We start from the raw sequence: 144,179 nt of genomic DNA on the forward strand, positions 1-144,179 counted from the left end.
TCTAACTTTGTTCTTTCTCAATACCACTTTAACTATTTGAGGTCTTTTGTGGTTCCATAAAAAGTTTAGGATTATTTGTTCTAGTTCTGCAAAAAATGCCATTGGTATTTTGATAGGGATTGCATTAAATCTGGAGATCACTTTGGGTAGTATGGACATTTTAATGATGTTAATTCTTCAATGACGAGCATGTATATCCTTTCATTTATTTTTTTATCTTTTTCAATTTCTTTCTTCAGTGTCTTATAGTTTTTCCAGTACAGGTCTTTTATCCCCATGTTTAAGTTTATTCTTAGGTATTTTGTTCTTTTAGATGCAATTGTAAATGGGGTTGTTTTTTAAATTTCTCTTTTTGATAGTTTATTGGTGTGTAAAAATGCAACCAATTTCTGAATGTTAATATTGTATCCTGCTACTTTACTGAATTCATGTGCTAGTTGTAATAGCTTTTTTGGTGGATTTGTTAGGGATATGTATATGTATATGTATATGTATATGTATATGTATATGTATATGTTTATGTATATATTCAAGTCCTCTGCAAATAATGACAGTTTTACTTCTTCCTTTCCAATTGGATGTGCTTTTACTTCTTTCCCTTGTCTGATTGCTGTGGCTAAGACTTCCGATACTATGTTGAATAAAAGCGGTGAAAGTGTACATCCTTGTTTTGTTCCTAATCTTAAAGAAAAGATTTTTGCTTTTCACTGCTGAGTATAATGTTAGCTGTGGATTTGTCATATATGGTCTTTATTATGTGGGAATATGTTCCCTCTATCTCCATTTTGCTGGGAGTTTTTAATCATAAATGGATGTTGTATTTTTGTCAAGCAGTTGTTCTGCATCTATTAATATGGTCATATGATTTTTGTCCTTCATTTTGTTTATGTGGTGTATCATGTTAATTGATTTTCAGATATCGAACCAACCTTGCATCTTGGGAATAAATGCCACTTGATCATGGTGTATAATTTTTTTTAATGTATTGTTGGACCTGGTTTGCTAGTATTTTGTTGAGGATTTCTGCGTCTATATTTACCAGGAATATTGGCCTATAATTTTCTTCCATTGTGGTGTCTTTGTCTGGTTTTGGTGTCATAGTAATGCTGGCCTTGTAAAATGAGTTTAGGTCCCTCCCTTAGTCTACAGTTTTCTGTAACAGTTTGAGAAGGATAAGTATTAATTCTTCTTTGAATGCTTGGTAAAATTCACCTGTGAAGTCATCTGGTCCAGGGCTTTTGTTTGTTGGAAAGTTTTTGATTACTGACTAAATTTCATGAGCAGTTATTGATCTTTTCAGATTTTTTTGTTTCTTCCTGAATGAGCCTTGGAAAATTGTATATTTCTAGGGATTTATCTATTTCTTACGGATTGTCCAGTTTGCTGGCATATATTGTTTGTAGTATTTCCTTATGATGCTTTGTATTTCTGTCAATGTCAGTTGCCCTCTTTCATTTTTGATTTTATTTCTTTGGGCCATACCTATTTTTTTCTTGATGGATCTAGTTAAGGATTTATCAATTTTGTTTATTTTTCAAAAAACCAGTTCTTGGTTTCATTGATCTTTTCTCTCTTTTTTCAAAGACTCTATTTTATTTCCACTTTGATCTTTATTTTTCTTCCCTTCTACTCACTTGGGCTTTGTTCTTTTTCTAGGTCCTAGAGTAAGGTTAGATTGTTGCTTCTCAAGTCCCTACTATTACTGTATTACTGCTGATCTCTCCCTTTATGTCCATAAATATTTGCTTGTTTCTTGAGGTAGGCCTGTATTGCTATACATTTCCCTATTAGAACTTCCTTGGCTGCGTCCCATAGATTTTGGGTCAATGTGTTTTCATTTTCACTTGTCCCAAGGTATCTTTTGACTTGTTCTTTGATCTGGTTGTTAACCCATTCATTGTTCAGTAGCATGTTATTTAGCCTTCATGAGTTTGTGTGTTTTTTAGTTTTCTTCTTAGCATTGATTTTTAGTTTCATACCATTGTGATCAGAGAAGATACTTAATATGATTAACATCTTCTTAAATTCATTAAAACGTGTTTTGTGGCCTAGCCTGGTCTATCCTGGAAAATGTTCCATGTGCACTTGAGAAAAATGTATATTCTGCTGCTTTGGTGTGAAATGCCCTAAAAATATCAACTAAATCCATCTGGTCTAACGTGTCATTTAAGGCCACTGTTTCCTTGTTGATTTCCCATCTGGCTGGCTGATCTATCCATTGATGTCAATGGAGCATTAAAATCCCCCACTATTACTGCTATTACTGTAATATAGTAATATTACTATTGATCTCTCCCTTTATGTCCATAAATATTTGTTTTATATACAGGGTATCCCTCCCAAAAAATGTATACCCATTTTAAAGGCTGATTCAATTACATTTTCAAAATGAAATATATTTTAATAAACAGTGCCTTTATAATTATTCCAGGCGTGATCATGGTATCTCCCCTGCCAGGTAAGAAGTATTATTCAAAGTGAGTATACATTTTCTGGGGACACCCTGGTTTTAGGTGCTCCTACATTGGGTGTGTAAATGCCTATGAGAGTTATATCCTCTTGTTGGATTAATCCCTTTACCATGATGAAATGCCCTTCTTTGCTTCTTGTTACAGTCTTTGTTTTAAAGTCTATTTTTTCTGACATAATACTGCTACCCCAGTGTGAGGTGAGGAAGGCCACTTGTGTGGAAAAGCATCTAGAATAGGTTCCAACCAGGCATTTGAGTTGGGTGGGGTGGGGTCTCAGGGAGTCACCACAGCAGGGCCAATGATGTTAGCCAAGTTAATGGAGAGCTCAGATTTGGCATCCACTACAGGCTGGGGATGGAGTGGTGGGATGATGGTGGTAACTCAATGAGGGAACATTGGCATCTGTCGGCACTTTTGTCCTGGAGAGAGCTGCCCTGATCCCTACCCTCCAGCCCTCACCCTGAAGCTAGTAAATTCAGGTCCTTCTCATATGACCCTGGTGCTTTTGTAGCTGCTGCCCCAGCACTGGAGCCCAGAGTGAGTGAGTCTGTGAGTGAGTGAGTCTGTGCTCAGGTTTTAAGACCTGAAGTGTCTAGATCTGCGGCAACCTCAGTCTCAGCCACAATCTCTGGCGGTTTTCACAACCAGATATTATGGAGGATCCTCCTCCTGGCACAGGAGCCCTGGGCAGAGGAGTCCAGTCTGGGGCTGAGACACCTCACTCCACAGGGGGTACCTCTGCAGCAATATGTCCCTCCTAATTCCTCATCACCATGCCTTTGATGTGGGACCTGCCTGTTCCATGTCTCTGCCCCTCCTACTAGTCTCCATGTGGCTTCTTCTGTATATCCTTAGTTATAGGAATTCTGTTTAGCTAGTCCTCAGGTGGTTTTCAGCAATGGCTGTTGTATAATCTAGTTGTAATTTTGATGTGGTCATGGGAGGAAGTGAGCACAGTGTTAACCTACTCCACCATCTTGACCGGAAGTTGATATATTGTACTCTTCACCATAGTAAGTGAGCAACTTTATCAATCACTAGCTAAACAAATCTCAGGCCCTCACTTTTGTGTTAATTCTACTAACAGTTTATCAGATTTGGGATTCAAGAGAATAACAAGGAAATTTTACTGAACACAGATAAACTGTCAAAAGAACACCATATTTGGTCCTAGCCAGTTTGGCTCAGTGGATAGAGCTTTGGCCTGTGGACTGAAGGGTACTGGTTAGATTCCAGTCAAGGGCACATGCCTGGGTTGCAGGCTCGATCCCCAGTGGGGGGCATGCAGGAGGCAGCCAATCAATGATTCTTTCTCATCTTTGATGTTTCTATCCTCTCTCCTCCCTTCCTATCTGAAATCAATAAAAATATATTTTAAAAAAATTGAAGAAAAGAACACCATATTTGTCTAAATCTTTTAGGTGCTATGTGTAATTCCTAGGTTAATCCTAGAGATCAATTTCAAACACCCCCACCCCCCACACCAAGTTCATTTATAACATGCTTCTTTCTTCAAAATACCAAGATATCCTTGAAATGCTAAACTTTTGTTAATATTTAGTATTTTAAAAGGTTCAAAAATAAATATCATAGATAAATACATTATTAAAAGTCAAGAAATAGAAGGATTGTGAATACATTATTCAGATTTTCTAATAGACTCCACTATAGTTATAGCAACCAAATGGCATTAAGGAACTGATGGAAATGGGCTCATTCAACCCACCATGCTACTTTGAATTTCATATTTTCTACTTTTTTATGGCCGCTGTCAGTGCGGAATAATGCTAGCCAATATATGAAATAAAAAAGCACATTTAGAGGCAAATCAAAATCACAAATTTTTATAATTTTTGGCTAAAAGATCTTGGGCAAGTCATTTAACTTTCATAGGAATTGTACAAGAACTTCATGAGATATCAATGTGAAAGTTCTTCATAAAGCAAATGTCTTGTATTCTATACTGAAAAGCACACGTATCAAGAAGGAAGTCTGTGAGTGTGGTGTTTGGTTTTCACAGTGAGAAAGACTCGCTGATCACCACTGAAGAAAGAACATCCTATGGCCGGTGGCCTAATTAACCCTTATAAAGAGGCCTTTAGTGGGATCTCTATTTTTTAATGCGTTTGAGACACTTAGAGGCATTTAATACATTTTCCTAGTTCCATCAATTAGTAAAAGCTAACATGTACAAAGCAGTGAGTAGGTGCCAGGCACTGTACCTCGCACTTAATGTAAATGAGCTAATTTCATCCTCACAAGCAGCCTGTGAGGTCAGTGCTGTGGTCGTGCCCATTTTACAGAGAAAAAGCCAGGAGAACAGATTAGAGGAGGATTGACCATCAGGACCACAGGCAGAAGTCCATCCATCATTATGGCATTCATCCAAATTCATTATGATATATATATGATATATAGATATATATATATATATATATATATACACACACACACACACACACACACACACACACACACACACATAGTGGCCCGGTGCATGAAATTTGTGCACGGGGGTGGGGTGGAGTGTCCAATCTGGGACCCCTCAGAGGATGTCCGACTGTTGGTTTAGGTCCTACAGGGATCGGGCCTAAACCAGCAGTTGGACATCCCTCTTGCAATCTGGGATGGCTGGCTCCTAACCGCTCACCTGCCTGCCTGCCTGATCACCCATAACCACTCTGCCTGCTGGCCTGCTTGCCCCCAACTGCACCCCCTGCTGGCCTTCTCACCCTCAACTGCCCCCCCCCATGCCAGCCTGCTCGCCCCCAACTGCCCTCCCCTCTTGGCCTGATCACCCCTAACTGCCTCTGCCGCGCCACCATGGCTTTGTCCAGAAGGATGTCTGGAAGGTCTCCCGGTCTAATTAGCATATTACCCTATTATCAGTATAGATTCTGTTATTTTCTTCTATGTCCCATTAATCTGACCCCTATAGAGACTGTTAGAGAATACTGAAGTACTTTTCAGTACTTTTGGAGTAAGAATGAAATGTTGGACAAGCAAACACAGCCTCGTGAACTGTTCCCGGGGAGAGGCAGACTATGTCATGTCCATACGGAGTTGGAAAGTCGAGTCTACACAACTTCCCAGAGCACGAGAGAAGGGCGGCAGGCCCACAGAGTGAGAGCCTGGGAGCCTACTCATCATGACTCTTAGAATAGTGACTGCATTAAATGGGCGGACAGAGTATTTTTCCAGATTCTTCCCAACCACACAGTCTTCTCCTGAGCTTTGGCTTCAACCATCATGACGTGTGGTTTGGACATGAGTCTGGAATCAATAGTTTCTAGCACCCTGTGCTTTTCCCGCTCACTCCAAAACAGTCTGTCCTGTGTTGCGTTCCTTTAGGATTTGCTAGGAGATTCATCTTTAAGTCGATAAATCGGTTAGTAGCCAGAGGTGATCACTTTGTGAATTATTTATACGGAGGTCTTGAATATACTAGCCCCCGACAGGAGTGACAAACCTGGGAACGTAAAAGCACCCTGGCAGCTCCTGGGCAGCAGTTCTGGAGGTCCTTTTATTATACCTCCGAGGCAGCTTGCCTAGCCCAGCGCCGAGGATGGCTTCAAAGGGCGCTCAGGTGAGCAGGCTGGCAGGGGGGCAGTTGGGAGTGAGCAGGCCCCGCAGGCAGAGTGGTTAGGGGTGATCAGGCAGGCAGGTGAGTGGTTAGGGGCGTTAGGAGCCAAATGTTATACATTTTGGTTTCAAGGATTATAAATAAAGGAATTCCCAGGTAGGGAGTTCTTTTTTCACAGCAAGAAACTTTAAATAAACGAAGGAAGGTTTATTGGCAGCAGGTTCCCTGAACTGCTCATTGGCCTAAGCTTCCAGAAGTGTGTTCAGCAGTAGGGGCCTTAGCAATGTATTAATTTATTTGGGGCACAATGGTCCAAAAACTTGAGTTAATTGAAAAGTACCCATGCAGGAGGTAATTGACTCCAACTTTGAGTTTTCCTTAAAAACTTGAAATCCTTGCCCAACTGGCATGGCTCAGTGGTTGAGCATCAGCCTATGAACCAGGAGGTCACGGTTCGATTCCCAGTCAGGACACGTGCCCGGGTTGCAGGCTGGATCCCCAGTAGGAGACAGCCGGTTGATGATTCTCATCATTGATGTTTTTGTCTATCTACCTCTCCTTCCTTTCTGACATCAATAAAAATATATTAAAAAACCAAAAGAAAAAAAACCTGGAAACCCTGGGTAGGGCACTAATCCAGTTAACACGTTAAACACCCAGCCTGTTTTGTCTTCCGGAAGGAAAGTATGGTATCAGTCACCGGGGACTGACTGGGCACTTCACGTGTTAATGAAGACATCAACCAGAGCAGTGAATCTTATTTTGCAAAATTACCTGGAAGGCCCGCGATGAAAGAAATGTAGAAAGAAATAACCATGTAGTACAGCTACCTTCTGACACGTGGCTTCTTTGAGCCCCGATCCCCTCCCCCCATCATTTCTATGGTTAATTTCTCAGCAGCTCTTTCTTTCAACACACCAAAATTCCACATAACTCCAGACAGTAATTTATGCACAAAGGAGACACACCTGCAACTTTTTAAATAACCAACTTTTTTTTTATTAGAGCAAATACAGTTGTGAAAACTGTACGTTATACATTTTGGTTTCAAGGATTATAAATAAAGGAACTCACAGGTAAGGAGTTCTTTTTTCACAGCAAGAAACTTTAAATAAACAAAGTCATGTTTTATTAAGTACACTGGCAGACTTCATGTGCTGTCCAAAATGTAGAGTACAGTATAACAACCCATTAGAAAGAGCCTTTCATGTAAAATACAGCTGTGCACATTTTAGAAAAATACCGACAATTTGGGCTTTGTTTTAAAAAAGCTTATAAATCATACATATATTTATAAATGGAACCAACATGCTTACTGTAGAAACATATCCTTTCGTTATCTTGTTAGCCCATTATTTCAAAGCATTACACATTTTAAATAAACACTTAATAAGATTAAATATTTTCTCTTTTTAGAAAATCAGCTTTCCCAGCGTAAAGAGCTAAGGGGTCAGGAAGGAGAAGTGAGAGTATTGAGAATGACACAGGAACTTTAACGTTTCTTGGGTAAAAACGTACTTCCTAAATTTCCAAGTCAAAGCAAAATGTAAAAAATAATTAAATATACAAGTTGCAATTGTCATTTGCTCTCTTTCCGCTTTCTTCTTTATTCCATATTGGTCACACCCAGGATTCTCAACACAGTGTGCACTTCTGCAAGAAACACCACTGGGTTACCGCCCTGCAGGTGAGCAAGCACCCAGTTCACCCCTGTGCTAACACGTGAATGGTCTCTTCCGCATCGGAAGGGTAGCAGATAAGGCAAAGAGAATCGGATTAAACCATGCAGATGGTGAAAATATTCAGGAATAGCTCCCTCTCCACAATTTCATGTTTCATAGAGATCTAACAGAAACCTTTTCTCCCCTGATTTCTTTTTAAATAATTACTTTGAGAAAGACCCTGTAGTTTCTCGAAGTAGGCATGCTTCTGAGTAACAAAGAATAAATTGTAAAACAGCAAAAAAAAAAAAAAAAATCAAATTATGTCAGAATAACAAAGGACGGCAAAAGACAACTATTGAAACAAAAACGTCTAAGCCTTTAAGATGTGAAATAACATTAAAAAAGGACTTTGAAAAAACACGAAAGGCATAAAATTGAGAAGCAGTGATTTTACAAAGCTTTATGCTCTACCTGAATGTATTCAAAATTTTCAGTTGGGGGAAAAAATAACGGGAAAGAGAAGAGCAGTTATTAATAGCATCTTGCTTAACTTTCATGGGAATTAACATAGCCACTGACAAGATTCTATTTGGTTGTAAAGTACGTCAGCAATGAAACTGAATCCTTTAGACACCGATTACTGCAACCCATGCAACATTCTGACTTCTTAGAATTCTGTTGTCTTTCAGTTTTTAGAATTTAGCACCTCCCGAGTGCATAAATAACTCATCTCAGTAACGTTAAAAATATTTAAAATTAAATTATTTCTTAGGAAGGTATAATGCTTTCAAATTGCTAACTTTTAAAGATAAACAGCCTTTCACCCAAGGTTTAGGAAGACTAAATGGCATTACAAAAACGATGTATTGTTGTCAAAATCGACACATTTTCTCTAGACTTTTGTTGTTTCTTTTCCTTGAGATGCAACGTGGGTGTTTCATCCAGCCAGGACCGCACGTGGTAGGTGACCATACATCATCATATTTAAATAAACAGCAAAAATAGTCGTGCACAAGCAAACGCAACGTTCTCTCCCAGAACGTTTGGGGGCGTGAAAGCAGCAGGTCATGGCATAAGACTGCTGAGTGATGCTGCTGCCTCGTTCTCCGACCGAGACGGGAGCGAGCGGTGGACAGGCGGCGGCAGCAACACAATCCTCCGGCCGCATTCCTCGGGTCGGGTCGTTTGTTTGCCCAGCTCCCCGCTGCCAACGTCAGATGGTAAAATAGTAAGGCAGCTGTTGACTCCCATCAACAACCAAACACGCAGCTCCATACGTTTCCAGTTTAGTCACACTCTGCTAGGACAGATGGAGCAGCCAGTGCCAGGAACTTCGCCGGATGGGGCTGCTTCAGCAGATTTTAAAAAAGAAGGATTGTTAAGTTTTGCGCTCCAACCCGCTGCCTGCTCCAGCTCCCAGAGGACCCCAGAGCCACACAGCCCTCCCACGGGGGTCGGACAGGGCCTCTGGCCGCATTTTCCAAGGTTCCTTTCTCTCGAGAGCCCATCCTAATGGCAAGCCTCCCTCCCTGGGTCTGAGTCTGACCGGGGTGTGCCATTTAAAGGGCTGATGACACCACTGGGCAGAACTGTGGGCTGAGACTACTAGTTGTCATGGTTCCACCGAAGGGTCAAAACAGTTATATCATGGAGTAGCTATGTGGAGTCACATTCAGGCACAGCCCAAGTTAGAGTGAAGGACAATGTGTCGTTGTTAAAAAGAATGTGAATCTGAACATGGGACAAGAATGCTATGTTTTGTGGTTTGTAATAGAAATCAAGGCTAGTCTTACCTTTCCTAACTCCAATCAAGTTAGAAAGTGAACAAAAAGAATGGCCAACCCGATATTCAACAGCATGACAAGGACAATCATGACTGAATTAGGGCCCTGGAAAGAAAACAGAACAAAACAAGCATAACTTTTCCATTTTAATAGCGGTACATAAATTAGCTCACAAAAGCAATTACTAAAAATATAAAAATACCCAACACAGTTGCGGTAAAGGAGGCATGAATAATGACAGCAGCTACAAAAGGTGTAAACTAAAAATAGCAATGCCGTATTTAGACGGAGCCATCTCTGAACTTTCACTTAAAAATGAATCCTGCCTTGGTTGAATCTAAACTAGGACTTAAAAAACGACCTGCTACATTCACCTGGAAACGGTGGGCGGCAGCCTGGGAGTGACACAGGTTAGGAACTGCTGAGGGTTGGATAGGCACTTGTTGTGAAGGTGCAAATCGGACGAGGAGGTTATTTCCTCAGAAAGGCAGGAGGAATCGGGGAGGGAAACCTGGAGGACAGCGAGGCCTCCCAGGAAGAACGCTGGGAAAACTCAAAATAAGGTTCTCTGACTCTTGTTTTCTCTGGGCGTCTTTTTTGGACTTTATCCCTTCCTTAAAATTAAAAACTACACGTGGGAAGCTGAACACTTTCAGACGTTATTGTACAGGTTTAATTTTATTGTTTCTCTGCTCATAACCCTAACCTTTCAGAGGTCAAGTTATACTGGAGAAATTGCAGCATCCTAGTTTGATAAATTACTGCTGTAATAAATACCTCACAGCCCAAGGAGCCCAAACTGGGTTGGCTTGTTTTAAAACAAACAAACCAGTTCTGGCTAGCGTGGCTCAGTTGGTTGGGTGTCATCCTGTGCACCAAATCGTTGCCGGTTCAATTCCTGGTCAGGGCACATGCCCGGGTTTCAGGCTCAATCCCTGGTAGGGGGCATGTAGGAGGGAGCCAAACTCCATGTTATTTATGCTCTCACATTGATGTCTCTCTCTCTCTTTCTATCAGAAAACAAAAAATCCCTAAACAAGAACCAACCAGCCTTATCTGACCCACCTTTTCAGATCTGCCCAAGCTTGGCCTTGTGGATTACAAAGACATGATCTTGGTATTTACTATTAAAATAGTGTCTTGTTCTCTTTTAAATATATTTTTATTGATTTCAGAGAGGAAGGGAGAGGGAGAGACAGACCGAAACATCAATGATGAGAATCACTCATTAGCTGCCTCCTGCATCCCCCGCACTGGGGATGGAGCCCAAAACCCAGGCATGTGCCCTGCCCGGGAATTGAACCATGACCTCCTGGTTCATAGCTCGACGCTCAACCACTGAGCCACACCAGCCAGGCTAGTATCGTATTCTTAAATAGCATTAAAAGTGTTCTAAAACTGGTCTCATGACTTAGGTGGGGAGGAAGTTTTGTTCTTAAAGATGAGAAAACAGTTGTACTATGTTTGACTACCCGGCGAGACCACAATGAAATGGTTAGTCCTCAAATGTCTTGTCGTAATTTTGAGGGGCATGGGGTGAGTAAGTTTGGAACTGCCATTGGTCCAGGGCTCGCAGGGTCTATGGCTTAGGTCACGTATCCTTCAAGGAGGTCTCCTCCCTGGAGGAGTCAGATCGCGTGCGCCATTTTTCTCTGTTCTAATACTTCACCCTTTATTGTCATCCTTGTGAACTGAGTTCCACAGCAGCAGGGCCCTGCTTCGTTCACCACTGTGCACCCACACATAGGGCTGCCCGATTCATTCAGGCAACCAGTGTTTAATGAAAACCTACCATCTTCTGGCACTTTTCCAGGTGACATGGATGTCACCTGGAAACAGACTAATTCCTGGCATTAAAAGAAGAACAGGGTGACTCGTAAAATCAGGGTGGTGAAAAGGAGGAAGTAAAAATGGGTGCCCTTGCCATAGGTATTGTTAGTTCCTAAACCCCATGGAAATGAAAGAAAAAAGGAAACATTTACTGCAGGTCTTCCTATGCCAGGAGTGGGCCAAGATGCCTGTGTTGATTATTTTTAAAAATTCTTCACAAGGGATTATTGGTCCCATTTCCTAGAGTGGGGAGGGTGTGTGGCCCAAGGTTAACTCGGCCTGTTTGAACAAATTAGACCCAGAATTAAACTGTGCTCTGCTTACGCCAGCACTCGTGTCCTTTTCGCTACATCCCTGTGAAAGCCACAGGCCTCCGTTGAAAAATAATGACTTCCCATCAACTTCTTTAAAATGGTATTTTCATCTGTACCCTATGCTTCTAATATCAGAAAACATCAGACTTTGGGAAGGACCCGTGTTTCTGTTAGAATACTTGTGTGGTAATCGATTAAGAGAGGACTAACCCAGGCAACTTCTCAATCACGGCGAACCTAGAACATATCAGGTGGGAAACTCTTATGACCCAGGAGATAAAGCAGATGATCTTTTAACATCACAACAGCATGGAGATTAAGGAAATGCTATGTATATGACGAACTTTGATTAGATTTTGCTCACGAATGTGTTACCAATTTTGGGATCGTTATTTCCACTCTCTGGGGTCAGCAGGTTTAAATCCCAATCCCCAAAGTCAGGGATATGGAAGAAGACGAGGACATTTTTCTATTGACCATATATTGATCCTGGAATATGTTCTAATAGACACACCCACTTATCCTACCATTTACGGTGCCCTCTTTAAAGGTGATTCAGTAAAACCAGCAATAAAAGGTTCAACCTGCAACCAGGTGGAAAGTGAGTTCTGGGACGCCGTGTCTGAGAGGCAGACATCAGGACGCGAGCTCTGCGTTCATCAGGGTGCAAAGCTTTAAGGTGAAGTTCCATAAATATGACTGGTGGCCAGTTGTAGCTTAAAATAGCAAAATGGAAAAAAAAAATCAGTCTTGCTTTTCAAGACTGACTGGGACAGGTGTCTTGAAGGAAGCTGTTTCAGGGCAAAGTGCAAGTCCTGATTGGAAGAAAACTTCAGGCAGTTAGAAAATTAAGTGCAGGAAGTCAGAATATGGGAAGGATGGCTAACGCAAGAAATCTTCCCCCCCCCCCCTTTTCTTTCTTTAAGAGACTATCAGTTCACTTAAAATGGTGAGGAATTTCCTGCTAGAGAGTATAGTTTATTAATGTTAAATGGAAAACTTCTCCAAAAAACAGAAAGACCAAAGCTTTAGTTTAGTATTAACAGCAAATTTTAATTATATGGATTGACTGTTTTTTATTGTGTGTGTTATGTGTGTGGTTCAAACACGGCCTGACGAGTTTTTCAAACACGGTTTTCAATAGTTCAAAGGAAATAACAGGCAAATCTCAAAATGAACTTGGGAGCCGATCAGAGGGACGGCTGGGAAAAAGGGCAGGCAGTTTCTAGAAGGGGTCGAGATTCTTAATTAGCAGACCCCTCACCATTCTAGCTGACAAGGCTCTACAGATGCTTCTACTGTCTCCCACCCAAGTTGCCAGGTTGCAAAATCCTCAAAATATTGTGGTATCACGTGAGTCTACATGCAACCCCTGCCCACAGGGGCCACAAAACTTCGTCAGGGGGTTACAAAGTAATCCCTGCCATGGCTCCCCCTCTCTGATTCAAGTAATTCATTTGCTCTCAGGGATTAGGCTGTGTCCCAGAAGACTTTATAGATTTCTAGTGGGTCAATTGCCAGGGTGATCCTGAGGGTGATCAGAGAATACTGGAGGACAGCAGGTTCTTGAATAGGTCGTTTTGTTCAACATGGTTTCATTATAAGATGGAGGAGAAAAAAAAAATCAATTCCCAGCCAGGGCCACTGTCTGTGTGGGTTTTCCCCTACATCCCAAAGGTGTGCTCCTGAATGCATTGCATTGTTGTGTTTCCACTGTCCCCATGACAGAAGGTCATCCTGTCCAGGGTGGGTCCCGTCTTGTGCCCTGAGCTGCTGGGATAGGCTCCTGCCACCCACGACCCTGAACTGGAATGAGTAGGTTGGAAAAGAATGATAGTACTTGTTTTTATTCATCTTTCTTACATATGTATGTAGCTCACATTTATCTCAGTGTTGAATATTAGAAGTGTTTTGGGTCTTTATTTAGAAGTTTGGTGATGGTTTTGTGACCGGAAATATGCTGGAACTTAACTCTTGTTTTTATCAATTAGACTGTGGTGAACTGGTTTCGTTACCTGTCATTTCACTTAAAGTCGCCATTACCAAGAACCTATCTGCGTACTGATGATGTTAAGTGAGGACTTACTGTATTTATCAACTATTTATGCTTCAGCTAGTACAGTGTTGAAGCAAATTTAATAATAGCTTTTGAGCATTCACAATGTGCTAGGTACCAGGCTAAGAACTTCATAAGTGTTAGCTCATTTAATCTTCACAACAACCCTATGATAGAGGATGAAGAAACCAAGTCACCGAACAGTTAGGAAACTTGCCCCAGATCACACAGCAGGGACTTGAACCTTGGAAGTTTGGTAGCACAGTTCACACCCTCAGCCACTAGCCCAGCCGTGGGCAAACTACGGCCTGCTGGCCGGATCCGGTCCGTTTGAAATGAATAAAACTAAAAAAAAAAAAAAAAAGACCGTACCCTTTTATGTAATGATGTTTACTTTGAATTTATATTAGTTCACACAAACACTCCATCCATGCTTTTGTTCCAGCCCTCCGGTCCAGTTTAAGAACTCATTGTGGCCTTCAAGTCAAAAAGTCTGCCCACCCCTGCACTAGCCTATCCTGTCTCCATAAGCTGGTTGGAATTCTAGATCTGGTTTGGTGAGCCACCCTACACAGGGCGATTCTGACTCAAACCGGATCTGCCAGCTGCCCACAAAGAGCACTGGCTGATTCAGTGTTGTTTTCCCTCAAATGTCTGCTTTAGTGTGAATGTTCCTATGAATTTCTAAGTTGTTATTTTATCAACCTCTTTTATACAATGTCTTTTAATCTCAAAATTGTATTAAATTGTAGTACTCCCCAGTTTTGTTAATTCTCACCCAAGGATATTTTTCTACTGATCTTTCAGAGAGGGTGGGAGAGAGAGGGAAAGACAGAGAGAAACACCATCGATTGGTTGCCTCTTGCACACGGCCTGGGCTGGGGTGAAGCCCGCAACTGAGGTATGTGCCCTTGACCAGAATTGAACACGGGACCCTTTGCTCTGCAGGCCGACACTCTATCCACTGAGCCAAACTGGCTAGGGTCTCTCTGGTATTGAAAGTTGTTCATTGGTTATCTTGAGGGTAATTCTGTCACTTCCTACATCTCTGTGAAGAAAACAGTGATCAGGGTATGAAAGACAGCTTTTGATTATTATTAGAAAAAGAAGGTTAATTGTTAAAATCTTCCCACAGAGGTGCCACGTCAATCCTGACTTCTGGTGCCCATGGCGAACAGAGGTGAGAGCTGCTCTGCCTCCTGGGGGTAAGGAAGGGAACCCGGGAGACCAACCTACTGAGCTGGGAGATGGTTGGCTAACTCCAAGAATCACAATTCTGCACATAAGTCAAACACATGCTTTTTCTAAGTAAGGAGGCTATGAAGTTTATAGAGGAACTATTACAGATAGGAGCTAGGTAACTCACCCAATTGTAGGAGACCAGGGCATATGCTTCCCCTGGGGCAGCTCTGGAAGTCAACTGAACCCCACTTCTGGGAACCCAAAGCTACAAATGTAGGGCTTGGCAATGTTTGAATTTCTTCCGTGTAAATCAGGCAAACTAATACTAATATAAATGTGAGGCTTTATTAATTGTGGATAAAAATTCTGAAAGCCAAATGAGAAGTGAAATATTACATTTAACAATTTCAGTAGTGATATCATGTATATTATAGGTATATCAGGATACTGAAATATCAATGTTAAAAACTAAAAAAAGAATGCTTATTGAAAAATCAGAGTCTCAAAGTTATTCTGTTTTGAAAACCATCTATCCCCATAGGGACTGACTCTCAGAAAGTTAATCCAGTTAATCTGATTAATATATATACTTAGATAATTAAAAAGATGAGAATTTGAAAAAAGGGTGGGAACCAGTGTTTACAGATATTAGCAAAGTCAACAAACCTAAGAAGTTTCAACCTAAGTTAATTAAAAAGATGGATTTCAATTGTTTAAACCTGTGAATACATTAAACAGACAAAAGAAACTGGTGATTGTATTATATTCTTGTTTGCTAAAATATTAACCCGCACCTTTATGCAAATAGGTCTCTGAAATTACTAGTAAACATTGGGTTGGCTGTGGCTTCTACCATAAGCTAAACATGCAACACCTCTGTTCCCAAGGCATATGAATAGGTCGGTCAACTGTCTATCAGAAAGTACTCTGCTTCAGCTTTTATAGATTCTATAGAATTTGGTAAAATCCAAATTCCATTTATCACTGACAAATCAAACTCATGTGATCGAGGACACATTTATCGATAACTGAAAGCTTTCTGGTTGAATAACAAAACCTTAGCTGCTTAAGGCTGATGAAAAAACCAGCATCTACCAAAAATATGAAATGTCAGGAGCACTAACACTCGGAGAGGTTAGAAGACCAAGGTCATCTTCTTAAACAGTTGAAACCTGGCTTTAATGAAGTAAAATCCAAACGAAATAATTCACAATTGCTAGAAAAGATGTTCTTTTGTCTAAAGGTACTGTTTTGGGGAGTCAAAGGTGGGCTAAGAGCTTAGCAAATGGTGGTGGAGCAACTCTTAGCTAGAGCTCTGAGCTTTGTAGCCATCGGGGAGTCCGCTTTAGTTCTGGACTGCATGTTTGTGTCCCCCCAGAATTCAGATGTTGAAACCCTAACCACCAATGTTATGTGATGGCATCTGGAGAGGGGGTCTTTGGGAGGTAGTTCGGTTATGAGGGCAGAGTCCTCCTGATGGGTTGGTGCCCTTACAAAAGAGAGGCAGAGAGAGCTTGCTTTCTCTCTCTCCCTCCGCTGGGTGAGGACACAGTGGGATGGCCTGTGAACCAGGATGTGGGTTCTCACCAGACACCAAATCTCCGGGGACTCGACCTTGGAACTCCCCGCCCAATGTATGGTATTTCTGGGAGAGCGGTCCCAACTAAGACAGCTACCAGGAGTGATGCCGCCCCAGCCGGGCGTGTTTTAACCTACCTGAAGGATGTCTAAGGTGGGTGGCTGGCTGAACATGGAGGAACTTCTGTCCAAAAAGCTTTTTCCTGTCTCCAGCTACACACGGGCTCAGAGCTACTCTAAACAGCCCTGTGCATGGCAGGACTTTTGCGAGCCTTGCTGCCATCAGGGTGCAAGTCACCCCATGCTGCTCCCCGAAAGAACCAGAGTGAGGACAGGAGGGGAAAACCCATCTCGGACAACTTACTGAATTGGCTTCTTTTTCCGAAGAAGGGCACGCATCGTTGCTTGCTGGGTTCTTTGGTATAGCAAGTTCAGACTTCTTAGCTTTTGGCTCAGCTTTGCTTTCTTTGGCAACTGGTTTTGTCACAGACTTAGGGGGACTCCACTTGTTGGATGTCGGCTTGTGCACCAGTGCCGAGGAAGAGTGGCCGGATCCTTCATCTTCCCGCACGTCTTCCGGAGGGTGCTTGGGGGCGTTCAGTTTCACGTAGTAGCCGTGGTACTGAGAGTGCAGCTCCCCGTTACTGGGGTTGGGGACATGGTGGCGGCCAGAGTACTTGGACTGGGGCACGGCGGCTCCCAGCTCCTTGGAGGGAGCCTTGGACATCAGGGGCTTGCTGACGATGGCTGTCACCTGCTCATCAACCACACTCCTTTTGTCACGGTTGAGTCTGGCCCCTGAGCTGGGGTTCTGCTTCCTCACGGGCTGGGGGGAAGGCTGGGGGGAGTGGCTTTGTCGGGGACGTGTCTCGGGAGTGCTCGGGGGTGTCGTGCCTTTGCGGTAAAAATGAGGAGATTCCTTTGGTGAAGGGGGCTTTTCAGGTACCTTTTCTTCTGGGTTTTCTTTAGCATCGACACCTTCCTGAAATCTCTGCTTGATATAATCTGGGCCTGGCAGGGAAAAGTGACAACAGAAAGGAAGGTGATAAAAATGAGGCAGAAAGGTTTCATCCTCAGGGTATGCATCTACAGCCGGCCCCCAAATAACATGGTTTCATTCAATGCTGATGAGATGCCCTAGGAACTTAAGTATCAATTAGCCTGTGGGAAAACTGGTTTCATTATAAGTCATTTCACTTAAAGTAATAGAACCTATGGATGAAGTTAAGTGAGGACTCAACAAAAATATACAGTAAGTCAGCTTCACCTTTCTTCTTTCTCTTTTAAATATACTTTTGAGGCTTTGACTAAGCACAAGCACATTTCATTTCCCAAAAGGTTACTTATTGCTGAAACTGTGTTTTTACATGAACATATGTGGTATTTATACTATTCTGTTGGCCATAAAAGTGAAACCATTGTGACTTCCCTAATAATCGCACTGGCCGTGCCTACTCACAGAACATGGAGGCAGAATTCACGTTGATGGAGCCCTGCTGATCACACCGTGGGGATCTGCACATTCAAATTAGGTGGCATAATTAAAACACAGATCCTACACTCATATCAGTGAAACTGACTTGTGTGCTCAATATTTAATAAATTACACTGTATGAGGCAAACCTACAGGTTATATATCTATTGTGTTAATCCTCACTTGATATTTTTTCCATTGATTTTTTTAGAGAGTGGGAGGGAAGAGGGGAGAGAGAAACATCGATGTGAGAGACACATGGATTGGTTGCCTCCTGGACCGGGGCCAGGGAACGAACCCGAGACCCTTTGGTGCGCAGGCCAACGCTCTCCCACTGGGCCACACGGACCAGGGCAACCTATTTTGAAGGATCCTCCTTCAAAGGATCATTTCAAATTCCTCATTAGGAGCCACTTTAGGTTGCATTTTACAAAAGAACTCGCACAGTCCTTCCCAGCATGGGCTTGCACTGCAGGCATCAAAGTCAAGACGGGACAGTTGTCTTTGGCCCTCAGGTCTCAGGATGGCTTATAACAATCCCATGTTATTTTTATCAATGGGAATCCTTTCATTCAAAAGGATTCTGGTGCACTGTTATTTTATATGGGAGATCTGGGGAAGGGGGGGAGGGAGTGAGGAGTAGAGACACAGGAAGTGCTGCACAAGATGGCACCAGTCACAAGAGTTTAAGGATGCCAGCGGTACAGGAAGGGGACATTGCTGGGGCTCTCAGGGACAGCGCTCCAAGGCAGTTTCCTGCTGGGGACTTAGCCTCTCAGCCCCTCTCCTAGAACCAGTTCACGCACATCCTCTGGCCACCACGTGAAGCCAACGTCACACATGCAGCTGGTCCTCTGCTCTGCACATGGGCGGGAGCGGACAACGTCACCTCTCCGTGTACAAGGGAGAAACCACCCCGCCAATTGCTGACTGGACTGGACCAGCTCTTGTCAACCGCACAGCATCCTCATGTTCATTTTCCTTTTGCCCCCCACAACCCCTAGCCGAAAACCAATGATCCTCATTGTTAAAAAGACATGCTGCCTATTTACACTTTCAATTGCTCTTCCCCTTGGTGGTCTGAGTAATAATTTGTTAGGAGACTATTTATTATACAAGGTATTTTCCCAAATTCCAAGCCTCACCAAACTCTTAGGAAGCAGGCATTATCCCGACTTTACTGATGTGGGAACAGCTGTAGCAGCTGAAAAACCAAATGTCACAGAGCCTGTATATCTGTAAGATGAGATAGAATACAACGTATAAGGTAATGTTTTAAGCCCATAAATGAGAATTCCTAAGGACCCACAATTATAATTGTATTCAGGGCAAAAACATAATAGCATTACCCCACCTTCCATCCTCCAAAGACAAATCCACCCCGGAGGGTTCGAATTTCCTGGTCCGTGTGGCCCAGTGGGAGAGCGTTGGCCTGCGCACCGAAGGGTCTCGGGCTCGTTCCCTGGCCCCGGTCCAGGAGGCAGCCAATCCATGTGTCTCTCACGTTGATGTTTCTCCCCGCTTCCCTCCTTTCATGATCACATGTCAACAATGGGGGTGTCTTTTCTAAATTCAGTATAAGCACCATCTTTTTAAAAGCTGGCAATTTTCCTTTAAAAATAAACTGTCGACACAGAGAAAGGCCTCTTGGGTGAGTGAAGAAAAAGGAGAAACTGCAGTTTCTTTTCTGAATTTGTTCTTGGTGCTGTGACAGGGACATAGCACCCTGAGGGCTGGGCTTCACCCGCAGGCTGGCTCCAGGGTTTAGAGCCCATTCGGGTCACCTCCCCTGGCCATCCACCGAGGGGCCGCCCCTCCTCTGATTGTGGATTTGTTTTTACAGAGCCTGTCCCCTGTCAAAGCAGCTGCCCACCAGGTGAGAGCTGACAGCAAGGAGGAGACAGAGGGAACACTAACAGCGACAAGAGACCGATTATTTGGGGGAGGGGACCTCAAAGTAATTCAGTCATCGTGGGTCTAAGGAAAATGTAACTCTTTTTTAGTCAGCACTTCAAGGAATATGCTTTAGTTATCCGGAAAAAGAGCATGAAGCTATCTTAAATACAAAGCACATTTTCAATGCTTTTTGTCCATACGACTCTCTACTTTTTTTAAAAAAATAAATTTTTATTGATTTCAGAGAGGAAGGGAGAGGGAGAGAGAGAAACATCAATGATGAAAGATAATCATTAATCGGTTGCCTCCTGGATACCCCACTCTGGGATGGAGCTTGCAATCTGAGCATATGCCCTGACTGGGACTCGAACCATGACCTTCTGGTTCATAGATCGATGTTCAACCACTGAGCCACACTGGCTGGGCTCTCCCTACTTCTTCAATTATGTTCCCATTAATAGGCCATTGGCAATACTCTGGCCACTGGAGGAATATGTATTAATGGATTTATGAAGCTATAGTTTGGACTCCACTGAACATACTCATTATGCTTATTAACTCTCAAATACCAGTCTAATTACTCCCTTAGATCTGTAGAAATCTGATGTGTTGCTTCTTTTTTTAAAAATATATTTATTTATTTCAGAGAGGAAGGAAGAGGGAAAGAGAGATAGAAACATCAATGATAAGAGAATCATTGATTGGCTGCCTCCTGCATGCCCTACTGGGGATCAAGCCTGCAACCCAGGCATGTGCCCTTGACCAGAATCGAACCTGGGACCCTTCAGTCCACAGGCTGACGCTCTATTCACTGAGCCAAACTGGCTAGGGCTGATGTGTTGCTTCTTTCAACACGCTTTTTCTGTTCTCAATGTGTTAGGAAAGGCATTTCTTTCGCAATTGCTTGTGACACTCTCCTAAGACGCAGTTTTCAGGCATATTCACATGTAGATTTCTCTATAGGGCTTCCAGTGAAATTCAAAATCTGTTGCGCTCCAAGAATTTACTAGAAGGATGGAAGTACACTGTAGCACAGGCTGTCCGATTTGAAAGAGTCCTAGCGTTACTATGCATTGAACACAGCTGGGTCGGGGATTCCATGTCCTCCACAGCTGCCGCCTCAAGAGAGACCCGGGGTACGACTCCCAGAGACTTAGATTTCATGAGGATGGAGTGAAGCCTAGAAATCTTGAGGTTTAACAAGCATTTCAGGAGGTTCTAACGGATCCAACCATAGGTGCTTGAAAGCAGCAAGCAAACATGCTGACCAGTGGTGGTCCTCCCTCCAGCCCTATATGACTACATCCTGCTGGCAATGGTTCCAGTGATGCTGCCACATGGGGCCTGGGCTCTGATAGAGGAAATACAGTTAAAATTTCCAGAATAAGATCAAATGCATTTGAAACAAGACATTTAATTTCAGGCAGAGGACAGATGTTGTTCCTGGACTACCCTCTTGGAAGGCACACGTTGTGTCTGCTACTTGTCTGAGGTAGGAATGCATGTCAGCCTCGCCAGGCCGGCAGCGTGAAGCTGATGAGATACAGCCGTTCCTGAGAGAGCCTCCTCAGAACAGCGCCAGGGAGGGAAAGCATGGCGGGTGCGATTGCACAAAGCGTTTTCATCTGTTTTCACAGACAGGATCTATGAATCTTACGGGGTTTATCCCGGGAGGATTCCTGCTGGGAACCAGGTCACGTGCTCACTGACATACCGCACAATGTGAAACAAGGACATTCAGAAAATGCCATTCGGCACCACTGAAAGGTTACTGGTTGCAGTGGGCAGGAAGGCCCTGAACAGCTATGGCAGATGGTAGCCGCAGGGTGCCCAGCTGGTTCTCACAGGTGAGCTTCGGGGGGCTGGCCACGGGCAGAAGCAGCACCATGAAGATTCCCCCGAAACAAATGTCTGAAGGGCAGTGCTTGTCAGCAAAGGCTCTGTAACATCACCAGAAGTCATGACATAGACATGAGGTCTCTTCAATGGAGACTGCCTTTCAGCAAAGCAGCACCACATGGAACAATTCTAAAACGCCTCCAGGGCTGGCAGGAGAATCACTTTTACCTGCCATGTGGGAAGAAAACCACTTCCCGGCAGGACTTCGATCCCGTCTCTGACAAGACTGCCGCGTCTGAACACGGCCACAGCAGGCTTGTCCGCGGGACGCCCGTTCCTGTCCCTCGCACGTGGCTGGCCCTCAATACACAGCTGTGCAACTGAATGAGTAAGTGGTAAGAATAACCAGAAAAACCATGAATTATTCATGACATATCAACTAGTAGATTATTCCATTTCCCATTTTCTATGAAACAGTTGGTTCAGATTTTGGCAAATGAGTTGAGAAGTTGTCTATTCCAGAATGCTTCTCTTGTCTTAACCATAAAATTTACATATTAATGACAGGCGTAGGAAATTACATAATGAATATGTGCTTTCTTCTCTAAAGACTTCTTTTAAATTTTTATTGAATTTATTGGGGTGCCACTGGTTAATAAAATTATATAGGTTTCAGGTGTGCAGTTCTAGAATGCAGCATTTGTATATTGTATTGTGCGTTCACCAAGTCAGGTCTCCATCCATCCCCCCTTAACTCTCTTCTAACAGCCCCCATCCCCTTTCCTTCTAGTAATCACCATACTATTGTCTGAGTTTTTTTTTTCCCTTAATCTCTTCACCTTTTTCACCCAGTCCCCTCTTATCATTATGTTCTCTCTATGAGTCTGTTTCTATTTCATTTGTTAATTTATTTTGTTCATTAGATTTCACATGTAAGTAAAATAATATGGTGTTTGTCTTTCTCTGACTGGCTGATTTCTCTTAGCATAATACTCTCCAGGTCCATCTATGCTGTTGAAAAAGGTAAGATTTCCTCCTTCTTTATGGCTGAGTAATATTCCATTGTGTAAATAAATGTACCACAGCTTTATTAATCCACTCGTCTACTGATGGGTACTTGGGCTGCTTCTAAATCTTGGCTATTGTAAGTAATGCTGTAATGAATACAGGAGTGCATATATTCTTTTGAATTAGTGTTTCGGGTTTCTGCGGATATATTTACAGAAGTGGTTACTAGGCCATAAGGCGGTTCTGTTTTGAATTTTTCGAGTTAGCTCCCTACTGCTTTACACAATGGCTGCATTAATTTCCTTTCCCATCAACAGTGCATGAGGGTTCCCTTTTCTCCACATCCTCACCAATACTTGTTTTTTGTTGTTTTATTGATGACAGCCATTCTGACAGGTGTGAGGTGATATCTCATTGTGGTTTTACCTGGTGATTAGTGATGTTAAACATCTTTTCATGTCTATTGGCCATGTGTAAGTCCTCTTTGGAGGCTGGCTGCACTCTGGCAGTATGCAAATTGCACGAGGTAGGTTCTCAGCGAGTCGCCAGGTGGAGGTGAGTGGTGTTCACTAGGTTGATACAGGTTCAAACTCTGTGCCCTTGCTGGGTCTGAGGCCACTCAGCCAAGTCCCAGGGTATACCAAGTCTAGCTGCCACCTGCCGAGTGCCTGCAGGCCTTTGTGGTGGGATGGGGCACTGGAGTCATCAGGGTGAGGCAACAGTTTATTAGTCCCAAAGGGACCAAGACTTGGCCTTGTAAATGGAGGGCTCTGCACCAGTTGGGAGCGTGAGAGAAAAATGTCCCCCATCTTAGACCACACAACTCAGTCTGTCTCCGATTCTGCCAGGAGCTGATCTCAGCAGGGCAAGGCTGTTGGAGGATGGGGCTAGTGGATCTTCCCTGAAGAGGAGGTGCAGAACAAGCTCAGGGGAGGGTGGGGGGAGTGGCCTTCGCCCCAGAGCCATGCAACTCAGTCTGTCCTGCATTCTGCGTGTACCTCAGTAGGGTGGAGCCCAGAGACTGGGGCCAGTAGATCTCCAGTTGCAGTGGTTCTCAACCTTCCTAATGCCGCGACCCTTTAATAGTTCCTCATGTTGTGGTGACCCCCAATTTCATTGTTACAAATTGAACATAATTAAAGCATAGTGATTAATCACAAAAACAATATGTAATTATATATGTGTTTTCCGATGGTCTTAGGCGACCCCTGTGAAAGGGTCGTTCGACCCCCAAAAGGGGTCGCGACCCACAGGTTGAGAACCGCTGAGTTAGGGGAAGGTGCCAGTCAGGTTCACGGGAGAGTGGGAGAAATAGCCTCTACTCCGAAGTCACACCTCAGTTACGTGAGTCTTCCTGGGCTTCTATGTCCTGGTGCAGGCAGCTGATGCTGTATGGAGGGGAGTGCGCCACCCAGGAAAGACGGCTTCTGCTGTGCGGGAGAGTGACTCAGCACAGGGATCCTGGCGCTGGCGGCTGTCCCTTCAGCTCTCCCCAGAGCCACACCCCCCAGACGCTCCTCATGTGACTCTAGTCTGCTCTACCTTCCCTTTGCCGGAGCCCAGAGTGAGTGGCTGCAAATAAGATTTCGTGCACTGGCACTGCAGGAGGGCACCTGTGTCTCTAGCACATTCCCTGGTAGACAGACTCCCTGCTGATTTTCTCAGCCGGATGTTACGTGGGCGCCTCTTCTTGGCTCTGGGCTGAGGAGCCCAGCTTGGGGTTGAGACCCCACGCTTCTCAGAGGGAATCCCTTCCGAATCTCAGGAGCTGCCTGTGGGAGTGGGGTAAACTCTTTTCATGCCTCCACCCTTTTTACCAATGTGGCTTCTTCTGTAAATCTTTGGTGGTAAGACCTCTCTTCGGCTAGTCTTCAGATGGTTATTGAGGTTGCTTGCTCTATATTTTAGTTGTAACTACAGTTTGGTCCAGCGAGGAGGCGAGTGTAACATTCACCTACTCTGCTGCCATCCTGGATCCCTCCTCTCTAAAGAGTTCTAATTCATAACAGAAATGTGAACTTCAGCCCACAATAACCTATGCCAAACATGTCAGTTTTTACTTAGGATAATAAATTTACTGGTTGTGCAAATACATGCTACTATGGACTGTATGTGTGTTTCCCAAATTCAGAGTTTGGAGGTGTGGTCACAGGGAGGTAAGTAGGATTAGATTATATCATGTGTGTGAAAGCCTTATGATGGAATCGGTGAACTTGCAAAAAGAGGAAGACACAGCAGAGTTCTGTCACTCCCCTTGCATGCACCCAGGAGAGGCGAACTCAGGTTCTGGGAACAGCCCTCTTCTCCTTGACAATGCCAGCATCATGACAAGGTAGGAGAAGGCTCAGCATCCACCTCCCTTTCCTTTCCCCCCCTCCGCTCTCCTTGGGAAGAAGTGGGGAGAATTCTCCCAGCACCCACCTTCCTTTTCCTACCAAGCTCTCATCCTAGGGAAGAAGTGTCCCCATCACTCCCTACATATCTTTCTCTACTTCTCGTCCTTGGGAAGAAGTGGGGAGGAGGCCACCCTCTTCCTTTCCCTCCTACCTGCGCTGGGCTTGCTGTCTCCAAAGAGGGGCTCCCTGTAAGACATCTGCCCCATTCTAGGGCCGTGTTTCTTGGTCTTTTTAAATTCATGCCCTGTCACTTCAATAAACATAATTTTATAATCTACTTAATATCACTTAATAATAAAAAATGAAGTATTTCGACTAAAAGGAAATTGTAACAGCGGGACAAACAACCATATTTATACACTTCCTTGATCTCACCATGTCCCACTCTCCCTTCCTGAGTGACCACCTGAGGTCTCTCATCTTACCTTTCCTGGCTTAGCTACCTGATTTCACTTGAAGCAGAGTGACTCCTTGGGGCAGACTCACATTGCCACCACAGCTCACAAGGCTGATGCAGGACAGCAGAAGGCCAACTCGTTACTCTAAACCAGGGGTCCTCAAACTACGGCCCATGGGCCACAAGCAAATACAAATATTGTATTTGTTCCCATTTTGTTTTTTTTTACTTCAAAATAAGATATGTGCAGTGTGCATAGGAATTTGTTCATAGTTTTTTTTTAACTATAGCCTGGCCCTCCAATGGTCTGAGGGACAGTGAACTGGCCCCCTGTTTAAAAAGTTCGAGGACCCCTGCTTTAGAACCACCAATGCCAATGCCACACAGGCCAGGGGACTTGCCCTGATACCACCAGTGCATGCTCTCCTTGTGGTCGACCTCCACCAGAAGCTCAACCAACATGAGAAGGTTGCTAGTGAACACGCATCAGGACACGGCGCATGAGCTGAGTCAAATTTCCGAAGGCCTGAGGCAGCCAATTCCTCAGCGGGGTCATCTCGCCAATAAAGCCACCCAGTGTTGGTGACAGCTCCTGCATCCTTCCCCGTTATAGCAATGTCCTTCCAGTGCAACCGCGAGCCTCGAGCTTACGTTTTGGCCAAGGCTCCTCTCTCCTTTGGACAGTATTTACATGGGTGCTGCCAACATTTTTCTCTGTGACTCTTTTTTCCTATACTCTTTGGGTGACCAATGCTGTCTTTAGATATTTTAATACACTCCATCAGGTGACAAGGACATCTCGCAACTCTGAAACCCAGGTGATCACTTCTGAGCACTTTATATATTTCTGTGTAGTAGTGGGCTCATGTTATAATTCAACTCTCAGAAGGCAGCCTTTTTCTAAATTCTTGGGGGATGACTCACTCTACCGTGCATGTATGCAGTCACCTACACATTCACATCCGTTCGTCTGCTTTATTTACATTTTAACCCTTTACTTAAAGCCATTCCACAGGGCGAGGTTTTTTCCCCTTAGTTTTAACTGAACTGCAGAATCACCCAGTTTTGAACTAAAAGCGTAAGATTTAACGAAGAGGGTAAACACGTGAAAATATCGCCAGCTCCTGAGGTAGGTAACTTATTATGAACGTGATCACAACATCTGCCCTCACGGGCAGCCTTTCCCAGGGTTAACAACTTCTCCGCAGGACACATGCGCTCCCGACAATGGAAACATTTATAGGTGAGACACATACATTGAACGAGCAGCCCGACTTAGAAAAAATACTTAAACCCTTTAAGAGGTGCCTGACTGCTCACCCTGTAACGTGGAGGGGGAAAGCCTGAGTTTCTGAGTTAAGCTCCCTGCAGAAGCTCAATCACACTCAGTACAGAAAGACTTTCTGCAGTTGCCGAAGGAAGTGCTGGCTGTGGGTGAAGGGGACTGCAGCCTCCCCCACCCCCAGGCCTTGTCTCAAACAGCCCCTTGTTGTCATCCCCAGCTCGGGGGATATATTCATTACTGACCCACAACCAGCTGCCCCGAAGCCCGTTTCACTCAGAAAGGGTGCAATTACACTTTCCCACAATATTGCTTCCCCCCTCAAATGCTTTCACAACCATAAAAGACTTTTAAAACCATTTAGTCTGGGAAACCGAGATGACCTGCTGTATCATTTACCTCTTGGTAACACACCTAATAGCAATCTGTAGGGAACCCCTTCCCCAACAGAATCCAGAAACGGCCACCTGCCGACAACAATGGGGAGTTTGTTTGCTTTCAGAGCCGCTCAGTCAGTGCTGATTCGGGAGGCTGTGTGGTCTCCTGACAATGACAACGTGAGCATGGAGGAACCAGCCGTTCCCAGCTCTCACCTTACAACAGGTCATCGCTAATGTACTTAGGGACCAGGGAAGGGAGTTGATTTCACACCAGCAAGTTTCTTCCCACCTGAGGTCACCATAAAAATTGGAACGTTTCCCTTTCTGGACAAAACATATATACACACACATGTTAAATGAGTTCAGTCTCAGCCACAAGGTGAAATAATGCACGCGAAGGAAAACACACACGATCGCCACTGCCTTCCCCTGAACTATGACAGAAGCCACTCTGTGACAAGCCCATCACTCAACCGACTGGGCCTCGCCCCAGCCTCTCATAAAAACAGTCCTCTGAACCTGGCCTCTACTGTCTTCACTCTTTGCAGAAAAAAAAAATAAATAAGCCCATTACTTTCTTTTTCCTTCATCCTTTATTACAGCCAAACTTTCTAGCTTTTATATGATTTTGCTATTCTGTTCACTTTGACTTACCTTGTTCATTCAGTTGCAGCGATGTCCCAAGGGGGGGTAGGGGGGGCGGGATTCTAATATTCTATCATTTTCATTGGAACCCAATGTGTATGGAACACACATGCTGTGCAGGATGCTAGTTATCCAGCTTGACTGAATAGAAACCAATGTGGAAAAATTCTTTACCAAGAAAATACATATTTCGATATTTAGGACATTTTGGTGGTTCTTCACTTAGAAATCCATTGAACCCTCCATCAGTCCCCAGAAAGATGTTGTTTATAAGACAATGGAAAAACACATAAAAATGGCTATTGCCATGTTAGTAACACCAGTATATTATAGAAAGGGATGGAGGCAGTCTAGTTGGAAACCACTAGGAAGTGACTTCAATATTTAAACCCACTGCAAACATTTGCTTATTGCTATTTGATAACATTCGAGGGACAGATAATCAGGACTGACTTATTTTCTGAGGTGGTCACTTTCTCTGCGTCCGTCACGACATACATCGTCATCTCAACCTGTGCAGAGTCGCCAGTCTTTCAGCGGGATGTTTCCATACCTCCTAACCGCAGTCCTGGGAGCCTTAGCTCAGGTATGTTTCAAAAGGGCTTGTACGCATGCATATCAGCATAACCAATGGACACAGACCCTGGGGCGGTGGGCGCTTGTCCGGAGTAGGAATGGCTGGGGGGGGGTGTCAATTGGGGAAAAAGGAGACATATGTAAAACTTTAGACAATACCCCCCTCCCCCCCGAAACACACACACACACACACACACACACACACACACACCCCAGTTTGTATGGGCTCATTTGTTACAACCTCTGCAATGGCCACTAAATACACACTTTGTTAGAATCAGATGCTTCTCGTGGATTCCCGTCTCCCTTACTGCTATCAGCTCAAAGGTTATTGCAGGGAGTGGGGAGGCGGGAGGGGAGTCACGCTGGCAAATACCCGAACCTCTAGTGCTAACCCTCGGGCTTCAGGTATTTCCAACTATGCCTCCATTTGTTTTCTAGTATTTCTGGGATTCATGAAGCACAGAGCTTGCAGTTGAATGGAAAAGAAGGAAAAAAAGGAGATCAGAGGCGATGCTCTTACCTTTTCCACCACAGGACAACGCAGTCTTACCTGGCTGGTAGAAGTCGGGTGACAGCTCCTTGGCCACTGCTCTCGCGATGTCGCACTCCTGGCGGGCAGCCAGCGCGGCCTGGTCCGCGGCGTCAGCTTTGGCTCTGGCGTGTGCAGTCCTGCAAGGGAGCACAAGCGGCCAGTCATCAGGGTGGGACCTTGTTAGCTACACGTGGACAAGCAGACCGGCTGCAGCCGAAAAGAAATGCTAATTGTGACCTGGTCCTACACCAGCACGTCTTAGAGTCATTTCAACAGAGACAACGTGCTCTAAACTACCAATAACATGCCTCCGTCCTTCTTTCAAGGGACATGAAAGGTGAGCACGTTCTGTTCAGCTCGATGCAAAACTCACTGAATGGAATACCCGGTTGCCACTTTGGTTGCCATTCCTCTCCCTAACCAGGGAGAGTAGAATTAGAACATATGAATCAACATGGTGTTTTTGGATTTAATTCCTATGGTAGAATTTGATTAAGGGTCTGCCCAGTGCTGTGGGTAAAGTAGCTCCCTGGGGGAGAAATAAAGTAAAACTCTGATTTGCAGCACTGACCAGTTTCACTGGTGTAAATACTCCCACCACAGCCAGGTTCAGGCTACCAGCGTGATGCCACTGAGTGTGGTTGGGAAGCGATGCACACAACTGGCTCTCACCAGCCTGCTCTAGGAATGTGCTCAGGGGAGGCGCCAAGGAGTAGTTGCTCTTTAAGCATGTTTCTAGGGTAAAACAAAAAAGAGGCAGAAAGGAGAGGAGGAAATGGACTTCTTTCAGTCTTCTGCCCTCTCCCAGGCCCACCCTCCCTCACTGAGACCTCTTACGCTTCTAGAGCAAGCATGTCAAGTTCGCGGCTGGTGGCCGCACGCCTCGTGTATTTAACATGCTTGCTCTAGGGCTAGGGCTGGGGAGAAAGCAGTGGGGAGAACAATGGAACTTCTCATGGCAACAACAGGTATTTGCTGTTGATTTGCTGCCTGCCTGCCTGAGAAGAGGGGATCTGGAGGGTGTGACTGAGAACGGCGGGCCATCCACTTCCAAAGGAGAGAGAAGACCTTGTCCATTAGTCCTTGGATGATGACCACAAGCATCTATTTCTTATAATGTTGTAAACTATCTACTCTCTTTCATGAGCACCAGCAGGTCTATAGATAACTACTAATAAAAACTGAAGCCTAAAAGGTGCTTGGACTTAGTTCAGAGAGAGGCGCTGGGAAATGGCACTGTGCCCTGGCTGGTCTTAGGAGAGAAAACACAGATGGCAGCCGGAGGAGGCCGGCAGACAGAGTTCCAGGAAGAGGCAGGCGGCTGAGGTCGGACCTGCGACCATGGGGCTAACTGGTAGGAGGTCCTGTTCTCCAATTACTTTCTTCATCTATGTCCTCTCACCCTGTGCTCTCACGGGGCGTTTCCCTCCTACATACGCCCTAGCCTGGAGGCCTGATGTACTAGCCGCAGGCTTCCGGAAGGCTGGGATTTTAAATCTGGTCCTTGGCTACATGCCCAACGCACAGAACACTGCCGGGCACATAGTATTTATGAAGGGCTCACTTTATAAATAAACGAACGAATGAGGCTTCCTTAGAAATAGCTGAGTAGTGACTTACACACGAACGGATGGACCAAACTACAGACAGTAAGTAGATCAGTGGTTGCCAAAGGTCCAAGGGATGAAAGCGCATGAGGGATGAACAGAGGGATCATGGGATTTTTAGGGCAGTGAGACTAGTCGGTGGGACACTAGTGATGGGGGATACATGACATTATGCATTTGTCAAAGCTCTCTGCACTGTACAAAGAGCGAACCCTACTGCCAACCATGGACTCTAGCTCATACTGAGGTATCAATATTGGTTCATCAATTGTACCAAATGTGCCCACTAACACAAGATGTTAAATAATAACGGGGGAAGCGATGTGGGTGTGGGGAGAGGAGGCACATGGGAACTCTCTGTACCTTCTACTTACTTTTTCTGTAAACTTAATATTGCTCTGAAAATAAAGTCTTTTAATTAAAAAGAAGTGGACCCAGGTCCAATCATCAGCACTGTTATTTCTGAATCCGGAGGATGTTTTAGATGGTCTCTAACGGTATCATGAAAAGGAGACAAATGCATGAGGGTTAGAGCACATTCCTAAACAACCGGCCTTGTCACCCCATAGGGCAGCCATCACTGAGGACAGGTGACATGTCAGTCCCACATACGGTGCCTGAGCATCTATGGGGGCCTCTGTGATGTTCTTTCAACTTCCCAGAATCTCCTTTTACCCAGGATTAGTTTTCATGTTCTGTCATGTTCTTAGCTAGAGCCTAATCATGTCCAGGTGTCATCATCCATGAAACCCTAAGAGTTCAGTTATGCTGCCTTGTAATAAAACCTACTACCCTCTCAATGACAAATTCACAAAACTCAGGTAACCAACAACTTACTGTGATACAATCACAACCCACCACCACAGCGTCAAATAAAACGCAGGTATTAGTTCTGCCGCTTTTCACAATGTGCGAAACTGGAGCACAGACAAATACAGCTTAACCTTTCTGCAAATATATTCTGGAAGCAGAACATCAGTGAAGCCTTAACCCCGTCCTGTTTCACTTGCTCCTTCCTGTAACACCACATACAGGGAGGGGGGACCTTGCCATCCAGGGCCCGTCCCCGTGTCAGTTCTCCCGCACGGCTGCCGAGATGAGTCCAGACCACGTTTGACCCTGAAACCCGAGGTCTGCTTGGGAGCTTTCGGTAGCCCTGGATCTGATCACAAAAAGCAGGAGAGAACAAGAACCCACTCTGACTTTGCTGTCGCCACCAGCTTTGTGTGGCCAGACCTGATATGTCTAGATTTTGCCTGGGGGGAAATCCGGGCCTGACCCTGCCTCATGTTAGTGAGTTCCTGTGTTCACACCCCAGGTTCAGTTCCAGAGCAACACACGGCCCCTTTAATCAGCCAGCTGGTAAGCCCTGCCATTGTTCATGGGTTGGGGGGTGGGGGTGCAGGCTGGTCCATCTGGGGAGATGAGCTCAAACAACTCACAGGGAATGCCCTGCTGCTGTCGCTGGTCACGTGGGAAACACGCAGGCATAAAAGCAGCACGCATGCCCAAGAACCTCTCATCAATCAAACGACTGCTGACACCCATAAATCCTCAGACCCTCGCCAGTCTCCCAACACCATCATCACACTTTCTCCCATAAAACACAGTCAACAGTAAGTGAAAAGCAACTTCTCTCAGGCATTTGTCGTTGGCTTTCTTTTAGGGTCATATTTTTAGAAATAAACCAAAGTTTTAACTGGTAGAGAATTACTAGGTAGGAATGTAGAGATACAGACACGTGGGCAGCTGGTTAGACTCACCGGGGGGCTAAGTGACTCCCTCCTGGACGGGAGCCCTGCAAGGTCACCTGTGAAAGGCCCAAAACAGTCCATGCGGAATTCCTGAACTTTAGGCACCACCTGGACTTCAGAACTTAATTACAACTTATTTTTCCAATCAGTAAGTTTATGAGAATCTGAGCTTTCTCCCCTTAAATGACTGAAAGAGTGTTTCATGTCACCTTATTCAGAACAAAATAGCCTGGCTTTCCCAATATTTCTTAAACATAATAATACTTTTACCAAAAAAAGCATATAAACAATACAACTGAACATACCCAGCTAAAGTAACACATGGGTCCCTTACATGCCTGTCCCAACTTCTAACTTTCCCTCTTTTATACATCTGTTCGCTGACATAGCTGATAATGATTTTAATCTAGAAAGGACTATGATTCTGCTAAAGCTCTGTTCTCAGGAAATTTGGGGTGGGAAGACAGCTTCATAAATGTCAATCTACATTTATATGTTCTTGAATGTTACTTTTCTCCCAGAGTTGCTTTTAATTTTATTTTTAAAAGGACCTAGAATAGTAACTTTAAGACAAAAATCTTAGGTCCTGGCTTAAAACCAAAAACCAAACCAAAACAAAAACCCCAACCCCCCCCACCCCCCCCAAAAAAACCAAAACAAAACAACAAAAAACTTGTTCCATCATCAGAAAACATTTGTCCTTCTTGCCAGGGCAGGAGTTCATGTCTTACTTCCCTAAAAAGTAAGCAACATCAAGTTATTTAGATATAAAATGTAAACTAAGAGGCTAGCTAGCCCCATGGGAGTTTGATATTTGATCTTGTAAAGGCCCAGATTCACAGAGGGATGATGACACAGGCTTTGGAAGCACTAATACTCAGAGACGAGGTTAAGGGCAGTCTAGACCACAGATAATCCTTGTCCATAAGATCAAAAGTTAAACCATGTTACTTTTATCACAGAAATGTGTTTGTAGAATCATAATTTATATCACACCCTTGGTTTTTTTTTTATCAAGGGGAGACAGGAGGAACCAAGATGCATATGAAGAATGTTTACATACCTGTTGTAAAATGCAGTTCACTGTGTGTATCCTTGCCATGTTTATAAAGATCTGGGTGAGATATTCCTTGTAAAGTTCAGTGCCAGGAAGAATGTGGTCTCTGATGATAAACCGGTGTGCTTCCTTGTATCCTACATAAGAACTTCATAACCTTTACTTCTCTTTTTGTTAAGGCAGCTGGGAAACTGGGAGCAAATCCACCCTCCATCTGTGTATATGGTTATCTTCCCTAACTGCATGGCTTCAACATTCCCCAGGGTCAGGAATGTATGTGTGACTCATCATAACGCCCTTGCTAATCCTTTTTGGAAACTGGCAGGATATTGGAAAAAAAAAATTACTGGCTCAATAAAGCTCTCTGTTTTCTGAACTCTAGCCCCTCACACTGTGTTAATGCTCAGGAATACATGTACTGACTTGGGAAAAGCTGAACATATTAGTCAACTTCCTGTATAGGATTTTTTTTTTTCTATATTCAGAACATTTTCAAGCTTGGAAAATAAGACCTCATTCTTAAGTACTTTATAGACTTTATTCCCTAAAATTTGATCAAACTTAATAAGCTTAAAGGCTATATTCTCTGGATAGGCCAGGTCAAGAGCACATTCCTAATCCTCAGCTGAAATATGCCAAATAATTGGCTCTCTTTTATTCTGAGTTTTATAGAATTTATCTAAAATTTACTTTCGCATGTAATTTGTGCACTGAGAAAAGTCAGATGTAAAAAAAATTAACTGTTTTGTTCTTGAAATAATTTTGAGAAAAGCCCTTTAATGAGGTCATTTTGAAGTTCAAAGACATGATGACTAAATAATATTAAAACTTCATTTTGAAATAGAGTCACCTGCAACCTACTGAATGGGAGAAAATATGTGCTGACCATATATCTGACAATGGATTAGCATCCAGAATATATAAAAAACTACTACAATTCAATACCAACAGAGGACCCAATTAAAAATTGGCAAAGAACTTGAATAGATATTTCTGCAAAGATGACATACAAATGGCCAATAAACATGTGAAAAAAACTCACGATCATGTATAGGAAGGGAAATGTAAATCAAAATCACAATGAGATACTACCTCACGTCCATTAGGATGGTTACTAGAAAAAACCTTCCAGAAAATAACCATTGTTGGTGGGGATGTGGAGAAATTAAAAACCTGTGCACTACTGGTGGGAATGTAACATGTTGCAGCTCTTGTAGAAGACAGTGTGGTGGAGGGTAGGGCTGGGATCATAGGGTTTTAGAGGAGGAGCAATCTGGAGACCCCTGCCCACTGGTTCTCTGTTTTTATTGTCAAATACATATTTTAATAAGTTATTTCCCCAATGGACTTCTGTTTTAAGAGATGCTTGCCAATTGAATTGTACAAATTAATAATAATAATAATAATAATAAAAAGAAAACAGTATGGTGGTTTCCCAAAAATTAAAAATGGAATTACCATATGATCTGCCCATTCTATTTCTGGGGATATACCACAAAGAAGGAAAAGCAGAGTCTCAAATATATATCTGTACATCCATGTTCAAGAAGCATTCTTTACATTTGTCAAGAGGTGGAAACAACCCGTGTCCATCAATGAATGAATGGATAAACAAAAAGTGGTGTGTACGGTCATATACTGCATAATGCTGTTTTGGCTAATGAGGGACTGCATATAAGATGATTCCACAGGATTATAATGGAGCTAAAAATTTCCAATGGCCTAGTGGCCTCAGCTGTTGTAACATGGTAGTGAAACGCACTGCTCACATGCTTGTGGTGATGCCTCACATGCTTGTGGCGATGCTGGTGTAAACAAACCTACCGTGCGGCCTGTGGTATGTATAAAAGCACAGCACATACAATTACAGTAGTGCGCGAGACCACTTAGGTTTGAGGAAGTGCACTCTACGATGTGCGAATGACCACGGAATCACCTCACGGAACACTTCTCAGAATGCAAGCCGATGTTAAGTGGCCCCTGACTGTACATCCATGTGATATTATTCAACCTCAAAGAGGAAGGAAATTCTGACAACTGTTTCAACATGGATAAACCTTGAGGACATTATGCTTAGTGAAATAAGCCAGTCACAAAACGATGAAGACTGTATGATTCCATTCAGATGAGGCACCTAGAATAGTCAAATTCACAGAGTCAGAAAGTAGAAGGGTGGTTGCCAGGGAACAGGGAGAAAGAACGAGGTGTTCTTATTTAGTGAGTGTAGCGTTTTAGTTGTGCCAAAGGGAAAAGCTCTGGAGATTGGCTGCACAACACTGTGACTACACTTAACACTACGAACTATAACACGAAAGGATGGTTAAGATGGTAAATTTTAGGCTATGTATACTTTTTAAAATAAGGAAAACATGGTTACTGATGTTCAAGTATTTCCAGAGCATCCTGTGTGTCCAGAGGGTGTGAGGAGAAAGAGCAAAGGTGGGGCTCTCAGATGGGGAGTTGCACGAATCTCAGCCCGGGCATGCAGTGTGTCATGAGGGGGAAGAGCCGTAAGAAAAGCAATAACCAAAGGGCGTTACCAGGGAAGAGCTGTGACCCTTTTGAAACACCAGGGCAGCCTCCACGCCTGCACTGTCAGCTCTTAAAGCCTGGCACAGAGGCTGTCAACAAGTACTTGCTGAATGGAGAAATGGGTAAGAAGGATAGAAACATAAGGGAAAACCCCAAGATATCTGACTTAATATCCAGATGAATGGCTTTGCTACAGATAGAAACTGTGCAGGTGCGAACGGGAGACAGTCTGAAGGTGATGACAAGTTCAGTTTTAGACAAGTAGGATCTTACATGACATAGGCATTCAGAGGGCTGCCATGCAGAGTAAAGGTCAAGGTTAGAAACAGGAAGGTGGGCATCATGATCACAGAGGATGAGTGCACGACAGGTGGATGAACCTCACAAGTCAATGAGTCAAAAACTCCAAGGACACCCTGGCCAGTGTGGGTCAGTGGTTAGAGAGTTGGCCCACACACCAAAGAATTGCAGGTTTGATTCCTGGTCAAGGGCATGTACCGGGGTTGCAGGTTCCATCCATGGCCCCGGTCACGTGTGCAGGAGGCAACTAATTAATGTATCTCTCTCACATCTATGTTTCTCTCCTTCCGTCCCTTCTACTCTCTCTCTCAAAAAAAAAAAAAATCAAAGGAAAAAGTATCCTTGGGTGACAATTAATAACAACAACAAAAAGCAAAGGACTAAAGACAGAGACAAAAGTGTCCATGGGACTTGCTGAAGGACATATGCGAACTGAGAGGCAGCAGGGAACAGGTGGAAGGTGGACTTCCAATAGAACCATTCAAAGTTCTTGTTCTTGGATAAGTCTCTGCTCCTGTTAGGACGTAAGTGGGCTAGATCGGAAGTTGTCCCTTCCCTGGGGCAGCAGCCGCTGTGACATGTGCCCGTTAGAGTCTGAGGAAGGGGTGGCTTGTCCATCCTGCTGAGTGCTGGAGAGAGCCGAGGGCTCAGAGGCTGCGCATTTGCTAAGGAGCTTTGAGAGGCCAGCGCTGACCCAAAGGCCACCGCAGGAGCCAGACAGAAGGGGGTCGGCGAGGAAAGGGGCGGAGGAAGTAGAGGAAGCAGGTGTCGGCCGCATACTGGACACTTTTGACCCAGAAAGGAAGGAGGAAATTTGGACAGTAACCAGAAGGATGAAGTGGGCCAAGGGAAAGGACGTTTTACTCGCAGCTGAAGAAAACAAGAGCTGATCAGGTTGGAAGGTGGGAAGAAAGATGCCCAGAGAAGAGAAGCAAATGAAGAAGCTTTGAGAAGGTGACCATGGTCAGAGTCGGGTCCAAGATGAAGCAAAAGAAAGGAAATGGGAACAAGTTAAGAACAGTTAGGTTGATCCAATGTTTTAAGGTTATTTGAAGGGTCCTAAGCTTGAAAGAGACAGACAGAACTGTGGGCTTTAGAACCAGACAGACCTGGGCCAATCCCCAGTTTAGCACATACAGGCCATGTGACGTTAGCCTCAAGGTCCTTACCAGGCAAATGGGGATGCTATTATCTAAGGAACTGCTCTGCATCAGAACTGATTTATACCAAGTACTTAGCACTAACTGAGGGTATTTCGTCGCTAAATGGCCATGGTTAGTCTTCCGCTGAAACGTAGGGCTTGGAGGAAGAACCCGGGGGCTTAAAGAGGTGCTATGGCAGTGGTTCTCAACCTTCCTAATGCCGTGACCCCTTAATACAGTTCCTCATGTTGTGGTGACCCCCAATTTCACTGTTACAAATTGAACATAATTAAAGCATAGTGATTAATCACAAAAACAACATGTAATTATATATGTTTTCTGATGGTCTTAGGTGACCCCTGTGAAAGGGGTCTCGACCCACAGGTTGAGAACCGCTGTGCTAGGGGATGGCAAGAAGGAGCATTAGAATTGCTGGATGGGACCAGGAGGACCTGACGTCAGGTCTATATGATCCTGCCTCGTTCTCCATCAGGCTCTCACTCTGGGAGAAACAGGAGAGGGAGAAGGTGGCTGAGACACAGGGTAGAGACTCGAGCGAGGAGGATGGCCCCACTGCAGGGCTTTGGGTAGGAAGTAAGGGCACATGGCAACTGTGGACTCTGGGCCGGAGGAAGTAGAAAGGATTAGGTGAGGATCAAGTGAAAAATGGGGAGGCAATCGGATCACTGTGAAGTCTATACATGCAGCTATTCTTATAGTTTTAGGTGCTTTTCATTTTTTAATTATTATTATTTTTTAAATATATATTTTATTGATTTTACAGAGAGGAAGGGAGAGGGATAGAGTGTTAGAAACATTGATGAGAAACATCGATCAGCTGTCTCCTGCTCGCCTCCTACTGGGGATGTGCCAGCAACCAAGGTACATGCCCTTGACCGGAATCGAACCTGGGACCTTTCAGTCCCCAGGCCGACGCTCTGTCCACAGAGCCCAACCGGTTAGGGCCGGTGCTTTTTAATGAACTGATATGAGGCTTTGTCTTTCCCCGGGCAAATTCTATAGAAACTGCCTGATTCTGACTAAATTCGAATTCTATAGGAACTGCCTGATTCTTACTACTAAAAGGAATGACTTTAGTTCAAATGAGCAGCTAGCAGGCTTTTGAGAACAAAAAGGGGGCCAAATCATTTCAAAATGGATGCATATTGTATTGAATGAAACCAGCGAGAACCAGGACTACATTTTCTACTGAAACAGACACATCTGGTTGTGCCCGATAAGGACGCTGCAACCTTGGGAACCGAAGACCTGGGTCACGAGGCCGAGAATGGTCACATCAAGGCAGCTTTTATTTGCACAACACTGTTGTGCATCTTGTGCTTTACCAATGGTCCATTATGGGCACAATTTAAAGTGTGACTACGGATTAGAGCAATTCCAGGTGAATGGTCCAACCCATCATGTAGCTAGCAGTGCTCAGGGAAGGCAGGCCTATTCTCCACTCACTGCTGCAAGTGCCCAGGAAATGCATGCTCTGTGGGGCTCAAATTCTCCATTGTACACATCCTTATACATTAAAAAAATGGAGCAACCATCACTCACTCACTCCTCAGAAATGACAGAGATCCTTTAGAACTCCTCCTTCAACTCACAGTTGAGACACATTCTCTTAGGTAATAAAATACCCATTTTTCTTTTTCTTTTTTGTTAATCCTCACCCAAGGATATTTTTCCATTGATTTTTTTTTTAAGAGAGAGTGGAAGGGAGAGGGAGAGATGGAGAAAAATATCGATGTGAAAGAGACATATTGATTGGTTGCCTCCTGCATGAAGGGCCGGGGAACCTGCAACCAAGGTATGTGCCCTTGACTTGAACCAAACCCGGGACCCTTTAGTCTGCAGGCTGATGCTCTATCCACTGAGCCAAACCGGCGAGGGCCAAAATACCCATTTTCTATCCTATAGATCTACAATGATTTTCTAAATTCTGTAACTATGTATGGAGACAGAGGTTAATTAGACTTGTTGTGATGATGTTTCACAAAAGACACAAAGATAGAATCATCACATTGTGTACCCGGAACGAATATAATGTATGTCAATTATACCTCAGTACAATAAATTATAAAGTATTAAGAATAAAATTAACACCATAAATTGGTATAATAAAAAAAATGGCTCTCTAAAAAATCCCAAATCTACCAGTTTTCCCCTTCCCTTTGTCCGATCTCAAATGCCTAAGTGGTAGCAATAAAAGAATCTATTCCTCTATCGGGCATCGGATGCTGAAATGTCTGAACAAGAACTTGCTTGGACCAGCTATGCAAAGCCATCCTGAATCTTTAGTTCCATCTCATTCAATGTACAGGTTTTGAAGTTGTTGAGCTTATGAGAAGACTGCTTTGTGAGGAATGCCAGGACGGCCTTAGGTTATAGTTATTCTCGGCAAACTAGTTTTATTCATTTTGTGTTTCTTTGTAGAAATAGTAAGTCAGTTATAACCTACATGAATTTCATGCCTGGTCTGTAACAAGAAATCACTCGATAGTTCAACCAAGAAGCCTTGACTAACTTCACTTTAAGTCATCAATCTTTTGCAGCAACAGATATTGGGGACAACAATCTAATGAGCCCAAAGGATTGGCTCTGATTCACGGTGACCTTCTGATTTTGAGGAAGTGGCTCTTGAATGTTCTGCTTGACCAGACAGGCTGGAAACCACAATTAGGACTGGAAGGGCCTCTGAGAGCCCCATGGTCAATTACTTTTCTTTCTGTAGGGATTCGAGACTCACAGAGGCTAAGGAACATATGCAAATTCACACAGCAATGAATGGGCAGAACCCGGGTCTCCTAACCTTTAGAGCAAAGCTGGGTGACCTCTGTGAAGAGAGATTTCTGTACTACTTCTCGATTTTGCTGCCAGTTAATTATCTCATCTATATTTTTGTTCTGCTATAAAAACACATTCATAGCCCTAGTCCTATCTTCTTATTATTCATATTTTCTCTGAGTCTGTAGCCCTCTTTATTTCTTTAATTCTTTAATTTTAATAAATTTATGATTCCCATTGAAAATTAAAATTTTGAGCTTTCTTCTCATATATATATATCTTAAAACCAGCTTTGGCTGACTTTCAAATGAAATAACACAGCTTAGAAAACATCTCACTGGAAACTGTAAGAGATTTGGTTTTCATCGAGGCTATTCTTTAGCAGGAACATTTTTAGGTAGTGTTAAAAATACTGCAGATTCATCCAACTCATAGCTGCCTTCCCCAAATCACAAATTAGTAATTAACACCTCCAAATTTAAAAGGAAATATCAGATCATTCAGTTTTTCCTGAATTCTTAAAAAGTTTTCTTCTTTTTCCTCATGAGAATCTCAAAAAATCTCCGTTGTGGTTGTACCTGTTTTTAGCATTTGCTGTGTTACACTGAGAAGATTTTCATCCCAATATTCAACAGATAAAATAATAGCTTGCCCAAGGGCACTGAGAAAAATGCAGGCAGAAACAAATATATAAAGCAGAGTGACTGGTTTTCTGTTTAGTGCCTTTAAATACAAATAACACAGTTACTTTGGGGAAGGCAAGGCGGTTTTGAAGATGAGTATGTGTACCTGGAGGTAAGAATGTATACATACTTCCCCTTCATTAAAGACGATGGTAGAAATGGAAGGCCGGATTCAAATAAAATAAAAGAATCATGTTAAATTCTGGCTCAAATAATAGGACTATTTCCTTCTGGTCCTGGGAGGTCGCCCGTGGTCTGCTTCAATACTGCGTCCTTACGGCGCCTATAAGACTTGGATTTCTTGCCCAGGAGCCTGCTGTCTGCCTGGGTATCTACTCTAGACACATTTTGATGAACTTTTAACCTTTGTTTTTTTCTTCAGGGTGGAATTAATTGACTCTGGGCCTGGGATGCGTGCCTGTCAGTAGGATGGACAGACGCCGGCTGCAGTCACTGGGGAATGCAGGGTCTGCCTTCTGTGACTCCATCTCTTAGTGACAGATGCATGAACGGGAATGGAACTAGTCCTCAGCTATCTGAGGTCCACACTGAATCCGAAGAATCTCCAGAAGAATTCCAGGCAGAGAGGGAATGCTGCACCTCCCACCCCCAAACAAGGGGGATGTGATTGACACAAAGGTCAGAATTTTCCTTGAGGCCCAAGAATTCAAAATCTACTCACTGTTCCCTTGTAACTGGGGGCATGTCAGGCTGAACTCAGGAGGGGCAGGGAGAGTTACCTGCCAAACCAAAGCCTGCCCTCCCCCAGCTGGGAGTTGTCTAGGGTGGGTCTCAAGTCTGGCTGCTTCGCTGGCTTCTCACAGCTGCCCCAGAGGCCTCCAGGTCTACCTCGGAGCATTGAGCTGCTTTCCAGGTTATGTTTCCTGAATGTGCCATGTTTTAGCCAGCGATACAAGGGCTGGAAACAACTCTTCCTTCCTTTTCTTTTTTTTTTTTTTTTAAAAATACATTTTTATTGATTTCTGAGAGGAAGGGAGAGGGAGAGAGTGATAGTAACATCAATGATGAGAGAGAATCACTGATCAGCTGCCTTCTGCGCAACCCACATGGGGGATTGAGCCAGCAACCCGGGCTTGTGTCTTGACTGGGAATTGAACTGTGACCTCCTAGTTCATGGTCGATGCTCAACCACTGAGCCACGCCAGCTGGGCTCTTCCTTCCTTTTCAATACCATCACAGCACCTTCCAAAATGACAACAGATTTGGTGTGCCCTCACCTATGGCTGTCTTGTGCTCGCTGAAGTGGGGACATGAACATGTCTTGCACTTAAGGCAGAGAACCCTGGGGCCTTGAGAGGCTCTGTGGGGTTCTAGTTGAAACCAAAAAGTATATTTATATACAATTGTGGACCCAAGTAATGCTGCAGTGGACATGACAAAGTGTGGTACTTCACATTCTCCCCTTTGTTCTGGCATGAATGAAATGGGGGACAGAAAACCCTTTTATAGTTTCATGTGGGGTTCCTTTGGGTTGACTAGTTACCCTGAAAATGAGAGGGACAGTAAGGAAAGGAGAGGCCTATCACAGTCAATCATAATGTTCAGAACAAGTCCATCCTTCCTTCTTAAAATATGAAAAACAAAAAACTGAAGCAGAAGGAAAACTTCCAAACTCATTCTGCTAAGCTAGCATTACCCTCATACTAAAACCAGACAAAGATATGGACCCCCCACCCCCCCCAAAAAAGAAAAAGAAAATTACAGGCCAATATCCTTGATGAACACAGGTGTAATCATTCTCAATAACATATTAGAAAACCAGATTCAACAATGCATTAAAAGACTGCCCAGCCGGTATAGCTCAGTGGTTGAGCATTGACCCTTGAACCAAGAGGTCCCCAGTTCAATTCTCAGTCAGTGCACATGCCCGAGTTGCAGGCTTGATCCCCAGTAGGGGGCGGGCAGGCGGCAGCTGATCCATGTTTCTAGCTCTCTCTATCTCTCTTCCTCTTCCTAGAAGCAATAAAAACGTATTTTTTTAAAAAAGATCATACACTGTGACCAAGTGGGATTTATCCCAAGATGCAAGGATATTTCAGCAACTGTAAATCAATATGATACACTGCATCAATAAGAGGAAGACTGAAAATCATATGTTCATCTCAATAAATGCAGGAAAAGCATTTCACAAAATTCAACCTCCTTTTATGATAAAAACTCTAAAAAGTGGGTTGGGAAGGAATACACTTCAACATAAGAAAGGCTATGTATGGCACACCCACAGCTAATATCATACTTGGGGTGAAAAGCTCAGAGCTTTCCCCCTAAGATAAGGAACAAGAGAAGGATGCCCACTATCACCACTTCCCCACATAGCTTTGGAAATCCTAGCCACAGCAACCAGACAAGAAAAATAAATAAAGCATCCAAATTGGAAAGGAAGAAGTAAAACTCTCACTATTTGCAGATAACATGATACTATACGTAGAAAAAAACCCTAAAAAACACCACCAAAAAAACTATTAGAACTAATAAATGAATTTAGTAAAGTTGCAGGATACAAAATCAACATACAGAAATCTGTTGCATTTCTATACATCAGTAAAGAACATTCAGAGGAGAAATTAAGAAAACAATCCTATTTATAATTGCATCAAAAAGCATAAAACATCTAAGAATAAATTTATCCAAAGAGGTGAAAGACAACTATAGAAAACTCTGACAACTATAGAAAACATTTTAAAAAAGCTAAAAAGGATACAAATAAATGGAAGGACATACCTGGCTCATGGATGGAAAGATTAATATTATTAAAATATTCTTACTGCCTAAAGCAACATAAGATTCCATGTAATTCCTATTAAAATACCAGCAGCATTCTTCGCAGAACTGGAATAATCCTAAAATTTATATGGGGTCATAAAAGACCCTGAATAGCCAAAGAAATCTTTAGAGGAAAAATAATGTGGAAGGTATCATGCTCCCTGATTTCAAACTATCCTACAAAGCGACAATCATCAAAACAGTATGGTACTGGCATCAAAACAGATATATAGATCAATGGAATAAAATAGAGAGCCCAGAAATAAATCCTCACTTACATGGTCAATTTATCTATGATGAAGGAGGCAAGGATGCACAATGGGGTAAAGACAGTCTCACTGAAGATAAGTGGTGCTGGGAAAACTGGATGGATACATGCAAAAAAATAAAACTGGACTAGTTTCTTAACCATATATAAAAACAAACTCAAAAGTAAGACCTGAAACTTCTAGAAGAAAACATAGGCAGTAAAGTCTTTGACATGGGTCTTATCAATATTTTTTGCATATGTCTCTTTGGGCAGCAACAAAAGAAAAACAAATGGGACTATATCAAAGTAAAAAGTTTTTGCATAGCAAAGGAACTCATTTACAAATGAAAAGGCAAACTACTGAATGGGAGATGATATTTGGCAAGGATACATCCAATAAGTGGTTAATATCCAAAATATGTAAGGAACTCATACAACCTACCACCAAAAAAAAAAACAACCAGTCCAACTAAAAAAATGGGCAGAGGATCTGAATAGACATTTCTCCCCATGCACATGGCCAATCCTATATAATAAAAGGCTAATATGCAAATCGACTTAACAGCGGAACGACCGTTTGCCATGACAAGCACTGACCACCAGGGGGCAGACGCTCAATGCAGGAGCTGCCCCCTGGTGGTCAGTGCGCTCTCACAGGGGGAGCGCTGCTCAGTCAGAAGCTGGGCTCACAGCTGGTAAGCACAGCAGTGGTGGCAGGAAACTCTCCCACCTCCAAGGCAGTGCTACGGATGTCCGACTGCCGGCTTGAGCATGCCTAAGTCAGCAGTCAGACATCCCCTGAGGGCTCCTGAACTGCGAGAGGGCACAGGCTGGGCTGAGGGACGCCCCCAAGTGCATGAATTTTGTGCTCCAGGCCTCTAGTAGACATATAAAAATGCTCAACATCACTAATCATCAGGGAAATGAAAATAAAAACCACAGTAAAATATCACTTTATACCTATCAAATTGGCTATTATCAATAAATCAAATAACGTGTTGGCGAAGAGTTAGAGAAAAGGGAACCCTCTTGCATTGTTGGTGAGATTGTAAATTTGTGCAGCCACTATGAAAAACTGTGTAGCGATTTCTCAAAAAATTAAAACTAGAGCTGCCACATGACCCAGCAATTACACACTGGGTATGTATTTGAAGAAAACAAAAACACTAATTAAAAAGGATATATGCACCCCTATGTTCACTGCAGCATTATTCACACTAGCCAAGATATGGAAGCAACCTAAGTGTCTACTGACAGGTGAATGGATAAAGATGCGGTATATATTAAAAACAGAGTATTACTCAGCCACAAAAATGAATAAAATCTTGCCACTTGCAACAACATGGATGGACCTAGAGGATATTATGCTAAGTGAAATACGCTGGACAGAGAAAGACAAATACTGCATGAATTCACCTGCATGTGGAATCCAAACAAAACAAAACAAATAAACAAAATAGAAAGAGAACCATAGATAATAGAGAACAATCTAATGGTTGCCAAAGAGTTGGGGGGATGGGTGCAATTAAAACATATAAATAAAGCTCACTCTCATGTAAGAAAAAAAAAGATGTCTGGGTCGCATTTTTAAAATAGATCCAGAGACACAGAAGCATGGAACAGACTGTCAAACCTCAGAGGAAAGGCAGGGGAGGGTGGGTGGTGGGGAAGAGATCAACCAATGAACTTGTATGCGTATATGCATAACCCATGGGCACAGACTGTAGGGTGCTGAAGGCCTGGGGTAGGGGGTGGGTGCAGGCTAGAAGAGGTCACTGGGGATAAAGGGGACTTACGTAACACTTTCAACAATAAAGATTTTTTTAAAAGTCCACCCTCCCCCCAATTCCTCAGGGGCAGGAATAAAAAAGCCTGTCTCACAGAGCCTTCCATTCCTGGAGGACTCGGTGGGGACTCCACTGCCCTGTAGACAAGGCTTCTTCCAGGGAGGGCTCGAACGCCCTGGAAAATGGCATTTGTTCCACAGAGCAAGGGGTTAGGAAGCCTCTTTCCATGCAAGACAAGGAGCAGGGACAGCGACTGGAGCTCGAGGCTGGTGAGCATCTGGCTGCTGGCATCGATGCTGTCAGGAGCTCTTACTAATGTCGCAAAGGTCCTGCTGTCCCCGTCTTCTTGTGGCTGCCTCTCCAGGTTTCAGATCACTTTCGAAGTTGCTTCCCGAAAATAATCACCACTGGCCTCTCTCTCCTGACACCTTTCCAATGCTGTTTCAACCCTCATCTCATGATCAGCCCCTAGTGCAAGCATGTCAAACTCAAAGGCTAACATGGGCCAAATAAACGAGGTATGCGGCCCGTGGGGCCCCGAGTTTGACATGCTTGCCCTAATGTTTTCTCTCTCAAATGAAACCCCTCAACATACTTAATGATTCACAGATGTCTCAAAATCCTTTGACATTCTCTGCTACTCTGGACACACATAATTCATTCTACTGAATTCTGAAGATCATGCTCATTTTTCTTTCCCCACGTATCATACATGTAGTGCACGCACCGCCTTCCTGCTCAGAGCCCTCTGCAATGCTGGTCGTGAAACGAAAGAGCCTTTTCCCTTGCATTTCTCTCTGGCAGGTGATCACTGCTGACAGCAGTTGATTGTAAGCATGGCATTTCTCTGCAGTGTGTTTCTAAAACGTCACGGTGACAGCAGCTTACACAGAGAGCTCGCAGGGCGAAGGGAAAAAATATAAAGATTTCCCCCCCTTTTCAGATTCTGGTCTGAGAGGGGGGCCTGTCACCCCTGGGCTCTGAGACACCACAACAGGTCACCACGAGCGACATGTTTTAATATGAAAACGAACTTCCTGTCATTTACTTGTTAACATTTCTTTTCTCCGGCGCCAGCTTAATTCCCAGAAAACAGCTTATCTACCGTGGTTCTAAAAGTCTGAAATTAATTTTTGAAGCAAACCTTTTTCATTCTAAATGTAACGAAAAGGCCTAGGGTTATTATTTTTTAAATCTGCTTTGTCATCTTAAAAGTAACCATCAATTTAAATACTATGAGAAGATGAATCTCTTGTATCATTAAAATTCCTACAGCAGTACGGAATGTTGGCTTGGTAGGCTTGATCTGATAGTGAATTTTGGGGAAGGAATAGATAAATCTATGTAAATATGTAATACACAAATTTGAAGTGTGGATGTAATATTTGATTGAAATACAGGGATGGGCAAAAGTAGGTTTGTGGTTGTGAGTACACGAAACACAGTTTATTCTTGCATTATTATTTATTAATTATTGTATTATTTATTATTACTAATCTACTTTAGCCCACTCCTGTATATATCAGAATCAACCAATGTGAACCAGTAATATGTGTGCCTGAAGGTTTTGGTTTTGTTTGGTTTGTTCTCATTTGTGACAAATATTAACTGTCCTTATTATCCTCCAATACTTTTTTTTGGGGGGGGGGTGGGGAGGGGAGTTTTGTTGAATCTCAGGGAATATGACAGAGTTGAAATCAAGGAAAACTTTATAAAACAACCAACCAAACAAAAAATTTCAGGAATGAGTACTTTTAAGTGAACTATCAGCTAAAACTCTAGTACTGATTACTACCAGTGCCCTGGCAACTAGTTAGGTCAGGGCTGCTCCCGTTTTTAAATTACAATTTCATTACGTGCGGTACCAGGCTCCTTTGTCAAGTACCGCTTTGTTTCAGGGTTGTTACGTAATTCAAGTGACGGGTGAAAAAGGCCTTCCAGGCCTGGCAAACCTAATTGCAACGGCACTGCCCTGGCCTGCGGATGGGAAATCATTGAACTGGCGTTCAGTAACCGGACTGTAACAGAAAAATTATACTATCGCACAGTTTCGTCAGCTTTTAAAATAGCCTCCCACCAGTCTCCTCCTTTACGCTCTGGGACTTTACACGACCTGACAGGTAAGCAATGATGTTGGACGCGGGTGGCCTGTCTGCTGTTCTGCTGTTCTCCAAGCCTGTACCGTCCATCTCAATCGCCCGTTTCCCCTGTCCCTTAGCCATCGCTTGGCCGAGAGCCCTCCTGCCTGCCATTTGCCACTTGTTCTGGGCTATTTTAATTCTGGACAAGTTGTGGTAGCTGCTATATTTAAATTGGCCTGTGCGGTGCAGAAACACGGCAAATGCTAGTGGCAACCTTTTCCCTTTTTGACATAACCCAGTTGTGCTCTGGCTTTGAGTCAAGCTTCGGTACCATCCACACTGGCTCAGCTCCCGCCTGCATCCAGGTGCTCACTGCCCATTGGGTAGGGTGGGGTGGGGTGGGGTGGTTCTCTGGGAGGGATGACCCACAGCAGGGCCCCAAACTGGAGAGTAAATGGAGAAACAGGAACCATCACAGGAGGAAAAGCTAAATGCTTCTGGAATATTGGCAGAGTAATGTTTCAAAGACCAATGTCCAGATATGAATTTTGTAGAATGTAACCCATCGATCAAGGGAGACTTAAGGGAAACTGCTCGCACGTGAAGAGCCAGCTTCTGGCTCCTGGGTGCTGAGAAGTGGGCTTGCTAAGACTCACTTGGTCCTCCCCCGCCCTGCATGGCCCACCGTGCTCCTTGGCCAGCAGTTTTTGCACACCTGTGCTGGGAGGAAGGTGTCTCCTGGGACTTAAGCTGTCCCTTCAGAGAAGACAAATACATCGAAAATGCCCCCTCATCATTAAAAGCTAAATACAATATAAAGAAGAGGTTTTATAGATGTCCACAGCTCAAAGCTAGCCTATAGCCAGACTCTGTCATGAAGAGTCAGAGAGAATCAACCGAAAAAAATTTTTTTTACAGTCCAGGGCTTTTGCTTCGAGACCTTAATGTACAAATGCTAATACCGACACGCTCATTTCACTGGCAGGGGAATTAAAATTCAGACGGGCTATAGGATCCTACCCATCTATCTGAAGTACAGGATTTCTGCCTAAATAGGCCTTTTGAGGTATTTACTTTGACTGCTTGGGCTATTACACTTTATCTTCTGTCAGCCAAGATTGTACTTGATTTTTTTTTTTTCCTGAATAAACTTTATACCCAAGCAGGTAAATAAAGCTGGGCTTTTGTTTTCTGGGCTGAGTAAGAAAACCATCTTGGAAATGTTTCGCTAAAAAAGAGTATTCACTAGTCAATTCATATGAAACCACTTTTAAACGTCCCCAACAAAGGAGGGCCCATTAGTAGGTTATTTGGTTACATGTAGTCAGGGTTACCAGCTTTCACATTTCTCGACATAGTAGCCAAACAAAGATGGAGAGAATGGATGGAAACAGAGATGCCTGCTTTTACTAGAAGGCACGCAAGTGGTACTGAATATATCATGCTCTGAGTATCATGAAAACACAACTCGAAATAAATCCCGTATTATCCTAGTGCTCTAAGCTTTCAGAGAGCTAATTCCAATCTTAAGAAATCACATGCTGTCTTCTTTCCCAAATACTTTCCTTGACTCCCTGATATTCTTGTAGGTAAGAAAATTACCTGAGCCCTAGCCGGGTTTCTCAGTGGTTAGAGCATCACCCTGGGGGCAGAAAGGGTCCTGGGTTTGATTCCGGTCAAGGGCACGTACCTGGGTTGTAGGCTTGATCCCCAGACCTGGTTGGGGCACGTGTGGGAGGCAACCAATCAATGTGTCTCTCTCACATCAATGTTTCTCTCTCTGACTCTCCCCTTCCCTTCCAGTCTCTCTAAAAATCAACGAACAAGTATCCTCAGGTGAGGATTAACACACACACACAATTAAAATTACCTGAGGTCCTGAGGTCTTCCTAGTTTGTCTTCTCCTAAGATATAGTTTAAGCTCATTCCATTTAAAAATATTTTTATTGATTTCAGAGAGAGGAAAGGAGAGGGAGAGAGAGATAGAAACATCAATGATGAGAGAGAATCACTGATCCGCTGCCTCCTGCACACCCCACACTGGAGATCAAACCCACAACCAGGCATGTGTCCTGACCAGGAATTGGACCGTGACCTCCTGGTTCATGGGTTGATGCTCAACCATTGAGCCACACCAGCTGGGCTTCAGCTCATTTTTAAGTGACAAGGACACATGTGAGAGGTCTCCCACCACAACTCTGCATAACTCTTCAGAATAAACTGCATTCACAAGTGTGGAACAAGAACCCGCCACTGAAATGCTGGGGACAGGAGGACAAGCGCGTCCACAGCACAGCAGGATCATGGAAGCGTGCTGTCCCTCAGCGAACGCCCAGTCCTCTCATTTACTACCCGGCAGTCCTCGGGATCTGCCTACCAACAAGGACCCGAGGCGGGCTCTTCGGAACTCCCCGCTCTGAGACTGAGGGACAGAAAGGTCATATGAGGTAGGAAAGAATCAAGCAGAGAAGAGACCAGTTCTGGCCTTTAGAAAAAGGGGGGGGGGCAATTTTAATAATTACTAGTGCTTTTAAAGGCACATTTCTAATAATTTCAAAATTATTAGTTCAATTTTGTTATATTGTGTGCTTCTCTGTGATTATTACCAGCCAACACACACACACACAAATAAATACAGCTATCACTCCAAGATCACAATAAACCAAGGGCTGATGTCTCATGATTTTTAGGAGGGATAGGGTAAAGGAGAAGTTAAGAAAAATTCTAGCGCATTTCTTAAGGAGTCCTGGAGAGGAACATGAAACAGACAAATAAAACCATAGGTGGTAGGAGCTGCAAACAAAGGGGCATAGGCCAAATTTCTGAGTCTGGGGGTGGGAAGGAGGGGCGACTGGATGGGACAGGTCCCAGGAGTTTACACCACCCACAACCGGACAGGCTCAACCCAGGCTGTGAAGGTGTGAGCAGGGAGGTGACCTGTGTCTATGCTCGCTGTGGCCTGGAGGACAGCCCCCGCCTCTGGCCATCACGTGGCACTGGCAGGACAAGGTACAAGGGAGAGCTGCAGTCTCTTCCTCGTCAACGCCATGACTTGTAACCCGCAAAGTACAGCAGGTCCTCGCTTAACAGGGCGATGGGTTCTGTGACTTTAAGAAAAACGTCTAAGGAAACGAACATCACCAAAGGCTAATGGGTATAAACAAGAGGTAAGTTCCTAGGGCATCTCACCAACGTTACCACGGAACGACTTTATTCGAGGACCTGCTGAGTCACCGTTGGAAAAATATAAATACCTGGTATTAAGTTAAGCAAGCAAGCAAGTATTGATGATGATGATAATTACTGTTAAGACTGACCGAGTGCCTTTTATACACGAGGCCTAAACTTGCATTTTCTAAGAACTTGACGTGTAATGTCTCCTATGATCCACTCTGGCTGACGGGCTAGTGTGTGGTGGGAGCGCATTTGAATGGAATGTCAGAATTGTGCGTACACACCCACCCAGCCCCAATCCTGCTCCAGCTCTCTGGACTCCCCCTGGGGCGGTCTTCCTTCTCATTCCAGCCATAAATACTTGGTTTCCCTCATCATCCGAATTAATAAAGAGGAACATTTTTTTCCAGGTACATTTAACATTTTTCTTAACATATACATTTCTCCTTTTCGCACGAGTTAACTCTTATATATAATAACCTTTTAGGGACAAAAATTTTGAGTTTAATTAAAAGTAGGATCGATGCTACCAACTAACAAGTGATTATAAGCTGCACTAGCTTTTCAAATGATTTACTCCAAGAAAAGGAATTCAAAAAAACATTGAAATCAGGTTTAAATTTAACATTCCTCTCAGACATGGCCATGTTGCTGTGTTTCACTGGGGTTTCAGCGGCAATACACACCAAATCCTACACACCAAGCCCTCTAATGCAGGCACCTCACGCCTGTGGTGGTGGTGGCATATGAAGCCTTCTGCCTGCTGGGCTGCTCTGAGGCCACCTCTACATCCACCCCGGTCCCTACTGTCTCCTCCATCTGGAGGCTCTGACGGCTCCCTCTCACCTACTCCCCTCGGCCTGTCCTTAGGCGTCTCGGTATTTGTGCCATTTGGCCCAGGAAAGCTGCTACCTCAATCTGTGGCATATTGTTCCAGCCACAGCATAAATGTAACCCTCGGATTAGATTAGCATAGTGGAGATTTCACGGTCTCCCTGGACCAGCACTATAGACGGCGACAAGTTACTGTGGATTCACAGACTTCAAACCCAAAGATCTCTCTTCCACCGCAATGGAACACACTCGAAGTGGAGTTTCTCTCTGTGTGTCGAGTCCCCTCCTAGCGTGCTGAGGAGCACGAGTTCTAGAATCACACTGCCTGGATGCGATTAGCTCTCGCCTTCACTGGCCTGGAGGCCAGGGGCGCTCCCTCACCTAGCAGTGCCTTCGTTTCAGGAAGGGTAAACCCACCTTCTGGGGTTACCATGAGGACCACAGATGACACATGGAAAGCCCCAAAGAACAGACAATGCACATAGGGTCCTCAACTTCATTACCTAATAATGCTTATCAAATTAATTAATTCGATAACTTAAAAATGTATTACATTTTGCCCTGGCGAGTATGGCTCAGTTGGTTGAGTGTTGCCCAGTTTAATACCCGGTCAGGGCACATACCCAGGTTATGGGCTCGATCCCCAGTAGGGTTGTACACAGGAGGCAACTGATCAATGTTTCTTTCTCACACTGATGTTTCTCTCTCTCTCTCTCTCTCTCTCCCCCCTCCCTTCCACTCTCTTTAAAATAAATAAAAAACATATTAAAATATATATTAAGTTTCTGAATAAGATATTCAAATGGTTCAAAAAAAATTAAAAAAAAAACAACAGGGAAAATCTCCCTTTTATGTGGTCCTGACCCATCCATAGTCAACCAGTGTTGATGTTTTTTTAAAAAGACCTTTCCATAGTTTCTTTAAGAGTATACAAGGAAATGACGTTCCCGTTTTCTCCTTTTCTACACAAAAGAAAGCAATACATACAATGTGTCTGTTCCTTTGTGAAATGCAACAAGAAAACAGCGACCAACTGGAGCATAAGCCTTATACTGTGGCAAACTACGCCAGCCCTTGACTATCGTGAGAGGTGACAGCGAGTGGAACCCCCTGGGTGAAGCCGGGACAGCAATGGGGTGGGGCTCTAGTCAGAAGGCCTCTGTTTGGTCCTGGGCCCATCATTTGCAAGCTGTGCAGTGCTGGACAGATTATCTAAAAGTGCTGGAGGTGTGGAGTTGGTCATCATCATGTTTGTTGTGCGGATATAAGATTTGTGTGCAAGAGTTTTGTAACCCTGGCTGGTGTGGTTCAGTTAGAGCAGTGGTCGGCAAACTGCGAGCCACATGCGGCTCTTTGGCCCCTTGAGTGTGGCTCTTCCACAAAATACCGACTTCTGCGCATGGGCCACGAAGTTTTAATCGCACTGTACGTGCGCGTCCCCACGTGGTATTTTGTGGAAGAGCCACACTCAAGGGGCCAAAGAGCCGCATGTGGCTCGAGAGCCGCGGTTTGCTGACCACGGAGTTAGAGCATCAGCTCATGGACTGAAGGGTCAAAGGTTTGATACCAGGTCAAGGGCATGTACCTGGGTTTCAGGTTCAATCCCCCGCCCCTGTCGAGCTGCATGTAGGAGGCAACCAGTCAATGTCTGTCTGTCTGCCTGCCTGCTCCTCGCTCCCTCCCTCCTTTCACACTCTGTAAAAATCAATGGAAAAAGTAATCTTGGGTGAGGATTTAAAAAAAAAAAAAAAAAAGCCCAGCCACTGTTGCTCAGGGGTTGAGCAATGACTCATGAACCAGGAGGTCACAGTTGATTCCTGGTCAAGGGCACATGTCCAGGTTGCGGGCTTCATCCCCAGGGTGGGGCATGCAGGAGGCAGCCTATCAATGATTCTTATCACTGACTAGAGGCCCAGTGCATGAATTTGTGCACGGGTGGCGTCCCTTGGCGTGGCCTGCAGGGATTGGGCTGAAATAGACAGTCCAACACCGCCTGCCGCTCCTGCCTGTTGCTCCCACTCCTCTTGGCCCTGCTGCGCCTGCCGGGCTCGTGCCCCGTCAGTCCTGATCAAGAGAGTCTCGGGCTGCTGCAGCGGTGTTCACCAGCCGTGAGCCCTGCATATGGCGCCTATCCTGAGGGGGGTATGGGGGGGGGCCCAGGGTGTGTTCAGCCCTCCCAGCAGGTGGTGGGATGCCCTTGCTAGCCTAGGATCCGGATCTGTCCCACTGACGTCCACACCAGTTGTCGGGAGCCACCTGGCGGCCACTTTTACATCGTTTCTTCCTTGCAGAGCGTCTAGGGAGGGGAAGCGGCCACGGTGCCTGAGGCCAACTTCCAGGAGGCTGGAGGTACTGTCAGGATCGTGCAGGTGGCACTGGTCCGTTGGTGCCTGGCCCATTATCCAGAGATTGGACCTGCAGGACTACTGAGGGAGTGAGTGGCTGCCACCGGCCTGGTGGGTCGGTCGCTGGGACAGGTCGGTCAGCTGAGCGGCACTCCCACTGTGGGAGCGCACTGATCACCAGGGGGCAGCTCCTGCATTGAGCGTCTGCCCCGTGGTGGTCAGTGTGCGTCATAGCAACCGGTCGACTGACCAGTCAACCAGTCAACTGGTCATTCGGTCGCTTAGGCTTTTATATATATAGATGTTTCTAGTTCCCTCTCCCTCTCCCTTCCTCTCTCTGAAATCAATAAAAACTTGTTTAAAAAAATAAGAATTTTGTAAATTGAAGATACACACACCGAGCATTATTTCCAGTTAGAAGCTACCACAACCCTGAGGCCACTCCCCCTCCTCTGGAAACCCCAGTGGAGTGAGGAGAGCACAGGTCTCCATCTGTGACCTGGAATCTGGCCGGACATATGCCATTCCTCATCTAGGGCCACCCCGCTGGCGTGGGGTGCGCTCTGTGCTGTAGCTCTATCTCGCTCAACTTTTCCAACATGGGTCCAGTTTCTTTGAGAGCCGACCCCGAAATGTGTCAACATGACGGGAGGCTGAAGGTGTGAAAGTCAATGAGAGGGAGGCTGGAAGGAGAGGGGGTGACACACACGGTTTCCCTTCTTCACCAGCAGCCCGACTTGTTTGGTCCCCTGAGAGCGTGGCCGTCACGGGTGTTCCTGACACCGGCTGCATAAGTGGGCGCGTGGGCTGGAGCTGAGTGTGCACTGGTCAAGGGGAAGCTGTCTGTGGGTTTAAGAGAATTGGGTTCTTTTGCTGATTCCTTACTATTTGTGACCAGAGGCCTCTCACCTCCCCGTGATCCATTAGCTTTCTTAGCTATAAAATGAAGGGTTTCGAGTGAGAATGCTAATTCATTCTTGTATCAAAATTTAACACACGTACACTTTCAACAATAAAGATTTAAAAACAACAACAAAAATTTAACTTACTTCCTTCCACCTCCCACACAGTGAGAGACCAGGGTGCATGCTCCGGCTGGCAGGGACCTGGGCTTTCCCTGCCTCCCGCAACAGGCCTTCCACCAAACCCGAGCACGCCCCATGGATCCTGAGCACGCCCACGGGTCCCGAGCACGCCCCTGATCCCGAGCACGCCCCCGGATCCCGAGCACGCCCACGGGTCCCGAGAATGCCCACAGAACCTGAAACTATAGCTTGAAAGTGCCAAGAGTCCTAAAGTCCCCCCAACCTGAATGTTCAGTCACTGTGGCAGCTATACTTTTGTTTCTAAAGAAGTCTGCTTATTAGGTATAAACAAAAACAAGATCTCTCTTTATTATCTTTAAAAAGTGAGACTAGCCCTGACCTAGAATCCAACCCACCACCTTTTGGTGCACAGGACAACGCCCCAAACAGCTCAGCTCCCTGGCCAGAGCCCACTGAAATAAATCATTTTGCTTTAGTAGACCAAGTTAGAGGTAAGGTGATTATACCTTCTAGCTAAAATTTTCCTGCAATTTGAATGGTAAAGAACCCGAAATAATAGCCTGGACATAGCAATCAAATCACATGTGGAAGGTGAAATATGAAGTTGTATGTATTTCATACAACGTAGATCAACATGTCTAGCAATAGATGTGTACACATGTGAGCATAGAGCAGAAATGTCCTCAAGGATTCGTGGCTTCTTTTTCTTATATTTATTTAAATCCTCACCTAAGGATATGCCTTCTATTGATTTTTAGAGAGAGGAGGAGAGGGGGGAAAGGGAAGGAGGGTGAGAAAAAGAGATACATGTGAGAGATAAGCATCGACTGGTTGCCTCCTGCATGCACCCTGACCGGGAATCGAACCCAAAACCTAGGTAAATGCCCTGACCCAGAATCAAAGCTGCCACCTTTTGGTGCACAGGACGATGCCCCAACCAACCGAGCCACCTGGCCAGGGCCTTGGTTGATTATTTTTATAAGTGGATCGCTGACGCTAACCACAGTCCTTCAACATCCTGCAATCTGCTCATTAAACCTGGAACGAATTCACATTGTATCAACCCATTTCACAAAATCTGGAAACTGAGAAAGGCCTCAGAGATCACCGAGTTCGATTCACATATAGATCAGCGTCGGCTGGAGCAGGTTAGGTTAATCACACTCACCCACATGCACATGCACCCTGCAAATATCTGCCTGAGGGGACCCAGCCTCGCCGGCGTCAGTGCCCACGGGGACAGCATGGTGGGAGGCACCATAACAGAGCCATACGGGATGCAAAGTTCTAAGAGTCCCACGAGCTGGGCTAAAGGCACTCCTGCACTGACCATGAGGTGATGAACCGTGGGGACCTGCCACCCTCAGGGGACTGTCAGAAGGTGCGTGTACAGAGATGGCTTTAATTTGACTGCCAAGGATTGTCTACTCTTCAGGAAAGCACACAGGTGTTTGCCAAATATTTGTTTTTACTTAATTATACTTCTAATGTATTCCCATCTCCTATAAGAGGGGGAAGGTATGGAAAGAAGGAAGGGGTGGGGGAGGAAGACCCAGAGAAAGGTGGGTGATGGGGAGAGGGGGGAGGAGAGGAAAGACAGTGACACAGGGGCTAGTGTGGGATCCACACAGCCCAGGAGAAATGCCCAGCAGGCTCGCAAGAGTTAAGTCTAACCGAGAAAAACTCTAAGTCCCTGAGAGAAATGTGAAAAATCACGATTTTAATATTTATATACCTCTATAATGTGTATGTAGATACACACAAACACACACTAAAGATACAGAATTTTATGCTACTTGCTAAGCATCTATACTCTAGGAATCTTGCTAAATACTTTGGGAGCAAAATCATTACGCTGAGCTCTCCCAACAATCCTTTGGGCTGCTGTTCTCTGTTAGAAGGAGATACAAGGAAGTGTGCTCGGACAGCGGTCTGTCCGGAGTACACGGCAGCATCGGACGGACCCTGGGGACTTTTAATGATGAAGCCCACACTCTTTCTTCCACATTATGCCACCTATCAGCTGGAAGTAATTAAAATGTTATGGGGAAATCTGCCATTGGTGACACTGTTTGCTTATCACACTGGTTTTTATATTTAAGCCGTACATGATCCTAGTAAAATGACCTTTCACTAAAGTTGACCATTCATATAAAGGTTCTTATAAATTCTGTGCGATGCAGATGAAACTACGAATGAACTGGAAATTAAGCAGCATCGCTAAACCTACCAGGGTGCCCCCTGGACCAGAATGCTAGCAGCGGTCCCTTGGGCATTGAAGCCTCGCCTTAACATAGAAGGAGCCAACCCCTGCTGACCCCACTGCGCCAACTGGGTTAAGAGAGCTGAAAATACCACGTGGACAGATGCGTGTACCCAATTATTTCAGGCGTGCAGACCCAGCCCTGGTGCCCAACACGCTGAAATAACCCCCTTCTTCTTTGGAAGCAAGTGTCTACGGACGAGTTGCGAACTGAAGTTTGATGAGGACATTCCAGGCTCGAGGGAGCTGGTGAGAGATGTTCAACGTTCCCAAGGGCCAGAGTCCACGTGCCACACCCTGGCCCAAGCAGCAGGTCCACATCTGTCCTCACCTGTCCTCTGACCCACAATTACTCCCTCACATTTATTCATGCTCTGATGACCTTGGGCGCTGGGATAAATCTTAAACACACACCCTCCAACACCCTGCCCTTTTCTACAACCACTGATGCTGCCCTCTCCCTTCCTAGGAGGGCTGAGCAGCAGCTCTGACATAAGCAACTGGAAGATGGTGAGAGGCAACTCCGACAGGACCCAGCCGGCTCCTAGAAGCCCCGAGAAACGCATCTGCCAAATTCTCTGAGTCTAAACCAGGGGTGGGCAAACTTTTTGACTCGAGGGCCACAATGGGTTCTTAAACTGGACCGCAGGGCCGGAACAAAAGCATGGATGGAGTGTTTGTGTGAACTAATATAAATTCAAAGTAAACATCATTACATAAACGGGTACGGTCTTTTTTTTTCTTTTTTAGTTTTATTCACTTCAAACGGGCCGGATCCGGCCTGCGGGCCGTAGTTTGCCCACGGCTGGAACCTGGGGCGAGGCGGCGTTCCTAAGGCCCATTGTTCCCCTTTACGGCAGCCCGCTCACCGTGCCAGGCATCGTACACGATCCACCGCGCACAGGAACTTTCGGTGTCCCTCTGAGGAGGTTCTATAATTATCCCACTTTCACTGGGGAAGAGACCAAAGCTAAGAGCCGTTCAATGTCCTGCCCAAGGTGGAGTCGAGACTTAGCCAGACTCCAAAGCACGTGCTCGTCCTGCACTCCATGACCTTAAGTTACAGCGTGCGCATCAGATCAGTACCCCCTTCATAGTCGAGAATCTTCCTCCCAGTTTGGCCCCTCAAACACCTGAACTATTATTAGGGCAGATGTGCGAATATTTTATTCTAAAGCAGATGACCCAGAGGCTGTCTGCCCAACCCCAGGAGGCATCCCACCCCCTATCAGAAAGCTTAGATTTATTTCCTGTGCTGTTAGGACAGAGATGCCGAAGGTATTCATGCAGGGGTGGGCACTAACAAGTATCCTAAGGTGGAGGACAACATTTTAAATGAAGAACTTGAGAATGGACGCGTTAATTTGAATGGGTACCACCAGGTTTTGCTAGAGATACTTGAAGGACCTGCATCTTGGTTTTTCAAAGTGAGCTGGACACAATCAATGTTTGTTACAGCACAGCCTGTGATAGTGGGGAGCGGGAGGCCCCTGAAGCATCCCCTAGTCAGGGCGTGTCAGTCACACGGGGGCATGCAGAGTCTGGGATGGCGTGCAGCCATCAGACCAACAGCCCCGGGGACACAGGCAGCATGGATGGATCCGAAAACGCAGCCTGGAGTGGCAAAAGAACAACAACAAACCCCTAAAAATTATACACAACATGTAAACGTTATTCATGTATTAAATAAAACATAAATAAGAGAAAATGAGCTTTGTGGTGCAGTGCCATTCATAAAAACTAAAAATACACAAGAGAGCCCAGCTGGCCTGGCTCAGTGGTTGAGCATCAACCTATGAACCAGGAGGTCATGGTTCGATTCCCAGTCAGGGCACATGCCCTGGTTGTGGGCTCGATCCCCAGGGTGGGGTGTGCAGGAGGCAGCCGATCAATGATTCTCTCTCACCATTGATGTTTCCATCTCTCTCCCTCTCCCTTCCTCTCTGAAATATATATATACTTAAGATATATATTCAAATGAACAAACGAACAAACAATACACAGGAGACACAACACGTTTCCATTTATACAGCATCAATGAGTTATAATAAATATCGACTGCTGAGCGCTCACAGAAGGGAGTGGACCTGGGAAGGGGAAGAAAGAGGGGAGAGAACATTAGAGAGAGGCCGGGTGGTGATGGTGCATACAGAAGGCAGAACTGGAGCGATGTGTTCCTTCAACCCTCTACACTAAAGGGTTAAGAAAAGGCAGGAGGGAAGGAGGGAGGCGGGAGGGGGAGTGGGGGAGGAGGGGAGATAGAGGAGTGGATAGAAGATGGACACAAGTTGTGAATCCAGCTCAGAGCTGCCTCCACACACCCACTGTTAGCTTTCATCCTACCTTGTGCTGATATCACATGCAACCCTCGGCCTTGGGCAGGTCTGGACCACGTGCGTGGGCACACGCTCACCCCGCACCCCCGCGCCCTGCGTGGCCACGCCTGGGTTACAGCCAGTTTGTAGGCCTGAAGACTAACAGAAACGGAGGATAGCCCTTGTGGGCATTGGAATGGAACACCTGGATTGATTCCGAGAAAAAAAAGGCTCCATTTTCTTTTTCTACGTCTACAGACTGGCAGAGCTTAAACACGCAGAGCACAGAGACCCAGGCACTGAAAGGTGAGAGGCGAGTTAATGATCATACGTGACGAAAAGCTCGATCTCGCCTTCTTCCTCCCCTCCACCCAGAGGTTCGGGGGTGGCGGTGATCGCTTTGTCCTTGCTTGGACCCCAGCCTCACGCTCAGGCCGCTGTGGGGGCGCTGGCCTGGGCTGGTGGGGAGAAAGCTGGGGGAGCCAGGGGCGGTGAATGAATTCCTAAACAAACTCTCCCCTGACACATCACTAAAAATAAGTCTGCTTACATGCACAACACATTTGGGACTGGTAAACTGAACTCTCTCCTTCATCCTCTCTAGAGACTAGACGTTTCAGCTTTTAGAGAGAATAAAATGCAGGTGCAACCACGTGGAGTCCCGAGGGTAGGAACTTTTGATGTATGTGATAACGGCGCACCTGCCAGGAGGTTAAGGACTCGCAGAGCGCACGGCCACGGGTGGACAGCCCAGCGTCCTTGGTCAAACGCTGATAAGGCTCACTGGGGCATTGCCTTATTTAGTCAGGCTGCTCTGCCCGGAGCCGGGCACGGTGACAACTGCGTAAGCTGTGACCGGCTCTCTCCTCCCCGTCGCTGGTGCTGACACACCAATTAAAAAGGCTCTCTGGGATTTAAACAGCCTCTCGCCTTTCCGAGTAGCAACTTCTCTACAAAGAATAACGATATCACAAATAAACCCTGCATGTGTCTATTTGCTTGGCAATGAATTCTCTAAGGAACGCTAAAAAAACTAAATTCCAGCTCTTAGGGCTTTCTTGCCACCAACCCTGAACAAATGATGATGTTATATAAGGTAACTAATTCTATTGCGTTGGCTAACTTGCATATTTTCTTCATAAACCATTATTATTACTATTTCTTTTGTCTTCTTGTGTGTGTGTGTGTGTGTGTGTGTGTGTGAGCATTGCTCGTGTTTAGCAAAATTTTTTTCTTTTTTTTTACAAATTCAAGGTTTGCAGTATCCCTGTGTGGAGTAAGCCCACGGGCACCATTTTCCCAACAGCACTTGTTCCCTTTCTATGTGTCACATTTTGATAATTTGCACAATATTGTAAACTATTTGATTATTATTATATTTGTTATATTGATCTGTGATCAGTGATCATTTTTTATTTTATTTTTTCCATAACCATTTATCACTCCATGCCCTCTTCCACCTCCACGCACCCTGCCCCCAAGTCACCACACTGTTGTCCAGGAGTTTTTTTTTTTCTCCTCAATCCTTCAGGTGCACCCCCCCCCCCCACACACACACTATTTCTAACTGTATTATTAAAAAACAAACAGGTATTATAGTATTGGAGACAGCCTGATCTATCAATAACTTGCTCTAGACCCGACTCTGCCCTCAACAGAACTCTGCTCTCAATGAATCATATACATCTTTACCTACATACACACATATGTATATGCATATAAACCACTCTATATGTAAATTATTTTCTACAAGAAGACTAGCACGTGAGCCAGGTGTAATTGCTGATAAATGAGGACGCTTTCTAGGTACTAACATGGAACGCATTCTATATATATTGCTAATTAAAAAAACCCCAAAACCCAACAGGGTACACAACAGTGTATTCTGGGCTAAAATCCTCCATCTGCAATTCCAACATCTGAAAAACTTTAAAAGCCAACATTTTGTTTTTAATAAGCTTAGGGCCAAACTTATTTGACAATGGCACTGGCAGGTAACTGGAAGGAGGCTGTTTGTGGTTCTGATTTAGCCCCCTCTGTGTGAATCCTGCCTCCCTAGAGCAGGGGTCCTCAAACTACGGCCCGCGGGCCACATGCAAATACAAATATTGTAATTGTTCCCATTTTTTTTTTTTACTTCAAAATAAGATATGTGCAGTGTGCATAGGAATTTGTTCATAATTTTTTTTTAAACTATAGTCTGGCCCTCCAACGGTCTGAGGGGCAGTGAACTGGCCCCTTGTTGAACAAGTTTGAGGACCCCTGCCCTAGAGAATGAATGTGCTTGATTACTGGGTGCTGCTCAGACCCTGTGGTGGTGGTGTGCAATTGATGCAATACGCACCATGGTACTTTTCTAAAATCCAATATCATGCATTCTAAAACATACCTGGACCCAAAAGGTTTGGAAAGGAATTATGGATATGTGGTATATAACCATATGTGTCAAAGGGGATAAAATGTATATTGGTGTGTAGACACATCAGAAAAATTTTATAAAGATACCAATAACATTGCTTATCTTCAGGGAAAGGAAATAGCTGGAATTAGGAGTGGGAGGGAGATTTATCACTAAGTCTATCTCAGTGATGGCGAACCTTTCGAGCTCGGCGTGTCAGCATTTTGAAAAACCCTAGCTTAACTCTGGTGCCGTGTCACATATAGAAATTTTTTTGATATTTGCAACCATAGTAAAACAAAGACTTATATTTTTGATATTTATCTTATATATTTAAATGCCATTTAACAAAGAAAAGTCAACCAAAAAAATGAGTTCGCGTGTCACCTCTGACACGCGTGTCACAGGTTCGCCATCACTGGTCTAGACCATTTTGCAACTTTAAAATTTTGAACCATAAACATGTGCCATCTATTAAAACATAAACAACATTAAAATTAAAAAATCACCAATTCTTCCCTGGCCACGAGGCTCGGTTGGCTGGGGTGTCATCAGTGTACCAAAAGATTTCGGGTTCCATTCCTGGTCAGGGCACATCCCTCGATTGCTGGTTTGGGGTGAATACAGGAAGCAACTGATTAATGTTTCTCACATCGATGTTTCTTTCTCTCTCTTGCTCTCTCTCTCTAAAAATCAATATAAATGTGTCCTTGGGTGAGGACTAAAAAAATCACGAATTCTAAGTACAGGACAAGAGCCTAATCTATTTAAAATATATCCTGTTAACCAGCCTTCAGTAAGCAGCGTTTCACACCCACTGCCAATGGATCCCTTCGACCAGCCTTCATTAGTACCTGTGAATTTCAGCTTCTCTTGACTCTCATTTTAAGCATGTCCAGGTCTTTCCAATGCTGCTGTCTTTTCCTTTGAACTACAAAGAGTCCTCATTTAACGTTGTTTATAGGTTCTGCGACTTTAAGCCAAACAATTCATAAAGAAACCGATTTCACCACAGGCTCACTGATATAAACAGAGTTCAGTGCCTACGGCAATCTCATCAATGTCATAATGAAATGACATTATACGAGGTTCTGATGTACTGCTGACTGTTCATTTCTTAAATAAAGCTTTTGTGTCCCTAACCCACATGTGGCTTCTTCAATTAGATCTGAAACTCTATAAAACTCATGTAACTGGCCAGATACACGCTTACTTATTTGTCCTTGCCTTTCGATTTCCATGGAATTTCACGAAAGTACAGATAAAATAATCTAACTTTAAAATTTTTACTTGGCACAGTTTTTCTTACATTGGTGGTTAATTATACGGTGTGTCTATCTGGTCTTCCTAATGAGCCCCTAGGGCCCACCCAAGTAGTGAGTGATAAATATAAGCTAAATTGGATAAAGCTTATAGAACAAAAATCATTTCCCAGGAAGGCTCTACAATGAAAAGGAAATGGGAAAAATAATCAAGGCAAGTTTCTGAAGACTTAAGTGCCACCTGTAATGGCTGTGAGAAGTAGGGCCCTGGGCTGATGGAAATTATTATTCTGAGATTACAATTTCCAAGTGCTGATTTGTGCACGGATGGCGGAGAAAGCCTATTTACTTTTGGTGCCTTTGCCTCCGCAAGAAGTGGTCTAATAAGAATTACTGTGAGTTAAAAATTGCATTTGTTCCATGTGATATTAAACTAACAAGTTATTTACTGATTTTAATGAGTCCCAAAGGCCTAAACTAGGAATCAAAATTTTTAAAAATCATGGGCTACTAAATTTAGAAATAACACCATCCTTATCTTTCTTAGAATCCTTGGAATCACTTCCAAGCGATTTCTGAAAAGGTCAACATATTTGATTTTACAATTAGTCCAGTTTCTCCTTTTTAAGACAGATCTCAGAGGCTTTTGAAGAGTGAAATTCCATGCTGTGCAGTACGATTTCTCTCCAACTATGCATTTCATTCAGTTCCACTGCTCTGGCATTGGTAACAAACCTTTGCATCCAAAGCCAAAATTAAAAACGACATTTTCTCCCCTTTTTATCCTTAAAAATTAATCCTAGTAAAGAAGTTTACTTATAAACCATGTTGATATGATTACAAGATAAAGGCAAAACATCTACATAGTTTTCAAAACAAATATATAGTTGTTTTAACTGATAATCACAGACTTTTTTTTTAAGCCAGAAAAATCTTGGCAAGAATTCTAAGTCCCCCTTTTACTTTACAGATGAAAAGCAGCAAGCCCAGGGAAGTCACATCTTATTGTCTGTGTTCCATCCGCTATGCATTGCGAGGTGTACAATTAATAACTGGCTGGACTGAAACAAGCAAGTGCATATGCACAGATAGTCTAATAAGTATGGCAACCTATCTGCACCCTATTCCTGGGGAGCACAGGAAGATGGGGCGAGTTGGAGGAGGTGCCCGAGAGGGTTTGGCCGAGACAGGTTCATCTTCCCGCCCCCCTACCTCGTGGGTTGCTAAGCCTCCGGCGCCTTCTCCAGCAGGATTTTGGCGGCACCAGTATTCCCACCCGGTAGTTGGCTGTTTACTTGTCTGCCTCACCTAAAGGGTGAGCGCTGCCTTGGAAAACCCATTTCTCAAACATGCATAATGGCATGTCAACACCCATGAAGTGAACTTGATCTACAAATGATGTGAGGGTACAGATGGGCCAAGCAGAGCTGGACATCCAGGACGGGGGGTGGTGGGTCTAGCAGGAAAAGTAGAAAAGGGGGTAGAGCAGTGATGGCGAACCCATGACATGCGTGTCAGAGGTGACACGTGAACTCATTTTTTTGGTTGATTTTTCTTCGTTAAATGGCATTTAAATATATAAAATAAATATCAAAAATATGGTTGCAAATATCAAAAAATTTCTATATGTGACACGGCACCAGAGTTAAGTTAGGGTTTTTCAAAATGCTGACACGCCGAGCTCGAAAGGTTCGCCATCACTGGGGTGGAGGGATGGGAGCAGAAAGGCAAGAAAAAAGCAAGAGGCAGAAGTCAAGAGACAGGGAGCAGGTGAGCTTTTTGAGAACACGCTTAACCAGGAAGGTGAAGCAGAAATTGGAGGCTGGGGACCATTTCTCCAGGAGAGATGAGTGTGTGCGCTCTTCTTGGTCAACACCAAACCAACAGAGGTCATGCGGCAACAGACTCCCATCATGGCCACAACAGACTTAGGTTATTTCAATCATCTTCGCTTCATACATTTTCATTAAGAGCTAGGACATATCTTAATGGTACAGGGCTGACCTGGCCTTAGGCGCATCTCTCAAGCTTCTTTTGCGCATGGACTGAGGATATGCACTGAAAGTTTGCTGCTTGGCCAACATGGACTCAGTCACACGTGGTGGGAGTGGGTGAGCCATCAGAAAAGAGGCTGCCACGTGAACTCTGAAAGACCCAACAAACCAGTCCAAAGAAATACACCCCTACTCTCCCACAGGATCCACGACACCATGCTGCCTTCAGTAGGGGAAAACACATTTTCTATAGAAACCTTATTTGAGAAGACGGGGCAATAGTGGAGTTAGATCCGGTTTCATTTCTTTACAGGATTAAAAGGAAATAACCGACTATCTCAGCTTAACAACGTAAGTGCCGCCATGGCAGCAAGCGTCTGTATCCATCACCAAGATGCTGCCAGCTACGGTGTGGTCCTCTTTAGAGAAAGATGATAACATACGTCTTCTAAGCAAGAACAACAAGATGGGCTAATGGATTTGTAGAGATAATTCAAGTTTTGATATTTTTAAAAAAGGATCTAACCCCAAAGGCACTTAATTGAAAAAATGCACACGCATCACAAATATTCAGAAGCTCTGTGGGCCTTGCGTATATCACGAGATGTTCTCTGTTGTAACTGCTGCTGTGCCCACACCCACTTTACTTTTTGCTCTGCTTAGAACACCTCCCCCTCCCCACCCCCATTTCTGCCTGGCAAATCCTTCTCATGGTTTGAGATCCAACTGTAACCTCCTCCCCATGAGACCTTTCCCGATGCTCCCACATGGATAATGTAGCCTTTGCTTTAAAAACTTTATCCAGCCCCGAGAAGATAGTGAAAAACTGACTTGCCCACAGCACTCATGCCTCACCGTGCATCACAGTGACTTGCTGTATTTCGCTCCTGGGGAACAAGGTGCTGGACAGCGGGATTATGTCCTGCTCACTTTTGCACTGACCATGCTCTCACGAAGCATCGACAAGTTCACTGTGGTCCAGGTCAGTGGCGTACAGCTTCCATGAATTGTCACGCACTCATGGCATGCGGGCCTGTGGGTACTGACTCTCCCTACTTTTACTCTATTCTTCTGATGCCATTTTGCAGATGACAATTGACCTAACTGTATAGGGGAAAAGTCTGCTTTCAGGTACTTCCCTAAAGCCTAAACAGACACACTGAGGAAAGGATATAATACAACCTTAATAATCTTATGGTAGACTTGCACACTTTCTTACATTAATTAAACAGAAAGGCATTATAAGGAGCATTTTCTACCTCATGTTAATGTTACTTTCTCACACTTTCAAGTCCAGCTATTTCTTCTGAAGTAGTTGATTGAAATAATGAGGCGGGAATATAGACATGCAAGCATATAGGTGGCCAACTGTGCAAATCCTGTTACACAAGGCAAGACCCAGGACAAAGGCACAGGTGTTCCGCTTAGAGCTGTTTAAACGTCCCGAGCGGATGGCACATGGTATGAGCCAGGCTGATCTGAGCCTCCACAGGAAACCTGCATCGCAAAAACCTGTGCTCTGGCCACAGGGTGCACACACCTGGAGTGGCCTCAGGCACTTCACACAGAGGTGCACCCTGTTCCCCACTGGCTGGCTTCTCTTCGTCTGTGTGATGCATGAGGAGAAACCTGTTCCTCCTACTCCAGACCTCGGGTGAGAATCTCTACAGCTCTCCTTCCCAGAGACGTAGGAGTGCCAATGGAGGTCAACCCAATCACTGAACAGAGATGCCACCCGAACTCCACAAAAGCCTTGGATAATGGCTCACAGGCACGATCATGTCCTCAGGTCTGGCCAGTGAGGCAGCGGGGAATGACGTCATCCCAAATCTCTCTGTGCCCGTAATAAGAGTCAGAGCTCAGACCGCAGTGCTTCCTGGTGCCAGGCACCACTCCAAACCCGACATGCGCCAACTCATGGAAGTGCCCGTTCCAACCCTGTGAGGAGGCTCTGGGAACTACCGTGCCCATTGCACAGAGGAGGAGGCTAAAGCTTGGGGAGGTCAAGTTGTTTGCTTGAGGCCACTCAGCTAAAAAGTGACCGAGCCAAGACTTAACTACGATACCATAATACAGAAAGGCTTCCAGAGAATTCCCTGCACCTCCCTGGGCAAACATCAGGCTGCTGTATTAAAGATTTATTTAAGTTTTCTCCCTGAAGTTCTTTGCCATGCAGCCAGCTCATGCTCACTTCTTCCCCGATTTTCCCGAAACAATACTGAATTTGAGCTGACTTCGGACCAGACTGGCCAAAGAGAAGAGGCAGCATTTATCACACTTGAAACTATGGGACAGAGCCAGGCACACACCACACCTGTGACATATTTTTGCCAGAAACTGGAGAGTTTGGACCCAACTGTTGGAAGACACTGGGGCCAATGGATAGGCATTTCGATCTTGGCCTGGGAGCCTGGGGGACACGTGAACACAGTAGGGGACACAGTAGGGCACAGGGTGGGCTGCACTAACCTCTTTACTTTCTCAGATTCGTCTTCCACAACACAACACAGACCTCCCTCTGGTCTTCCTCCCTCTGGTCTGGACTGAGGGAGTGATGGGGGTGCCACCCGCGCTTCTGAGGGCGCTCCCTCCACCGTGGGAGTCCTGGGAGCCGCTAGAATGGAGAGCAACAGGATGGGAGCAACCAAGCGGCCGGGAGGGGAGTCACGTGACCTGTGACCTGCCTTCTCTCCAATGCACCTCTTTCAAGCTGATAAAAGGCACCTCCCCATCCACCTCTCCAGCTGCAGCTCGAAGGGAAGCATGTGAACCCTGGCCAGGTAGACGGATGGGAGCCAAGACGAAGTCAGCCACAGGGAATGAAACGGGGCCAACCGCAGCTTGGCCAGACCTGCCCTAACTCACACACGACGGAGCCAAAGGACTCCGTGGGCACCCACCCTCTCCCCTAAGGATCCCTCCGCGGCCCGGCAACAAACCTCTTTTCTGGTGATGCCCCTGCCCCCACCTCCACGCGGCTCAGGGTTCACTTCCAGCGGCGCGGCTACTTGTTCACGGATCCATCTCTGTCACGCGGTTGTAAATTCCCTGGAGGCCAGGGGCCACGTTTTTCTCATTTTGGTCTCTCCCAAGCCACCAACTCTACTTGCTTGACACACAGCAGGCATTCATTCACGGTTGACATGACTACAGCATTTACTCTGACATGAAACAGTAAGCATCCACACTGCACTTCAAATGTATTAGTTACCCCACGATAATCCTGTGAGGAACTATGACTGCTTTCCCCCGTGGGGCAGGTGAAGGACCGTGAGACGTGGGAGGGTTAAGCCATTTGCCTGAGTCCCAGCACTGGGTTGTGGTGCAGAGGCATCCCCCTTTTTCTCTGGATACAAACCAAGACCCCCAGTGGATAGCTGAAACCACAGACAGCACCGACCCCTATAGATACTGCGCATTTTTCCCTATACGCCCAGGCCTTTCCACTTAAGGGAAGCATTTTAGGGCCTCTCTATTTGGCATGTCTGAATTGCCAGCATCTTGTGATTGGGGCATTATAATAATTTTTTAAAAAATATTTTTATTGATTTCAGAGAGGAAGGGAGAGAGGGAGAGAGAAACATCAATGATGAGAGAGAATCATTGATCGGCTGCCTCTTGCACGCCCCACACTGGAGATTGAGCATGCAACCTGTGCCTGTGCCCTGACTGGAAATCGAACCATGACCTCCTGGTTCATAGGTGGACGCTCAACTATAGCCACTCCAGGTGGGCATGATGTAGGGCCATTAGTAAGTAAAACAAGGTTACTTGAACACAAGCTCTGTGATGAGCCATCTGGCTCCTAAGTGACTGACAGGCAGGGAGCATCTACAGTGCGGAGACACTGGACAAAGAAATGAGTCATGACCCGGGCAGGGCAGAGCTGGACAGCACGAGATTTCATCACGCTTCTCATTGTGGCACGTAACTGAAAACGTATGAATTGTTTATTTCTGGAATTTTCCGTTTCATGTTTTTGGACCACCGTTGACCACAAATAACTGACACTGTGGAAAGCAGATGGGGATGGGGTGGGGTGGATACTACATGGTCCTAACCACTAGCTGCTAGGACTGCCTCTCTATGCCCTGGGGCTACATGAATATAAATAACAATGGCGTTTCGGCAGGGAAGAAACCAGCAAGAGCTTTTAATCCTCCAGCTTTGCCCTGGCAGCCACCTCTGCTTGGAGAGCCCTTCTTCTCCTCTCTATTCCTGGAAACACCTACTTGTGTCCTCAAGGCTGCTCAAGAGTCACCCCTTGAAGTCTCCCATGGTCCCTCCAGGTGTTTTGGGACATTCTGGGCCAGTCTCTCTCTCTCTCTCTCTCTCTCTCTCTCTCTCTCTCTCTCTCTATATATATATATATATATATATACACATACATATATACACACTGTCATTTGCTAGGTCACATCTTATAACACCTGCTGGTTTTCTTCTCGCTCTCCTGCCCCAGCATAGAAGGGCAAGAGCGGTTTCTTTGAAATACTCAGCATGGAGGCATTCAGCAATTGTTGTCCTATCAGTTTATTTACTAACTATTAAGTGCTATTTGTTGGGTTAGGGACATTCACATACACTAATCTCATTTAATTCTCCCAACTTCCTGTGAATTGCCAGGTACCAAGTCACCCCATTTGGGGGTTGAGACATCTGAGGCTTAAGCAATATTTAATTAGCCAATATTTGAATGAAATCTCTCACTTTAGCTGCATCTAGTAAGTCCCCAGAGTCATTTTAGCATCCTCATCACCAAACACAGGGGGTGGACAGTGTCACGAGGGAGATCCGGGTGTCCTCCCTCAGGGCACCTGCAGATGGGTCTCTTGGTGTCTTGCTCCTGGGCCCTGATCTGAGCCTGTCCAGGAAGAGGGCTCAGTCTCCAGGTCACCAGTCACCTCCTTTCACTCAGTCTCACTGACCACAGAGGACTTTCCATAATGAGCGATCATTTCCATTAAACTGAGTAACTCTTACGCCGTGACCTCCATATAGAGACTTTACATATATATGATGTATTGTGCTGATATATGAATTGAGAAATCCATTTAGATCTTAGCCTTGCACTGCAGATTCAAAATCTCTAAGAAAGAATACCAACTCAAATATGACAAATCAATGAAAACCAAGTATTTAGAGTACCTAGAATGTCTTGACATCTGTGCTAGGTTCCATGCAAGGTAAAACAAATAGAACTGGTTGTATTAGCTATACAGCAGTGGTTCCCACAGGGGGCAATTTGACTTTTAAGGGGGGGGCAATTTGAGAATGAGTTATTTAACAGTAAAGTTTTTGCATTTCATATGGTTCTAGGGGCCTCATATATAGTACATAAATATATATATATATGTAAATATATATATATAATGACATATTTGTGCATTTCAGTTCTCTATTACGTTTTGAAACTTGAAACTTTATTTGCTATTTTTTCATATCACTCCATATTACTATTATTTTAAAACAATTTCTTAGTGATTTCTTCCTCAGCATTTCAACGGTCCTTTAGTTCTTTTATTTTTTCTCTTTCATGGATGCTGTGTTCTTTGGAAGCTTGTTTAGATCAAGTTAATGGCCTTTTAGGCTTCTTCCATGTGAATAGGAGTTTACTTTTTGAATAAGAATTACATGTCATGGGGGGGGGGGTGCATCAGGATTTTAAGATGCTTAGGTGGGCCTGGCCAAAAAAAGGTTGTGAACCACTGCTATACAGTAACTAGAATAATAAAAGCGTCATATGCTAATTAGACTGGACAGCCGAACGACCTTCCGGATGTCCTTCCAGACGACCTTCCAGATGAAGCTGGGGTTGCGAGGGCTGAGGCAAGCTGCCGTGGCTGCAAGGGCCAAGCCCCTTGCACGAATTTCATGCATTGGGCCTCTAGTATACTAATAAACAGAACAGGCCACTGAAGTCTAAAAAACGATCTATTCATATCATTTTCTTCTCAAGCATCACATAAGTAAACATTTTATTCTTAATGAAAATGATTCCAGCTAGCTTTAGATTTATGCTTAATTATCAGGGAAAACTTAGTAAGTCTGTATAGCTTTGCTGTTCATTAGTTCAGTCCTTATTAATTCAGAGTTCTTTTTTTTTTTTTGAGAGTTCTAAAAAGTATTTAGAATTTAAGCAAGCAGGATTTCATACTTATTCTAGAGGTTGAATGGAAGGGGTAAAGGAAAAATTGAAAAAAGAGAAAAAGAAATCCTGCAAATGTCATGAGAAAATCCAGTTATGCACAGCCTGTTTTAAGTTCCTAAAGGTCTTTATATTTATTTGGTACAAGGACTATAATTATATCAACTTGCCTAAAAACTTTTTTTTTCTACTAAGAAATCCCTTTTTAATTTCCATGGCTTGAAAACTTAAGCTTTTACATCTCTGGCTGATTCAGAGTCCTCCTACAGACAAACATATAAAACATGACTCAGTGTAACCCATTATTTTTTTTGTTGTTGTTGTTAATCCTCACCCGAGGATATTTCCCCCATTGATTTTTAGAGAGAGTGGAAGAGAGGGGGGTAGAGATACACAGAGAGAAACATCAATGTGAGCGAGACACAGCGACTGGTGGGCCTCCCACATGTCGGGGATTGAGTCTGCACCCGAGGTGCATGCTTGTCCGGAATCAAACTCAGGACCCTTCAATCTGCAGGCTAACGCTCTATCCACTGAGCCAAACTAGCTAGGGCTGTACCCTATGACTTTGAAAGAGCAGTTCATACCCAAAGAGCATGTAATATAAATAATTTTGTATTTTGATTCATTTAAGAGGTGTTTGCCACTTAGTAAAAGTACTTTTTCTTTTCATATTTTCCTGTTTTATGAGTAATAAGAACACGGTTGATGGACTAGAACAGAACAGACATGTAACCAGATTTATCTAAACAGGAAAATCAGACTGCTCAAGAGAGACCCCTGTATCTCATCAACACCCCATACCCGCCTGCCTTCTAGCAGGAAGGGGACTTCTCACACTCGGCTGAACAAGGGGGTCCTTTCAAGCAGAGAGCTGCCACTAAGGATTTGCAGAGAAGCTGGACTGTCAGCGGGACACGCCAGCTCCCGGAGGCTAGACCAGGGGTGGGCAAACTTTTGGACTCGAGGGCCACAATGGGTTCTTAAACTGGACCGGAGGGCCGGAACAAAAGCATGGATGGAGTGTTTGTGTGCACTAATATAAATTCAAAGTAAACATCATTACATAAAAGGGTACGGTCTTCTTTTTTTTTAGTTTTATTCATTTCAAACGGGCCGGATCCGGCCCGCGGGCTGTAGTTTGCCCACGGCTGGGCTAGACAAAGGTGACAGGTCAGAGCAGGGACCAGGGAAGGCCGTAGATGGTATCATGGAACATAATACAAAAAAAAAAAAAAAAACCCCACAAAAAACCCAGACCCCTGGGGCCCCCTTGGTTTTGATCATAAGCTGAATCCAAGTGCTCTTTGCGGGCCCTCTAACTCACCCACTGTTCTCCATGCTACCTCCCTACTCCACGCAAGTAACACACCTAGGCATGCCCTCCTGTAGTGCAGCCCTGGATGATAAGGTTTGGGGCCTGAAATTAGCCACTGCAAAGCTTCCACATTCTTTATTTAACTACAAAGACAGGTATCTCCACGCAAGCCATGTCTGTGCTCATTCTCTTGATCCATTTTTGCACACACAGTAACTAATAAAAATGAAAGATGCCTTTTCGAAGGCAAAGAAAGTCAGAGATGTTCATTTCATTTGTTTATATGGACTTCATCCAAAACAAAAGTGAGCGTGAGGATTCCAGGAAAGCTCTGAGTACCCTTTGACTGACTAGTTAGATCAAGCATGTCAAACTCACAGCCCGTGGACCGCGTGCCTTGTTTATTTGGCCCGTGTTAGCCTTTGAGTTTGACATGCTTGAGCTAGATACTGCAATGGCTACTCTATTAACAAAGTAAATTTAAAAAAAAGGGGGGGGGATTTGTTAATTTGGTTTGATTTTTAAATCATGAAATTATGCAAATAGATATGTTAGTTATAACCACACTCAAACCTGGTTCAGTACCTTGTCTTGGATTAGTTTCGTGTGTTTTAGGATAAAATAATTCCCTGCTTCTTTCCACACATGGATCACTATCCTGGAAAATCCCTTACAAATTTCTCTACCCCAGCCCTCTCTCCTCGCTTTCTGAACAACTCTTTTATTACGGCGGACAACGTAAATCTTTGGTTTTGATGTTTTCCTTTCCTTTGGAAGCTCTCACACGCACAAGCCTTGAGAGTGACCGTTCTTACAGGATTCTCATCTCTCGTTTTTTTTCCTCCTTTACATGCCCATGAGTCAAAAGATTCCTTATCCTCCTCCCCAAATGTCTCCACCATAATTCATGAGCCCTTGTGCTCCGAGCTAACGATGCTCAGATCCTTAGCGTTTTAACTCCTTTGGACAAAACCAGCTGCATATTTGCAAATTTCAAGGGTCCAGTTCTTTACGGCTGGACACATTTATTCCTGTCCTTCACGGTTCTGTCCCAGCTGCTGCCGGGATCCACCCCTGTGCACGGCAGCGCAAACCATTCTCCTCAGATGTTGTTTTGCTCATGTTACTCACTTGCTGGGAACTCAGGCAGCTTCCACTTGCGCGTTGCATAACACCTGATGGTGCTTTTCAGATCCTTGAGCAGTCAGCACCCTTATCTAATTGTCCTCCTCTCTCCCCATGACTCAGCTGTGCTCACACCACGGCAGAGCACCACACTGTGTCTCTTAGATGACACGCACCAGCAGGGGGGTGCACAGCCCACCAGGGGGCTGAATACACTTTTGTGCACACGTTTGTAAGACTTCTCAAAACGAGGAGGAAGCTCTACAGTCTGAATCATACAAAAGCATTATATCCAGCATCTCCAGCCTCCTACTTTCCTGTTGTGTGTATTCTTTTCTACAAACCAAAAGCATTAATTTTCAGGAATCTTAGACTAGCACCACCGTTCTCCACAGAGGTACTGCCTTTCTGGATCATCTCTCCTGGTGGCAGGACGAGGGTGTCTGCATATGAAAGACCCCTAATTCCAGGTTCTGTAGGCAATGGGAGTCGCTAGGACACAGAACACGAGGAGAAGAGTAATAAGGCCATGAAGCTAACAGTAAGATCTCCAGCAAGGTACAAGGACAGTCCTGCCCACGGATAATGAGCACTGCTGGGCTTTATGGCCTCTGAGCGATTTTCATTCTCTTCAGCTTGTGAGTCACCAGACACGCTGTCCTTCCCCCACCTGGCAAAACCCCCGTCTGCCCCTGTGACAAAATCATGCCTTTGCTCCCCTTTAAAATATCGCTCAAGGCTCCAATTCTCTATGAAATCATTCCAGACCAATTCCATCTGGCACCAGACCCACCAATTATCCTAGGAACCCCTCCATATTCAGGCTGTCTCCAATTTTTCTCCTTTTTCTCATTACTCGGCATTTCTTCAGGGACAGCATTCATATGCACGCATGCTCACGTAGACTCATCTACACACATGTTTACACAGACCCTGCGTGTGGGGGATGGTCATTTGAGACTTTATTTTTCTTTCCTTTTTTGGCTTACGCCTTCTATTTCCCTTGAAATATCTTTAAGATCTTATTGGGCACCAAATACGGCGGAGGCTCTGGAACGGTTATAACTGTTACCAATATAGCAACTGTAATTAAAGAAAACTTCTCAACAATAAAGTTTCGTAACAACTCTAACACCACAAAATTAACACATCACTGAAGGTTCTGAAGGAAAAAAAAATAATCCCAAAATATGCTTTCCTTTCCCTCATTTTCGTTTATGGAATTAAACCTTAGTGACGGCTCACTCCTTAATCAGATTCTCATCATTCCAACAATAGGCTCAAAGTTATTCCAATTTAGTGAAGTGCAAGAAGAATAAGATAATCTTGAAAAATGCTTTTACTATCAACTTTGTACAGTAACATGAAAAAAGAAAAATCCACCCAAGAAGCTACATCAAAAGTCTTTGAAAGCGCTTTCTGAACAAGTCAACCTATTCCCTTTCAATTTCTGTAAGACAGACCATTTAGAGAATTCTGGAAACCTGCATGGAGCGAGGCAGAGCACTAGGAAGTGAAGGGCCGGCAGTGACCTCTCTTATTAACTACTTCCTGTGGGTGTAAGATATCTGCAAGCAGCTCTAAGCTTATGGAGGTGTGGGCCCGGCTTCCTCCCTCCCTCCCCCTGCAGGCCCAGCGCAGCCCTGAGTGTGCACGTGGTGCACAGTAACGCTGAGAAGATCAGGGCCGTTGCTTGGTGACCTGCGCTCCTTACGAGTCCTTCAACATGGCTGGTCCGTGGTAATTTGGGTTCTGTTCCCGACAACTGACACAGGGGACGCTGTCCCTTTCAGTCCACCCTCCTCTGATTGCGGACACACCTGGAGTTGGAAGAGTAAATGGTCAGCGATGTTTCACTATGTTTGCTTACGGACTAATTTCCATCAGAAACATCGCTGGAATTGGCCTGTGACTTCAGATTCAAAAGCCACACAAATGGAGGGGATGTCGCCCGGACTTGGACTTTCTGTGACAAACGGGCCCAGTTGCCCACTTCCTCAGCCCCACTCCTTGGGTGAGGATTTATGGGCTGGAGTAAGAGACCCAGAAGATTACTTGTTTAATATGCTTGACAAAACTCCCCCATGTTCTGGAATGAATGAACCTTTTCACTAACATTACTGAGAGCCATCGCAATATCAGACACTAGATTCGCCTCCATTCCTTACCTACCACTTCTGGTCCATCAATTCCTGTAAGTTTTATCCTTTGCCTCTCTACCACACTGACCTTGACTGGGTTCTTTATCCTCTCCTCCACAGGCCAGGTGGTGGGTCTTGGCCCCTTTAACTCCATCGCAAAGGCTGATGGCTCCCTTCAAATCCCTTTAAAGACTCCCCAAGGCAATCAGTAGAAAATTAGCTGCCAAAGCTTCATGATCTCATTCCTATCAAAACTCAAGCTACACTTACTGACCGTGAGTGTGCCTAAGAGTAACCTGGGAGGCTCTGGGCCTTGCCCCGAGAAAGGTTAATGTAGCACTGGGTTGGGGGGGGGGAGGGACTTTTAGGAACCCCCTGAGATGTGCTGCAGGGGGTGGTGGGCTGCACCTGGAGAAACACTGTCTCCGATGGCCTGGAGGAACTTACTGCAGGGTTAGGCAACGAACAGGGGCTGGGGCTGAGGTATTCATGCAAAGAGCCCCAGACAGTGTCTGTGACAGGCTCACCCAGGCTGGCTTAGGTACTTGGGGGGTGGAGGGGGGTGGTGTCCCCCTGACCTGCAGCCCCACCGTGCTCACAGCACCTGCCCAGCTGCAGAGAAGCGCTACCGACCCATCAGCAGGGTATTCGTGCTTCACGACAGGTTTTGTTTCTGATTCATCTCTGTATGCCTAGGGCCTACTGCCATGTTTGGACAGAGCTGACACTAAATAAATGTTTGCCAAATGATGTTCTTTAGCATAATAATTTGCAAGGGTGATACTCTGCTCTACTCTGTTGCCAAGAAAGAAACAGGCCAGCGGATCTTGCTCACTGGATGGGTCCCTTCAGCACAAATCTTCGAAAGCATGTATTTCACAAATTCAAGTGCAGACATTCTGATACTCGAGTTGCATTATTCAAAGGCAACAGATTTCTGGTCACTTAATGTGAGAACTGCTTTATTTGTGCTTCTTAAAAAGAGCTGTTTCTAACATCATCTGCATACAATTCCGTTCCTGGCCTCCCAAGTATCTCTGTCCGCAGAGTTCTGGTCTGAGCTCCATATGAACAGTGGGAATATTTTTGCATCCTAGGCCCGTGTTCCTGTTGTCTTTGTGGCCAGCACCTCAAAAATTCAAGAAGTCAAAAATCCCTTGCAAACTCATCTTCCTCTTTAAACCTGTACCTTGCTCTCAGGTCCATATGTGAATCAACAGAACCACCGCCCATTCGGTGGGCCATCCAGAACCACACTGGCTTCCTTTTCTAGGTCCACCGCACGCATTCAACCAACCATCAAGTCCAATTGAGCCTGCTTGGGAGGCTCTCGCCCAACATTTGCTTTTTTCCATAGTCACTGCCATCGCTTAGCTCAGCCCATGGACTCTCCCCTAGCCTGCTAGTTAGCAGATCACGACTTCATTTTTCTCCAGGTCTCTCTCTCCTTACTCTTCCCTAATATACTACCTGTAACCAAAGCGATCTTTCTAAGTCTGACCAGACAATTCCTGTTTAAGACTACCAAAAGCCCTCCCATGTCTTGAGGATAATGTCCAAACTTCCCCTTACTGGTCAGTGAGGTTGCTTCTCCACCTCATCTCTCAACACCCCTACCTTGCACTCTCTTTGCCAACCGTGCCCAATATTTTACAGTGGCCCAAATACACGTGGGCTGTTGTCCTGGGCACGCTTCTCCATCTTTTGGAGAACAGGTGCACATCCTTTGGTTCTCATGCTGGATACCACCTGCAAAATCATGCCTCCATCCCCAGGCTATGATTAAGCTCCTCCTACGGGCTACCTAACCTCACGGCTAGGTGCCAATCATCCGACAGGTAATTAAATGTTTTCTCTGTCCCAACTAGACTCTATCATGGGAAGGACTGGGTCCCAATCACAGTTTTACATTTACATAGTATGTAATCAATTAATGTCACAAAGAGGCGATTAAAATCAATGTTTCACTGAGTTTAAGAACCAAACCTTATCAAAAGGGCTGAGCATCCAAACCAGAATGCTAACTAACATGTAACTGATGACAGACAGGGCTAAGGTACCACCTGTCCAGGGCATTTGCATCTTTCCAAGGTAATCTATCAGTCCAGAGCTGAACTGATTCTCTATTCACTGGGACGAGCAAGAGGGGGTGGGAACCAGTGACAGGTAAACCCGCCACCTGGTGCTCCTCCCTTCGACTCTTGAACCCTAAACTCTAGCTTTTATGGGATATCTCAACATGTTTTGACTAACAGGCCTCCCATAGGACGCTCAAGCCTGGGCCCTAATGGATGGACACAAATGTATGAAATCTTGACAGACTAACTCAAAAAAACTCTGACATCGATGCAAAAAGTTAAACATTGGGGGACTTCTAGGCCAAGCAATCGAGATCAAAATTTGATTGACCTGCTACAGTAAAATTCAGCAAAATTTTTACCTTACTTAAAAGTTTTTAAAAACTCACACAATTATTTGTTAAGCTCTGGCATAAGTGACTGTTTTAAAGACGCTAGAAAGTGAGTGTGTTTTCCTTGGCTTGAGTCAGTTTCTTTTGGCACACGGGGGAATGCCGAGAAGATTGGACTTCAAAGAGTTGCACTATTTTGGAGGCAGTCTTGATTCCTTACATGTTAATTAAATTTCTGATAAAGCAGCTTATTTTGAACTGAGTATATTATCCAAATAAATGGGAAACACCAACTAAGATCGAAGGGCAACATTATTAACAGCTTATTTGGTTAATTCTCAGGAGGCTGTTGTACTAAAGCTGAATGACTTACATAAATACCTTCGGCATTTGTTGGATCCTGTTCCTAAACACAATGTTCATATTTCATCTATAATAAGAAAAGCATCTCAAAGATTTGCAAGGCACTGGTCTTGCAAGCGTCCAGTGTGGTGTCTTGAGTGAAGTGAGATTGGCAGTCAGCTTAATCCATAATGGAAAGTTGTGAGTGGGCGGCTTGGGCTGCCTGGCAGCTGCCCGGAGGAGGCGGCCACCAGCTCCCTTAGATGCACACAGAACTTGACACTTGCCCCAAAGCAGAGTTTCTCTGGGTCAAAGCTCAAATTCATGCGGAGCACCTGGGACGGACCCCAAATGCCACCGTGCCTCTGGCTTTCTGGAAGACATTACAGGAGGGGGATTTCATTACAAATGCAGCTCTACTACAATGTAACTGCTGCTTGAATGCTTCTCATTCACAGAATCACGAAAATGTCATATTTCAGAGCTAAATGAGATGGTCTGCTGCAGTTTGTATTGTTGAAGTAAATGCAGATTTCTACAGTTAAAACAAGGCCAACACGTGTCCCCAAACCAAGCTTATCATCAGCACCCTGGCTTATAGTTTTTTTTCTTCTCTCCCTTTCTTTCCCGTTCTCATTAAGCACTGAATTGAACATGCTCTCCTATCCCATCCACACCACACACGGCATCTTCTCCTTGCCCTCTCTGTTTAATCGAAGTAGAGAGCCAGGCCCACCTGAGTCAGGGTTCAAAAAGTATGTTGATCGTGGGCCCAACGTCTGGAAAACTGTGTGAGCCTCCCATTATGATGGCCCAAGACCAATTTTCGTTCAATCTCTACCGCTTGAACCTCCGTGTTAATCATTAAAACACAGGGCCACCTCAACGCCGCACCGTTTCTGAATGGGCCTGGACCTGGAAGGGCTGGACGAAGAGTTTTTTAAAGAAAGATATTTAGCCACAAGATAGCCTCGGGGCATCTTACAAAGTTCCCATAACACAGCGTGTTCCCATGTGCTGTGCAATGACCTGCGAAACGGCGAGGTGATAGAGATCAGAGTTGAAGGACAGGGGCTGGGCCAGGAGTTTCTCTCTGTTCCCCAGCCAGGACTCTGGGGACGATGCTATCCTAGCTTGACTCCCCTCTGCTGGGGGTGGGACGGAGCTGCGGCTGGCCCAGGTGATCTTTCTGGTTTAGCTGCTCCCTCTGTCCACCCCCGCAGAGGATTCTCAGTGACTACACGGCCCATGAAGACGTCGGGGCCTTTGGTACAGAGAAGCGCGACTTTCTTGAAACCGCCTGGAGAAGAACGGGAGGAAATCGCAGCAGGTTCCTCGCTCTCGGCATGGGAAATGGGTGCTTGTGGGCGAAGAGGAGAAATATGTGTCTAAGATTTTTATGTGCAATACAAAAAGGATAGCACACATCAAGGATACTGGTGACCCACACTAATACACCAAAACGCTCGAAAGAGAAAAACCATTATTTTCCTATACTGTCTTCAGAATAGTGCCCCAGGGTAGCTTGAAAGAAATACATATGCCATTTCCCTGTGCATTTTCTTTCATCTTAAAAATAAGAATTGCCTGTTGACAGTATACTGACTTCACCCAGACCTGAGGCTGGGAAGGGGGTGAGTCCTCATGTCTTCACACAGTGGTCAAGCTTGGGGGGTTAACTCCTTTCCTCTTGTTTATCCCTCTTTCTGCTTCCCAAGCCTGCCTTCCCTTCCTCCCCCGCCACTCTACCTCCATCCCAGTCTGACTTCTTGGTCTGTCAGCTTTCACTTTGGGGACTGGTACTTGCAGGGTCGACGTGCTTTCGGAAACATTAACTCTATATAGTGATTTACAGTTTACAAAGCCCTGTGACACCCACTCTCTCATTCAACTCTTACAGCAACCCTCCTGTGAAGAAACAGGCAAGTATCAGTCCTCGTTCCTGGTGACTTGTCTGCAACTCAGCGTCTGAGTGTTTTAACCGAGCCTTTGGGATGAGTGTGGAGAAGGGCTGGGATAACAGGTGACAGGAAGAAAGGCAGAGATGGAAGAACACAGGCGGCACAGCTACAGAAAATAATTAACACTCTCGTGAGCTGTAAATTCCCACATTTTAGGTAATTTCCTTTCGAAATTTCTTTACCCGTTTAACAGTGTTTTCATTAAAATGACTTGCTAGGCATTACAAGGACGTACCTTCCTGCAAAAATGACTTATGCTAATAATTGAGAATGAACCAGAGCCCCAGGAGAAGAAACAAAAAGTTCACGGAAGAGGTGATCCAAAATTGTTTTCAAAGATCTGATATGACCCCAAGACAGGAAAGAAAGACAGACAGGATGTAAACTATAATTCTGATTTGCAAAAGAGAAAGAGAATCCTTCTGTCCAACAGAGTCAAAGACTTTCAAATTCCTTGCCCTTCCCAACCACTTGGCAGAGGTCAAGCTTGTTCCTGGTGGTAGGAAGTTCCACTGGGATCCACAATGTGCCCTGACTCACGCCTGCCCTTGGGTTTTAATGACTAATAAGTGAAGTACGAATCGAGTCAAGCAATCTTGCGAGGGGCTGTTCTATTGAGGATCATTAAAAATATGACCCTAAAGAGGCAAGACCAGAAAAATCTCTCAAGAGGAAAAATAAGCCAGCGGCACACTCAGCAGACTTTGATTCTGGAAAGGCAGCAAGCTCTCCTGTCCTGACTTCTCACATATGTTGGTGATGTCCAATATGCAGGATGAACTAATGCTGTGACAGTTAAGTAGGATGACTTTTCGGAGTCTCCGTATCTGCTCACAGGAAGTACGCGCATGTACTGCTGGGCCGGCTCACACCTATGAGGAACAGTCTGGCTTAACCTGAAGCTCTCATTTCCTGGCCCTGCCTTAGTTATGACACTTTAATGATGTCGACTTCATTAAAGGAAAGGGTACCTGCAACTCACGCTCCCGCATCTTCTGCACTTCCTTGACTACGGTTAGAGTAGAGCCTGATGAATTATGAGCATGATGCTTCTTTTCTTAAAATGGTGACTTATACATGTCCAGCAGCACGGAATTAGAAACACTGGCCGTGTTCAGACCCTAAGCAGTGAGGATTTAATTCACTCGTTCATCAAATATTTACTCGGGGCCTTAGGGAAGTGCCCTGATCCAAGCCAGCGGCTGGGCATACAGAGGTGAGCAAAGCTGCCTGCAGCCTGGCTTTCTGACCTCGTTGGAGAAAGAGCTATTAAACAAACAGGCTGAAATAAAGTGACAACGTAGGCCAGTGGGGGCTTGAGACCGGGTGGTGGTGGTGGGTGGGGGGGTGGGGGGGGTGGCAGTGGGGTGGGAGGGTGTGGAGTTGAAAAGACTCTCAGTGAAGAGACTTTGTGCCTAAACCTGAGGACGGAGCAGCCTGCGGGAGGCCCGGGAGCCAGGCAAGGGCCAGGCAGTGGGAAGGGCTCAACCAAGTCCTAGAGCCAAAGGGAAGCTGTCGTGGCTGAGTCATTCTGAGCACGGAGGGCAGGGGGAGAGTGGTATCAGATAGTAATATGTTACTTAAAGAAAGGTATGGGAAATACACTTTTCCTGAAGGATTTTTTCAAACGACGTCATTTTTTATGTTGAAGTCGAAAATTGGAAAACACAGAACCCAGACTCGAGTTCTGGGAGCAGATGCAGCCAGCTCACCTGTGCACCAGACCTTGAGCTTGAGGCCCTCCACCCTCTACCTGGCTGCTCTGCCCTCCCCCCACCCCCGTGCAGCTATGGCTGGGGCCCCAGCAGAACAGGGGACCACACAAGGCTCCCTCCTGGCACTACCTGCTTAGGTGTGGCTGTTACCACCTGCTGGGGCACTGAGAGTCCACATCCTGCTAACGGGTAACGGGAGGACACAGCCCCGCACGGCAGGCTGGCCTGTCCCTTCCCGGACACTTCGCTCTAGTTCTGGGAGCTCGCAGCCATGCATCCTCCTAGCTCAGCCGTGGGCAAACTATGGCCCGCGGGCCGGATCTGGCCTGTTTGAAATGAATAAAACTAAAAAAAAAAAAAAAAAAGACCGTACCCTTTTATGTAATGATGTTTACTTTGAATTTATATTAGTTCACACAAACACTCCATCCATGCTTTTGTTCCGGCCCTCCGGTCCAATTTAAGAACCCATTGTGGCCCTCGAGTCAAAAAGTTTGCCCACCCCTGCCCTAGCTTCAGTGGGGCTGGCCACTCCCATCACCCACTTTCTCTTTCTTCTAATCTGATAAAATGAAGGTAGTGCAAGCAAAGGCCTAAGGCTGTCACTGCTGTAGGCTGGCTCTTCCCTCCTGTCACCATCTGTTTCCATCCTCTAGAGCAGTGGTTCTCAACCTTCCTAATGCCGCGACCCTTTAATACAGTTCCTCATGTTGTGGTGACCCCCAATTTCATTGTTACAAATTGAACATAATTAAAGCAGAGTGATCAATCACGAAAACAATATGTAATTATATATGTGTTTTCCGATGGTCTTAGGCGACCCCTGTGAAAGGGTTGTTCGACCCCCAGAGGGGTCGCGACCCACAGGTTGAGAACCGCTGCTCTAGAGCCAGGGTTATGACAGTCAGACAGCTAGGAGGCCTCCCCAGGCAGTGATCTCCAAGAACTTAATAGAAGCTGCCACCCCCCTTTTAAAAAAAGTTTTATAAGAAGGTAGAACACTAAACTCAGAGCTAGTACAGGGTGAATGCCAGTCCTTCAGCTACTTCCTACCAAGACGAGTTACAAAGCTCAGTATCTGAAGTAGTCATTAAAGCAATGGGGACTACAACAGTGAAAGTACGTAAAATAAAAGGGTTCACTGAGTGGGCATTTTTGGTTTAGTGTATCATCCAAAGAGTATTTTTTTTTATTCTGGTAAGAAGGCTTAACATGAGATCTACCCTATTAACACACAGTAAGCGCACACTAGCATATTGTTAACTGCAGACGCAATGCTGTGCACAGCCTTCTAGAACTCTTCTTCTTGCTCAACTGAAACTTTATACCTGTTGAACCCCACCTTCCCACGTCCCCCTCCCTCAAGCCCCTGGCAACCACCTTCTCCCTCTGTTTCCATGAGTTTGGGCACCTTCCACACTTTTATAAGTGGAATCGAGCAGCATTTGCCCTGTGACTGTGAGCATAATGGACCAAGCCTTTTTGAAAAGCTAAATAAAGTCTTTTATGGAGTTAACTAGTGCAAAGTGTAACATCTTAAGCTAAAGAACTCTGGATTATAAACTGTATAACACAGTATTCCCAGACTACATAATAGCACTCCCAGAAGACTTCCAGCAGAGAGGGCATGGCTAGGGCTTGGGTAAGAGTTTTATGATACTAGTATAATCACAGATCAGCTTTGTATTTGCAAGTGGTTCACTTTCGTTATGTAGATTCCTCCAATATAAACTAATCATAAACTCAGTAGTCACAGAAAGCATAAAAACGTCTTTGATGCCAGAGTGTCCTGCATGGCTTACTTTCCATCAGGCAAGACTGAACTGCCTCCACGATAGCACTAGGTTGTAAGGTGGAAATAAAATGGAAGAATCCAGGAGTGTGCTTGAAATTTCAGACTAGGTGTATGACTGGTTTTAAAGTTAGCTGAGGACCAGGGAAGCCAGCAAGATCAGATGTGGCAAATATCCTATCGACAAAGCAAATGGAAAAGCAGATAGATACACTGCTTGGTGATCAGAGGAAACCAAGATCTAAAATAAAAGATGCGTGGCAGTGAAGACAGGAGAGACCTCCCATAAAAGTTTGTGCTGAGTAACAAGAAATACTAACTTTAAATGAGAATTGACTGGAGATGCAACGGAAACCTTCAAAAACTTTTAATATTAGAATAGGAATCTATAAATCAGGGGCAGAGAACCTTTTTTCTGCCAAGGGCCATTTAGATATTTATAACATCATTCGAGGGCCATACAAAATGATCAACTTAAAAATTAGCCTGCTATAGTTGGTCAAACATTTAATTAACTCACCCCTAATGCCTTGGCAGGGCCAGACCAACTGATTTCGTGTGCCTTATACAGCCTGAGGGCGGGACGTTCCCCATCCCTGCTATAAATAATGCAAAATCTCCCATTTGCCAAGCAGTGTTTCAGACACTCAGAAGTATAGTAGCCATAGAATAGGGATATTAAAAAACAAACAAACACACCACACACACAAACTGTATAGGTCTGGAAGTATATGAAATTGCCACATGAAAAAGTTCAAATATCAGAATTTTCATGTTTCAACCAAAAAAAAAAAGGTGGGCTCCATTCATTCAATGCTAAGAATAAAAACCTAAAGACATGATGATATTTTGTGGTTTCAAAGGAGGTTTACTTCTATGGACAGTAAATGCATTGTTAATATTCTATGCTAAATGTCTGCTTCAAGTCACACACAACTGTGGTCCCTCAGTACCCACGGAAATAAGGCTAAAAAATAAATATTTCCAATTACAACCGTCCCTTTTTCTTTTGTGTCTAACATGACATCCATCCTTCATAAAATTCTATTCCCAACAGATTTCTCCATCCTTCTCGTTGGGTCCCTGAACCCAGCTATTAATGGTAAAACTTCAAGTACATAGACCTTCTGTGCCCACATCCACCCTACTTCTCAATCTATTATTCACCCACCTTCTCCTCCTCACTCCAGCCTGTCTCTACTGCTCTACTTTCTCCCAACCTTGGCGCACTGACAGTCCCATCTGTCCATGGCAGGTTCCCCGCCCCCCTTCCTTTTAATACACAGTGATCTAATCTTTCCTGCATAGAATGAGGCGATTTCTGGGAGCCTTCGTGCCTCTGCCTCTCCCATGTTGTTTTCAAGAAGGCACGCTTGATTTTGTCATGTACCTTCCAAACTTCTGCCAGTCTAGATCTTGGCGGCTTTCTCAAAACCAATGCCACCTAAAAGGCTTCAGAAAACAGAACCTGAATTTTATAAATTAGGATAATTCTATAGGAGGAGCTGTAAACACTTAGAACTGACATATTAGGATAAAGGGACTCATCTTTACCAGGTACGTTTCCATGTGGAAGCACCCTGCTCTCCATGGCAGTATTTCGAAAAGATGTATAACTTTCTGGACTCGGAAAACAAACACAGGGCCTGGGTGAACTCCACCACAGTCAGGATCAGGGAGCAGGAAGGGGACCTCAATGTACCTTCAACGTTTTTGGCTGATGGAAAGTTTCAGAACACCGCAGGGACATTTCTGACTCTGACTCTATTGGGCTTAATCACTTGCCACCTTTGGTTCCGGCAGTGGTAGGACCTATTGGCGATGTCACCGACAGACTGACAAACAAACTGACACGGCACGACCCGACCCGGCAGGCCCGGGCACGCTGCGCTTACATACCTTGAATTGGCTATTTCCACTTTGGTTCTCGCCATGGCAGCTGCCCTTTGCGCGCCTTCGATGGCTCTGTCCACCTTCTCCCGAGTTTTTGTGTTTCTGATCGGTATGAGCTGCTTCCTTATTCCACGGACCAGAACATTATTTTTGTATTTCCCCTCTTCCTTGGAGCCGTCGGGAAACAGGGTGCAGCCGTAGCCATGCCGCTTGTTGTTGACCCACTCGCCCTCGTACTTCATGCCGTTGGAGCGCTCGCTGATGCCGAAGCCGTTGCGCTTGTCGTTCCTCCACTCGCCCATGTAGGTTTCCGTGGTGGTGGCGTCCACGTGGTCCTCCACGGGGCAAAAGTCGCAATCGACGTCGCCGAAGCTGATGGTGGAGTTGGCATCGCTGGAGCTGATTCGGCTCATGGCCGCGTCGCTGCGGACCGAGCTGCGCTTGCTGGAGATGGAAGACTTGGACTCGGATTTGCGGATCTTCATGCTGCCGAGGAGCGAGCCCCGGCGGAAGAGGCCGCCCTTCTTCTTGCCCGCGAGCTCGGCGTCGGCTTGGAAGTTGAGCACGAAGCCGCCCCGGGTGCCGGCGGGGGTGTCGGCGGCGGCCGCCGCGTCGTGGAGGACGCTGCCGTTGCTCTGCTCGCTGCGCAGCGAGGCCAGCGAGGTGCGCAGGGGCGAGCGGATCACCGTGGCCATGCCGTAGGGCACGCTCTGGCGCACTCCGTAGCCGTGCCGCATGCCGCCGGCCCACTGGCCCTGGTAGGTGCCTGGGAGAGACCAAAGCACAGGATGAATCCGGGGGTGGTGGTGGGGGGGGGGGGCGCGTGAGCCTGGCCAGGGCCGCTGTCGGCTTGGACAGCCAGGCGCACAGGGCCCAAGGTCACAACCCACCGCCTCCCCAGGCGAAGGGACCCCTTTCATTTGGGAATCCCCGTGCTGTAACGGTGTCTATTTGCCTTTTGGGAACTGTACAGGATTTTCCAATAGTCTGGTCCATTTTGCTTTTCATCTAAAAATTTATGCCAGTGTCAGACAGAACCAGTACTTTCGAGAGTGCTCACTGGAAACCAACTTTTCGCCCCTGAAATGAACACAGCAGAAATCCCTCTGATCTTCGTAAGTTATATAAATGTCTAACCCACTGTGCTGTACGCCTACAACTAATATGGAATGTTAACCGTAATGGAATTTTTTTTTAATTTTTAAAAAGTAAAAAATAAAATAAAAAGAAATTCCTCTTAGAAAGGCAGTGCCATAGTAGAAGATGAAATGAGTTCTACTTGTGCATTTTATTCTAATTTTACTACTAATGACCCTAATTTAGCTGAAAAACTCTACAAATGACTCTTGGGTCTGTTGGTATAACATTCCAACATGATTGAAGACCTAAAATTATTAAGGTATGGGTCAACCAACAAACTGCCTTAAATTTTCTTTCTACCATGTTCACCATTTTGAGGGGGTGAGGAAAACTTTAATATTTAGGATTATTACTTAAATTTGGGTAAAAGTTTTTGAGCTAACAGTGATTTGACAAAAACACTATATATCCTGAATATAGTGAACAATCATGAAAAAATAGGCAATTTGTTTTAACATCTTCTACTTCCAGGTGGAAAGGTTAAAACATAGATGTGAACTAGACCAGTGGTCGGCAAACTGCGGCTCGTGAGCCACATGCGGCTCTTTGGCCCCTTGAGTGTGGCTCTTCCACAAAATACTGACTTTTGCGCCTGGGCCACGAAGTTTCAATCTCACTATACATGCGCGCCCGCACATGGTATTTTGTGGAAGAGCCACACTCAAGGGGCCAAAGAGCCGCATGTGGCTCGCGAGCCGCAGTTTGCCGACCACTGAACTAGACTTATTACGGTGATCATTTCACAAGATACACAAATATGGAGTCATTATGCTGTACACCTGAAAGGAACATATGTCAATTATAGTTAAAAAATATATATATTAAAAAAAAAAGGTTTATCCTGTATTACTTGCCAAATTTCTGCTTTCTCCAGGCCATCCGATTTCCTAGCCCGTGCCACTGCATGGACTAGAAGCACTCTGAGGGCAGGAATTATCCCAAGAGAACACAACATTTCTAGACTCATGGCTTGTGTGGTTTGTAGTCTGTAGGTGTTTGATAACTTTATAGTAAACAGTTATGATGGTGAAAAAGAATACACTATTTATCCCCAGAAAAACTGAGATAAGGCCAAAGGAAACCTCCCATTTTTAACATTATGGAATTCATCTTAGAGCAAAGATGTCTTAAAACTTTGATACCAGATCACTTTTTCAATGAATATTATGCCTTTTCAGGAAAAGGATAACCTCTAATCTAAAGCATTTATGTTCAGTAAGGCTTTCTATTAAAAAATTAGCAAAGGCACATTTTAAAAAATAACCTGGTACAGAGTTGTAAATATTCTTAGGAAGAAATGAATGTTAAAATTAGCGAATTTAAATTTTTCTTTTCAAAATCAAGGCCATTTCCTTTCAGTAACAGCAAAATTTAAATTATAGGACCTCCCCTGGAAATATGGGGGGGGGGGGGAAGAGGGCGAGAACACTTTGTAAAATATGATTGTCTAACCACTAACCCTATACCTGAAATTAATACAAAATAATATTGAATGTAAGCTATAATTGAAAAAAAATAAACCATTTGAATACCACATTATAGCTCATTTATACAAAGTAATACAAAATAAATTATAGTACCTCCCCAAACAAAGCTATGTGGAAATTTTAAGATGCAATTACTTCTGTATTCATAACAATTCACAGGATCACGGAAAATGAATCATTATGACGGTCTGTCTTGACCTCCTTGTTTCTGATTTCATAGAGCTACCTTGAAGCATTTTTCATTTTAAATTGCCACATCAGATGTCCATCGTGTGGCATGCATTTCATTTCAAAATTCTGAACAAAAATGCTAGTGGTTTTATGTCATTGTGTCAACAAAGGCTGCACTTAAAAGTTAAAACCACAATGGCCCCCAAATAAAAACTTCGGACCAATTTCAAGATGACCTCCTCTTTCTGTTCATTCTGTTATACTAGTTAACAGATAATAGCAGGGCAACAGTGAAATATGAAATAGGTCTGGTACTGAGAATGTCATATGCTGGTAGATGTGAAAGTCTTAACTGGACATCTAGGCCCTTCTGAGGAGGTAGTTGGGCAAGAGCCTTCTCTAAGGGTAAACCCAAAAGGGCAGGACCAGTCACATAGAACATTTTAAGGAAAGAAACTTCCTACTGAATACTAGCCATCTTCAAACGTCGCCACCTTAACAGAGAGGAAAACGGAATTATCAGGAAATGTCAATTTTGACATTTGCCTATGTAGATACAATTTAGATACAATGTAGATACAATTTAAATGCTAGGATAAAATGTATACAATCTGACTTACACAGACTAAAACAAACCACCTTATTTTAAATATTTTGTTTCTTTTAAATAAGTGTGGAATCCTGAGATTATAGCCTTCTAACTTTCCTACATAATGAAGTTAATTTTGCTAGAAAAGTTTCCAAGGGTGCTGTCTGAATGAATACGTAGAGTATTTATACTTTTAAACGGCAATCATATGATCCTGGCAAATGTTTAGCAGTGAGAGAACATCAACAGCTAGTTCCTTTGAATTGATATCTCAAAAGTAGAACTAATATTTGGAATTTTCCAAGAAGTATTGCTTGAAAACCTAAGCAGTCTACAGCAACAACACTAATTAGAAAGTTCAGGATTCTGATTAACTGTCAAGTAAGGGAAGGCCAGGCCAACAGCTGGCCACATTCCCACCCTATTCTGTTAAATCACAGTCTATGGAAGAATTCCTTAGTGGGTTTGCTAGAAACCAATTTACCGCCAAACTGTCAGTAGTTCATCTGAAGTTTAAAATATGTTTAGTGCAGTCGGTGAAACTAGAAAAAAGGGTCGCTGTTTCTTTATGAAGCAGGTGGGTCTCAACTTCTTTATTTGCTGCTCAACTAAAGCGCTAATGAGGTCCTCTCGGCTCCTTAAAGATAGATGCAGATTTCACAAGCGTAAGACTCATTTTCATGGGCTTGGTTTTAAATTCTGTTCTAGGATTTTTCACCTGGGAGCTGATTATCTGGATAGAGCCATTTTGAAGGCCTCTAGTTCAGAATGAGTTCCAGTGAAGACCATTGCATGCAAACTTACATTTATATGCTACAGATGGGTGTGTGCAAGCGTGCATACCGTTAACGACAACGCGTCTTCCTAGACATTTCCAGTAGCTTTATGATAGTTGGGGGAAAATGAAGTACAGAAGATCAGAATTTGCACCAAAAATGCTGGGCACCTCAACTTGGATTTTATGAGTACAGTACCAGTTTATTCTGATGTAATATTCAGGGGTTTCTACTCAGCAACACTTCACACACAAATCACTAATAAGTCACATGATACTTCTCACATGGAATTACTAACATCCCTCCTCCTCTAACTTAATGTCACCCCAAAATACATGGAATCAGATTTTCCCTAAGTCCGACAGAGGGTGTAGAGGGACAAACATCTAGTTGTGCAGAGGGCAATAAAATTAAAAAAACAAAACCCCCAGCTAATTGACGTAACAATAGGGAAAGTGATTAATTCCTATTTTGGCCAAAACCTTCTTATAAAGTAAGTTATACACTTCCACTTAGACCCTACCTTTTATGATGAAGGACTTTCTAATTAAAGAGTGACAAATAAAAGCAGGGAACCACCTACCACAAAGTAAACTCGCAATCATGATTTTTAAAGTGTATTTTTCCCCCCTTCTTAACTGGTGGCATGCTAGATTTTTTTTTTTTTTGTAGAAAAAAAACCCTGCTGTTTTATGGTGATGCCAAATTTTAAGGTCTTTAATTTTTTAAAAAATTTTAAACAGAAGGCAGATTATCCACAAAGTCAGCCTGAACACTTCCTTGAGCTTCCACAAAACAGACAGAGACCTTCACTGTGCTATATATATTTTTTGATTACTAGGTAAAATGAATACTCTAAACCAAGAGATTTTGTTTAATGAGCAGTAACTTTAAAAGGAGACTAATTTATTTTTAACGCTCCCGAACTGAAGAGAACTATCCACAGCCTTCCTAAAAGGTTATAACATGATGCACACATTTAAGAAAATAAATATTGTGTCCCACTTACGAACATGGAATTTAATTATATTGAAGAGCTGGGGCCTCCAATAAAACCCAATCGCAATCTAACATGTTGATAGGGCTGCCAACCAAGGCACCCTGTGCCCATTCAGAACATTTAAGGGCCCCAATTAACTACTGTGGAATTTGGGACTCAAATAGCCCATATAAAAGTATTCGATAATGATTTTTTTTTCTTCCTTTTAATCCATGAGAAACATGTCCTTTATTTAAGACCAAAAAAATGTCCTTTTTAGCAAATCCTACCATTCTGCTGTTTTGCATTTGAAACACGGCCCGTGTTCTGAGTAAGTGAAGTGTATAAATTGTATAAGCTTTTTTTTTTTTTTTTTTTTTTTTAATAGGCAACGGCATAACTGGGGTTGCACTGGGCTGGAGGAACTTTTAATTGGGTCCCTTTAAGATCCTCCCACTCTGGGCTGCCTAACTCCAAAAGATGGCATCGCCTCCTACAACCCTTTTCAATGAACTACGATTATGTTTATTATCAGAAAACTTATTTTGCCAAAGCATAACCTATTCATCTTTCTCAGCAAGGAAATTCATCAGGTTCTGACACCTGTTTCAATAATGTATACCTTTGGAAAAGAGAAAGTCTGCTCTACATACACATAAATTCTTTTGCAAGTATATTGTTAAATATTAAAGTAAGGTGAGTTTGGTTCACCCTGTTTTGTTCGCCAGGATACTGTTCAGGTCATGCACTTTGGTGCAAATCAGTATCGGGCACTGCCATTCTCAGGAGTAAAGCAGCTGCTAACTTAACGACTATCCGGACGCTATCGCTCAATTGTATTTTTTAAAACCTGGAGTTCCTTGTTCGTTTCTAAAATGTTTTCCTAGTGACTTGTCCATGCAGCTCCGGCTCAACAAAGACTCCCATTCTTTGGACCAAACACCAACACTTCAGGAACCGAATGAAAACCAGTAACCAAACACCACACCCTCCGAGCTGCACCTGCGCGCGTCAGGTGCCCTCTCTACTCCCCTCGCCGGGATGTTTCCCAACGCGCCCCAAATAAGGCGCCATCCCCCCACATCCTAGTGATGGGGTTCTGCCTGCTATCTTTAGGCGACGAGAGGACCGGCAGCGAAATCCGACTCCTCGTGAAACCAATCCGGGAGCGGTCAGCACCCACCGCCGCCAGCCTCGCGAGCCCAGGCGCTCGCCCTGACTCCCGGGGAGTGGCGATTTCAAACCCGGCCGGGAGAGGGAGGGCTCAGGAACGTAATGTGACGGGCTCAAGTGACAGCGTCCCCGCTGCAGCCCAACCTCCCGGGCGGGCGGGCGGCGTTTCCTCCCGGCGCCCGCCAGGTACCTCCACGCCTGGCCGCCCCGAGCGTGGACGCGGCGCCCGCGCCCAGGACCCGGTCAGACCCCCCCCCCCCGACCCCCCTCGCACCGGTTGCGTCCCAACACACCCTCCACGGGCGCGGGAGGCGGGTGCGAGGCCGCGCAGGTGTTTTGGCGGGTTTCCGCACACGTGCGTCTCCGTCCCCCCGCCGCCCCCCGCGCCCGCCGGCCGAGCCCCCCGCGCCGCCGCTCACCTCCGTCCCCGTAGGTCTCCACGCCGTACCCGTCCTGCAGCCCGTTACTCCAGGTCCCCTCGTAGCGAGCGGGGGTGCACAGGCTCTGCCGGACCCCATAGCGCCCCTTGAAACCATGGGACCACTCCCCCCGGTACATCCACTTGCCCTTCGTCTCCACCCCCAGCCCGTGCCGCTTGCCCTGCGCCCAGTAGCCCTGGTAGGTGTTGCCGCTGGGCCAGGTGTAGCCGCCGACCACCTCGAAGCCGTGCGACCAGGAGCCCGAGTACTCGCCCTGGCCCTTGGGCCCCGTGCAGATGCCATGCCCGTGCGCCTTGCCCTCCTCCCAGCCGCCGCAGTAGGTGCCGCCATCGTCGAAGTCGAACCTTCCGCCCGTCATTCGGGGGGCAGCCCCGGCGCGCTCCCCGCTGGGGCACGAGCGCGGGCAGAGCTGGGCACGGCAGGGTGTAGCTCGGGGGTGGGGGCCCGGCGGGCGAGCGCACGACAGCGCCCCGGGCAGCTCGCGCCGCCGCTCGGCTCCAGTCCGACGCCGCCCCCGTCCTCCCCTCCGCTTTCGCCGGCGCCGCCACCGCCACCGCCGCCTTCCTCCTCCTCCTTCTCCCTCTCCTCCTCCTCCTCCTCCTTCACCGCCGCCGCCCTGGCCAGCGCCGCGCGCGAGAGGACAGCCCCGGCTCCGGAGCGGACCTTCAGCTGCTCCCGCCCGCCCACGTGAGCCGGGCGCCGCCCCGCGCCCGCCCCTGTCCCCTCCCCGGGCGCCCGGGCCCGCCCCGCCCCGCCCCGCCGAGCCCCGCCCCGCCGAGCCCTGCCCCCCGCCCCGGGGCGGCCGCCGCTCCGGTGGGGGCGCCGGGCGCGCGTGTGCTCGCGGGAGGGGATGCGGGCGGGGAGGGCGAGTGTCCCCAGGGACGCGCGACAGTCCCCACCTGGCGATGCAGGCGCGGCCGCACGCCTGGAGACGGCTCGCGGCGGGCGGCGGAGCCTCCGGGGTGTGTGCTTGGGGTGAATCAAGGTGGTGAAGCGCCTCGAAGTGCGGCCACGTGTGGGTTGAGGGAAGACTCCGGTGTGCGTGGTTGTCTGCATGGGGCTTGCAGTTGCATTTCTTCGGCATTCCAACTTGGGTTCTGTTGCATTTGTCATGCTCAGCTGTCGTCATGACTTAATATCCCCCAGATCTATGCGAGCCTGTGATATAAATCGGTGGCAGCCCAGATATAATTGCGCAGGATGTTCTTATACACCCGCCCATTTCAAGGCACACGTGTTTGCATTTATTTAATGAAGATGCAGCGGGGAGCAATGCAGTTTGAAAAAGCACAGAGGCAACTGGTTAGGCTTTTATTTGTCATCACGGAGAGGTTGTTTCTGACCTGTTTTTGCAGGGGTAGGGGCCATTTTCCTTGTACATCGGAGCCCACTCCCCTTAAGGCCTCATTTGTTCTTCTAACAACCTTAGAAATTCTCCTTAGAAGCTGTGTACCCTACAGGCAGCCGGCTCAGTGTGTGTATATTGGGTAAGCGTCTGGAATGTACACCCCATCCTTCTCCACGGGTATCCACAGTTTCAGAAAGTAAACAGAAGCTTTCAGGGAGGTATATGGTAAGTGAAACACTGCTCTAAACTTACAGAGAGTCTGTGACCTACAAACCCGGGGACAGGTGTCAGCTGATCTTTCCAGCTACAACACTGCTTTGTTGAATTCACTTTCGACAACTCTTTTAAACGTTTAAACGTCAATTTCACCATCTTCCATGTGGAAGGGACAAGAGTTGCTTTCCCCTTTCCATGGTCGATGGCAGCTGAGTATACTGTGGGCGCCGGGCAAAGCCGGGCGTTAGGGAGTTGGTAGCAGGCAAGTTGAGTCAGTCAGCTGTCTCTGCTGAGAGCAGGCAGTGGTCGGAACCGCATCCTCAAAATGCCCCTGGGAGACACTTCCCTGCGGAGCTCAGCCAGGGGTCTTAGCTTGGCCTCTCAAGGACATGCTTTGCCCAGTATTCACGGGATTCCTTAGGCCGAGAGGCTTTTGGATGACTGAGCGAGCACCAGCGGCTGCCAAAGGTTCTCTCCTAGGTATTTGATAATCAGATAAAAATATAAGGACAGGTGTCGGGGAAGGCAGCAGGGAAAAGTAGACTAAACGGCACAGAAAAGGAACTGAAATTGACCTTGATTGCCTCCATCTCCGGCCTGGAGCGGGCCTCTCCTGCTTATCTGGCTGAAATGCTGAAAGAAAAATCTCAGTTTACACAGAACCAAATCACCAAAGAGAACTGGAAACCCTCATCTGTGGCGCTGCCTGCAGGGCTGCCAGGAATAGTGCTTATCCCAGTGGCCTGAAATAATTCCGCATCTTGCTCAGCATCTCGCCCTGGGCTGGGGATTGATTTAGGCCACTGGGAAAACGAGGGCCCCGGACTTTGCCGCTGAGCCATAGCTGCATTTCTCCGTTATGGGAGCCACTGGGATCAGCAGCTAGCAGAGAGAGACACATTTCCATTTAGGTGGGGGTTCTGTTTCATAGGAGAAACAGTGTGGTTGCTAAGACAGCATTTTATTTTTTCTCTTAAAACTTTTTTTTTTTTCTTTCCACAGAGTATCCTTGTTCCCTGATCATATTTTTTGGAGCTAGCCGTATGTGTTCGATCCACATAGGACCATTTAAGGACTACGTTTTTGTTTGCAAGCATGGGGGAAATATGGAATGATTTGTACTTTTCCTACTTTGCTCTCACACAAATGATGAATTTTCTGGAATATACGGCACAGAGAAAGTTTCTAGCTTCTGTAAAAAAATAAAAAATGTCTGGTCCATCTATGGTGGAAGGACACAGGATCGTGGTACATACACAACTGGGTAGAATATGGAAATTTGAGGAGGATAAAAGACATGGCTATTTATCGCTTAATCTTTTCCTCTTCCTCTCCCTAATAATGTCTTCCTTGGAAGGAACCTTCATTAAAAGAGAGAATCCACCACCAGCTATCTGCTATTAAATTTCAAATAATCTTAACTGTAACCTGACTCTGCCATTGACTCTCTTTATGGAAGAAATAAATTTATTGAATGCTTGGTACCTCACCGAACAATATTTGGCAAAGTAACAACACAAGCCATGCTCCCATGTACCTGCTGCCACCACGATGGAATGTTTCCCCCAATGCACTGACGTGTTTACTGATGCCAGGGTTCAGGTTCAATGGTAACGGTTGGAGAAGATGGGAAGGTGAACTAGGAAGAGGTGCCAAGAATGATGGATGGCAGAGAGTAGTCAGGGTTAGTAATGTCCTTATTTTCCCTCTCACTCTGAACCTTTGCCCTGGATAAGGGGGAGTTGAATTTAGCTTTAAGAAGGGATTAGTAAGAAGAGAATGTGAATGTTGGTTTGACAGGTGGGGTGGGGGAGGCCATTAAAGCCCAGGGGCCAACAACCGCCCTGGCAGTTTCTTTTCCTCCCTTCAAGCCCAGCTAGTAGAGACTGCCCTTCCAGAAAACCCTGTAGCCAAAGGTAAGCCGTTCTGAGTGTGACTCTAGTAACAACAAGTTGGTGAGGATGTTTCACTTATATTTTAATCTTTTTAAAAATGAAGGCGTGTTTAAAATTTATTAATAACTATTTTACAGATTAGAATTAATGATGGAGAATTTTTAATAAAAAATTTACAATTCTGCTGTGTTTATTGTTTAAAGGATGTGATTCCAAGTGTGTCTTCAGCCTGGACCCTACCTTGACCCTGATGTAAACCAACTCTGAAAGATGGACCGTGACTTACTCTATGTCAAAATGAGTATTACTTGCACCTTTGTAATAAAGCATTTAAGACATTTTTCTGCAATGACTATATTAAGAAATGTGGTCATAAGCTTTGCAGAGAACATGAGGTCAGCAGAAGAGAGTTCCAAAATGAAGGGTTTTCACCCAGCTGTCGTGACTCAGTGGTTGAGCATTGACTTACGAACCAGGAGGTCATGGTTCCATTCCTGGTCAGGGCATATGCCTGGGTTGCCGGCTTGATCCCATTTGTGGGGCTTGCAGAAGGCAGCCGATCAATGATTCTCTCTCATTATTGATGTCTCCCTCTCCTTTCCTCTCTGAAATAAAATAAATAAAATAAAAAGAATGGTTTTCAAAATTTTGAAGGTATCACCATGTGCCTGATTCTGCCCTAAGTTCTTTACATGCATCCATTTATTGAAATCTCATTAAACCCATGTGGTAGTATTATAACCATTTTACAGGAGAAGAAAAATAAGGTGTAGGGCATTCATGGGCCCAAGGTCATTCAAGACAGGCATGGTTGAGCAAGGATTCAAACCCAGGTTGGTCTGGCTTGTGAGGTGGCTCTCCTTATTTCCCTCCTGCTTTGGAGCAAGAGTGAGAGCTTTCAAATGGGGGGAGGAAACCTTCTGGGTGGAGAGCAAGGACTGTGAAGGTGGCTTTTCTCCTTGTTTAGAATGGCTGCCTGGATTGGACGAATGGTAATGCTACTGTCTGGCATGAAAGAAATGGAAGAAAAAGAGTAAATTACAGAGGTTGGGAAGACAGGTTCATTTAGGAGATGTTCAGTAGGCAGCTGGGTAACACAGGTCAAGAACTAAAAATTAATGAGTTGGTAAGTACAGGCATACCTTGGTGAGATTGCAGGCTTGGTTTCAGACCACTGCAATAAAGCGAGTACAGCAATAAAGCAAGCTGTAATCTTTTCTGCTGGTGGAGGGTCTTGCCTTCAATTAGTGAAAAATGCAACATCTGTGATGCACGATATAGTGAAGCACAATAAAACGAGGCCTGCCTGTAATAGGCACTGTTCTCCTCTGACAGTTATTGCTCAGTAGTGCCTCCTTTTGAGACTCGCACTAGTCATTCAAGCCGTAAGTGCCAATCTTGTCGCCATCTTCTCTAGGTCACTCCCCTGCCTTCATCCAGGACTACTGGTTTATCTGCTCCTCCCCCACATGCTGTCCCCTGCCACTGTTTCAGGCAGCTTCATCCTGGCCTCAAGCTTTTCTCAGAGGCATGATCTTTATCTTAAAGTCCTCAGATACAACCTGGACCTTACCTTGAACCCAATGTAAACCAACTCTGGAAATGCACCTTGACAACCCCACTCTTTGGCAACACTGTCTCATCTTCCCCACTCGCTGAACAAACCATCTCATATCAAAGTCTCCATTCCTTTGATGCCCCCTTGTCCTCCTGGCCCCACCCTGCCTTGCCCCAGGCCCTATGAGTCATTTCTACCACACTGTCCTTTCCATAGTGATCTCCTGGTGCATTTGCCCACCCGGTCCCCAACCCCAAGCCTCCATTTCTCATCCCCCACTCCTAGGAAGCCCCTGTGGAGAAATCACATCATTTTCTAGTTGCCATTGCAAATCATGGGAGCAGAGCTCAGACTCATCCCTCCACTCGGCACCACAGTCTCTTTCCAGGTGACTTCCAGTTGCCTGTGACTGTCCCCAGGCTCCTCTCAGCCCCAGTTCCTTCCTACTGGGCTTGGTCTTCTCCCTCAGAAAGGAAAAGAGCCAACACATGGGCCACCTGCCCTCTCTTTCCTCTCTTCAGAACTTAGCGTCTTTCCTCTCCACGTTCTGGGTCTGTTCCTTCCCTCCGTGGAATGTGCTGTAATTTCTTCCATCTATCAGATGTGCGCATGTGTCCTCCGTGTGAAAACAGTCCTCATTTGCAGGTACTGCTTTCACTTCAAGTCCCTGGTTCTGCCCTTGAAGCTGCAGACTCCTAGGGAGAGTATGTTACGTTCAAGTGTTGACCTCCCACCACTCCTTGTGCCCCCCAATTTGGGTTCTGTCCTCCCCAGTGTAGTGGAGCTTGCCTAGCCATTGGGGACCTCCTAGTTGACATCTATAATGGCGTCTCTTCAGTTCTTGTCCTGCTGGAGGCAGCTGGGAATTTGACCCGTGAGCACATACCTCCCTTGGCTTCTGTAAAACCCGTATGTCTCGCCTCTCCTCTGCCTCTTCTTCCCGCACCACTTCGGCTGGCTCACGTCCTGTGTCGCTCTCTCCTTATCCCTCCCCAGTCTCCTTAATTTTAGGTGATCCTTTGTGTTCTAGACATTAGCTTCATGGTACCAGAATTTTATATAATTGCTGGATACCTGCTAGCTTATCTTGTACAATTAGGCACTCCCGTCCTTGGCACGAAGAGTCTAATTTAGAACTAGTCTAGTTCCAGTGTAACAACACCAGCGGGGCCTTAGTTAAGTCTCAAGGGCAGTGCTGTGGTTTCTCCCCCTGACTTGTCCCTTGTGGCTCTCTGCCCGCTCTTCCTAATGGGCAGGGCTCCACGGGGACTTAGCACGTGTCCAACGATGGGGCTCACAGAGGGTTTCAGGAAAAGTTCTAACAACGGGAAGGTGTGACAGACTAAAGGGAGGGTGAAAGGAGGTGGTCAGCTTGAAGACACAGAGTGGGTTGCAGGTCTGTACTGAAAACCTGGCACCTGAAACAAACCACAGCATGTGTGTGTGTGTGTGTGTGTGTGTGTGTGTGTGCGTGTGCGCGCACATGAGTATATGATTACTTACTGGGTTAGATTTGGAGATACAGAGAAGCAAGGCTCAGACCTTGCTCTTAAGGCTATAAAACATCTCAAAAGAGGTAAGAGATAAAAAAGACAAAGTACATGGGTGACCATTACAAGTAGCAAGTAAGTGTCAAGAGTCCTAAGAGTTCAGAGGGCAGAGTGGTTTTGTGGGCTGCTGGTCAGAGCTGTTTTGGGGGATCAAAGGCATATTGTTTAGCTCTGGGATAAAGTGGAAGGGGCATCTGGAAAGGAGTGGTCTTCAGTTAAGAGACAGAAGGAATGAGGGAGTCCGCGTCTGTGACTGAGACAGAGGAGGCCTCTTGGAAAAGAGGTCCCGGGGGTCTGGGGAGACAAGATGACAAGCTCCTCTCTCTCGTGGTACACTGCAAATCAGAATGCTTTATTCTGAAGCCCGGAAGATACTGGGGCAACTCAGTATTTGAAATAGCACAACTTGGGGGTGGCAAGGGAGCATGAAAGTATATTTGGGAGTGTTGGTGCTGAGATGGTAAGCGTTGTGAAAGATGATGGGGTGATCTTTCTCTAAAGAGCTGAATAACGAAGGGAGGCACACGATATTGCGGAAAGCGCTGCTAAGAAGGACACAGCTACCAGATGATGATCACGGAAGGACAGAAAAAGGAAACGAATTTGTAGGCAGTAAAAGAAATGCCAGTTCCAACTGGGGGAGGAATGGTTCCCAGGGCTCTGGGAAGGGACATGAAACCATAGCCAGTAATAGAAGGGGCTTTCTTCCAGCTGAGTGACATGGGGATGCTCTGTCCTTGCTAAGGGGTGCAGTCCCAGCCCATGTGTCACCTCAACAGCACACCTCAAAGCCCTCGTTGGGTTCTTTTGCACTCATTTCATTCCAGATAAAGCTTAAATTCTTCCTTTCCTTACACATACTCTCACCTTTTTGTCATCTCTTGCATTTCACTATTACTTTCACATGGCAAGCACTTAAAAATAAAAAATAAAATTTTAAATTGATTTCAGAGAGGAAGGGAGGCGGGGGAGAGAGAGAGAGAGAGAGAGAGAGAGAGAGAGAGAGAGAGAGCTAGAAACATCAATGATGAGAGAGATTCATTGATCGGCTGCCTCTTGCATGCCCCACACTGTGGATCGAGCCCATAACCCCGGGCATGTGCATGGACCTGGAATCGAACTATGACCTAGTTCATAGGTCAACACTCAATCACTGAGCACACCGGCTGGGCATGAAAACCACTTTTTAAAGCTCCCTGAGAAGTAGGCACAGCCCATGGGGCAGTCTGCTCAGGTGCAGGGAGGAGGGCACTCGGCAGATAGCCTCCAGCTGCTGCGACTTCAGCTCAGCCTTGTTCATGTCAACGGTATGCTCGCCCAAGACATCTCCTACAGATAAGAGGCAACTTGTGCATCTTGTAGCCTCCAACACAAAAAAGGAACCAGGGCACTTGATAGGTCTCTTGGATTCTGGAAGCAACACATACCACACTTACTAATAGAAGCTGTTCCAGCCCCTACACTGAGTGACATGGAAGATGGGCTGCCCGCTCTGAGAGAGTTCAGAGCAGGAAGGCCTTTGCAGGAGGCCCGGGCTGTGTTGTAAGCAGCCCTGCCTCTTGGGCCCTGGGATCAGGCAGATTCTTTGGTGTTGGTGTCTGCTGTCAGGGGTGAGAAAAGATACAATATGGAGACTATGGCAAGCCCTAGTGGAGAATCACACTGAAGGTCTATGGGGATCTGAAGCAAGGCCATGTCATTTGCAAAAGAGAATGTTATAGCTTTTGAGAAGCAGTTTCTGGTAAGTTACTTGACCTTGACAGAAAAGGAATGCTTGACTAGAGGACATCAAGTGACATTCATCTAGAATTTCCCATCATGAGCTGGGTCTCCTTCAACCTGCTAAGGCAGTGGTTCTCAACCTTCTTAATGCCGCGACCCTTTAATACAGTTCCTCATGTTGTGGTGACCTCCAATTTTATTGTTACAAATTGAATATAATTAAAGCATAGTGATTAATAGACACCTTTCAAAAGAGGACATTCAGAAAGCCAAGAGACATATGAAAACATGCTCAAAGTCACTAATCATCCGAGAGATGCAAATCAAAACAACAATGAGGTACCATCTCACACCTGTCAGACTGGCTATCATCAACAAATCAACAAACGACAAGTGCTGGAGAGGATGTGGAGAAAAAGGAACACTTGTGCACTGCTGGTGGGAATGCAGACTGGTGCAGCCACTATGGAAGACAGTATGGCGTTTCCTTAAAAAACTGAAAATGGAACTCCCATTTGACCCTGTGATCCCACTTCTAGGAATATATCCCAAGAAACGAGAAACACCAATCAGAAAGGATATATGCACCCCTATGTTTATAGCAGCACAATTCACCATAGCTAAGATCTGGAAACAGCCTAAGTGCCCATCAGTAGATGAATGGATTAGAAAACTGTGGTACATCTACACGATGGAATACTATGCTGCTCTAAAAAGGAAGGAACTCTTACCATTTGCAATGTCATGGATGGAACTGGAGACCATTATGCTAAGTGAAATAAGCCAGTCAATGAAGGAAAAATACCACATGATCTCACTCATTCATGGATAATAGAGACCATTATAAACTTTTGAACAATAATAGATACAGAGGCAGAGCTGCCTCAAACAGATTGTCAAACTGCAGCTGGAAGGCCAGGGAGGGTTGGGGGGCAGGAGGTAGGGGGGTAAGAGATCAACTAAAGGACTTGTATGCATGCATATAAGCATAACCAATGGACATAAGACACTGGGGGATAGGGGAGGCTGGGGGACTATCTAGGGCGGGGGGATAAAATGGACACATATGTAATACCCTTTGTAATACTTTAAGCAATAAAAAAAAAATAAATAAAAAAAGAAAAAAAAATAAAGCATAGTGATTAATCACAAAAACAATATGTAATTATATATGTGTTTTCCGATGGTCTTAGGCGACCCCGTGAAAGGGTCGTTCGACCCCCAAAGGGGTCGCGACCCACAGGTTGAGAAACGCTGTGCTAAGGCAAAAAGACAGATCTAGAAGCAGTCTATTGTGAGACGGACACAGTAGGTCCAGGATCAAGCTGGGCAGGACAGAAGACATGAGTAAGCTGCAAGAACGGGTCGCACCAGTACCCTTTCCCCAGCTCTCACTATGGGAAGATGAGGTCTCATAAACCCAGCTGAAGGAGGTTCACCTTTTCTGCCCACAGAGCCTCAGTCGGAGTCCCCGCTGTCCAGGCTCAGGACCCAGATGAAGCTGCAAATGAGTGGAGGCTGCATTACAGCCACCTGGGGGGAAGTCCTTCCAGGGCCAGAGCTGTGAGTAGTGAACCTGGTCATCTATTTTGTGTGAAAGGGGCCTGAGGTGGGACTATATGTACACTTCTGGACAATGGTCAACAGCCTGGCCATCTGGTCATGGGCCTGGAAGGGACAGGACTGGAAGACTAGAGATGTGGAGGTCTAGGCTAGGGCCATGTGGATGAATATTCAGTGATGGGCAGCATGTGTGGAGTTTTGCACTGCATGTCAATGGCTTCCATGGAAGAGGCAAACCAAAGCAGATGACAGGACTCTGCCAGGTGATGGCAGCCATCCTTCCTCATCAGCCAGCCCAGCCCTAAAGCAAGGGCCACATGAACTTGTGGCCTCGGTGGCAGAGATGGAGGTTCTGCATGGCCCAACAGGAAGGGCTCCCAGTTATCAAGGCCAATTAAGTGACGGCTGCCTCTGTCCCACCTGCCAGCAATAGGAACTGCTCCTTGAGGACACCAATCATCCACTTGGCGGCAGGTTGACCACGTGCAGCCCCTTGCAGCCTGGCATAGCCAGTGTCCTCTCTAGGCTCAGACACCTGGTCTGGGTATAGGTTCACCTTTTCTGCCCACAGAGCCTCAGTCGGAGTCCCCGCTGTCCAGGGGCTATGGCATGCCTGATCCACAGGTGTAGAATCCATACAACAAAGCGTCCGACCAGGGGACCCACTTCACAGTGAAGGAGGCGCCAAAGGGAGCCCTGGCCATGGGTCTTATTACAGCCTGCGTCTCCACATCCCTCTATTATCTATGAGGAGCTGGCCTTGTAGAATGAGGAAATGGTCTCCCGAAGGCACAGTTTGCAGGTAATAATCTGCAAACAGAGCGAGTGTGGCCTTCAGGATGCAGTGCATTCACTAAATCAGACTTCCAGGTAGCATGATATTCCAAGTTAGGAAGAACATATGGGCCTGGGAACTGACTGGTGGAAGCGAGATTGCCCACTTATCATCCCATCCCAACGACTTCCTCAGCGTCTTTATCCTCTCTGTCCCCGCAGCTCTGCTGCACTCTGCAGGGTTCCCAGTGGACCTCACTCTTGCAAGAGGACAGTGAGAGTCCTGTTGAACTGCAGATTCCGGCTGCTGCCTGGCAGTTCTCTTGACTCCTTGAGCCCAGGGATCAGCAGATGAGAAGAGGAATCACCATCCTGGCAGGAAGAGTTGACCCTGGTGAGCAGGAAGAGGACAGTGGGGACGGAAAGGAAGATGTGCAGAACCCAGCTGATCCATTGGATGCTTCCTGGTTCTCCTCAGATCCCTTGTAGCGCAGAGCGAGGGGAATGCAGAATGCACAGAAGAAGAGGGAGAAGATAAGCATTTGCAGCCCCATGACCAACTGCAGAGACGGGGCACCTAGGTGCCTTATTAACTCTCCTTTTCTGAGCTTTCCCTCAAGAAGACAGGTTGATGGCCTGACCAGTGTGGTTCAGCGGTTGAGCTTCAACCTATGAAACAGGAGGTCAGGGTTCGGTTCCTGGTCCCGGCACATTCCTCGGGCTGCAGACTCGATCCCCAGTAGGGGGCGTGCAGGAGGCAGCCAATCAGTGAATCTCTCTCATCATTGATGTTTCTATCTCTCTCCCTCTCCTTTCCTCTCTGAAGTCAATAAAAATATATTTTAAAAAATAAGAAAGAAGAGAGGTCGATGGGAACTGCTCCCCAACGTGTGGACAAGGCAATGCCTGCAGTGGAAGGGGAGGCTGTGCCGGCCATGGCTGCACCCTGCTCAGAGCTTCCGTCAAGAGAACCCGCTGAGAGGAGGGCGAGAGATGAACAGGCTCCAGCTGCTGCACCTCTGGTCCTGGCAGGGCTTGTGCTGAGGCCACGCTCTTCCTAGACCACCTCCGGCCAGCGGCTGGGCACAGTGGGCTGAGGGAGCGGGGCCTGCCTCCCCCGCCAGGCTGCTGTGTTCTGCGCTCCCCATCGACTTGTCTGAAGCGTCTTCAGGGCGCACTGCGGTCTGAGGTTCCTCCACTCCCCCACCCCACCCCACCCCACCCCACCCGCTTCCTTCCTGCTTCCTTTTGCAGGTTTCAGACCTGCCTCCTGAACAAGAGGCTCGCTCTCCCCGCCACTCCTGCTCCTTCTGACGTTTATCTTTCGAATGTGTTCTCCCCGTAACTCTTTGGCACATCGGATGTTGTCCCGGCATCTGCTTTTCGGAGACCCTGAGCTGAGACGACCAGTGATCTTTTCGAAACACGCACACGTGCACACACACTCACACACACTTTTGCAGGCGGGCCTTGGTCAGAGAGATGACAGTCTTTTCAGAACTTCATAAAACCAAATTGAAATTCAGATTTCATGATTCTCAAAAACGAAAGAGGAAACTATATACTGATACGAAAAAATCCCCAAGATCTATTAGCTGGAAAAAAAGCAAGATGCAGACCAGTATATGTAGCATGCTGTATGTGAATGTATGTAAAAACCTGTAAAGATTAAATAAATAAATAAATAAATAAATAAATAAATAAATAAATACATAAATAAGGGAGGGGGGCAATGCTCACTAAAGAGCATTTTGATTTGTTTTTATTTTAAGCCTTAAAATTGTACTGCTTATGAATAATTAAGTTGAAATGTCAATTTTTAGCATTTTAGCGTTTCTTTCATTTTTCTATTTACACAGCACCTAGTTCATCATTATTATTTGGTACAAACAGCCCCACACAGCTAGTACCATTTACATACTAAATTCACAGGACAAATGAAAACACCGTGGGAGAATTATACAGTTAGACATGCATTGGAAACTCACTGGTTCAGACCCTGAATTGCACTGAATGGAGAGGGAGATGGATGTTTCTGGGTTTAATGATTAGTGCATGCTAGTAATATTTGAGCATATGAAGAGGCATTTCGGAGCTTTTAGGGTACCTAAAGTATTTCTCTTCGTGCTTCCTAATATTTGAGTTAGTGGATAAGAACTTTTTATTTTTTTATTTTTTAAAAAAAATATATTTTATTGATTTTTTACAGAGAGGAAGGGAGAGAGATAGAGAGTTAGAAACATCGATGAGAGAGAAACATCGATCAGCTGTCTCTTGCACACTCTCCACTGGGGATGTGCCCACAACCAAGGTACATGCCCTTGACCGGAATCGAACCTGGGACCTTTCAGTCCGCAGGCCGACGCTCTATCCACTGAGCCAAACCGGTTTCGGCGAGAACTTTTTAAAAACATATATATTTTATTGTTTTTTTTTTACAGAGAGGAAGGGAGAGGGATAGAGAGTTAGAAACATCGGTGAGAGAGAAACATCGATCAGCTGCCTCCTGCACACCCCCTACTGGGGATGTGCTGGCAACCAAGGTACATGCCCTTGACCAGAATCGAACCTGGGACCCTTCAGTCCTCAGGCCGAAGCTCTATCCACTGAGCCAAACCTGTTAGGGCAGGATAAGTACTTTTTAATTTTATTTTTTTCAATTACAGTTGATAATTCAATATTATATTAGTGTCAGGTGTATAGCATAGTGGTTAGATGTTATTATTTTAAAAATCAATACTTTACATGTGATTAACTAGAGCTGCCAGTTGGCATAGGATTCAGTAACATGGGTATAGCAGTGAGTGGACCTCATGAATTTCAGACACTCGAATGCTGTGTGTCCTGATTGGACGAGGACTGTCTGGGTAATCCAGATGGCATGAGTGATTTCGGACTCACCAAATGATGGTTTCAGCGACTGCCTGCCTGGGACAGAGTGGACACTCCGCAACCTCCCGCTGTACACCAGTGTGCCAGTCCTGCCGTGTTTGCTGCCCTGAGAAGTTTTTGCTATTTCTCAAAAGAGGTGTGCACCCCATTTCCTCTTCAACACTGCAGCCTGGGCTCAGGTATGCCTTATTTCCACACCTCACATCCATGTTAGGTTTCCTCTAGGACCGAGGCTTCATCAACGCGCAGGCAAGAAACCCTCAGTGAGTGTTTTCAAAAGACGCCTGTCCCGCCTTGCTGGTGTGGCTCAGGGTTGAGCTTCGCCCCATGGACCAAGAGGTCTCCTGGTCAGGGCACGTGCCTGGGTTGTGGGTTCAATCCCCAGTAGGGGGCATACAGGAGGCAGCCAATCAATGTGTCTCTGTCATCTATGTTTGCTCTCTCTCTGAAATAAATAAAAATATATTAAAAGTTACAGATGCTTGTCTAGCTACACCCTCCCTTAAAAACATCTCTGAGTGAGGCTCCATCACATAGATTCTAGCAGCCTCCCCAGCGATCCCAAGGTGTTTCTCTGGCGCAGAATCATTTCTGTAGGGCACGTTCTAAGACTCCCCTGTGACAGTCACTGGGACAAGTACTCACTATCCACCTGTCCAGGTCACGCCCTTGGTGAATTCTTACTCACTGAGTTTGAGTTGAGGCTCAGGAATCTTGTGGGTTTTTAACAAATCCTTGCCCAAAGATATGTTTTTATTGATTTTAGAGAAAGAGGGAGGGGCAGAGAGAGAAACATCAATGGGTTGCCTCCCATGCACCTTGACCAGGGGTGGAACCTGAAACCTAGGTGTGTGCCCTCACCAGGAATAGAACCTGCAACCTTTTATTGTATGGGCAGCATTCCAACCAACTGAGCCACCTGGCCAGGGCTCAGGAGTTTTTTTTGTTTTGTTTTGTTTTTAAATATATTTTATTGATATTTTACAGAGAGGAAGGGAGAGAGATAGAGTTAGAAACATCGATGAGAGAGAAACATCGATCAGCTGCCTCCCGCACATCTCCCACTGGGATGTGCCCGCAACCCAGGTACATGCCCTTGACTGGAATCAAACCTGGGACCCCTCAGTCCGCAGGCCGACGCTCTATCCACTGAGCCAAACCGGTTTCGGCAGGAGTTTTGTTTTTAATAACGACTTTTGAGTGGTCTTATGTGGACTACCTTAGAGTCCACAAATTGACAAAATAAATTCAATGTTGCCTCGTACTAGTGATCCTAATATGAACTCACTTCTCTTGCATGAATTCTCTCTCAAAGTTCTTTGATAATTATAAATAACTAGATCAGTGGTTCTCAACTTTCCTAATGCCTCGACCCTTTAACACAGTTACTCATGTTTTGGTGACCCCCAACCATAAAGTTATTTTTGTTGCTAAATTCATAACTGTAATTTTGCTACTGTTATGAATCGTAATGTAAATATCTGATATGCAGGATGTATTTAGGCGACCCCTGTGAAAGGGTTGTTCGACCCCCAAAGGATCTCGACCCACACGTTGAGAACCGCTGAACTAGAGGCTCCCGTCACCACCACTGTGCTCACCAGCCATGAGCCCGGCTTCTGGCTGAGCGGAGTTCCCCCTGTGGGAGTGCAATGACCACCAGGGGCAGCTCCTGCATTGAGCGCCAGTGCCTGTCATAGCGACAGATTGTTCCACCGTTGGGTTGATTTGCATATTAGGGTTTTATTATATAGGATATCCTCCTCATCATTTAAAAAGCATAATTCTATGTAAGAGCATGCCTACTAAGGATGAGTGTGCAATAGATAGTGATACTTACAAAATAAAACAAACCATTAGGGGGTGGCCTTGAAATCTACACCTTAACAAAAATCTGATAACTCTAGACAAGCTGGTGGACATGTATAGTCTCCATTCCTTGCCCAAGGTCTCTGGAGCGTGGGCTCAGGGAAGTGTGCTGTCTTCAGGATCTCTGGCCTTGAGAGGTCTGCCCCCTTTTCCAGGGCACAGGGCCTTGGCTAAGCTGGGAAGAGCTTACGGTTACCACCCAGCAAGGTGCCCCAAGCCCCAGCTCCTACAACTTCCAGATAGTTTAGAACTGTAGCCTGATCCTGCTGGCAAACTTCGCATGGCCCTGGACTGGCGGGTACTGTGGCAGTGGGCACATGGGCCTACCCCCTGCTTCTGATTATGGGCACCTGCATTGACTGGCATCTCTGCCTGTCATTCCTGGGGACTAGAGCAGCATTAAGACAGGAGGGGCTTAGGTTTGAACATACAGGAAGGGAATGTATCCAAATGATCCTGGGACCACCCCTTCCATATTTCAAAAAATAATTATGTCAGATAGGTGAAAAAAATATTCCTTTTCTATAATTTTGAGCAAATGGTTTGTTGACTACTGAATCACATATATCTTATGAGCTCCTCTGTCCAAGTAAAAGCTGAATTTTGCTAAAATGTCTGTAGCCTTTATGCTCATTTTCATACTGATTATCGTGTATATTTTGTCTTTGATTTGTGTCTTTGAGACTGTGTAAAAGGACTGTTTCAGTTGGTGGCTCTCTTTCATCTCAAAGGCCAGATGTTACTTTTCCCCAAAGTATGTCATTCTTTTGGGTTGTTCCATGTTAACGAAATCCATTAATTAAAAGACTTTAAAATGTTAGAAAAAGTCTTACCCCTCCTTACAGCTATTTTAGTGATGTGAATGTAACCTTCAGGGTTTCCGTGTGTTCATTTACTCAGTGTAGACGTAGTAGATGTCTTCTGAATAGAATGCCTCTAACGGGTATGGATTCATTAATCACCTGCCCCCACTGGGTTAGGGAGGATATATACTAAATCAACGTATCATTGAAATGTTCTGTGCTATATAAGCAAAAGTACTGCTATAAAATAATATCAAGCGACATTTCCATTTATATATCAAGGTCAGGAAAGGCATCTCCATCCATCCATCCATCCATCCATCCATCCATCCATCCATCCATCCTTCCAACAGATATTGCTCAGATGCCTCTGTAACAGAATGACCTTTAAGCTGATTTCTGAAGGCTGAGAGGAGATATTTGGGGAAGTAAAGAGGACATCAGCTGGAGATGAGGAAACGACTTTGAGCTAGAAAAGAGCTTCATGCACAGAAGGAATGAATATAAGCCAGTGTGCTCAGGCTCACTGAGCAGGGAGAGATGCTAGTGGGGAGGGAGGCAGGGACCAGACCTGCGTGTGATCTTACTCTAAGAGCTCAGTAAGAAATGATGACTCTTCCGTCACTCTCCCCATGACTGGGGTAGGACAGAGACGGGAAAAGAGGAAGAAGCATAGCTTTGGAAAGAAAACATGAAAGGCTGCTAAGTGCCAGCCTCTCCTACTGATTCTGACACCCCCCCCCCCAAAGCAAGATGTGAGCCCCCTGCTACAGAACGGTGGTTTTCAAACTTGAGAAATGTTTTTGAAGGAAAACAAAAATTTACCCAGACCTCTCTCCCATGGCTATTTAATTAATTTAGATTTAATTTGAATATACAATCATTGTTTAGCTGTAGTTAAATATGTAAACCATAAAATAAGGTATACCTCCCTATGCTTATTTAGAACATAAACCCAACATAAATTGAAAGCAAGTAATACTGAAATTAACAACCTGATTTTTTTTTTTTTTAATGTGACAGATGACGTTTGGATGGAATAAAATCTCTGCTTGCATTTTAACTCCCATCCAAGTACTAACCAGACCCGACCCTGCTTAGCTTCTGAGATCAGACTAGATCAGGCGCGTTCAGGGTGGTATGGCCGTAGACTCTGCTTGCATTTTAAAGTCATGGCACTGCCCACAGAGGCGCAGCTTCCCTGATTCAGCACAGCCGATGCCTCGAGGACTCCTCTGTGGATGGATTAGGAAGCCTTTCCTTGGACAGTGAGCTGGCACCATTTGGCTACTGCTTGATGGAGATGCATCACCTAAATCAGAGGTGGGCAAACTTTTTGACTCGAGGGCCACGATGGGTTCTTAAACTGGACCGGAGGGCCAGAACAAAAGCATGGATGGAGTGTTTGTGTGAACTAATATAAATTCAAAGTAAACATCATTACATAAAAGGGTACGGTCTTCTTTTTTTTTAGTTTTATTCATTTCAAACCGGCCCGCGGGCCGGAGTTTGCCCACGGCTGACCTAAATAATAGGTCTGCCTCTCTCCTCATGAGTCAGAAACAAGGTAGAGTCAGTGCCAAGTCAGCCTACACATCAACTCCAGAGAGCCCTGAAACCAAGTCACTGTCCATGGAGATGGAAAACCCTAGAAAGAATTTCCAGACTCCTTAGAACAGGTGGGCAAACCCCCATGGGTGCGGGGACTTCTGTTTGGACAACAGCTCTACATATGAGAGTGGATTATTCCTAGAGGAGAAAGGGAAGCTGTAGAGCCATGGGGACAGGATACACCGTTCCTTCTCACATTCCAAAAAGGGATTCTTGGGATGGAAGGTTTGGGAGTGTCCAGAGGGACCACTAAGATTTGAGTGTAAGCAGAGACCAACGAGGGTGTGGTCCCAAGTGCCTGTGGTTCCTGCTTCTGGGACTCAGGACAGACCAGACAACAAAGAGGCCACTGAGAGGTCTCTGCCCACCCGGCCACGTGGCTGAGAAAGGCTTACAGCACCACAGGCCTCCCGAGTCAGGGCTCAAACCAGCCCTCTGGGCGTGGGCAGAAAACACCGGGACCCCGGAGAGCTGAGCCCTGCCCGCAGGCTCGGAGAGAGCAGCTCCCAGAGAAGTGTGAGCGGGGCTCTGCGAAGCCCAGAGTGCCCCACAGTTTGTATGATTTACCACGTGCACCGAGCAGCCGGGAGGAGAAACGCGCGTTTCCTGGCAGACAGAACATGATGCCGTCTGTAAGAGTGAGGCGATCGGCACTTACGCGAAATGTCAACCGAAGTTACATGTTACTGTTCCAAAGTGTCACACGTCTTCCTGTCCACCCACGAGGTCCACTACGTCAGGGAGAGGAGCGGAGAGGGACAGAGGAGTAAACTTGAAATTCTAACTTGAAAGCACGTTTTTACTTGGGGAGAAACGATACACAAGAGATCCAGGTGAATGTGCGTAAGACTCGGGCTCTGCTGGGAGGAACACAAGGATTTGTGAGGTTCCCAAGAGCCATGAGTTGAACCACAGACGAGAAAGGACGTGCTTTAGGATATCAAAGTGGCTGGGAGAGGCTGACGGGGGAGAACAATTCCCAGATTTTTCCCAGGAATATGGAGGATCCGAGGGGAGGGGAGTCACACATTCCATTTCCATCCCGGACATCTGAGGACAGAGATGGCAGCAGCCTCATCAGATAATAGAAGGAACACAGGACAGCCATGTCAGGACAGAGGGACGTGCGGGGCACGTAGGCAGACAGGGCCCAAGACGGCCATGCAGTGGGCCCTGACCCGCTGCCCTGTCCCCTCTGGGTCTGGCACTAGTGCCCGCAGCAGCTGTGAGTATTGGCAGCGGATGCCGTGCTGCCGATGCCCTTCTCCAGGCCGTGCCCTTAGCCGAAGAAGGCCTCCTCGCCCAAGGCCAGGTGAACTCCAGGGCGGCCCATGTCCAAGGGCTGGTGTCCTGCAGGGATACGAAGTCCACGCCCCTCACTCACCTCGAAAAACTGGACAAGCCTTCCAGCTCCAGAGCAACCTGTGCCATCAGCTGCTCTGCGACTGCCCCGCAGTTCTAACTTCACCCGCTCCCCTTACTCCCTTCCAGGGGTTGTTCCCAAGGACGTTTGCCAATAAATGTTTTATAGGCAAATCTTAACGTCTGTTTCCCAGGGGACCTGAGCTACGACAGGCCTCCTGGGTCTCCCTCGCTCTGGGGCTGGGGGTTGGAGGAAACCCCGAGATGGGTTCTGCTGACCTCACATCGGTGAGAATCACGAGCTGGCGGGCAGCCCGTGGGTTGCGTGGTGTGGCGAGAGGTAAGGCTTCTAGTGGATGTCACCAAGGCCAGGATGGACGACATGGCTGAATTTCAGAGCGTCAGTGAGAGCCACGACTGAGTCAGCATTGGTGGGAGAGGCGGATGGATAGCCACACGCTGACCATGCCTGACCACGCCTGACCACGCTGGAAGGGCCAGCCATAGGCGACCTCAGATGTGAACCCTTTGGCACATGCAGAACCTAGCTGGGCAAGACACCCGGGGAGGCCAGTGAGGACCAGAGGCTGTCATCACCCAGATGTCCCCCTCCTAAGCCCACTAGACCCACATCCCACCATCCCACCCACCAGCAGAGGAGGGGGGGGCAGACTGAATGCTGGCCCCAAAGAGATCTCTAATATACGGAAGGTGGCTCAGTTACCATGAAAGGAACCAAATGAAGAGTTTCTCCACCATCCGTGGAAATGGATGCAGAAATAGGCAACTGAAAAGAGGAGGAAAGACAAAAACAAAAACCAGTTGGGGCAAAAAGAGCCATGTATGTGATATATATTTATAGACATCACTTTCTTAACTCTAAGAACTGGGCCTTGTCCTAAGGGCTTTTATTTAAGTAGTTTTGTCATTTATGGTCTTTTAGGTGAAAATTTGCCAAGCTGCCAGGTAGCTGACAGCTGACATCAAATACCACCCTGGTTACTGAGAAGGCATTTCCCAGCAGGCAGCCAGCAGCATCCCAACCAGAAGCACAGTGCCGGTGCCTTGTCACTTGGAGAGGAACAGACAGGCCGGCGATGAGCCACGAGGGAGCGGGGCGAGGTTCCTTGCGCTCCTGTTCTCAGCCTTTTCATCGTTCTAACTGCGCTTGCACACAGTTTTCTCCTGTCGCTCTCACAAGCACCCTCGGAGGGGTCACTGTGATCATCCTAAGTTTAGAGAGGACCTGGGGACCATAGAGGCCCCAGGCTGGGCCATGCCTGCACAGGGATTCAGAGCTGGCGGCTGGCTCCAGAGCCTCCGCCTGCTGCCTCTGCGACCCACTGCCTCCCTACGTCTGCCCCGCGCACATTGCAAATGGCATTTGTGTCGGGGGCTTGAGATCTGAAGCGTCATTGTAGCCAAGCTCCAGACATAAGTGTTGCCGAGGGCGACGTTCACCCAGGTGGGTGCAGACATGGAGGGATTAGGAGCCATGGTGACCGATGGGCAATGAACAGGGGTCGCTGGGACAGCCAGAGTCACTCCCATGTGGTGTGTCCCGGATGTATGCATCAGCAGTTATGTGTCTAAAGTCTTCATTTGGAAGGTCTCTATACAGTGCCTGTCCAGGAGCTGTCACCCATGTCCTGTATCACTGTGTCCTTAGTAGGACTCTCTGAGGCTGCTCACTGAGTCCCTTTCATGTCACAAGAGAGGAGTGTCTTAGTAAGGGACAGAGGCAAGTCAGACATCTCCCCAGGCCCGTGACTTTTGGCCACTCCCAACACCAGGCAGCGGAAAACTCCACATTTGCCAAATTTCCAAGCTGTGATCAGTCAGAGCTGTTTCCCCTCCTTTATCCATGTTTTCTCTCCTTCGCAAAGTCACCACCCATCGCCATGAATGTGAATAGTGGGATGCTCATTTCAAACACAGGACTGCAGAATGTAAAGCGTTTCATGCCGACAGCAGATCGATCTGAGAATACTTAAGAACTGCTCACTTTAACTCTCCTCCTGGTAGACTATTTGTATCCCTGGTTTTAGCCTCGCAGACTTGGAGGGGGTGGTGAAAGATGAACGGGCAGTGCTCAGCCACCAGGGGAGAAAAACGTCATCCCGCCCCCAGAATAGCAACAGCAATAAATATGGTCACGGAGCTCTTCTGCTGAGGCCGAAGCGACAGACGGGATCACATTTGTGGCCCCCAACGGGCCTCCTGGCTGCGGGGGCTGGCCCAGGGGCTTGGAGGAAACACGCATAAAGTTGATGCTGACGGAGAGGGCACCCTGGCTTTCCGAGCTGTGACTTAGTGAGCAAAGGAAGGGGGTGGGGGTCCAGGACCTCCCCGCAGAGCTGGGGGTGCTCGCCACCCTTCTGGCCACAGGGGAGCGCGTCCTAAATCAGCGCCGGGGACAGCTGGCTCCTGAGAGCTGAGCCGAGAACTCCCCTGCACGTCTGCCTGAGAACTTGCTGTGAGCTGCAGCTGCCGCAGCCATCAAGGCACGTGTGCAGCGAGGAAGGTGAACGAGAGGCGAGAGGCGGCCACCGGTTATTTAAAGAGGACCCTTTGGACGTCAGCTCCCACCACATGCAGAAGCAGCACCTTGGCTCCGGGGGTCCTAGACGAAGGGGCGTCTCTCTCCCTTCAAAACTCCTCACGTCTCCTTTGCAGACCAAGCCACCAGGCTCTCAGCCATTCCTGGGGCTCCTGGGGCTCCTTCGTCAGTCGTTTTTCCTGTATATTTCGGTTTCATCTACGATATGGTCACGTCTCTGGGGGGTCGTGGTTTTAGCATCTTTACGTTCTTTTGCCACTTGCCATAGGCAGGACGGGGCTAGCACGTCTGCATGACTCGCATATAGCAGCGTCATTCGGGATGAAACGTGTTTAAGCTAAGGCATCATTTCCCCCTTGTGTTTTGGAAACCAAACCGTCCCCTGAATGTGACCAGTTTCCCTTTTCCTGTTAAGCGTCTCTACTGTAAAAGGAGAGACTTTCTTACAAAGCCACACTCCTCCTCTCTCCGACCTTTGTGGGCCAGGGGTCTCTCCAACCAGTCCCCACTGCTATGCAGGAAGCCACCGGAAACAGGTTCACGGTGGCCACATGTCACCCGTTTAACAGGCACAGATTCAATGCCACGCTTTCATTGGCCTCGGTTCCAGGCTTAGGACTGAAAGGAATCTTTTCTCCAGAACCACAGCTTTGCTTTTATTTGAACAGGGGAGTCCGTAAAGAATTAAAGCAAATGTTGCCGTGGACTTTGGTATCTCGGTGTGAAAGTTAGCACTCTCTTCTGTTGTCACTATTATCTTCCCTTCTTTAGGATCTTATTAAGACCAACAAGATAAAGGAAGTAGGTTTTATAGCACCAGCTCTCATGTTCTTTCTCCAAGTGTCCCTGGTGACTTTGGGTGGTTAAGAAAAAAAAAAAAATCATTCCAGTGTGTTGCAATTAGTGCCAAAGGAACACAGATGACTACTCAGTGCCCAGGACCTGCGGCTGCCCAGAACCTTATCTTGTCCTATTTATACATCCACAAAGCCAATTCCTCCTTAGAGCAACCCTTGCAACATTAGCATTTTCTTTCTGTAAAACTTATGTTTCTGAGTTTTTATGCCATTTTTCTCATGTGGCCAGAGACAATGCAGGCATAAATTAACATCTCCACTTATTATTTAGTGACTAAAAGATAAGTACCAAATGCTTTTAAATCCATGGAAAGATTTCTTTAAAGATAAAAAGACTCCCTCAATCGCTTATTGGGAAATGGGAAGAAAAAGTCGCCTTCCACTGTGAGGATGGCGTTCTGTGGTTATGATAAAGGATGAATCATAGACAAGCACATTTAAATTAGTAAGAAAGCACTTAACTTTAGGAAATATAACTGATGGAAAACTGTAATTTCAGACCTTAGCATGAGGTATCTTATATGGAATATACTTTTTCCAAGATTGCATCTAAATATCCTGGAGGCTCTTATAGCTGCAATCATTCATAAACAGACCTCTTCATTATTGTTACATTAATGAAAGAAGCCTTAGTGATATTATTCATACTAGAGGCCCGATGCACGAAATTTGTGTAAGGGGCTGGGCCCCCCCTGCAGCGGCAGCTGCCTCTGCCTCGGCATGGCCTAGGGCAGGGGTGGGCAAACTTTTTGACGCGAGGGCCACAATGGGTTCTTAAACTGGACCGGAGGGCCGGAACAAAAGCATGGATGGAGTGTTTGTGTGAACTAATATAAATTCAAAGTAAACATCATTACATAAAAGGGTACGGTCTTTTTCTTTTTTTAGTTTTATTCATTTCAAACGGGCTGGATCCAGCCCACGGGCCATAGTTTGCCCACGGCTGGCCTAGGGCCTCTGCCTCGGCTCCCACTGCTGCAGCTTTGTCTGGAAGGATGTCTGGAAGGACATCTGGAAGGACATCCGATCTAGTTATGCTTTTATAATTATAGATACCAGGAGAGCACACTGGGAAAGGACTCCTCTTTTTCTCCCTAACTTCTCTTATCTTCATATTCTAAGCGAGATTTGCATACTATTAACATAATCACCAAATGTTCCTATAGTGAGTACTCCAGTGGGTACACCATGAAGTCCAGGAATGAACCCTAACGCAGCTATGAGTAGTATCTAAGTATTTTACCAGTTGTTATTTCTTTCTATAGAAACATTTGATTTCCACCTAGTACTGAGTATTTCATATGCATTTTTGAAGTAAAAATGGCTAAAATTCACATGACATCATTAGAACTGCCAAAATGAAGTGCCAAAGTCCAGCTAGCCTGGTAGCCACGCTCCTCTGTCTATAGGACAAGTTGTATTAATAGTTACCATCTACCCAGAGTGTTAAAAAATACATATTATTTTTACTGTTCTATAGTTATCTTTTATAATTGTTATATATACCTTGTGCTAAACATTGTGTAAGATGCTTATCATTTAAAAAAATCATGATTAATCCTCAATACGGTTGGCCCTTGAGCAACACAGGTTTGAACTGTGTGCGTCTACTTATATTTGGGTTTTTTTTTTTTTTTTCCTTTCCAAAACAGTTGGCCTTCTGTATCCACAGGTTTTGCATCCATGGATTCAACCAATGGAGCATGGAAACTGATATTTTTGGTCTGTGGTTAAAAATCTCCAGATGTGGAGAGAGGACTGTATGCATTAGTTAATTTTGGGGGGAGTCAAAAGTTATACGTGGATTTTTTTGTTAATCCTCACCTGGGGATATTTTTTCCATTGATTTTTAGAGAGAGTGGAAGGGAAGAAGGAAAGGGGGGGGGGAGAGAGAGAGAGAGAGAGAGAGAGAGAGAGAGAGAGAGAGAAAGAGACATAAATGTAAGAGAGACACATTGATTGGTTGCCTTCCCCACACGCCCTGACTAAGGCCGGGGATCAAATCTGCAATCCAGGTATATGCCCTTGACTAGAAACCAAACCTGTGACCCTTCAGTGCAAAAGGCCAGCTCTCCAACCATTGAGCAACACTGGCCAGGGCTTACATGGATTTTTAATTGTCCCTAGCCCTCATGTTGTTCAACCATATATCCCAACGAAGGTGGTATGATTATTATACCTGGTTTATAGGTGAGCAAGCTGTGCCCATGATAACATAGCTGGCAATCAGTGGAGCCAGTGATTGAATGCAGTTCTGACTTTTTTTTTTCTTTGAATACTTAATAGACGTTTTTAGGAGCAATTTTGGGTCCACAGCATAATTTAGTGGATGGTACAGAGAGTTCCCATACTCCCTACCCCCACATTCATGGCCTCCTCTACTATCATCATCCCACACAAAGTGGTACATTTGCTTCAACTGATGAACCTACAGGACACATCATAATCACCCAAAGTCCATAGTTTAAAATAGGGTTCACTCTGGTACACTTACGTGTTTTGACAAATGTATAATTCCATGAATTACCATTGTAGTATCACATAGAGTAGTTTAACTGCCCTAAAAATCTTCTGTGCTTGCCCGGCCAGTGTAGCACAGTGGTTGAGCGTGGACCTATGAACCAGGAGGTCACAATTCAATTCCCCATTCAGGGCACATGTCCGGGTTGCAGTCTCGATCCCCAGAAGGGGGCGTGCAGGAGGCAGCTGATCAATGATTCTCTCTCATCGTTGATGCTTCTATCTCTCTCGCCCTCTCACTTTGTCTCTGAAATCAATAAAACTATATTTTAAGAAAATCCTCTGTGCTCTGTTCATCACTCCCGCCCCACAACCCCTGGCAACTGCTGATCTTTCGATTGTCCTCAGTTCTGTCTTCTCCAGACTATCGTATAGTTGGAATCATTTACCATGTAGCCTATTCAGATGGACTTCTTTCGCCGAGTAACATGAATGCAGCTCTGACTTTGGAGCCTGAGCCATGCTCTGGAGTGGAGGGTAAGGCTAAGTTCACGTGGAGAAATTGACCAGTGAAGTATCAACGCCAGGCACTGCTCTCATACAGTGACGCGACCCACAGGGCTGCATCATTGTGTCCAAACCTGAAATTGTAAAGTCATTAAACTGAACAGAAGTCAGACTGTGATGTAATACATAAATAACAGAAGACTCTAGAGTTGGCCTAGATCTGTGCTCAGGCGAGTGGCGGGCCACGCGGAAGCTGTGGGATGCAGTGGATGCATAGAATTTGGAGCTAGAAGCCTGGTGATTCGGTTCCCCATCTACCGATACTTAGAAGGGTAGTTGGCTTCATATCTCAGTGCTGATTCCTTATCTCGCAAAGCGGGTAGGTGGAAATATCAAATGAGTAGTGTCTTTAAAGCATTTGCAGACTTTTAGTAGGAAATTGGGTATTATTAGGGGAATGTTGGCACACATTTGTAAGAAGTGTTGGTTTAGTTTTAGGAGGATATTTTCCCCACTCTGTTCCTCTCACTTTTTCTTTCTTCCTACAAATCCTAAACACGTTGGGCAAAAAACTCCTGAAGTAAAAACAATTAGAGACTTGAGGAGTAGGTAGCATTTGCAATCCCAGCTGATGGCTCTGTGATTGTCCCTCACAGACTGAGGCTGGCTCTTGCAGTTATAAGAACATGATTTCTACACCAGTCTTCTGGGGTGAAGTCCAGGTTTTGATACTTCATGACAACAGTGTGAGTTTGGGAAATTTCCTGTCCCTTCTGTGTCTCAGTATCCTCATTTATAAAATGGGTATAATTCTCCCTGCCTTAAGAGATTTTGCATGTGTTAAAATAAAATATCCGTATAAAATCCCCCAAATGGCTCCTGACACACACTAAACACTCAAAAAAAAAAATTAGTAGCAACCCTTTCATCCAAATGCATCTTTGAACTGCTTACTGGTCCATAGTCAAGTGTTTCCTCTGAAAGGACACCATTCCTCACAGTACAGACGATGAGAGAGGGTGGCCAACATGTGAAACCCTCTCCGCCAGAAACACAACGTGAACTCTCTACTAAAAAACAAAGAATTTCGTGCATTATTTACATTAGCAGTCATTCTTTGAGAAACAAGAAAGTTAATCAAATTATTGTAAGTCTATAGAGCCTCCTGAATTCATATGGCACACTTGGTGGTATGCATGATTATTTGCTCTGGGATGCAAGAAAGGCCAGAGGAAACATTTTAGAGTGTCAGGAGCAAGTCTGGGCTATTCTAAGGGCATGGAGGCTTTCTCTTAGAAGCCCACAGTGGGTAATCTACAGTTTTTGAGGGAAAAGTGGAGGAGTCTTGGCATCTTGAGTCTATATACTGGTGGCTTGGAACCACGTCCTTTTTTTTTTTTTTTTTAACCAGGCTGTTTTATGAAAATGGTTCCAGATTATTTAACCTTTTTTTCCAGCTACCATAAGTCAGCCTTTGAGTTTCATGCACCATTCTGCTCCTGAGGTTTCATAGATGGGGCAAACTAGCGACTGAGAATTGGGATGATTCATCAATTCTACACTAAATTGGCAATTCTCCAGCTTAATACGCATCAGAAAAACTGATGGTTTTTTCCCCATCAGTTTAAAAAACTGGAGAGCCTTTTAAAACGCCAGTTGCTGGGCTCTGCCTCCAAATTTTCTGATTCACTAAAATGTAACAAGTTCCTGGTTGCTGTCATTTGTCCGGGGGCCACGCTTTGAAAAGCAATGCTGATAAATCAGACATAGGAGTCAAGTTGATTAGGGCTCCGGCCAACCAGATAGAATCATCGCAACTCTTTCACCAAATTAATGTATGTATGCAGGTGAGCCATGATTAGATAATACTTTGAGTTTTGTAGATGCTCGAGAATATCAGATAGTAAGAATTCTTCAGATGTGAGATAAAAATTCTAAAAAATAACTTCTAAATATCCCCTTTATTTTTTTCTTATGCATATGTATACCAGTTACAGAGCATTTGCGATTCTTTGTAGGCATGGGTCAGGACGGAAGAGGCTAAGTCTGGGTGCTTGGTTAGTATTAATGTTGCTACTCTCGGGAGAAAGTGGAAATTCTATTTTTTTTAAAAAAACATATATATAAATTATTTTTTCCAATTTTGAAAATTTTGATTTTGAACTAGATAGCTTAATTAGTTAAATATATTCTTTAGAGACTAGAGATGTTTCTGTCTTCTAATTGTCAAGAAAGAAAATTATCAGGGGATTGATTTTTCTTGAAAAAATAGAGACCTCTTGTGGTCATTCATAAAAGTACTTTATAAAACAAACCTAGAGTATTACAATTTGTCAAAAGGTTTCAAGATCTGTGACTTTGTTGAAATACATTACAAAATTATATCTATCCCATAATACCTATCAAAATATATAAGAAGATTGGTAATAGGACTTTAGGACTTTACATAACAGTAACTTTTATAAATATATACATCAGTCAGCCATAAAAGTTCTAGATTGTAATTTAAAATCTGATTGATGCATAAGACATAAAGGAAAGTGAACAAATCCTAATTGTCTAACTCAAAGAAATTTCCTGAACTGGATCTCTCTGTGCAGCCAGTATGTCTGATATATTTTCTATTGTAATTTTATAGGTAAGGTGACTCAGGTTCAGAGAGGTTATGTGATCTGCTATTTCATAATATCAATAAAATCCACTTTAACCTCATCTATATAGGAATATATAAATGAATAAAGAATTTCAATAAATGTTTATATAAAAAGACAGTCAGTTTACAGAGCATAATCCTCAGCCCAGATTTGTAAATACCAAATTCTGTCAAACGAAAATACCTGTACACATAGAATTTTGAGAGCAGTAGACTAAAAAGGCTAATTTATTATTATTGTTGTTAGTTGTTGGTTGTCATTGTTTGCTGTGGCTGCTGTTGTTGGTGATCTACTCTTGCTCCATTAATAAATAAGCAGTTTAGAGCACCTTTCATGTACCAGGCACTAATTTGGATTCCTGGGGGTAACATAATAAATATTGGGCCTTGACCTTATTAAGCTCTGAATCTAATGCACAAGAAAGACATATAAACAGTAGTATCTGATACTGTAGTTTGTGCTTTTATAGAAGTATATATACCTATGTGGAGTTATTTTCAAGAAGGTGGCTATATTTTCCCCAAGGTCTACCCCACGCCATGCAAAGCTTGAAAGTCCACAAATTTCTCTTTGGTTTTAGAGCTAGCATAGTGTAGTAGAAAATATACCTGACTAGCAGTCAGAAAAATCGTGTTTGAGATACAGCTTTTCCACTTATCAAGATTTTGGACCAGTCTTTTAGTCATGAAACCTTATTTTCCTCAATTATAAATTAGGGATGGCTACCTCAGACTATCAGAGATCATATGAGACTGTAAGAAATTGGTCTGTGGTCTTTAGATGAAGTTCTACATTATACGTTGTCTATAGGGCATTATAAATATGAAACACCAATGCAATAATCAATTCATTCAGTTTTACCAGGTTTATGGTTTTGTTTGTTTGTTTGTTTGTTTTTTTATGGTTTTTTTTTTTCCTGCTGGGAAGATGTGCTAGAGAAAGTACAGTGAAGAGAATGAAAATGTTGTAAGAGTAGTGGGTGTCTGAGTCATGGAGAAGGAAGCAGAACTAAGCTTATCAGGACAGGAAAAGGTTCCAAAAGCAGATAATATACAAACTCATTCATTCTCAGATTTACCCAAAGTTCTCCTGATCATCATCATCATCATCATCATCAAAATAATTTACTAAACATTAAATAAAATTCATACACTCCATGGTGTGCAGGTAAATGTTTAACATCCAATTCTCTGGAAAAAACCAAACATATGATAGATAGTACTAGCCAATTGCTATGGTGTAAATACGCCTATGATGGCCAATTTCAGGCTACTAAGATGACATCACTGAACAGGGAGACAGGAAGAGATACATAGCCACACACCCTTATATATGACATACATAATTTCAAGAGTGTAGACAATAATAAACATAGCAAAATGATTAGGAAGTAATGAGTTTTGAGTATTTGCTGGCTCTATTTAAAAAACTATTTAAATGTAATTCAATTTTATCTCATTTTTAATATTGGCTATGTTGAATATCCAGCTTGCAAAATTCCTTAAGATGTAGCAATCAGCTCTCATCCGCCTGTATGAGCCAGTGGTAGCCCAACACTGGATATGCTGGTAATTGCACCAGTACGGTCCTAGTTATGGTAGACGTCATCACCTCTTCTGGGAGGACTCTGTGTTAGGAGGCTTTGTCTGCACTCCTATCTCAACATCCTAGAGACCCAGCAATGGCCACGCTGTGCTGTGATCTCATCTCTCTCCCTCCACACTTGACTTCCTGAAGCCAGTTCCTGTGACTTTTACCTCCATCTCGTCTGCATCCAGCACTGTTCCTGAAAGTGGGAAAGCTCAGCAAGTGCACATGGACCTGGAGCTGGCTCCTGTTCTCCAGGAGCCCACAATCTAACTTAACGTACAAAGACACATGGCAATAGAATGCATGCACAATTTAGCAGAAGCTCTGAATAAATGTGTGAATGGATAATAAAGTTTTTCTATTACATACAAGTGGATTTTAGTGGGAAGTATTGGAAAGGGGAGAGGGACATTATGAGATTTGTCTCTTCCAAGGCCCCTCCCCCCTTTTTTAAACTTGAGTTGAATACCTGCCTTGTTTTCTCATAGTACCTTGTATTTATTCTACGACATATAGTTCTTATCTCTGTTATGGTCGTCTATTTATTTTGTTGTCTCTGCCACCAACCTTATATCTTGGGTGCCAGGTACCAGGTCTTATATATATTTGCATTCCCAGTGCCCGGCATAATGCTTGGAATACAGTAAATACTCAGTAAATATTTGCTGAATGCATTATACAAGCATCCACAGCAATATTAGTACGTTAATTTACTAGTGATACCACATTTTAAGAGGTGTACAATAATAACTAGACTAGTACAAATTATGATTCATGCCTATAAAGAGAATGTTTATAAGTCAACTGAACCTGCGAATAACATCGAGTTCCTACAACATGCCAGGCTGTTTTAAGTTTTTAACATTGTATTTAGTTACTTAATTGTCACAAAAACCTTATTAGGGTAGTAAATTATCTCCACTACAAAAATGGGAAATACTGGAAATCCAGGACATGAATTCAGGTAGATCTATTCTAAAAATTTCTGTATTTAACAACTAAGTTATTTTTCCTCACCATTGTGTATTAGTTGTTGTTGTTGTTGTTGATGATGATGATGATGATAATAATAATAATAAATTAGTTTGGCCCAGCTGGCATGGCTCAGTGGTTGAGGGTGGACCTGTGAACCTGGAGGTCATGGTTCAATTCCCAGTCAGGACACATACCCAGGTTTCAGGCTCCATCCCCCGTGGGGGGCGTGCAGGAGGCAGCCAATCAATGCTTCTGTCTCATCATTGATATTTCTCTCTTTCTCCCATCCTTTCCTCTCTGAAATAAAGAAAAAAATATTTTTTAAAAATGATAAATTAGTTTGCATGACTCCATAATAGCCTCTTCTAATGACAACACCTAGATCCTTATCCTGTTGCTTTGGCACCTGGACCTTCCCCTTCGCCAAAGGCAGGGCTTTCCCAGAGGAACTCTAAATATCCTGGAAATTTGCTGTTTTGATATCCGAGCAACCTCTACTCCACCTCCAAAACCAACGAGTAATTTCCTATCAATATTATTCATTACCCACTTTAATGACCAGGGATGCACTTTAGGTTGTTTCCTCTAAAAAAAACAAAAACCACGCCTCCTTGCCCTTCCCGGTGACTCCCGTGCCCCGAGGCTTTCTGGCTCACGTACACCCCAGTTTGGCAGACGCGGCCCCACAGCGTTCTGGCTGCAGAAACTACACTTCCCAGCGGCCCGTTCGTCCGCACGAGCTCGCTTTCCAGGCTCCGAGAGGCATCGCGGGAAAACTGCCCAAGCTTTGCCGGGCAGTGCGGGTGGGAGACAGACCGAGCGCACCTCGACATGGCTCAGATGCAGGATGAGCAGGGAGGGGGCGCGCCCTTGATGGCGGAAGGCAGGTCGGAGGCGGAGGTTAAGCTCATTCTGTACCATTGGACACATTCCTTCAGCTCCCAAAAGGTAAAGGCCTCGCCGGCGGAGGGCGGAGAGGATCGGGTTTCAGCACCAGGACAGCTCCCTCGGGGCCTGGCCCGCGCGGGCCCACCGGGAAACAGGCCGCCAGGCCCCCCCACCAAAGCTCCCTCCAGGGCAGGGGTGCGCCTGAGTGGGGGGCAGGGAGCATCAGCCTGAGATGGAAAGCCTATGCCCGAGGCGCTGCCACTCATGGAATAAGACCAAAAGCATCACTTTCCGTGTTTGGGCTGCAGGCCTTGTCCCCTCCCTGGGCCTCGCAGAGTGAGGCAGAGGGAAGGAAGCGCTTTCAAACAGCCCCAAACACCGATCTTACTCCATTTTGTTCCCATCCATTCTCTTTCACAACGTCTAGCATATTTGTATTTCAGTTTCTTCTTTGGGGAGGATATAATTAGGCTTAGGGCACAAAGAAAGTATTGGTGATGGGGAGGGTGACTGAATTATTGTAGCCAGAGTCATTGTCATTATTGATCTTTTCTAATTCATAGGAATAAGACGCTAGATGATATCTGACTTGTTAATTCTAGAACAGGAATACAGTGACATGGGGCTTAAATAGGGACATGTTCTGACAAGTGCACTGTTAGGCGATTTTGTTGCTCTGAGAACGTCACAGAGTGCACATCCACAAACCTAGATGGTACAGCCTGCTGCCTACCTAGACAATATGGCACAGTTTATGGCTTCTAGGCTACAAGCCTGTACAGCATATTGATGTGCAAAACTACATGAGATTAAATTTACACACAAGAGAAAATGATGCAATCAAGAGACATGTAAAAACAAAATATATGAGGCTGCTGCTGGTGTAACATGACATATTGTTTTACAAGTAAACTCTAAATACTGGGATAAAGTACAGTATAGTACATACATAAACCAGTAACACCGTCATATATTGTCATTATCAGGTATTATGTAGTGTACATAATAGTACCCATGCACATCATTTTATATGACTGGCGGTGCGGTATGTTTGTTTACACCAGTGTCACCACAAACATGTGAGTAATGTGTTGTGCTAGGATGGCTATGACATCACTAGGGGATGGGGATTTTTTTAGCTTCATTATAATCTTATGGGACCACTATCATATACGCAGCCTGTCGTTGACTCAGTGGTAGTTATGCTGCACAGGACTGTAGCTCAAAAGGATGTTGAAAACATTCATAACTCAGGGAAGCACAGAAAAGCCGCCTGGTGGTATCCAGGGATGCCATGTAATTGAAAGCCCCCATGCTCTGTGGTAACCGGTGTGACCTCTTCCAGGTGCGCTTGGTAATTGCTGAAAAGGCATTGAAGTGCGAGGAACATGACGTAAGTCTGCCCCTGAGTGAGCACAATGAGCCTTGGTTTATGCGTTTGAACTCAACTGGAGAAGTGCCTGTCCTTATCCACGGGGAAAGCATTATTTGTGAGGCCACTCAGATCATTGATTATCTTGAACAGACTTTCCTGGATGGTAATGTTAAGGCTATTTGTGATTTCTTGGATTTACTTTTAACACAAGTCTATGTGTTCCCTCCATCCGTTCTTCCCTCCCTCCCTCCCTCCCTCCTTCCCTTTCTTCCTGTTTTTTTTTTTTCTTTCCTTCTTTCGTTTTGGTTTCATGATGGTGGTTTAGTGATAAAAACTTTTCCATTTCCATAAGCACACAAAAATAAATTAGGCCAATAACATAAATTTTGTACAAACCAGTACAACTCCATTTAAATTTCATGTAAACTACAAATTCTAATGTTTTAAATTTACATTAAAAAATAAAACACAAACCCTGCCGGTGTGTGGCTTGTGGTGGTTAACTTAGTTGCCTTAAGGTCAAATTCATAATATTGATTCTAAATGTACACTATGAACATCAGTCTCATCTGTTCTACCAAATGGTTCCACCTTAAAAACAATAAGAGGGTAACAGAGGGATACATTATAGGCAAGGGAGAATAGAATGTTGGTATACTTTTGAGTTCTTGTCCCCTGTAACTCCTGTATAGTTTGAATTTCATCTCTTGGAAGGAATTACAGTGCCTTTAAGTAACAATCACTTATTGATAGCCTGTTTTATAGCAGGCATTTTGTAATTTCTGTTCTATTCAGTCTTCAAAGAACCCAATCTGAGACAGGTGCGGTAGACTAGTTATTCCCATTTTGTACATGTGGGATTGCCCAAGGTAATACAGCTTTTTTAGGATAGGGCTGGACTGCAAGCCCTTCAAATCCATATCTTCATATTGTACCAACTGTCTCCCATAGTCATTGCCACTTACATATGTGTCACTTGTTCCTCATGACAATCCTCTGAGGAGACTGTGGCTTCACTGATTTGCCCAAGATTCCACAGCTGATCAGGACTGGCAGGACCGAGAGCAGAACACAGGGCTCCTAGCTCTCAGTAGAGTGCCCTTCTGCAAAAGGAGCTGTGTGAGATCCAGTGACTCCATCTCCCATCAGTTGTGTTGATGTTAACGGGGCAAATTAAAACCAGAATATATAATGTCAAATCACTGGAAACTGAGCAAGGAAATTGGCCAAGAAAAATGTCTGAGGAGGTGCTACTTGGAAGGAAAACAGATATGGGACCTGAATGGGGCAGGGACCCCAGGGAATTCAATGAGCAATGGGCTGCTTCTGCTCTTAATCCAACTATTCAGTTCTCTAGGATTCTCACTGGAGTTGTTATTTAGAGGTGGCCATTGATCTAAATGAAAGAATTGAATGAATGACTTTTTCCTTCATCATTACCTGCCATCCCTCCGAGTCTACATGCTGGGGATTGTATTGAAAATGATGGCTAATTGATTTAATACCATTTTTCTCAACTTTGAGCTTTTTGGAAATGGACAAGCCTATTAAGTAATAATTTGTATTTACTGGGAAAAGTGATTATGATAATGTGAATAAAACAAAAATAATTGTACAAGAATTCTGTTTTAAATAATCACAAGCTTTAAAATGATACAGTAAATGGAAAATCATATTTAAATCTTTTGTTAGTATCTCTTAAATTACTACTACTACCATTCTCCTCCTCCTCCGCCTTCTCCTTATCTCTTCCTCCTTACATTGTTTCTCCTCTGAGATATTGAGTAATATGAAATATGTTACTTAATAACATAGTAATGTTAATGATTATTAGGCTTTCTTAACATGTTCCTTAGGCTTTTCCTTTTCCTTTGACTGTATAACAACAAAACTGAAACACATTCTTAGTCCTGCTCTAACAAGGGACATACTAGGTTCTTATTATAATTTATTGAATCAGAGAAGGAGGCATTGTGGGCTAAGTGTTAAGATAAAAATATGGAAACTAAGGACTTTAATTCTGATGTACCAACAGAATAAGAAATCAAGAATCCTAGCTTGTAGCCTGAAGCTGACTCTAACGTATTCCAGGTCCTTGGTGACTTGACTTCTGTTCGTCCCCTCGGATTAGGTGACATAGTTTTATCAATTGCAGACATAAATCAAGTCCAACTGGTTCCTATCTTACTCATTCCTCTTTCCTAGGAGAGTAGGGTTGTAAAAGATTAATATTAAAGGGCCTAAACGCATATCAAACCAGCACAAGAACAATTAGTTACATAAATGAAGACTAGTCTAATCTACAGATGAAGTTTATCCCAAAGTATTAAATAAAAAACAAACAATGCAAGTGTTATCGCAATTATCATTAAGATACTTTATATTTACCATTAGGAACTCAGGGTGATTAGGAAAGGAGCCAGACAAGAGATAGGCAAATGTTATCCCAATTGTCAAGGAGGTGGAGTGGGGAATTCTACCAATTCTTGCTACTTAAAGTGTCTTCCATTGACCAGTGGCACTGGTATCACTGGGAGCTTGTTAGAAATGTCATTAACTAACACTTAAAAAAAAGAGTCTATTATGTGCCAGGCATGATTCTAGATATTGTGTATCTTGATTTAAGCAGATCATTTACAATTGCTTTATATGATACTCTTGTGGAATGAAGGAGCAACTATGGCTTGATGAAATGCACATTTTCAGTTGAATAAACCACTGTATTGAAGAATATTCATTTTAGATTTCTTATACTAGGTTGCTTCTTTAGCCATAGACTGTCATGTTACTTATCCTATAATAATTTTTATTTCACTTTATTTTAATTATTTCAATTGCTTGTGGACCACTCTAAACATCATAAGGTAAGAGATAGTGTTTGTCTCATTAACGACAGTATTCCCAATACCTCATATGGTGAATATTTTTAATAGGAACTTAATAAATACATTTTAATTCTTAAAATAAGTGAATTATTAAAAATAGATGTCAACCTGGACAGGGACCCCTACTGGTGTTCATATAGGCTTCTATTCCCTGAGGAGCCCAATGATTCCATAAATGACTTGAATAAAGACATAGCAGAAGCATTATTAGATTTGTAAATGACAGGAAAGCTAGGATGGTTAATATGATGACTAGCTTATGAAATGTTTCTAATGGAACGATAAAATGGAAACATAACTGAGATAAAGTTTAACAAGGTTAAATGTAGTGTGTGAATGTTGTTTGTAAAAGTCACCTCCATTAGTGAAGGATGGGAGGCCTGGCTGGCTAACAAGTTACCAGTAAAAGCCAGTAATAAACAAAAGGCTCGTATGATCTGAAATTGTTTCAAAAGTATAGGTTCTATCTAGACTATGGGGAATTGTAACCTGCTGCATTTTTAACTGGTTGGAATATGTAGCATTTTGTCCAGTTATGGATGGAACTGTGAAGGAGTTGGCAAATTAGAATGATAAGTGAATGGATTTCATGAGGTGTATAGTTGCCCAGGGTTATAATAGGGAGACTTCAATTAAGTGTATCCATTCTAAAGAATAGAGTGTAGTGAACTGGTATCTCCTTCACTGTTACTATTGCTATCCCGTGTTAGTCTATCAGTTGGGGATTATACTATAAATGACCTTTCTCAATCTCTCTCTGTAATCAGTATTTCCATAGTTACATCTTTATGAGATAAGTCCATTAAATAACTGATAGTTTTGGGCGGGGGTTTGATCACCAAGACAGTCTTTCCAAGTTTTAGCCAAAGAAAGTGAATATTAAATTGAATGATGGCTATACTTGATTTTTTTTAAAGCAGTTACATGGAAGACTGGTGTAGACGTCAGCCCGATTCATGAGTCACTTAAGAAAGCCAATTAGATCTTCAAATGTACTCCACTGAATTTTGTACTTTAACAGTGGAATGTTCCTGAGGTCAGGGGCTGGGCCAAAGGAAGAATTTAGAACTACTCTGTTGCTCAACCAAAGGATGGCCAAGAGCAATCTCTTGATTCATTCTTTCAGTAGACATTTATTGGGTATTAATTGGTACAAGGTCCCAATTTAAAAGACCCCAAATCACTAACAACTTATCTTCAAAGATAATTTCATTCTATAAAGTTGGCCGGGTGCCAAACCTGCTTGCAAGACATGCATGTATTATCACTATTACCCAGTTTTCATATATGTGACAACTTTTCCTACCTGGGCATGTGATGAAGAGTAGTTACAGTAAAGCAAGCAATTTATATGATAGTAACCAAACTAGGAGAACTCAGGAGAAATGGATGTGACAAGTGAATGTACACACTAATAATAGGAATTTAAAATCCAGATATTTCTTATACTATTCATAATCTCTTTGGGTGATCTTTAATTTGGCCACTAGATAATAAAAAAAATGTGGGCATAAAATAACTGCAAAATACTAGAACATATGCTATTTTTTTTTTTTTTTTTTACTGCCAGTGGTAACCTGGAAACAAGGATGTATTATGGTGAATATTGAATTTTGGTAATTTAATATGTAACAGAAAATCCTGGGTGCATAATTTGACACCATGTAATTTTTCTTTTCTGTGTTTAGATTTGATCTTGCTAGCACCAAAGTTAAAATAACCTTGAATTATAGTTAGTTTTTAACCACACCTTTTGCTTCAGGTCATAACTTAATTGTTTACTATTAGTATATTTCCTAGTGGTCAGGTGTATGACTTGTTGAAGGGTACAATCTTACTCAGCTAGTTGATGCATATTATCTTATATACGAATGTCATCCCCAAGTGATCTAAGAAGAATATTTTTTAAAAAATCAACAAAAGGACCGAGTTAGAAATGAAATCTACTCTGTTTTCATTGAGCTAGTAAAGAAGACCTGAAGGTCCTTCAAATAGACCTGGGGGAGTCTTTCTTGAAAACAGGCATAAAGTGCCTCTTATCTGCCATCACTGGGGAATGCAGGCAATCAGAGTAGTGAATTTAGTAAAATAATGGAAGCTTATGCCTTTAAGTCCTTAGACCCTTTCTATTTTTTGCTCTTGGAACTGAATGTAATTTTTTAAATGGCTCAAGGCCATTGTTATTATCACCAGCAATATAGGGACTTGAGAATTAAAGGGCTGCAGAATGCTTTTATTGTTTCTTTCTGATTAAAAAACACACAAAACTTCTTTTGTTTTCTCTCCTTGTTGTTTATCACGTCATTCTGCTTTTTTAAAATGTCTATCTGCCTTTTCCTAAGTTGTTGCCTAAATTTAGGTCCAGTACAAGACCTGTCTTGCCCCCTACTCAGTCTTCTAGGAAGTCAAATCTTATGCAAGTTATTTATTTATTCTTTTTAAAAAATTGATTTCAGAGAGGAAAGGAGAGGGAGAGAGAGATGGAAACATCAATGATGAGAGAGAATCATTGGTTGGCTGCCTCCTGCATGCCCTCTATTGAGGATGGAGTCTGCAATCCGGGCATGTGCTCTGAGCAGAATCGAACCCATGACCTCCTGGTTCATAGGTCCACGCTCAACCACTAAGCCGCACCAGCTGGGCTATTTATTTTTATTTATTCTTCCAGTGACTGCTAATCGTTGCTCCCACTACTGCAACCCTATTCCCCAATGCTGGGAACCCTTCCCATTGCCTGCTTCTTAAAAGTCCTCGATTACCACCCTGGCTGGTTTGGCTCAGTGGATAGCGTGTGGGCCTGTGGACTCAAGGGTTCCTGGTTCAAATCCGGTCAAGGGCACATGCCCAGGTTACAGGCTCGGTCCCCAGTAGGGGGTATGTGTGTGTGTGTGTGTGTGTGTGTGTGTGTGTGTATATATATATATATATATATATATATATATATATATATATATATTATATATACTAGTATATATAGTTTTAGTATATTGACCTTTAACAAATAGCCAGATATCTCTCCAGCACAATGTGTTTATTTGGGAACAACGAAGAATTGCAATTTGGGACCTGTGGCCTAATGGTGAACCATGTGCAAGTGCAGAGAAAGAATAGGAAAACACTCTTGTATGGACATAGGAGGGAGTGTTGTAAAGGAAGAATCCTTTGGAAGAAATTGAAAGTTCAAAGTATAGTGACTTCTTATTGGCTGAGTTTGGAGGCCTCCCGTTGGCGGAGCTGTTACTGGGCCGGGAGGACCCTTTTCCTCCTCCAGCTTGGGTGGGAGGAGTATGTTGGAGGTGCTGGTGCGCGTCTCCTTGTGGGGTCAGTAGTGACCTATGAGAGACACGTTGTGTTAGAGTTCTCCGAGCCTCCTCACTCCATTGAAATGAGGGTTTTGTTTATTAAATTTTCGCAGGATTATAACAAAGCTAAAAGGACTGGCAAATAAAAGTTGATGAGAGTGAGAGGGCAGATCTGAATAGTTCAAAGGAAGTTCCCAGCTGTGTTTTGACTGCTGTGCTCTGGTGACAGGAGGTTGGCGGCCCATGGCACACGTGGCGCTGGGCAGGGCGTGCTCAGGAGAGGCCGAGACTGAAGAGAAGCAGGACCCGCGGGTGTTTTCTGCTCTGACACAGCGTTTCTGGCGAAGAGTTACACAGCAATGGTGTACTGAGTCAAGAACATTATTTGCATGCGTTTCAACATTGGAAGAGTTCAGGCCTGGTCGCATGAAGCCTCCCTCCCCAGAAAGCAACCAGGCCTCTTTTTCCTGCTCTCTTTCACTCTCCAAGGGGACCTGGCTGCTCTCCTGGACACTAGCCTCAGGCCTGGCACTGGAAGGCAGCCAGGGCCAGGAGCCATGAATTGAACCACCTGGGAAGCATTTAAAAATGCTGGCCCATTGATGGTATTAAGCTGAGGTTCTTAGAGTCCTAAAGCAGTGGTTCTTAAACTTTTTGGTTTCTGGGACGCTTTGTGTTGGAAATTATTGAAGATACCTGGGCCACATCTATCAATATCGACCACACTGGAAATGAAAGCAGAGAGCAGTTAGAAACACAAGAACGCGCACGCCTATGTGCCATGACCTGTGGGAAGGAGGAGCCAGGCAGCCCCTGCACAGCAACGCTCTACACTGAGAGAGAAGAGTGGGAAAACAATCAACATCTTAGAATTACGATAAAAACAGCTTTGACACTGTGGAGCCCTGTGTCTTGGGAAAGCTCAGGGATTCTCAGACCACACTTTGCCCTTCGTGGTCTATGAACAGAATTCAGGAGATTTGAGAGCTTACTTAGATGGGGGAAATTATATCTTGTTTTCACTAATTTCCGGTAGAAATTTATTATTTCCTCCCCTTTCTAATGTAGGCATAATCCACAGCAGTAGCAGGATGCCTGTGACTTTGTCGCCAATAGAAATCACAGAAGTGCTCATAGTGTATCAAGTTATTGCAGATATTTAAAATGATCATTGATGCGCCTATGATTTTGAAATTATGATAGACCTGCTGCCAGATCTGGTGAACGTATTAACACATAGGCACCCATATTAGTATTTTATCATTTAAAATTACTTTCTTAACGGTATCTATAATAATAAAAGTGTAATATGCTAATTAGATCGGAAGTCCTGCCAGACAAAGCTGGGGCTGCAGCAGCGGCATCAAGGAAGCCGCTGCCTGGGGCTTCGAGGGAGAGACCCAGGCAGCCACCAGGACTGCAAAGGCCTACTCTTGCTCGAATTTCGTGCATCGAGCCTCTAGTTTTTATATAATCAATTTCCTATACAATCCTATGTTTGTATTTTATGCATTTTTTAAAAAACAACAAGAATTTATTTTCATGATTACATGTCTTGTAGTTTAGCTGGAGTTTGCCTCATACAGGCTGGCCTCAGCCCCAGACCGGAGGGTCAGCTCAGGTCTTCTCTTTTTGGGCCTCATGATCAAGGCCAGGGAAAGAATCTCCTCAGAATGAGTGCTTCTCATAATGGATTATTTGACCACAGGAGTGCTAACACAGCTTGTATTTTACATATTTAAGAACAATATTTTGAGCAGAGCATGGTGGCACATGAAAGGTTAAGAACTCTCAACATTTCAAGGACCTTAGAAGGCATCCAGTGTGTTGTACTCATGGAAGTGGGATGCGTGTACCGTGCATTGATTGGTTGGCATCCCAGTGATACGCTGAGATCAAGAGATTTTGAAAGGTCAGCAAGGAAGTATGCTCTGGTTGGGTAAATCCACTGTTGGCAGGCGGTGTATAGCTGACACTTCATTCTGGATGATCCTAATGCAGCCTTCAGAATTGGATAACCTAGCAGTTTGAAGAATAATCCATCTTGTGTTTTCTTAGAGAATCAGAAATAGCCTGTTGGCTTCAAAAATTTGTTCTACTTGGTCTGGCATTATGAAATCTTCCCTGCAACCAACTCTGAATTGTCAACACTTATGAATGAGTGGGTCATGCTCAAAAGGATTCTAAGTTCAATAAATAACCCAAGCAGAGGAATAAATCAATAAAATTAAGACTGTTCTTTTCACTCGTTGGAATAAGGTAGTTGCCTTTTTTTTTTCTGGGCAGTTTGAGAGGCAGAAGTGAAAAGTGATTCTGAAGGGACATTGACTTCACCTTTGGGTCATGCAATTCATCTTCATCATCCTTAGATAGTCTCTGAAAAGTAAGCTCTTTGAAGATGTTATGATGATGGAATAAAACAGAGCACTGTATTAAGAGATAGATGACTTTAGTTCTTGTTCTGCCTCTAATTAGCTATGGGATCTTGGGAGAATTTCTTGGCTTCTATATCTCAGTGCCCTTATACTACAGAGGTTCTCCAGCTCAAATACACTAGTCCCCCTTTCTGTTGGAGATAGATACAAGACCCCCAGTGGATGGCTGAAATTGTGGATAGTACCAAACCCTACATATCGTATTTTTTTCCTATGCATACATATCTATAATAAAGTTTAATTTATAAATTAGACACAGGAAGAGATTAACAACAAGAACAATAATAAAACAGAACAGTTATAATAATACACTGCAATAAAAGTTATGTGAATGGCTTTGGGACTATTATGAAATAAAAAGGGCGACTTGAACACAAGCTCTGTGATGCTGCTACGCTTGATCTGATAACTGAGACAGCTACTAAGTGGCTAACAGGAAGGGACAGCATGAAATTTCATCACGCTACTCAGAATGGCGTGCCATGTAAAACATATGAATTGTTTATTTCTGGAACTTTTCAGTTAATGTTTTTGGATCATGGTTGAATGCAGGTAGCTGAAGCAATGGAAAGTGAAACCATGAATACATGTGTCTGCTGTTGTCTATAATTCCTAGTAATTTGGGATGTATTAATTAATTTGTTAATTAAAATTTACTGTGTACCTATTTTGAGCCAAATGTGATATTAAGTACTGAGGATGCAAAAGAGAACATGGTCCTTGCCCTCAATGAGTCTATAGTCTAGATTTTAACCAGGAAATGAGGATTCATGTAAAATCCACTTTCCAGAGATAACATATTAGACATTCCATGAAGACTGTCATTTCACATTCACATAGCATCGATAGGGTAACTCTTGGTATTAATTGGAACCTAGGAGAGAGTAATCCCTACACCTCTGTCTGTAATGAGCTTGCATTCTTAACCAGCCTTTACCAAGGGCCTGAAGTGTATCGGGCACTATGCTAGACCCTGGACCACAGGCCCCTTACCCTGCAGAGGTTCATGGGGCAAAAAGACACAAATAATTAAGGTGATCAGGGCTTTAATGGAGTATGCTCACGGTATTTTGTGTGTACAGAGGAAGGCACACTTGGCCTAGTCAGATGCTGGTAGCTGTAGGAGGTCAGGGAATGCTCTTTGAAGAGCCGGCTTATCTAGACCTCGAGGGCTGAGTAGTAATTTGTAAGGCGGAGAAGTGTGAGAATGCCAGAATGATCATGATTTGGGATCTGGCCTGGTACATTAGGCCATTTCAAAATTTGAATCTCTGAGCTCGGGAGATATCTTTTAAAGCCTTGATATAATATCGAAAATGTTAATGATGAGATGGTTGGGTTTTTGTTTCTGATGTAATATTTCATTTGTAACTTTTCCTCTAATGTTTTTGTGTGTGTTTGTATATGCACTTCAGAAAAAACACCCAAGTTAATGCCTGATAAAGAAAGCATGTATTACCCACGGGTGCAACACTACCGGGAACTGCTCGACTCCTTGCCAATGGATGCCTATACACACGGCTGCATTTTGCACCCGGAGCTCACCGTGGACTCCATGATCCCAGCTTACGCAACAACAAGGATTCGCAGTATGTAAACATCCTAAAGACCTGAGTTCTGTCCTGAGCTTCTTCTAATTTGTTTATGATCTAGCCTATCTCATGAGCATTGAGAGGAGATGGGAACGGAGTTGTTGAGTTTGCTTCATGGATGGGCAGGTGATAGATGGACCATGCACCCAGGTTAATCTGTGCTTCAGCTGTCCACACTTATGGTCTATAGGTCCTGATTTCCCAGCTCTTGGCTTTGAGGGCCAAGTTTGGATAAAACTCAGAAGAGTGACCTGTGGAAAAGTAAAGACCATGACGTGTTCTCATGGACAGCTGGACCGGGAACCAGGAAAGCTGGGATCTGTGGGGAACAGAGGCAACTGAGTTCACATTTCTGGTTCTTCCCTTTCATCATGTGAGGGAGCCAAACTTCAGGCTGTTTCACTTTTCCTCTAAATCCAGTGATTGCAGAATTACAGAGCTTGAACTGAGCCGCCCAGCTCTCTTCCATCCTGTCCTGCCTGAGGAAGGAGTAGGGTTGCTACATGAGGTGTAGAGCAGCAGAAGGGTGCGCTGTGGCACAGTAATTGGGGACAAGAAATTTGGGGATGGTGGTTGTGGTCAGACTTTGTGGATGTCTGACTAAAAACACACACCTACATCTTCTCAACCTAGAAACAATATTCTTTCCAAAAACCAAGCCTCACCTTTATCATTCTCTTGTTTTTCTTTCTTTTTGGTACCTCTCCTCCCTCTTCTCCCCTCCCTTCCCGTCCCTCCTCTTCTATACTCTCTTTCTCCTCTCTCTTCCTGCTTCTCAGCTTCCTCTTGCTTCCCCTCCTTCTCTTCAAAAGGACCCGTCTATGATTTGAAACAAGTATTCTGATAGATACAATTCTGTCACCTAGAATTTGTGTATGTATTTTAAATAAGGCTTTGCCCTTCTCTTCATGTAGAAGTTCCTTACAGAAAACTTGAAAGGTATGGGAAGGTAGCGCAAGTACCCTGCACCCAGCATTTACGACGTCTGGCCCTTCCCTCAGCTCTTCCCAGGCGCTTCTCACTGAATCCTGCCCCTGAGCAGGTACTCTGAGAGGCCCACGTTAAAGGTGACGAAACTGAGGCACAGAGAGGGTGAGCCCGAGGCAGAGGCCGGGCCTGAGCCCCTGAACTCCTGCTCTTACCGTCGAGTTTCCCGCTTCTCCTTGTTTCTCACACAGAAGGAAGGAAATAATTTTCTGTTTCAAAAATGACTTCCTTATCAGGCCAAATTGGTAACACAGAGTCCGAACTGAAGAAACTTGCTGAAGAAAACCCAGATTTGCAGGAGGCCTACATCGCAAAACAGAAGCGCCTGAAAGTGAGTAGACCAGGTGTCCTCAGCTGACAGCCACTGTTTGTGCTAAATGTTCTACCGTTAGCACTGTTTCTAGAACATCTCCTGTTAAAGATCGCAGGTCACCAGCACACCATTTACCTGTGGCTCATGCTGTGCTTTCAGAAAGAATTTTTCTTTAGTCGGCTTGATATTCAAACCTAACAACAGCTGCTTAGACAGCGGATATTGCGCATGCTGGTTCCCAAGCACAGTTCTAAAAGGTAAGAGCAGGTTAACAACACATTCGAGGTACTCTGCGCGTCAGGCCTAGGCTGCCCTCTGTCTGTGGCTTACCTGCCTCCCAAAGGCTTCATCAGTTACAGTTGACCTCTCTCTTTTTAAAAAGAAAGATTTTTATTGATTTCAGAGAGGAAGGGAGAGGGAGAGAGAGAGATAGAAACATCAATGATGAGAGAATCATTGATTGGCTGCCTCCTGCATGTGGGGATCGAGCCCGCAATCCAGGCATGTGCCCTGACTGGGAATTGAACCGTGACCTCCTGGTTCATAGGTCGATGCTCAACCACTGAGCCACGCTGACCAGGCAGCCTTTCTCTTTCTGTTGATTCTTCCCTATGGCCCAGCAACGCGTGCTAGCTTCTCCCATATTAAAGATGTAGCAAGCAGCAACACCTTCCCCTCCCTCAGCTTCCCGTTTTCCTTTACCGTGTCTGAGCGAAAGGAGCATCTCAGAAGAAACGGGCCACCTGCACACAGCACTGCTGGTTCTCCACTGGCTCCTTCCCTCACCGCCTTCAGATTTCCCCCTCACCCCCCAGCCGTCAGTTATTCCAGTTATTCACTCAGCAAAGCCCGCTGACGTTCCACTCCTGAGCTGGGCCCGAGAAGCATCTCTGTGCCCCTCATCGTCTTCGCCCTCTCCGGTCCTCTGGTCCACAGGAGTGGCCAGTGAGCAGTGGCCCTGGCCCTGGGGCATCTGCACAGCCGCGCATTTCCCCCCAACTTAGGTTTCGCTTTAACGGAGCTATTCTAATTCTTCTCATTTACAACAAACAGTTCCCAGCTCTACAATAGTGTCTATCTGCTTTGCTCTACAGCGCTTGTTTTTACAGGCTTAACTAATCTATTGCGTTATTTTTTGTTAATTAGTCAAAGCTGCTTGACCATGACAATGTCAAATATTTGAAGAAAATCCTGGATGAGCTGGAGAAAGTCTTGGATCAGGTAGAAACTGAGCTGCAAAGAAGAAACGAAGAAACCCCAGGTAGGTTCTCATTTGTATTCCTTTCCCTGGACACCAGGCGTCTCTGTGGGAACAGCCTTAGATTTCAGTAACAATGCTCTTCCATTATTTTCACGGGCAGTTTGAGTTCAGTAAACCATCCTGAGAAGCCGAGAGCCTCCATGCCGAGGAGGAGGTAACTGATATTTCCTCTGGTTTAGGGAAACAATAGGTGAGCGTTAGGAATATCCATAAAGTCAGGCCTGAAATGTCACTCGGTGAGTGCTGCTCTCAGTCACTATGGAAAGTGTAACAGAGTCCCTGTGCGAAGCAAGTTTCAGCTAACGGGGTCCTCAACTTTGTTGTCAACTGGAATAGCACCCTGGACGTGGCCGACGTGCTTGCACTTGAGCCCTGGCTGCACGGCTAAGTCAGGTGCACAGGTACAATGTGTGGATGATCCCCAGTCGGCCTGCACGTCTGCACGTGCCGGCCCCATTTCATACTTGACTGCAGAGGAGAAGTTGTCCCCCTGCCTAAGGAAAGAATGGGAGGGAACATTCAAGCACCTGCTCAGGTTATTCAACTAAACTAACTGCTGTAGTGACACGTTGGTGAGACGGGCGAGGTTGGAATCCCACAATCATAATCTAAATTGTGCAGAAAAATCCCTCGGGGGTCCTATTTCACGTCGATGCAGACTGACCGACGGTTAGGTACCAGGGCTTTGCTAAATGCAGTGTTGTTGTTGCTATCCTCAAGGATGGATAGGCTTTGAGCTCAAATGACCCCGGTTTCACTTAGGGACCGAGGTGGCTAGCAGATGTTAAGTCTCCCTGAGCTTGGAATACGTATGCATGGACTTGGTTTTTAGCATAAAACTACTCGCCGAGTAGGATTGCCAGGAAGATGTACCATGGCCTTCATCTCCTGCTGTCCTCACTCCTGCCCTCAAGACTGAGACGCAAGATGCCAGGTAGAGTCTGCCTGTGTGCCTGGGCATGGCCCTAACTCTCCGTGTCCCTTTCTCTGATTAGAAGAAGGTCGCCAGCCCTGGCTCTGCGGAGAGTCCTTCACCCTGGCCGACGTCTCGCTCGCTGTCACCCTGCATCGCCTGAAGTTCCTGGGGTTTGCGAGGAGAAACTGGGGAAATGGAAAGCGACCCAACTTGGAAACCTATTACGAGCGTGTTTTGAAGAGGAAAACATTTAACAAGGTTTTAGGGCATGTCAACAATATCTTAATCTCCGCGGTGCTGCCCACAGCACTCCGGGTGGCCAGGAAGAGGGCCCCCAAAGTTCTTGGCACCACCCTTGTGGTTGGTTTGCTCGCAGGGGTGGGTTATTTTGCTTTCATGCTGTTCAGAAAGAGATTTGGAAACCTGGTATTAATAATTAGACCCAGACCAAGTTATTTCTAGGCTTGCGGGGATCCGGTGGTGGCAACTCACCCTACCATTTAGCTCAGCCTTGTCCACCCTGCCAGGCCCAGGGAAGAATGACCCTGGGCAACCAGCACAAACCATATCTTACTTTACTCTTTGGGTAGTTGATGTCAGGGAGGTGGCAATGAACATGACGGGGCTGGTAATGTTACGATTACTGACTTGCAAACCTAAACTAATCTCTCTTTAAAACACACGCAAGGTCCAGGTATGTTAATGCTGATAGATAGAGAATAGTCCTTGACCTCAAAATGCCAGGTTAGGTTCTGAATTTTTTTTTTTTTTGGTGGGGGAGGTTATTATAACAAGCAGACAGTAATAATAACCCGAGGTTGCCTGTAGCTCTTTATCTGAGACTATCTTGATATGCTGAGTGCTGAGTAGTTAGCAGTATTTGCCCCTGGAATTTAGACGTCATATTTGTTACATAGCATGAGGTTCAGACAGCAGCAGGGTGCAACAATGCTCCATGCTAGCATAGCTGGCTTCAGGCAGAAATGAGAGAGGCAAAGGGAAAAGGGAGAGGGAGAAAGGGAGAATGAAGTCTATGCTGTACAGACCAGAGCAGTGGAGTTCAATTTCCAGGAACCTCCAGAGCCACCCAGGGCTGCCTGTCCCCTAAGGAAACATTACGGTGATGACCTGTGCCCCCTGCCCACACATCCTCCCATAGCTGAGAACCTTGGGAAAATAAGGCTAAGGATTTATGAGGTGGAGTGGGCTGGAGAAAACCCAGGCTTTATATTTACAGCACCTCATTTGAATGCATATGAATCACGCTTACATCCATCGATTTAATAAGATGAACTGCTTATGTACTTTGGTGTGAGATGCCCACCCAAGCATGTCTGCCTAGCATTTACATGAAGCTATGAAGTGATATAAAAAAGGTTCCTTTCTTTTCATGGTTCCCCAATTTGATGGTGCCTATGGACTGTTGTGTCCAGTCACATGTGGCTGGGTAGTGGGTTTTGATGAGCTGGGAGTACTAACCATGACCATTCTGCACTTGGGAGGCTGGTGTGTTCATCCAAAAACTGTTGTCCAGGCCTTGCATCCGTTTATGATCATCAACAAATCTTTAGAAGGGTTCCAGAGGAAGAGAAAGGTCTAGACTTAGCCCTTGGCAGTTAATTTACAGGAGATGAAGTAAATGGCTAGGTAGGAATGCCACCAATATTCATCCATATACATCTGGGCATCTTGGGGGTGCCTCAGTCCACGTGGAAAGGACAAGCCCAGTGTGTCCCACGAATAGCCATAGAGCTGCATCCGACAGTCTGGCTCAGGAGAAATCTTTCTTGGTGCCAGGCACACAGAGATGCTCTAGAGCGGGGCAGAAAGGCCTTGGGAGTGGTGTCAGGTCTCTAGCAGAGAGAATAAGGACCCAAAGGTCCAGGAGCAACATAAGCTTGCTTGGACGGCCCCCATTGGCTGTGCAAGATAGCCAAAGACCGGACTGACTATTTCTTTCATAGGAATCAGTCATTCCTAGGGAACAATGATTTTCTGATGGTCAAAGGCTTCTATAATTCCATTTCATGATCCAGTTGTTTCAGAAAAGCTTAATGAACTGGATGTTCTGTGTTTACAAAAAATTAATAACATTTCCGGTGTGAACTCAATCCAACAATCATTAGTAGACAGGCAGCTTTTATACTAGTAATGTCTTAATTTTGCACCTCAGTGCACTGTTGTATAGAGTGAAATTTGTTGCTGGAACATTCCGATCCATGTACTCATAAAAGATCCACAAAACTGATTATTCAGTAGTTCGCAGTGTTATTTGTTACCTTGTTAGGAGCAAGAACTCAGACATGAATCCAAACCTAAATTGGATTTTTATAAAACTACGAAGGGTATTTACCGATCTGAGGGCTGTTCATTAAGAATAAAGATGAGAAGCCAGTGCTTGCTTTTCCTTAAATTTATATCATTACTGAATCAGAGAAAATCTACTAGGAAGTGTCTGTAATTTTCCGATACAGTTTCATTGGAAATAAGCTTGTGTCAATATTAAAGATGATGCATTGCGGACATTTCGCTTGTTTTATGACCACCCTTGAGGATTATACTTTAAAAATGTCTGTTTAGGGATATCATGGCCACTAGATGTCGCTGATCACCCAGCAGTCTGAGACTGGACTTTATGTTCAGCAAAGCCTTCTGAAATGTTTCAACTGAAGATAAACATGAATGATCTCAGTTTCCGAAATGAGGACATCTTCATCAAATCATTCATCTGTAGTAAAGCTTGAGGCACATGTGGTATTGATTTCTGGTGAATTGGAAGGGACAAACACCATGTCAAGCTGAAGAGCTGAACACGTACTATCAGCAAGATCGGCACTTTTATGTGTTTCCTTTTTCATGATCATTGGTGCCTGGCCAATGTGCTCCTCAGTTTCCCAAATTTGTATAACTATCACAATTAGAAAAATGCCCGAGGTACTAAATTTATGATGGCTATTTGTGTCTTAATGCGTAAATGCTATTTTATTGTTATTGCAATGATATGCCTTTGGAATCCCATCTCCTTCATTGCAGATAGTTGTAAATTGCTTGCTCAATTTTTAGTAGTTGTTGATATTGACCCAGAGTTGTAGATATTTTGGTGTTGTGGAATGTAATAGAGAGATCAAGATACTATTCTGCCTGTAAGATAAATAAAAATAATTGGAAAAGAAATATGCGCCCTGCGAGTACTAATTTTGTAAGCTTTTTGAGAAAACAGATGTGTTTGTTTCATTTAAAATCAAAGCATAATGTGGGAAATAGTAAAACCAGCAGAAGTTAGGTATTCAAGATATTTAGCAATAGAATGCCACATTCTCCTTATAACAAAAATTACCGACCCATGATTTACTTACATACACACAATTTTATGGTTAAAATGAATGGCAACTTAAAGAATTGCATATTGATCCTGATCATTAAAGGATCTCTTTTGTAGCCAGCCACCTCACAGAGAATAGCATGAAAATAATAAAAAACTAGAAACTATTTTTTTTCAAAACAGTTTTGTTACATATTTACTGGGTTTCAAATGTGACTCTACTTATGATATTTATGTCTATTTTGATATAGCTAATTCTCTTTCTTCTATTGGCTTATAGATGATAAATATTCAAGTTACCATCCATATTTCGGGCATTGGTAAGCTTAGCTATTATTCTAATCATCAAGTAGAAACTGAGTACTGCTTTTGTTTTATATTGAGCAAAGCAAATTAAATGAAAATTAAATTGACCTTATTTTCCCTAAGTAGGCAAACACAAATAGAAAAAGGAGCAATTTTGAATACCCAGGGAAATTCACGTGCATATACAACTCTGCAGTCTTTTCAGAAACGAAAAGAGCACCATGGCAAACACACAAAAATTAAATTAATGCAACAAATAATTTGGCATTTGGACATCACCTTCACATTGTTCATGCCAAATATTTGGCCCATTTATATTCTCTCTACCATTCAAATCAGAATGTCTTGATCGTCTGATTCCCCTGAACATGTGTGTTTTACTAGGGAAGGTAGTAGATTTGAAGTCAAGTGAGGGAGTATAATTTCTAGAGTGAGGATAATAGTTTTAATTGTGTATTGCATAATGCAAATGAAGAGAGGGGGAGAGAAAGAGAACTCGCTTTGTGGAGGATTAGAAAGGCAGCGAGTGCATGATAAAAGCAATTCCCTGTATTTCTTGCTTCTGAGTTGAGCCCTGGGTTTTGACTTAGGAGGGAGGAAGGACTATCATGTGGTTCAGAAGGTGTGGATGGGGCAGAGCAGGTGCTGAGGTACAAGATGCCAAGGCCATGTGGAGCTTCCGACAAAACATGCTGATGATGGGCCTTGATGTACCCTGACTCAAGGAGAGTGGTGCATCTCAGTTATAGGGCCTTGTCATGAAACTCCTTCGAGAAGGTTAGAAGTTTCTGTCTTCAACTTTTCACTTTATTCAATATTTGTACACTGGCTCTATGATTACAGTATGTTGTCATTAAATTCCGCTATTAGGAGAAACCAATGGTATGGGTGCAAATAAAAGATGTTAATGAAATGTAATGCAAAGGGTCAGGTTTCTGTG

At 44.8% G+C, this 144,179-nt stretch overlaps 2 protein-coding genes and 1 long non-coding RNA gene across 5 annotated transcripts; 2 read left to right on the plus strand and 1 right to left on the minus strand.

Annotated features, from left to right (window-relative positions):
* Positions 1-7,025: 7,025 nt before the first annotated feature.
* JPH1 (junctophilin 1) lies at positions 7,026-93,477 on the minus strand. Its single transcript, XM_081111025.1, has 6 exons — positions 92,871-93,477; positions 86,143-86,902; positions 28,909-29,027; positions 16,827-17,473; positions 9,512-9,607; positions 7,026-9,064 (listed from the first exon to the last, which is right to left on the minus strand). The coding sequence occupies exons 1-5, from the start codon at positions 93,247-93,249 to the stop codon at positions 9,527-9,529; spliced, it is 1,986 nt and encodes a 661-aa protein (XP_080967151.1). The 5' UTR covers positions 93,250-93,477; the 3' UTR covers positions 7,026-9,064; positions 9,512-9,526.
* A 2,786-nt stretch (positions 93,478-96,263) lies between these two features.
* On the plus strand, positions 96,264-96,999 carry LOC308533669. The gene is made up of 2 exons (XR_013997111.1): positions 96,264-96,371; positions 96,554-96,999. It is a non-coding gene; the product is annotated as an uncharacterized lncRNA (long non-coding RNA).
* Positions 97,000-124,449: 27,450 nt separating this feature from the next.
* GDAP1 (ganglioside induced differentiation associated protein 1) lies at positions 124,450-142,777 on the plus strand. 3 transcript variants are annotated; one of them, XM_081111027.1, is made up of 6 exons: positions 124,450-124,605; positions 125,891-125,938; positions 135,958-136,131; positions 137,358-137,452; positions 138,581-138,695; positions 139,691-142,777. In XM_081111027.1, the coding sequence occupies exons 3-6, from the start codon at positions 135,975-135,977 to the stop codon at positions 140,071-140,073; spliced, it is 750 nt and encodes a 249-aa protein (XP_080967153.1). In that variant the 5' UTR covers positions 124,450-124,605; positions 125,891-125,938; positions 135,958-135,974; the 3' UTR covers positions 140,074-142,777. The 3 variants fall into 3 exon arrangements, with proteins under 3 accessions (XP_080967153.1, XP_080967154.1, XP_080967152.1); XM_081111026.1 differs by having other exon boundaries at positions 124,456-124,605; positions 125,891-126,083; XM_081111028.1 differs by lacking the exon at positions 125,891-125,938.
* Positions 142,778-144,179: the final 1,402 nt, after the last annotated feature.

This window comes from Myotis nattereri, assembly GCF_964212035.1.
Source record: "Myotis nattereri genome assembly, chromosome: 17".
NCBI lineage: Eukaryota > Metazoa > Chordata > Mammalia > Chiroptera > Vespertilionidae > Myotis > Myotis nattereri.

Bases quoted from the DNA above. Each gene is read 5' to 3' on its own strand.
- JPH1 (XM_081111025.1), bottom strand. From the start codon at position 93,249: ATGACGGGCGGAAGGTTCGACTTCGACGATGGCGGCACCTACTGCGGC. The intron at 17,474-28,908 runs GTAAGACTGCGT...TTTCCCTGCCAG, and splicing joins ACCCGACTTCTACCAGCCAG to GCCCAGATTATATCAAGCAG. The intron at 9,608-16,826 runs GTAAGTTGTCCG...TTTTCTTTCCAG, and splicing joins CGGAAAAAGAAGCCAATTCA to GGCCCTAATTCAGTCATGAT.
- GDAP1 (XM_081111026.1), top strand. From the start codon at position 124,489: ATGGCTCAGATGCAGGATGAGCAGGGAGGGGGCGCGCCCTTGATGGCG. The intron at 124,606-125,890 runs GTAAAGGCCTCG...GACCTCTTCCAG, and splicing joins ATTCCTTCAGCTCCCAAAAG to GTGCGCTTGGTAATTGCTGA. The intron at 126,084-135,957 runs GTAATGTTAAGG...TATGCACTTCAG, and splicing joins TGAACAGACTTTCCTGGATG to AAAAAACACCCAAGTTAATG.